The 144,179-nt window shown below is 38.8% G+C and overlaps 4 protein-coding genes across 18 annotated transcripts; 2 read left to right on the forward strand and 2 right to left on the reverse strand.

The window, feature by feature from the left end:
- Positions 1–8,292: 8,292 nt before the first annotated feature.
- Positions 8,293–8,742, reverse strand: LOC107766393 (uncharacterized). The gene has a single exon (XM_016585171.1). The coding sequence runs from the start codon at positions 8,740–8,742 to the stop codon at positions 8,293–8,295; it is 450 nt and encodes a 149-aa protein (XP_016440657.1).
- A 51,549-nt stretch (positions 8,743–60,291) lies between these two features.
- Positions 60,292–73,692, reverse strand: LOC107825444 (uncharacterized). Of its 11 annotated transcripts, XR_001657064.2 has the most exons (12): positions 73,474–73,689; positions 70,870–70,899; positions 66,946–67,047; positions 66,777–66,852; positions 65,576–66,697; positions 65,243–65,490; positions 63,913–64,119; positions 63,737–63,829; positions 63,558–63,656; positions 63,145–63,476; positions 60,960–61,017; positions 60,423–60,495 (listed from the first exon to the last, which is right to left on the reverse strand). XR_001657064.2 is itself a non-coding variant. In XM_016652313.2 (11 exons), exons 5-11 carry the CDS (start codon positions 65,601–65,603, stop codon positions 60,461–60,463), a joined length of 768 nt encoding a protein of 255 aa, XP_016507799.1. In that variant the 5' UTR covers positions 65,604–66,697; positions 66,777–66,852; positions 66,946–67,047; positions 70,870–70,899; positions 73,474–73,691; the 3' UTR covers positions 60,292–60,460. The 11 variants fall into 11 exon arrangements, 9 of the variants coding, with proteins under 9 accessions (XP_016507799.1, XP_016507794.1, XP_075103978.1 ...); XR_001657063.2 differs by lacking the exon at positions 60,960–61,017 and having other exon boundaries at positions 60,292–60,495; XM_016652313.2 differs by lacking the exon at positions 63,145–63,476 and having other exon boundaries at positions 60,292–60,495; positions 73,474–73,691.
- A 5,294-nt stretch (positions 73,693–78,986) lies between these two features.
- LOC107825443 (calmodulin-binding transcription activator 4) lies at positions 78,987–96,916 on the forward strand. 5 transcript variants are annotated; one of them, XM_075248422.1, is made up of 13 exons: positions 78,987–79,265; positions 83,787–83,912; positions 84,083–84,198; positions 84,475–84,563; positions 84,826–84,871; positions 85,245–85,680; positions 91,448–91,578; positions 91,875–91,962; positions 92,104–92,324; positions 92,708–93,393; positions 94,618–95,203; positions 95,438–95,728; positions 96,579–96,916. In XM_075248422.1, exons 1-13 carry the CDS (start codon positions 79,253–79,255, stop codon positions 96,645–96,647), a joined length of 2,898 nt encoding a protein of 965 aa, XP_075104523.1. In that variant the 5' UTR covers positions 78,987–79,252; the 3' UTR covers positions 96,648–96,916. The 5 variants fall into 5 exon arrangements, with proteins under 5 accessions (XP_075104523.1, XP_075104525.1, XP_075104524.1 ...); XM_075248424.1 differs by having other exon boundaries at positions 78,993–79,265; positions 92,792–93,393; XM_075248423.1 differs by having other exon boundaries at positions 78,997–79,265; positions 85,254–85,680.
- Positions 96,917–99,087: 2,171 nt separating this feature from the next.
- On the forward strand, positions 99,088–99,912 carry LOC107799957 (uncharacterized). The gene has a single exon (XM_016623100.2). It carries the CDS (start codon positions 99,088–99,090, stop codon positions 99,910–99,912), a length of 825 nt encoding a protein of 274 aa, XP_016478586.2.
- Positions 99,913–144,179: the final 44,267 nt, after the last annotated feature.

Raw genomic sequence — 144,179 nt, forward strand, 5'->3', positions numbered from 1 at the left:
CATAACCACCCGCGGTCGACCCAATATGCCCATTGAAATACCCTCCTATGAATAGCTTCTCAGCAGGCGGAACCTGACGCACAATCTCATCTAAACCTTCACAGAAGCGCCGTTTAACCTCCTCATCTAGGCCCACATGCGGCGCATAGGCGCTAACAATTTTATACCCTGTAGTATTGTACGTTGAATTTGTAGTAAGATAATTGACATCAGTTCAAGGACAAGATTATTTGGATATTATAAGTATTATACTATTTCAAATAAGTGACGAGTAAATTCGTGAAGGCGAGAGGGTAAGCAAATCGAAGAAAATGAGTTTCATCGAAGTTTGACATTTTGAGATAAAATACGGTCCAAGCTACAATACCCCGTATTTATGGATTAGTGCCATACAAAGTACTACATGACCATGATAGTATGATGTGTAAGGTGTATTAAAAATGAGTAATATTTTAAGTAGTTTGAGATAATTCTTTATTATGTGGGTAATTGGTTAACTATTGGGTAATGGGATATTACCTAATTAATTAGGGAATTATTGGATAAAGATTAAATTTTTCAACGTGGAAGCCCACCCTTCAAACTAAGTGACTCATAAATCAAATTGAAAGGTGGCAAACTAAATTTATAAACACAAGTCACTACATTCTTCATTACGTGTAAAACATATACTTAGAAGATTGTAACCATTCTGCTTCATTTGGTCTTTAGATGTTCAAGTGATTCAATTATAATGTTCTTTCTATTACAAAGACATGTTAGAATGTATTAAGAGAATACATAACATTTTCCTACTACAACACCAAAATAACACACGATGGAGCACTTGATTTCATAGCATCATAAGCAACGTGAGATTTTGCGATTTTAAGGGAGTACGGTGCAATCTTTTTCAAGAATATCATACGGATTTTTGCCTACTCCAGGTATGTTAAGGCTAAGCCCTTCCTTCATTTTGGCATGATCTCATAATTACACGAGTTTGATAACGAGGCATAAAGAGAAGTTCGTATTCCTAAACTTATGTACATTATCCTAGTCTCATAAATTACAGTATTCTCCCTTATCGGGACTTTATATTCAATTAAGTATTGTCTTCTTCCAGTCAAGAGTCATATATATATATATATATATATATATATATATATATATATATATATATATATATATATATATATATATATATATATATATATATATATATATATACAGTATTACAGTATTTTCACCACCATCGAGCTATAATCGGTGGGCAGGCCCCTATTGGGCAACTTCTAATCAGATGGTAAGTTATATACCGAGCATACTGTGGCTGAGCGCTTATGAGCGAGCCTAGAATTGCTGAGATACAGAGCCTAGTATGGTCGAGCGCCTATGAGCGAGCCTAGTATGGTAGAGCAGTTATATATACCGAGCCCTATAAGGATGGACAGCTATTTTACTTACTATATTGAGAGAGTTGAGTCAGTATTAGCAGGTAAGCATATCTTCAGATTATCTTTGACTCCCAGTTACTTTCAGTTATTATATTATCAGTTCAATTTCAGCTTTTAGTTATTTTGTTGCCTTACATACTCGGTACATTATTTCGTACTGACGTCCCTTTTGCCGGGGACACTGCATTTCATGCTTGCAAGACCTCATTGACAGTTGGACAGAGACTTCCTCAGTATGTGTTGCCCGAGTTCAGCTTTATCGGTAAGCTCCGTGTCCTTCTGAGTTGCCAGGTCTATAGTTTTATGTACATCTTGTGTATATATGTATATATATATATGTTTATGGATAGGTCGAGGCCCTGCTCCGGTCGGGGCCTTGTTCCGATCACAGTACATCCATCAGTAGAGACTTGTTGACATATTCGTATTCCTCATTTGATATGGGTTGCACATCTTCCACAACATTCGCCTTTTTTGTTTGGCTTTCAGTGAACATTTTCGTCAACAAGTTGACATTGGTGGTAAGCCCGAAAATTACCTGATCTCTTTCTTGGTTCTCCTTAATCATGTTGGTCAAGGAAGTAGTACCATATGCATATCCACCCGTGGTGTCTTCCGAGTGCTAAGCTTGGTTATGTTCTGCCTTCTTGTCAAGGATTTGTGTGACACTTGCAAATATTTTATCCATAAAGGATCCATCCGATACATTTTTGGCTATGGATTGATTCATAGTATCCAATCCTATGTAAAACATCTCCAACAAAATATTATCCGGAAAGCCATGATTTTGCAACCTCGCTAATATAGCTTGAATCTATCCCATGCTTCATGTAGATGCTCCCCCGATAGTTGCTTGAAGAAGAAAATTTTATCCCGGAGCTCGGACTTCTTGCTTTGCGGAAACCATTTTGCTAGGAAAGCTCGGACAAGTTCGGGCCAAGTATGGATGGAATTAGGAGGTAAATTTTGGATTCACTGTCTTGCCTCTCCAGTTAGAAAGTACTTGAACGCCCTCAACTTTAGGGCATCATCTGAGACATGATTCTGCTTGTGCATTGCACACACACCCGAAAATATTCTGAGATGTGTCGTATCATCATCGGTGGAATTTCGGAAGAATCCCTCTGCCTTTAGCATTAGGATTAGACTGTGTTCCACTTTTAAGGTGGCAGCATCAACTCTTGGAGGGACAATGGCATTTGTATCCTCAATATACTCATCTATATCCGCAAACACATTCTCTTTTTTCGGCTCGCCCATGTTTACCTAATGACATCAAGCAAAGCAAGCAAAGTGTGATGGAATAGAAGAAGACGTAAAGTAAAGCACACACTAGTTAGTAATTTCAAAATCGTATTCCCCGACAACGGTGCCAAAATATGATATGCTCAAATTACACCTATATAAATGGTGTAAGGCGGTCGGTGTCAAATATAATAACCCAACTAGGTTGGGGTCGAATCCCACAGGGAATAGGAGTGAAAGATTACTTGAATAGTGTGAAATTTGACTTAAGCAGTAGTTCTACTCCGTTAGTTTAAAAAGAGTTTTGTAATTGTGAATTGTCAAGATTAGCTATTTTGTTAAGAGAATTTGATTAATTTAATTAAGAAACCAAGGTTGTGTCCCCATCAATGGAATGTAATGCTATCGGTGTTAATATGATATATTTCTAATGGAAGGTCCTTTGATATGCAAAATAATGGTGTATTCAATGCTCTAACTGTAGCCTTCTTTTCAAACAAATTAGTCCACAAAACCCTAATCATTCTCTTTATAATGGTCTAAAAGTCGTGGTCAAAAAGTGACAAAATTGACCCTGCAGATCATGTCTACGACCACAGAATAGGTTGCAGAACACTTTCGTGGTCCGCACATCTTCATTTATCACCGCGGAATTGATCACTAAGTTTTCCAGTTTTCCATCACATTATGATTATGCGGTCCGCATATTGGTTTTGAGACCGCATAACGTACCGCAAAGTCATCTTCGTTTGAACTCCTCTAGCATTTATGTGATCACTATGCGGTCTGCATAAGAGTTATACGACCGCACAATGGATCGCAGACTTGACTCTCAGAAGCTGGGATGTTCTGCTTCATTATACGATGGGTCTGCGGTCCGCACATCATTTTTGCGGTCGCAGACCTGCCGCATTTCTGCCTTTCCATGGATTTTTGTCATCTTTTTCATGTTCTTAGTTCTTCAAGTCTGGTTTCCTGCAAAACATCAAAACTACATAAGAAATGATTTATAATGCTTTAAAAGATGAGCTAAAGTCTATGTAATTAGTATCAAAAGTGCAGCATTTCTATGGCACATCAACACCCCCAACTTAGACTCTTACTTGCCCTCAAGAAACTAAAAAGTCAACCTACCAAATACTAATGTACTTCATACTGATCACAAAGCAGCAGTGACTATGGATGGTGTTGACTGTTAGCTAACAAGCATGTAACTTCTTTTGTTCACCCTTCTTTGAAGACAAAGATCATTAATCAGTTCGAATATTCAGTCTGTGAACTTCGAGCCTCAAGAGCAATGACAGAGTGCTACCCACAGCTAGATATGCACTTGTATCCTACTTCAAGAAGCCTAACTTCTGCTAAATCTTGCAATTCATGCGTGCTCACATCAAAGAAAATCCCCAACTCAACACATGTGTACAGGGGATACAATCAAACACTCTTTCACTCAGAAAGAAGGTTAAGTGCTACAGGTATCAGTCCATATGCTTGCCCTTATTTTAACTCATTGCTACCTCGGGAATATTTGGTTGTAGATCAAAATGGACTTTTTAAGGGTTGTAGTGTAGGCTTCGGGACGGGTTGGATGAATATTTGGGAATATAGTGAATGTACCCTCTTTGAACGCTACACACCATTTTTTTTCTTTTTGCACTTTGCTTCTTCTTAAACACATAGCCTTTATTGACCTCTAGTTACCAACATAGAACCACCTTAACGTATCTCTCTAATTTTTGCAAGACTCCACACTCTGTTTTTTTATATAAATATACAATTATTTTCTTTTGGAGCTTGAGTACCTTCATATAAATAACTTTGAGGTTTATGCTGCTACACACAATGTACTTCTTCACCATTTCCCAATTGATACCAACACCCCCAACATGGGATTTTAGCCGCATTCTCAACATTCAAGGAGGGACGGGTTCAACAGAGGGAATTATTTCATAAAAGGGTAAAGGTTTGTAATGTAGTAGCCAAATAAAAGGTTAAAGGCTCAACGGGGGATAACTAAGATGATAAATGCACCAGGTTGGTCAATTAGGTCAAAACTAGTTAGCAATCACAAAGCGAGCCTAAGATCATTTTGACACCCAATCATCAACCTGAGATTAGCATTGAGGAACCAACCGGGCAAGTTCTAGACATTACAAGTTGGGCACATGCATTATTTACACAAATTCTCGCCACTCACGACGCATGAACTGCTCGAATCGGCATAATTTCATACCTCAAGTGAATACAAGGCAATTCAATGCTTCATCACATGATATTTGAGATTCTAAGTAAGCACAAAGTTAAAGAGCGAGCCTCGATTTCACTAGAATGACTAGCTGTTTATTTACAAAAATTTGAATATAGAAATTTACTCCACAAAAACTTATCACATGCTTGAATCTAGAACAAAAGCACCAAACAAGTCAAAACTTTTTATGCTACGACCATGGTTCTACTATTATACCCTTGGAACAGAACCCGGCAAAGAGAAACCACGGGGAATTCATTACTCTATACAAATCAACATTATTAAGACTAAGAGTTTATATACAAGTTGCAAAAGTTGACTACCCCACCCCCAACCTAAGAGCATGCATTGTCCCCAATGCATGGAGAAAGTAAGAGCAAGGTTTAGGGGCTTCCTGGGGCACACTAGGCACTTGGAGGGGTTGGAATATCTGAGGCAGTCGTGGGGCCGGGAGCTGACACTGTGAAGGCAGCGTGTGGAGCCTGTGACTGGACAATGGTGTCCGAGACCAAAGTAAAAAGCTCCGCCAGTTACGGAGTTGGGTCCTGGACCTAGGAGTTGCTGGCCTCACCAGATGATGGTTGTGTGGTCGTGGTAGTAGCCCTGGCAACAATATCTGCAAGGGAGTGTGCGATAGCTGTCTGCACATCCATCTCCTCCTCGCCCGGTGCATCTGCAGAAACAGCAACCTGTTTGCCTCTATTGTCCCTCTAATCATCACCCTCATCAAGTATCTCCTCCTCATCAATTTCCTCACGAGACTCTCCAGGTTCCTCATCTGAATGATCATCAGTGTGTGCAATGGAACCCGAAGCTTGTGAGATGTCAATGCCATGTGCCTCCTCAACTAACAGAAGGTTTGTGAAATCCAGATCGAAGCTTGGTACATGAGAGGTGCCAGTGCCCTGCTCCCCTTCTACTGGAAGAAGTGTGGTCAAATCAAACTCTAGTGTCTGCATCTTATGCAGCTCTGACTTGAGCTCAGCGACATCCTTTTTGAGTTAAGGCATGTCCTCAGCTTCACCTCGCTCAACTTTCTCAAGGCGAGCTTCAAAGTGCTTATGGCGATCCTCATATGATAGATGTTGCTTCTGAAGATCACTTACTGAAGTTTGGATCGGGGCCAATGCTTGCCGGATGAGCGATGGAAGTTCTTTTGTCAATTTGTCTACTTTGGCATTTGCATGTTGTGCCAGTTGACCAAGCATGGAGAGTGCAGGTAGTGAGACCGGTGGTGTCGCAGTGGCCGATCTGGGAGTGGATATGGAGGTAGCTGGTGCAAAAGAGGTATCTGGCACTGATGAGGCAGCAGGTGTTGCGGAGACGGAAGAGGCCGGAGGGAGAGTGAGTGATTGCTCTGGTGGATCTTCGACCACTTTATCGGCAGCATCATTGTGCCGAGTGATATCAATGTCCTTAACAACTCTTTCTATGCGATCATGTTTGGGGAACAGAGAAACCGTCACGTCTTTACACAAAGCATGGATTAAGCATGGAAAAGGGAGTGAGGTTTCTTTCTGGTTTGCCCTGATCCCAATCTCAGAAAATATAAGCTCTCCCACATCAATCTTGATACCCGACATAATGCAAGCAATAAGGATCACCTTCTTAATACTGATGTCGGTCTCATTTCTCATAGGCAGTATACGAGAATAGACAAAACTTAGCCAATACTGGCCTTTTTGGGTGAAATCCCTCTTGTGAATCTTCTGGCGCAGTGCAATCCAGGGCGGAGTTCCCTTGGATATGACAGAAGCTACCCAAGCATGCTCAGATTCCTTATTTGCAATCTTTGCCTCATATTCTGCCATGCCTGGCTCCCACTCTTCGAAATATATATCATTTATTGATGGGGAATCACAAAGTATTTCAACTCCTCGGACTAAGAAAGATTTCAAGTATCTACGGTTTCACTTTTGTTCTGAGTTCCTGGATGCAGCATAAAATTCCCTAACAAGCGTCTCATTGTACTCTCCCGGAACCTTAGTGAAGAACTCAAATCCCCTCTTTTTGATGTGTTCTAGCACACAAGGGTAGTGTTCTTTAAGACCGTTAAAACTCAACTACTTTTCTTTGAGGATCTTTCTCTTTACCAGACCATCTCTGTACAGAGTCCAAGAGTCTGGAATCCTAAACCTGATCGGTCGCATTTTGAACTTTGAATAAAGCTTGATTCTAATTAGGTCTGTGACCATTGTGCGGTCCGCAAACCTATTCTGCGGCCGCAGACTCAACCGCATATTGGTGTTGAGAAAACTCTCAAGCATACAAAATACGATGACTCTGCAGACCGCAAAACAGTTATGCGGACCACAAAGATCATTGTCTCTATTCAAAAAATACACTCACAGGCAACCTTTATGCACACTCAGTACCAAATGCTCAAGTTGTGAGAGAGCATTACACACACTTAACATCAGGTCAATTTCATGCTCAGCCTAACAATATCTAATGCAAATTGTCACAAATTTCCAACCACCTTACTCTATTCAGACCCTCTAATTCTCACCCCCAAATTTTGATTGACCCACAGAACATCTTTTTCCCGTAGAGTTGATTCCCATTATAAGATACAAGAAGTTAGGTATATAGAAGAAGGTAACATGGATTAGAGGAAAAAACAAGTGAAAGCATACATCAGTCCTTACATTAACTGAGCAAGAGAAGTGAGGCATGTCTTTACATTAACTGAGCAAGCGAATTGTTGGAAATTTTACATACCAGATTGTAGAAGTTCGAGCAAGCTAAGTTGGTGTGAATCGCAAGTTAGGCGATCAAAGTGAGCCTCTCTTGGATTTTTAGTTTTCTCTGTGTTTTTCTATTGGATTTATTTTTCATGTCTGGGTGCGTGAAATTAGAGAAGTTAGATGGAAATGAGAGAGATAGAACTAGGGTTTAATACCTGAAGGTTCTGCGGTCAAATGACCATCACATAACACATTATGCGGCCGCATATGTATTTTGCGATGGATTAGTACCTGGGTGGTCTGCTACAGATGTGCGTTCTATTCTGCGAGCCGCAAAAGTTGATTTTTGTCCGATTTTTAAGAAAAAATTGATTGGTGTTCTGCTTGTGTCTGCAGCCATTATGCGGTCCGCATACCATTTATGCGGCTGCATATGTTGCCACAGAGGAACAGCTGAAGCTCAGCTTATTTTCCTTCATTTTTCCTCTGCCTTTGCATCATATTTCTTTGTATTTTGGGTAACCTGCATTCTAACACACACGTTAAACTGTTCAACACTTACAATTAAACCTACCAAAATTAAAATCTAACCAAAGAATTGTTACCAACACATGGGTTGCCTCCCAAGAAGCGCTTGATTTAACGTCGCGGCACGACGAAGTTGCCCCTATTTTGGCTAATCAGTGGTGGGGATTGGTATCGGACCATCCTTGAGTGCGAATTGTTCTACCAGTTTCCTTTGTCCAATGGTTCTGAGGTAATGCTTGACTCTTTGGACATATACTTTGAAAGTTCGGGTCATGTCCTCGAATTCTAATTCAATAGCGCCATAGGAAGATACATTCACAACTTTGAACGGGCCAGACCATTTATATTTCAGTTTGCCCGGAAATAACTTCAATCTTGAGTTGAAGAGTAAGACCAAGTCACCGGATTTGAATTCTCTCTTCAAAATCTTCTTATCATGAACAAACTTCATTCTTTCTTTATACATGGCTGTATTTTCGTAGACATGAAAATAGCACTCTTCCATCTCGTTGAGTTGTGTCATCCTTAGATTAGCAGCTTCGGCCCAATCAAGATTTAACTTTTTCAATGCCCACTTGGCTTTATTTTCAAGTTCCATTGGCAAGTGACAAGCTATCAAAAACCAATCGGTAAGGTGAGGTGCCAATGGGTGTCTTAAATGTTGTTCGATATGCCCACAATGCATCATCCAACTTCTTTGACTAGTCAGTCTTGTTTGCATTAACAGTTTTTGCTAGAATATTTTTGATCTTCCGGTTGGAGATTTTAACTTGACCACTTGACAGAGGAGGATGATAAGGGGCAGCCACCTTGTGCTTAAGTCCATATTTTTCGAGCAACCTGGCAAAAGCTTTGTTGCAAAAGTGAGAACCACTATCACTAAGGATGGCCCTTGGGGTTCCAAACCGAGTAAATATGTTCTTCTTCAGGAAGGTGGTTACACTTCTTGCCTCATTGTTCGGCAAGGCAATTGCCCCAACCCATTTGGAGATATAATCAACTGCCACCAAGATGTATGTCATGTCATAAGAGCTTACAAAAGGACCCATGAAATCTATCCCCCCACACATCAAAGATCTCGAGCTCCATCACAAAGTTCATAGGCATCTCATGCCTTCTAGAAATTAACCCTTGTCTTTGACATTGATCACATGCCTTGACCATTTGGTTTGCATCTTGGTAGATCGATGGCCAATAATAGCCACATTCAAGCACTTTTGCCGCAGTATGATTTCCACTATGGTGACCCCCAACTGGAGAGTCATGACATGCTTTGAGAATTTGAATTACCTCATATGCCGGAACACAACACTGAATGATGTTGTCGGCGCAAATCCGGAACAAAAAGGGTTCCTCCCAATAGTATTGCCTACACTCCCGCAAGAACTTTTTCTTTTGATAAGCTTCCAGTCCGTCACGGATAAGGTCACTAACCAAGAAGTTAGCGATGTCGGCATACCAAGGAGTAGAGGTTCTAGATATTGCCAATAAGTGCTCATTTGGGAAGCATCATTAATTTCAAGATCTTCTTTTGGTCTCCCTGCCTATTCAAGCCTAGATAAGTGATCCGTAACTTGATTTTCTGTTCCTTTCCGATCTTTGGCTTCAAAGTCAAACTCTTGTAACAAAAGAACCCACCTAATCAATCTTGGTTTAGCATCCTTCTTCCCAATAAGGTAGCAAAGAGCAGCATGATCGGTGTAGACTATCACTTTGGATCCCAACAAATAGGCCCGGAATTTTTCAAAAGCATAGACAATAGCAAGCAGTTCTTGCTCAGTTACAGTGTAATTCATTTGTGCACCATTGAGTGTCTTTCTTGCATAGTAGATAGGATGAAGAATTTTCTTTATGTCGTTGATCAAGTACTTCTCCAATAGCTACACCACTGGCATCACACATGAGTTCAAATGGAAGAGACCAATCGGGTGTGACAATAATAGGTGACGTGGTGAGCCTTTCTTTCAATTCCTCAAAAGCTTTGAGGCACTTCTCATCGAACTCAAACTTAGCATCCTTTTCAAGGATCTTGCACATGGGACTTGTAATTTTTGAGAAGTCTTTGATAAATCACCTGTAAAAACCGGCATGCCCCAAAAAGCTCTGAACACCCTTTACCGAAGTGGGAGGAGGAAGCTTGGAAATGATCTCGATCTTTGCCCGATCAACCTCTATGCCTCGCTTGAAAATTTTGTGGCCAAGAACAATATCCTCGTCCACCATGAAGTGACATTTTTTCCAATTGAGTACAAGGTTTGTTTCCTCACATCTTTTGAGCACTTGCCTAAGGTTGGCAAGGCAATGCTCAAAGGAATCACCAACTATAAAGAAGTCATCCATGAATACCTCTAAGAAGTCTTCCACCATGTCCGAGAAGATTGACATCATGCATCGTTGAAAAGTAGTCGGGGCATTGCATAGCCCAAATGGCATCCGGCTAAAGGAAAAGGTCCCATACAGACATGTGAATGTCGTCTTCTCTTGGTCCTCTAAGGCGATGCTGATTTGGTTGTAGTCGGAATAACCATCCAAGAAGCAATAAAATGACCTTCCCACTAGCCGATCAAGTATTTGATCAATAAAAGGCATAGGGAAATGGTAATTGCAAGTAGCACTATTGAGCTTCTGGTAGTCCATGCAAACTCTCCACCCGATCACCATCCTCGTTGGGATGAGTTCATTTTTGTCATTTTGAATCACGGTCATGCCTTCTTTCTTTGGCACACATTGCACCGGACTAACCCGGGGACTATGGGCAATAGGGTAGACAACCCCGGTGTCCAGCCATTTTATAATTTCTTTCTTCACCACATCTTGCATGGAAGGATTTAACCTTTTTGATGCTCCATGCTAGGTTTGCTCTCTTACTCTAATTGTATCTTGTGCTCACAAATTCCGGAAGGAATCCACTCGGATATCCGCTATAGTCCAACCAATGGCCTGTCTGTGCTCCCTCAAGGTATTCAATAAGTGGTCAACATGCACATCATTCAACAAAGAAGAAACAATTACAGGTAGAGTTTCATTAAAGCCAAGAAATTTATACCTTAAATGTGGCGGAAATGGCTTGAGCTCAAGTTGTGGCGGCTTGATAATTGAAGGCGTAGCGGGAGGAGTGACTCTATTCTCTAAGTCAAGAGAAAGCTTTTTAGGTGCATAAATATAGGACCCAATCCCTTCCAATGCATTCACTGATTCCACATATCCTTCCATGTCGCACTATCAAAATTTACCAAAATAGCCGCCAATGCCTCAACCGGGCATTCCTCTTCCATCTTCACCTCAACTGCATCCTCTACCTCATCAACAACATCAATGACTGGGATACTTTTGTATACATGTGGCAATTTCATACCATTACTCGTTTGAAAGGTAACTTCCTCGTCATTAACTTGGAACTTGATCTCATTTCATTCCGAGTCTATGAGTGCCCTCCCGATAGCAAGGAATGGTCTCCCCAACATGATAGGAATCTCTTTATCAATAGCACAATCGAGAATAACAAAGTCGGCAGGGAGGAGAAACTTCCCCACTTTCACAAGCATCATCAACTATTCCCATCTGTCGCTTTATTGAACGGTCGGCCATTTTACAACCTCATACTTGTAGGCCTAGTCATACCTATACCGCTTGCTTGTAAATAGCAAGGGGCATTAAGTTGATGCTAACCCCATTATCACAAAGGGTTCGTGCAAAATCGCGCAATCCAATAGTGCATGGAATGGTGAAGGCCCCCGGGTCCTCTTTCGTTTGGACGATGGTTGTTGCAATGATGGAACTAACCCTGTGAGTCACATTTACCACCTCATTCTTGGTGGTTTTCCTTTTAGTGATCAAGTCCTTCAAGTACTTAGCAAAATCCAGCATCTCTTGAAATGCTTCCACAAATGAAATATTCACCAATAATTGCTTTAGTATGTCATAGAACTTCTCAAGTTTGCTATCATCAACCTTTCTATCAAGTCTTTGAGGGAAAGCAGGTGGAGGTCTAGGAATTGGTGCTAGAGTGTTTGGTGCCTCTATTACCTTTTCCATAACCTCTTCATGGTTCACTTCTTGAGTTCTCACCGTCTTTGGGAGTTTTTCAACTTCAACAACAATTGGCACCTCATCTTGTGCCTCGACTTCTTGTTCAAAATCTTCAACTTCGACCACTTGTTCATTCTCTCCTTGAAGTAGTTTTCCACTTCGAGTTGTGATTGCCATACAATGAGAAGTTGGACCACTCCCACTACCTTTTGGGTTTGCAATTGTATCACTTGGGAGCTTGCATTTTTGCTTCGGATTTTGATCTCTTGAAAGATCCCTCATTTGCATCTCCAACTTTTGAATAGATGCGGTGTGAGAACTCACAAGCGCGGTCATATTCTTCATTGAAGTGTCGGATCTCTCTTGATTTTGCAACACTCTTTCAAGAATGTTTTCTAACTTGGACTCACTTGAAGAACTTTCCTTCCAATGTGGAGAGTTAGAATATTGCCCCTTTGCTGGAACATAGGGGTTTGAGCTCCAATTTGAAAAATTATTATTGTTGTTGTTACTCCAATTTCCTTGATTTGAACTACCTTGGTCATTTCGCCACTGTTGGTTGCCTTGCCCTTGCGGGTTAGGCCTCCATTGGTGTTGTTGTCCTGAACCTGGGTAGGGTTGTCTTTGTTATCCTCCTTGAGGATTGTTGACATAATTCGCTTCTTCGTATTCCTCATTTGACATGAGTTGCACATCTTCCACAATATTCACCTTTTTTGTTTGGCTTTCAGTGAACATTTTCGTTAACACGTTGACATTAGTGGCAAGCCCGGCAATTACCTGATCTCTTTCTTGGTTCTCCTTAATCATGTTGGTCAAGGAAGGAGTATCATATGCAATTCCACATGTGGTGTCTTCCGAGTGCCAAGTTTGGTTATGTTCTACCATCTTGTCAAGGATTTGTGTGACCCTTGCAAATATTTTATCCATAAAGGATCCCTCCGCTGCATTTTTGGCTATGGATTGATTCATAGGATCCAAGCCCATGTAAAACTTCTCCAACAAAATATTATCCGGAAAGCCATGATTTGGCGACCTCACTAAATATAGCTTGAATCTATCCCACGCTTCATGTAGATGCTCCCCCGGTAGTTGCTTAAAGAAGAAAATTTTATCCCGGAGCTCGGACTTCTTGCTTTGCGGAAACCATTTTGCTAGGAAAGCTTGGACAAGTTCGGGCCAAGTATGGATGGAATTAGGAGGTAAATTTTGGATTCACTGTCTTGCCTCTCCAGTTAGAGAGTACTTGAACATCCTCAACCTTAGGGCATCATCTGAGACATGATTCTACTAGTGCATCGCACACACACCCGAAAAAATTCTGAGATGTGTCATATCATCATCGGTGGAATTTCGGAAGAATCCCTCTGCCTTTAGCATTAGGATTAGACTGTTCCACTTTGAAGGTGGCAGTATCAACTCTTGGAGGGACAATGGAATTTGTATCCTCAATATACTCATCTATATCCGCAAACACATTCTCTTCTTCCGGCTCGCCCATGTTTACCTAATGACACCAAGCAAAGCAAGCAAAGTGTGATGGAATAGAAGAAGACGTAAAGTAAAGCACACACTAGTTAGTAATTTCAAAATCGTATACCCCGGCAACGGCGCCAAAATTTGATACGCTCAAATTACACCTATATAAATGGTGTAAGGCGGTCGGTGTCAAATATAATAACCCAACTAGGTTGGGGTCGAATCCCACAGGGAATAGGTGTGAAACTTAACTTAAGCCATAGTTGTAATCCGTTAGTTCAAAAAGAGTTTTGTAATTGTGAATTGTCAAGAACAGCAATTTTGTTAACAGAATTAGATTAATTTAATTAAGAAACCAAGGTGGTTGTTACAACCTATATTTTCATACGTAAAAGTGCATCGTAAACAAACTAATGTAGGACCCAAAATTAGATCACCTTTGAAAGTATATAAAGTAAGTTAATCATGTTACCTCGGAGGTTACAAATATTGAAGATCGTGAACAACAAGTACAAAGAGGATTGGAAGGTTCAGAAGCTAAAGGAATTGAAGAAATAATATTTCGTCGAAAGTCGACAAGTTGGGAATGTTATAACATGTACTTTTGGGGTGTGACTAGGGTGCTTAACATGATAATGAGGTTATGTTAAGAGTTATGTTAGTCGTATGATAGTCGTGTATTATGTTTTGAAGTCAAGCGAGTTGTAGAACAAAAGTCGATGAAAGTCATCACAAGTTACGTTCATAAGTTTTACTGAAATCTGGATCAAATGTAACTGCTATTGTATCCCAATATACTTAGAGTTACAGGGTGTTCCACCCATCAAATTGAATATCTATGAGTTTATTTTCTAACGCATTAAATCGTTTGTCAATACGACATCGGAGTAGAGTGATATATGTGTTTTTGCGAGACTGCGCAAGATGCTAGGTGACAAGTAGGTGTGTCACCTACTTGCTTAAATGAGATTCCGAAAATGGGATAGTTCGAGTCATCCAAAGAGGCTTTTTAAAGGACTGTTTCCTTCATATATTAGACTGATAATAGGGCATAATAACCAGACATAAGCTCTGCAAAAAGCCTCCCAAAACTTGCCCACAAACCCTAATTAATTTTCTCTCCCTTTCAAGTTCTAATTGGAGATAAAATCTAGAGTTTGAAGAACCAAGATAGGAGCTGAGTTATCCAACAAATAAGGTAAGTTTACTTCTCTATTTCATCCATTTTTTTCTGTGGTAAATGCATGGTAAGTCGTTCTATATTTGTAAGAACTCACGGGATGGTGATCGCAAGCTGTGAGTTTGAGTTATTCACTTGTAGCGGACTGTTTTGTGGATTGTTTTGTGTTTCTGTTGGGCTACGTATTTTACTACTGTTTTGTGGAGTTTTGGAGGAGGAAGGGTGTGGATAAACACCAAATAAATGCAGGGTGGTGGGCTGGTCGTTCGTCGTAACATTTTCGGGTTGTTTGACAAACTACGGTGGTCGTTTTGTGTATGAAGAGATTGGGGTGTGTTGGGCTATTTTGTAGTATTTTGTGGTGTATATAAGGTTCAAAAATAATGTATATATATTGTTATTTTTTTGTTCTTGTGTTGTTGGTGTTATCTTGAATTTTGAGGAAGTAAGGATTATAGGGGAGATGTTGCCCGTTCTAATACAAAATAAGCTTGTCATTCGTTGTGCGATAGTTGTACCTTTCGTAACTTAATGATAGTATTATTATCATTATTGTAGATTAAGGTGAAAAGAGGCGAGTTCAACTTGGTGATTGGAAAGATTGTGATAAGCTATGTTAAGGCTAACCTCTTCCTTCATTTTGGCATGATCTTGTAACTACATGTGTTTGATAACGAGGCATAAAGAGAAGTTCATACTCCCGAATTTATATACATTATCCTAATCTCATAAGTTATAGTATTCTCCCTTATCGGGACTTCATATTCAGTTTAGTTTTGTCTTCTTTCAGCCAAGAGAACAGAGAGTATATATAAATACAGTATTATAGTATTTTCACTACCATCGAGCTATAATCGATGGGCAGGTCCCTATTGGGCAACCTCTGATCAGATGGTAAGTTATATACCGAGCCTACTGTGGCAGAGCGCCTATGAAAGAGCCCAGAATGGCCGAGATACCTAGCCTAGTATGGCCGAGCGCCTAGGAGCGAGCCTACTATGGCCGAGCAGTTACACGTACCGAGCCTTATAGTGCCGGACACTTATTTTACTTACGATATTGAAGGAGTTGAGTCAGTATCAGCAGGTAAGTATATCTTCAGTTCATCTTTGACTCCTAGTTACTTTCAGTTATTATATTATCATTTCAGTTTCAGCTTTAAGATATTTTATTGCCTTACATACTCGGTACATTATTTTGTATTGACGTTCCTTTTCTGGGGACGATGCATTTCATGTGTGCAGGTTCAGATAGACAGACGGGTAGACCTCCTCAGTAGGCATTACCCGAGTTCAGCCTGATCGGTAAGCTCCACGTCCTTCAGAGTTGCTAGGTCTAGGGTTTTGTGTACATCTTCTGTATGTATGTATATATGTTATGGGTAGGTCGGGGCCCTGTTCCGATCACAGTACATCCATCAGTAGAGGTTTGTAGACATATCCTGTCAGTTAGTGCAGTATGTTGGGCCGGTAGGCCTGGTATGTATATTTTGTTGGTTTGTGAGCTGTAGTAGTTATAACGGCCTTGTCGCCCCAGCTTTATATTAATGTTTATTCAGCGCTAGTTTCCGTTTAGTGTTATATTTTGCTTCGCAAATTGTCTTGCAATGTGGCCCCATGGCCAAATTATGATATTATATGTTCAGAGTCCCTTAGTCGCAAGTTGGTACACTAGGTTAGGTGAGGCACCGGGAGCCGATTTTGCCCCATGGGTTCGGGGCGTGACAAACTTTATATCAGAGCAGTTCTGTCCTAGGGAGTCTACAAGTCGTGTCTATTAGGGTCTTGTTTATAGATGTGTTATGCACCACATTATATAAGCAGGGAACTACAGGGCATTTAGGGTAGGTAATACAACGACACCCAGAGGTAGGTTTATTTCCTATCTGATGGCGAGGAAAATGATCGCAAAAGGGTGCATTTATCATATTGTGCGTAGAGATGCAGATGCTGAGATACCTATACTTCGGTCTATTCCAGTAGTCAAAGAGTACGCATATGTGTTTTTAGATGAGCTTCCAAGTATTCCTCCAGAGCGAGAGATTGATTTTAGCATCGATTTGCTTCCGGGAACTCAACCAATATCTATCCCTCCATATAGAATGGCACCTACCGAATTGAAGGAGTTGAAGGAACAATTAAAAGATTTGCTGGAGAAAGGTTTCATCAGGCCCAATACCTCACCTTGGGGTGCACCGGTACTGTTTGTGTAGAAGAATGATGGCTCGCTGAGGATGTGTATCGATTATAGGCTGCTGAACAAATTAACTATTAAGAATAAGTATCCACTTCAAGGATCGATGACTTATTTGATCAGTTGCAGGGGGCTAGATGATTTTCAAAGATAGATTTGAGGTCGGGGTACCACCAGGTCAGAGTTCGGGAGAAAGATATTCCGAAGACAACCTTCAGAACACGATTAGGCCACTTCGAGTTCCTTGTCATGTCCTTCGGGTTGACAAATACACCCGCCGTATTTAAGGACTTGATGAATAGCCTATTTCGGCCATTTTTAGATCTGTTCGTGATAGTATTTATTGATGATATTCTAGTTTATTCACGTTCAGAGGATGAGCATGCGGACAACCTGTGAGCGGTACTCCAAACCTTCCGTGATCATAAGTTGTATGCTTAGTTTTCTAAATGTGATTTCTGGTTGAAATCTATAGCATTCTTGGGGCATATTGTATCCAATCAAGGTATAAAGGTAGACATGCAGAAGATTGAGGCCGTGAAATCCTGGCCTAGACCTACCCCTCCGATAGAGGTTCGTAGCTTTCAAGGCTTAGCAGGATACTACCAGAGGTTCATAGAGGGTTTTTCTTCCCTTTCGGCACCATTGATGAAGTTGACGCATAAAGCAACTAAGTTTCAGTGGACAGAGGCTTACGAGCAGAGTTTCAAAGAGCTTAAGAAAAGGTTGACCTCAGCGCCAGTTCTAACACTTCCATAGGGTCCAGAGGGTTATGCCATGTATTGTGATGCCTCAGGTGTCGGGTTAGGATGTGTCCTGATGCAACATGGGAAGGTGATTGTGTATGATTCAAGGCAGTTGAGGAAGCACGAGAGGAATTATCCGACCCACGACCTTAAGTTAGCTGAGGTTGTACATGCACTTAAGATATGGCGACATTATTTATATGGTGTTCATGTTGATATTTTTACAGATCATAAAAGCCTGCAATATATCTTCAAGCAAAAAGAGTTGAATTTGCGACAGAGGCAATGGCTAGAGTTATTGAAAGATTATGATGTTAACATTCTCTACCATCCAGGGAAAGCTAATGTTGTAGCAGATGCCTTAAGTCGTCGATCTATGGGTAGCTTAGCACATGTAGAGGCTGAGAAAAGACAATTAGTTAGAGAGATTCATCAATTGGCTTGTTTGGGGGTTCGGTTAGTAGATTATGATGATGGAGGAGTTGTACTCCAAAACACTACAAAATCATCTCTCATAGCTGAAGTCAAGGAAAGGCAGTACGAGGACCCAGAGTTGGTCGAGTTGAGAGAGCGAGTTTCGCAGAAGAAGAAGCCGTTGTTAGAGCTCAAGGGAGATGGGGTTCTCAGATATAGGGGTCGTCTGTGTGTTCTAGATGTAGCAGGGCTACGAGACAGGATTATGTCAGAGGCACATTATTCGTGGTACTCCATTCATCCTGAGTCGACGAAAGTGTTTCATGACATTAAGGATGTGTACTAGTGGAACGATATAAAGAAGAACATTGCTGAGTTTGTCATCCAGTGTCATAGTTGCCAGCAGGTGAAGGTAGAGCATCAGAAGCCTGGAGGGCTAATGCAGACTATAGAGATCCCGACGTGGAAATGAGAGGCGATAAACATAGACTTCATCACAGGTTTGCCTCGTTCTCATCATAAGTACGATTCTATGTGGGTGATAGTCGATAGGCTCACGAAATCAGCCCATTTCCTACCAGTCAGATCTACATATACAGACGAAGATTATGCAAAGTTATATATTAAGGAGATAGTGCGGCTACACGGAGTACCAGTATCTATTATATCTGACCGTGGGGCTCAATTTACAGCACATTTTTGGAGGTCATTTCAGAGAGGTCTAGGGACTCAGGTGAATCTCAGCACAGCTTTTCATCCACAGACTGATGGACAAGCCGAGCGCACAATTCAGACGCTCGAGGATATGTTACGAGTATGTGTGTTGGATTTTAAAAGAAGTTGGGATGAACATCTACCTCTTATCGAGTTTGCATATAATAACAGTTACCACTCCAGTATCCAGATGGCTCCGTACGAGGCTTTGTATGGGCATAAGTGCAGATCTCCTATAGGGTGGTTTGATGTTGGAGAATCTGGGTTACATGGGCCAGACCTAGTTCAGCAGGCTGAAGAGAAAGTAAAGCTTATCCGGGAGCAACTGTAGACAGCTCAGAGTCATCAGAAGTCATATTCTGACGTACGGTGACGAGACTTAGAGTTCGGGGTTAATGACTGGGTATTCTTAAAGGTATCACCTATGAAGGGCGTGATGAGGTTTGACAAGAAAGGCAGGCTTAGCCCACGGTATATTAGGCCTTATAGGATCATTCGAAGAGTGGGCCAAGTAGCTTATGAGTTAGAATTTCCCTCAGAATTGGAGTCAGTCCATCCGGTTTTTCACGTATCTATGCTACGGAAGTGCTTGGGCGATCCTACCCGAGTGGTGCCCACTGATGATGTACCAATTACGGAAGACTTGTCATATAAGGAAGTTCCAGTTGCCATCCTAGACCGACAAATCCGCAAGCTACGAAATAAGGAGGTAGCCACCGTGAAGGTTTTATGGAGAAGCAAAAATATGGAAGAGATGACGTGGGAAGCGGAGGAAGAAATGAAGTCTAAATACCCCCACTTATTTCAAACTGAAGATATGGCTCGAGATAGGATGCTATAGCACAGCTCTATTCAGGCTAGAAGGTCATCAGGTAAGCTCTTATTTTTTTGACTTTCAGTATTTATGATTTACGGCTGTGTGAGGCAAAGTGTTGCTATTTATAGACATTGGCCATGTGTGGCATATATAGTATGTTTTCTGGATGAGTGCAGGTTGGTTTTAGTCTAGTGTATGGAGGGGACTCTAGCAAAATTTTCCAAAGTCTCTAAGAGTAAACATTCGAGGACGAATGTTCCCAAGGGGGGAATGATGTTACACCATATATTTTCGTACGTAAAAGTGCATCGTAAGCAAACTAATGTAGGACCCAAAATGAGATCATCTTTGAAAGTATATAAAGTAAGTTCATCGTGTTACCTCGGAGGTTACAAATATTGAAGATCATGAACAACAAGTACAAAGAGGGTTGGAAGGTTCAGAAGCTAAAGGAATTGAAGAAATAATGTTTCGTCGAAAGTCGACAAGTTGGGAATGCTATAACATGTACTTTTGGGGTGAGACTATGGTGCTTAACATTATAAGGAGGTTATGTTATGAGTTATATTAGTTGTATGATAGTCGTGTGTTATGTTTTGAAGTCAAGCGAGTTGTGGAATAAAAGTCGATGAAAGTCATCACAAGTTACATTCTTAAGTTTTACTGAACTTTGGGTCAAATGAAACTGCGATTTTCTCCCAATATACTTAGAGTTATGGGGTATTCTACCCATCAAATTGCAGATCTATGAGTCTATTTTCTAAATCATTAAATCGTTTATCAATACAACATAGGAGTAGAGAGATATATGCATTTTGCAAGACTGCACAATCTGCTAGGTGACAAGTAGGTGTGTAACCTACTTGCTTAAATGAGAGTCCGAAAATGGGCCAGTTCGGGTCGTACAAAAAGGACTTTTAAAAGCCTATTTCCTTAATATATTAGACTGATAATAGGGCATAATAACCAGACATAAGCTCTGCAAAAATCCTCCCAAAAATTGCCCACAAACCCTAATTGATTTTCTCTCCCTTTCAAGTTCTAATTGGAGGTAAAACCTAGAGTTTGAAGAACCAAGATAGGAGCTGAGTTATCCAACAAATAAGGTAAGTTTACTGCCCTCTTTCATCCATGTTTTTCTATTGTAAATGCATGGTAAGTCGTTCTATACTTGTAAGAACTCACGGGACGGTGATCGAAAGCCATGAGTTCGAGTTATTCACTTGTAGTGGACTATTTTGTGGACTGTTTTGTGTTTCTGTTGGGCTGTGTTACTACTATTTTTTGGAGTTTTGGAGGAGGAAGGATATGTAGAAACACCACATAAATGCAGGGTGGTGGGCTGGTCATTCGTCGTAACATTTTCGGGCTGTTTGACACTACTACGGTGGTCATTTTATGTATGAAGAGATTGGGGTGTGTTGGGCTATTTTGTAATATTTTGTGGTGTATATAAGGTTAGAAAATAATGTATATCTGTTGTTATTGTTGTATTCTTGTGTTGTTGGTGTTATCTTGAATTTGGAGGAAGTAAGGATTAGAAGGGAGATGCTGCCCGTTTTAATACAAAATAAGCTTGTCGTTCGTTGTGCGATAGTTGTACCTTTCATAACTTAATGATAGTATTATTATCATTGTTGTAGATTAAAGTGTGAAGAGGCGAGTTCAACTTGGTGATTGAAAATATTGTGATAAGCTATGTTAAGGCTAACCCCTTCCTTCATTTTGGCATGATCTCGTAACTATATGTGTTTGATAACGAGGCATAAAGAGAAGTTCATACTCCCGAATTTATATACATTATCCTAGTCTCATAAGTTACAGTATTCTCCCTTATCGGGACTTCATATTTAGTTTAGTTTAGGTCTTCTTTCAGCCAAGAGAGCAGAGAGTATATATATATAGTATTATATTATTTTTCACCACCATCGAGCTATAATCGATAGGCAGGTCCCTATTGGGCAACCTATGATCAGATGGTAAGTTATATATCGAGCCTACTGTGGCCGATCGCCTATTAGCGAGCACATAATGGCCGAGATACCTAGCCTAGTATGGCCGAGCGCCTATGAGCGAGCCTAATATGGCCGACCAGTTACACGTACCGAGCCTTATAAGGTCGGTCACTTATTTTACTTACTGTATTGAAGGAGTTGAGTCAGTATCAGCAGGCAAGTATATCTCCAGATCATCTTTGACTCCCAGTTACTTTCATTTATTATATTATCAGTTCAGTTTCAGCCTTAAGTTATTTTATTATCTTACATATTCGGTACATTATTTTGTACTGACGTCCCTTTTCTGGGGATGTTGTATTTCATGCGTGTAGGTTCAGATAGACAGACGGGTAGACCTCTTCAGTAGGTGTTGCCCGAGTTCAGCCTGATCGGTAAGCTCCACGTCCTTTGGAGTTGTCGGGTCTAGGGTTTTGTGTACGTCTTCTGTATGTATGTATATATGTTATGGGTAGGTCCGGGCCCTGTTCCTATCACAGTACATCCATTAGTAGAGACTTGTAGACATATCCTATCAGTAAGCACAGTATGTTGGGCTTGTAGGCCTGGTATGTATATGTTGTTGGTTTGTCAGTTGTAGTAGTTATGACGGCCTTGTCGCCCCAGCTTTATATTGATGTTTAGTCAGCGCTAGTTTCCATTCAGTTTTATATTTTGCTTCGCAAATTATCTTGAAATGTGGCCCCATGGCCAAATTATGACATTATATGTTCAGAGTCACTTAGTCACAAGTTGGTACACTAGGTTAGGTGAGGCACCGGGTGCCGGTCTCGCCCCCTAGGTTCGGGGCGTGACAGTTGTGTCTCCATCAATGGAATGTAATGATATCTGTGTTAATATGATATATTTCTAATGGAAGGTCCTTTGATATGCAAATAGTTCCTAAATGACTACCTAATATTTTCCAATAACTAAGTAGTATTTCCTCTTCTTGATTTTCCCAAATATAAAAGAGTTACAATTAAGAGAAACTAATTTATGCCAAGTAGAATCCTCTTATCCCTAAGCAATTCTATTAAACAAGGTTTAAAGTCTTGAGTTCTTGCTATTCAATTCTACCAAACCCTAACCCACTTTTTCAAGTAAAGATAGAGTCAAATGGCACTAGTCAATGTTTGCAACCATCAACCATAAATGAAGCAAAAATAATGAATAGAAATCAACCAACCATCATATATATATTATACAATGGTAAACACCCATTAACATTACACCCACTTAGGGTCCACAACCTTAGTATTTAAAGTTAGCTACTCATACTAGAATACAAGAACAAAGTAATAAATAAAGTCATAAAGCTTACAAAGAGAATAAAGTCTTGTATTCTCTCTCAAAAGCTTCCAAAATAATGGTGTATTCAATGCGCTAAGTGTAGCCTCCTTTTCATACTAGTTAGTCCACAAAAACCCTAATCATTCTCTTTATAATGGTCTAAAAGTCGTGGTCAAAAAATGACAAAAATGACCCTGCATATCATGTCTGCGACCGCAAAATGGGTCGCAGAACACTTTCGCAGTCCGCACATCTTCATTTATCACCGCATAATTGATCACTAAGTTTTCCAATTTCTCGTAGCATTATGGTTATGCGGTCCGCATATTGGTTTCGCGACCGCATAACGTACCGCAAAGTCATCTTCGCTGGAACTCCTCTTGCATTTATGCGATCACTATGCAGTCCGCATAAGAGTTATGCGACCACACAATGGATCGCAGACTTGACTCTTAGAAGCTGGAATGTTCTGCTTTATTTTGCGATGGCTCTGCGGTCCGCACATCATTTTTGCGGTCGCAGACCAACCGCATTTCTGCCTTTTCATGGATTTTTGTCATCTTTTTCATGTTTTTAGTTCTTCAAGTCTGGTTTCCTGCAAAATACCAAAACTAGATAAGAAATGACTTATAATACTTTAAAAGATGAGCTAAAGTCTATGTAATTAGTATCAAAAGTGTCGTATTTCTATGGCACATCAGTACCTCATTGTGATTCTTGTTGTTTATCTCATGTTGCAAAGAGTTTTGGTAGGAACACTTCTTATTGTTTTGTTCTTCCTGGTCATATCAGTCGTTGTCCGTATATGATCATTGTGGTTCTCTTTAATTGATTTTTTATGTTATTTCCATGCTTACAATTCCGGTATTAGTTCATGTTATTAACTTGTTTCGTATCAGTTATTTCTCCGCCTTCCATTATTTACTCTTATTATGTTTTCATACTGTTTATTTATATATGTAACGACCCGACTTATCGTTTTAAGAATTTACGCCCCACTCAGTGACTTTAGGTCTTGAGCAGCTTCGTAATATGTATTATAACTCGCGGGTGTGGTCGAGTTTGATTTTCAGAAGATTTGGAATTTAATTAAAAGAACAATTCTCATTTTTGAAGCTTAAATGAAAAGAGTTGGTCGGAGATTTGACTTATGTATTAACGACCTCGGATTCGAATTTTGATGATTCCAGTAGCTCTGTATGGTAATTTTGGACTTAGTAGCGTGTCCGAAAAATTATTTCAAAGTCCGTAGTGGAATTTGGCTTGAAATTGCGAAAATTGAATTTTCGGGAAGTTTGACCGTGGAGTTGACTTTTTGATATCGGGGTCAGAATCCAATTCTGAAAATTTTCAGAGCTCCGTTATGTCATTTATGACTTGTGTGCAAAATTTGAAGTCATTCCGGATTGATTTGATGTATTTAGGCACAAGATATAGAATTTGAAAGTTCAAAGTACATAGATTTTGATTTGAGGTACGATTCGTCGTTTTGGTGTTGTTTGATGTGATTTGGGGCCTCGAGTAGGTCCGTGTTATGTTATGGAACTGGTTGGTATATTTGAACGGGATCCCGAGTGGCTCAGGTGAGTTTCAGGATGAGTTTTGAGCGAGTCCGGCCATTTGGGCACTCTGATGTTGTTCTGGAACGTTAGAAGTGCGGACCACACAATTTCATGTGTTGAGGCACATTTTTGAGTGCTTTATCAGATTAAAAAGTGTTGCACCAGATAAAAATATGCGGACCGCAGAGGAAAAATACGGACCGCACAATTTTATCTGCGGCCGCACATCAGGGGTTCTGCAGGTTCGATGGTCCGACTTCATCTTTTACTCTACAACGAATTTGGAGATGATTCAAAAATGAAGATTATAGTCCTTTGAATCTAGTTTTCAGAATAGTATAGCATTAATCATTTGTACATTTGTAAAGAAAGTTATGGATGTTTTACTGGAACCTGGTAAACTAGTGAAGTGTGACCGCACTCAAAATTGTGCGGTCGCATAACTTAGAAATGTGCGGCAGCACTTGAAAATGTGTAGACCGCACATTGGGAAAGCAGACTTGCTACTATATAGCCGAGGGTTAGGTTATTATTTCATATTTGGACTTTGGGAGCTCGGTTTGTGACGATTTTTCGTGGAATTTTCGAGAAATTCATCGGGGTAAGTGATTCTAACTCAGATTTGGTTAACATACATGAATATGTCATTGTTTTCATCATATAATCAGTATTTTGAAATGAAAATTTGGAAGAAATTGTAGAAATTTCATAAAACGAATTTTTAAGATTTGAATACCGATTCGGAGTCGGATTTGATTGAAATCAGTATGGTTGAACTCGTAATTGAATGGATTATCGGATTTTATAAGTTTCGTCGGATTCCGAGATGTGGGCCCCACGAACAATTTTTGGAGTGTAATTTCGGATTTTGTGGGAAAATATTAGTATTTTGATATGGAATTAATTCCTATAATTGTGTGGACTGAATCAAATTAATTGTGACTAGATACGAGGTTTTCGGGGGCTAATTCGCATTGCAAAGGCACAACGGAGTAAATAATTTCACGGTTCGAGGTAAGTATTTTGCCTAACCTTAAGTGCGGGAAATATCCCTTAGGCATTGAGTCTTATGTGCAAATTGTGTAATTGAAAACCATGTACACGAGGTGATGAGTACGTACTTGGTTTATATATGCAAATTACATTGGTTAAAATCCTTAAACGCCCTTATGTATTAAATTAGAAATTATTGGCACTTATTAAATCCTTTTATTGTCTTGCCTAAATCCTTGTTTTGTTAGATTTGTTTTTATATGATGATTTGGTGTGATTACCACCTTGACTTTTATGTGAAATATTATTTTGTTGAGTTGTTCACTCTCAGACATATTTGTTAAGATTTTGTGCACATTATGGTCGAGCCATGGGCTCTTTATTGTGGAAAATAATGTATTGTTGAATTTGGTGGCAAGTTGTAATATTTGAGTACTTGATGTGCAATCTGTGATAAATTATAATATTTGAGAACTTGATGTGCAAATCTGTGATATGTTGTAATATTTGAGCACTTGAGGTGCAATTTATGAGATGTGATATTGGCACGTTATATTGTTAAAAAGTTTTGTTCGGGTGTTTGCACGAGGTTTCTGCCGTACTATTATTACTATTGATTTATGCACATGCGGCGTGACAAGGCGGGCTATATATATATATATATATATATATATATATATATATATATATATATATATATATATATGTGTGTGTGTGTGTGTGTGTGTGTGTGTGGTGTGTGTGTGTGTTGGTTTGCGCATGTGGCGAGACAAGGTGGGAATATTGTTATGCGCGTGCGGCGAGACAAGGCGGGCAATTTACTTTATTATTGCGCACGTGGCGAGACAAGGTGGGCTATGTCGGGAATTTAATTGTGATGATTTGTGATAGCCTGGGGGCATTGTTGTTTGTTGCATATTTACTTTGGGACTACGAGGCAGTACCTCGGGAGATCCCCCTGTCTTACATATTTACTTTGGGACTATGAGACGGTGTCTCGGGAGATCCCTTGTTGAGCATTTACTTTTGGGACTACGAGACGGTATCTCGGGAGTGTCCTTTTTTGACATCTCTCTATGGTTGCACTTGTCTTTGGTTATTTTATATTTCCGTGATAGGTCAATCCTTGTGATCTGCCGTGATGTATTATTTGATTTTTACTATGTATTTGTATTTCTTGTTGTTTTGTGTTGGCTTGAAGATTTATATTCCTGATTTTTTACCTGTTTTTGATGACTGAGTTGTTTTAAATAAAAGAAGTTACTATTATATTTTAAACTAATAAGTTTTACATCCGAAGCAATAGATTATCTGATGCTTTATTTAAAATGAAATGTCATTTTTCTTTACTCAAACTATTTCAAAAATAAACTCATTTCTTTGATGATTTCTTACTTGGTTTAAAAATTGTAAACTTAATTTATTGAAAATAAATTGATCCTGCAGATCTTATATACATTGATATTTTGGTACGTGAGTTGTCCGTGCGGTTATGAAGAAAATATGGGAACGAGGTGCCGGAAAAAATATGATAATTTTATTATTGACATGTGAGTTATCTGTGTGGTTGTGATTGAAATATGGGCACGAGATGTCGTGAAAAATGTGAAAGTAGGCTGAGACCCGTAATTTTTATGATTGTGAAATGAGGTGTCACATGGTGACTTTTACTTGAAAATATATTTATTTGAAAGAAGTATATTCGAAAGATATTTATCTTAAAGAATAATATGTGAAGAATTTATATTTGAAGGACTTGATTAATTGGTTGTACTTGTGTTCCTTATTCGCCTGAGCAATAATTATGATGTTCTTGTTACCTTGTTGTTATATCGCTTGTGGATTTTGTTATTATCATTGCTAGTTATTTTCCAGTACTATTGTATACTTATTTGACTAGTGAGTGTACTGACTGTACCTCGTCACTACTCCACCGAGGTTAGTCTTGATACTTACTGGGTACAAACTGTGGTGTACTCATACTACACTTCTGCATATTTTTTTATGCAGAGCCAGGTAAATGTTGAGTCAGTTGACCGATCGCTAGCAGAATGGATCTTACTGTGGAGACTCAGGGTAAACATGTTGCTGCGTTCGCAGGTTTCGGAGTCACCTTCTGATATTGTACTTGCGCTGTTTTACCTCTATTTCAAAACAGTTGTATTTATAGGCTTTCTAGTAACTCAGTAGAACTTATGGCTTGTACTGCTGGTTTTAGGAATTGTATATTTTATAGAGATTTCCATTTCAAAAATTGTTAGATGTTATTTAATTATTGTTGTTATTCAGTAAATGTTAGGCTTACCTAGTTCCTAAGACTAGGTGCCATCACGATACTCAACGGAGGGAAAATTGGGTCGTGACAATATCCTAGTAGGTGTCTTGACCTGGCATCATCACTACTCTACCGAGGTTAGGCTTGATACTTACTGGGTACTGTTGTGATGTACTCATACTATGCTTCTGCATATTATTTTATGCAGATCCAGGTACGTCTGCTCGTGCAGGACGTTAGTGATCGATTATTAGCTACTTATGGAGACCTCAAGGTATGCCTGCTCGGCGTTCGCAAGCCTCGGAGTCACCTTCCTTTACCTTTACTCCTGTTGTATTTTTCATTCAGACAATGATGTAGCAGACATTTTAGCTTGCTCTATAGAGCTTATGACTCAGTTCCACCGATTTTGGGAAATGTGTTTGATGAATTCTATTTTGGGAGATTTTATGAGTTTATTAGACTTGTTTTAGTGTTTCTGTTAATTATTTCTGTCAAGCTATTATTGAATGTTAGGCTTACCTACTCGTAGAGACTAGGTGTCATCACGACATCCTAAAGAGAGAAATTGGGGTCATGACAATGTCTCGCCTTGGGGTGCTCCAGTTTTATTCGTGAAGAAGAAAGATGGCTCTATGCGGATGTGCATTGATTATAGGCAGCTGAATAAAGTTACGGTCAAGAACAAGTACCCATTACCGCACATTTATGACTTATTTGACTAGCTCCAGGGTGTTAGAGTGTTCTTAAAGATTGATTCAAGGTCAGGTATCACCATCTGAAGATTCGGGACTCTGATATCCCAAAGTCTGCTTTTAGGACTAGGTATGGTCACTACGAGTTTCTAGTGATGTCATTTGGGTTGACCAACGCCCCAGCATCATTTATGCACCTGATGAATAGTGTATTTCAGCCATATATTGATTCTTTTGTCATCGTATTCATTGATGACATCTTGGTGTACTCTCGCAGTTGGGAGGATCATGAGCAGCATTTGAAGATCGTGCTCCAGACCTTGAGTGAGAAGAAGTTATATGAAAAATTCTCCAAGTGTGAGTTCTGGCTTGATTCGGTGGCATTTTTGGGTCATGTGGTATCTAGTGAGGGGATTAAGTTAATCCGAAGAAGATTGAGGCATTTTAGAGTTGGCCCAGATCGTCTTTAGCTACGGAGTTCCGAAGTTTTCTTGGTTTGGTTGGATATTATCGCCATTTTATGGAGGGTTTCTCGTTCATTGTTGCACCTTTAACCAGATTGACTCAGAAGGGTGCTCCATTCAGGTGGTCCGACAAGTGTGAGGAGAGATTTCAGAAGCTCAAGACTGCCTTGACCACAGCTTTAGTTCTAGTTTTGCCTTCAACATCGGGTTCATATACGGTTTATTGTGATGCTTTGTGGATTGGTATTAGGTGTGTCTTGATGCAAGATGGTAGGGTGATTACTTATGCTTCAAGCCAGATGAAACCCCATGAGATGAACTACCCCGTTCATGATCTAGAGTTGACAGGTATAGTTCACGCATTGAAACTTTGGAATCATTATCTCTACGGCCTGTCTTGCGAGGTATTCGCATATTATCGGAGTCTACAACACTTGTTTAAGCAAAAGGATCTGAACTTGAGGTAGCGGAGGTGGTTAGAGCTGTTAAGAAACTATGATATCACTATTCTGTATCATCCCGAGAAGGCCAATGTGGTGGCCGATGCCTTGAGTAGAAAGGCTGATAATATGGACAGTTTGGCATTTTTATTGGCAGCAGAGAGGCCACTACCCATGGATGTTCGGGCTTTGGCCAATCAATTTGTGAGATTGAATGTTTCAGAGCCTATTCAGGTTCTAGCTTGTGTGGTTTCTAGGTCTTCTTTGTATGAGCGCATCAGGATGCGTCAGTATGACGACCCCCATTTGCTTGTCCTTAGGGACACAGTGAAGCACGACGATGCCAAGGAGGTTTCTATTAGAGATGATGGGGTGTTGAGGATGCAGGGTCGGATTTGTGTGCCCAATATAGATGGATTGCGTGAGTTGATTCTTGGGACTTGATGGTATGTTCGAACGGGGTCCCGGGGGGCCCGGGTGTGTATCGAGTTGAGTTCGGACCAATTGGGACTTAGAAGGAATTGCTGAAGAATGTTAGAACCTGGTGCAATTGCACATGGCGATGGTTGGGCCATAGGTGAAGCGCCGCAGATGCAAAACTGGGCTTGGGAAGCTGGGTCCGCAGGTGCGGACAATCTTGCGCAGGTGCACAACTACAGAAGCGGATTTCTTCCGTAGAATAGGATTTTAGTCTGTTGGCTTAGGACCGCAAGTGCGGTCATTTTCTGTAGAAGAGGACGCGCAAAGGCGCCCTTGGGTTCGCAGAAGTGTAAGCCTATATGCTCGTTATGTCCGCAGAAGCGGAAATTGCTGAGCTTTAGGGTAGCCGCATCTGCGATGATATTTTTGCAGATGCGACAATTTGAACGCAGAAGTGGAAATCACTGAGCAGAAAAAGGATTGGATCGAGGGTTTATTTCATTTTCAACAATTTGATTTAGAGATCTCGATTTTGGGCGATTTGGAGGGGATCTTCAAGGTTTGGATGGGATAAATGTTTTTGACTCGGTTTTGTTCATTAATCATGATTCCCTCAGTGTTTTTATCATTTAATTAGTGATTTGAGTTGAAGAAATTGGGGCTTTTTGTAAAAACTATCCTAAATCATAAATTGAGGATTTGAAGGTCGATTTGAGGTCGGAATTGGATAATTTTAGAATGGTTGGACTCGTATCGGAATAGGTGTTCGGATTTTCTAAGTTTGGTTGGGTTTCGAGATGCGAGCCTGGGGTTGACTTTTAAATTTTCTTTAAATATTGAAACTTTATTATCCGAAATTACTTCCTATGGCTTGTATTATGATATCAAGTTATTTTGGCTAGCTTCGAGCCGTCCGTAGTTGGATTTTCGCGGGAAAGGCTTATTAGGGGATTGATTTAGCTTGTTTGAGGTAAGTATCTTGCCTAACTTATATGGGGGAACTGTCCCATAGGACTTGGGTTGATTTGTGTTATTTGAATTAGGTGAAAGACGTGTACACGAGGTGACGAGTCTGTACATGAGTTTGTATGTGGTATTTTGACCGGTTTAGATTCTTAGGCTCTTTCATGCATTTAGTTAGAAATTTTAATATCATGTTATATCATCCCATGCTAAATTGCTCTTACATGCTTTACTTGATGTTGTTATCACATGCTCTATCTTTTATTGTCAAACATGCTCTTATATGCCTTAATTGATGTTGTTATCTCTCTTATTGCCACGTGCCTTTTTATTTGTTGAGTTATTCTCATTTGAAGTTGTTATTTTATGATGTCTCTTCGTGTTGAATTATTCTCATGCATTTAGACGTAGTTTCTATTTCATTCTACCTTTTTCGTTGTTAAACTTATGTTATACAATTAAATTGGAAGTTGTCTTTTCGTGGGAATACCTTCATTTTGAGTTGTTGAAGTTAAAGTTATGAAAGTTATTATCACATTAGGGTTGAAGTTGTTAATTATTGATATATCTTTCCTTGTTGAGTAATTCTCATTCATTTTGTTATTATTGATATTCTTGTATATATTATGGTTGAGCCATGAGCTGTGGTGATATTGGTATTGTTGATTTTAGCAAGTTGTGGCATATGGACACGTGTAGTGCGAGTTATTATTGCGTTGTGATATTGATGCACATGCGGTGGTATAAGGATAGGGGTTGATGTGCATGCGGCGACATAAGGTGGGATTTATGTGTGTGTTTCTAGTAAGGGAATTACTTGAAGCCATGCGGCGACATAAAGGGGCTAAAGCGCAGCTTTCATTATTAGACTATACCATACTTTGCTCAGTTTTCTTATCCTAGTAGGTGTCTTGACCTGCCCTAGTCACTACTCTACCGAGGTTAGGCTTAATATGGTATATTCATGTTACGCTTCTGCATATTTTTGTGCAGATCTTGGTACATCTGCTCGTGTCGGACGCCAGTGATCTTACAATTATTATTTTCGGAGACTTCAAGGTATACCTGCTCGACGCTCGCAGGCCTCGGAGTCACCTTCCGTCATTACTTTTACTATTGTTTATCTTCTACTCATACAGTGATGTATTAGAGATTCTTGATTATTTCTGTAGAGCTTATGACTCAGTTCCACCGATTTTGGAAATTATGTTAGTGATGTTCCGTTTTGGAGTTATTACGAGCTTTATCGGTTTATTTTATTATCTTAGTTTGTTATTTCTATTAAGTTATTCATCAATATAGGCTTACCTAGCCTTAGAAAGTAGGTTCCATCACGACTACCTAAGGTGAGATTTTGAGGTCGTGACAACTTGACCAGTATTTTGAAATAAATTCTATTGGCTTCCACGCAATTAAATAGACTGTGTTGTAAGAATTGAAAATGTTTATTTAATTAATAAATCTTGTAATATTTATTAAAAATGTCAATAGCTACAATAATGATGTAGTAATTTATTGTTTATTTTTTGAAAAGACAATAAATTGATAGAATCCTAATATTCGAAAAATAGGATAATTATCAATAAATCGTTTGAAATTAAGAAAAATGCACAAAATGGTAGTATTTAACTAATCACAATAAAATGATAAAAATTCTTATATTTTATAAAAATAGGAATAATTATCAATAAATTGCATTAAAGCTAAATAATGTGCAAAAAAAAATTATATTTTTTAATCTTTTGACTAGGAAGCCTGCGGAGTGTCAACATTGTTGATGCCACACATCTCCTGTATCATACTTCTTTGGCTCTTTGTCATTCTGCACATGGTTGTTTTAACTAATATTTGATTTCAAGTTACAGACAAAAGACCCCGACCGACCTCTTTCATTTATGGTAACCCAATCTTAGTAGAACCTATGTGCACCGTACCAAATTACGTCCTTATTCAATTGCCTTTCCCAACCCGTGTCGCTTCTTGTTGCTTGCTCTCTGCCTTAACATGTCGAGGCGAGATTAACTTTTAATTTGTATGATTGCACGCTCGACTTATTAATAAAAAAATGTTTAGTCAATTTAATTTTATTTTTTGGGTTTCTCACTTGTTGTAATCCGCATTAGGCCCAACTAAATTCTGATTCGTGTCAGAAAGTCTCATATTGAAAGGTAAAGTGCTTCCTAATAAAAACAACTTCATGCCGAGGATTCGAATTAGAGTCTATTCAATGCATAACCTAAACTATATAATATTACTATTGAGTGATAAATTGATAAAGTAATATACAATATTTGAGTTTCAATTTTGTGTCACGTTAAGTTCACTAATAATAATAGGAATTATTTCGAAATAAGTCTCATGTGATAACTGAAAAATAGAATAGTAACCTATCATGACATATCATAGCGAGAAACATAAATCTTGTGCAACTATATATCCAATTTAAATTTAATTCACATTGATATTCTATAATTAAGTGATAAATCTAATAGTCTGTTTGACCAAGTTTTTTGGATGTCAAAAGCACTTTTTCTCAAAAAAGTACTTTCTTGTGTGGAGATTTAAGGTATTTGGCCAATAAATAAAAGTGCTTTTAAGCATAATCAAAGACATTTTTTTCTGTTGTTGAGAAAAAGTTATAAATTTTTGCTTCTTCTAAAAAATAGAAGCAAAAGTAAAAAATTAATTTTCTTAGTACAAAAATATTCTTACCATAAATTTATATTTATCAAAATTTAAACCATGTATATTTTATTTAATTATGAATACAACTTTTTCTTTTTGGTTTCTACGTTTCTTTTCTTTCCCTAGGTTTCCTCTTCCCCTTTGGAATAGTTTGTCGACGACAAATTCACTTCTTTTCTTTTATAGTCTCTTTTCTGTATCTTTTCTGTTTCCTCTTTGGAATACAAAGCCATCCCCAGAAATTACAATCTCTTTAAATTGATTGATGTATTTTATTTAAATTAGATTCGCGACACATGCATTGCAGGTGACCACTTACTTAAAGTGAAAAGGCTTAATCACTTATTTAGGGTATATTTTGAAGTGGTGAATTTTAGAGATTCAAAAAGTATTTATTGAGCGAGAAAGAAAAGGAGGCGGAGGTTATACAAACATGTAATCTCGTCAAATAAAACCTCATCAACTTGCAACTTGTTACCAAGTCCATCCTTACCATCCTCCCAAGGATTATAAAAAACCTAATAGTACTTTCGCAATTAAGATTATGAAAAGTTCAGCCCACATACCCATCCACTCTAATCATCAAGCTACATCACCAAAACATATTTATAAAATTAAAATTTGATAAAGTTTCATACCAATACCTCAATAGCAATCATAGTATAAAACATCAATATTAAATTAAAAATTAACAAAATATTTATTTGTGGTACTCCTGTAGTCCGGACTATCAAAGATCTAAGACAAAAAGGAAATTGTTGTACAATGTAAGTCGCGTCTTGAGAGATTCTCTTTTCAACTAATTAAATAAAACCAATGAAGTTTAAGATTATAACACATATTTTGAGAAAGGAAACTCATGAGTAGTAAAAGAGTATTTTAGCAAGGAATTTTCACAAGAAAACATTACATGCTTGATAATATTATAAGTCCTTTTATCGAAAGGAAAGCTGATTGGTGAAAATTTATTTTCGACCTTGAATTGCATGGTGCAACTAAAAAGCAAACAATCTTTGTGGTATGGTTAATTTCCTACATAGTACACACCAAATAATTGTGCTTAAATTCAAAGTAGTAAAGAATTAAGTTCTTATGCGTAACAATTTTATGTATAAAAATATAAATGGTGATTATAATTTTATCTAACTTGAAATTAATTAAAGAATAAACTTTTGTATACGGTCAAAATCGTGCTTACCCGATTTTGTATGGTTAATCGAGACCGGGGTGGCAGACCGAGGTTCAATCTCAAGTTATATTGAATCGTTGCGTGAATAAATATTGCCTAGCTCGTGATTCAGGGATCGATCGAGATCGAGACCAGCTAAGGTCGAGACCGAGAAGGATAAGGATCTAGCGAGATCGAAGGAGGCCTGCTAAGTCGAATAAGAGAGAGCCTAGGAATCCATGACCGAGCGAAGATTGTGGCGGAGATCTCGGCATATATTAGTCAAGACCAGTTGATTAGTCAATCAAAAGATTTCCTTGTGTATTTAGAATTGTACCATATATAGAACTACTCTACTATATAAAGGGGGATTCACGCATAACAAAGGAACATATTATGGTTTCTCTCTTAAGCTCTCTTATTCAGTTGTTCAGTTCTTGCTTCTCAATAATATACTCGGTTGGCTCGAGGGCGACCTAGCTCGAGGGCCAAAGTTGCGCGTTACATTGGTATTCCTCATTTTACAGTTAATTTCTAACTTCAATTCTTATATTTCTCAGTTTGCGCCAAGTGAAATCACATATCCTTAAAACCACGTACAAATTTAATTGTTATCTGATTTTAAGGGTAAACAGTTTGTCACCCACCGTGGAGCTAAGGATAATAGTGATTGCCTGGTGCTAATTTTCATAATACACACTGCTTTACACTTGTTCTTGTAAGCATTTTTAATTCCAGGATCAGCATGTCGAACTCTCAAATAGTACCCACACACATCGATAATGGTCTTGGTTTTCATGGCAAAAACGACAACGTAGCCGCCCCAGAAAACGAAGTGCCTCTAGTTGATCTCGAAGGAGTACCAGTTGCAGACCCCATCGACATCAGTTCACATGTTGCCCTAAATACAAATATCCCCGAAAATAGCATCGACAGAGACGTTCGATCAGCCGGTCAGAACGCACAGGGCGGTGAAAAAGGCGGAATCAGCCTTCGAATAATATTCGAAATGCTGCAGGCTCAACAAGTTGCAATAGCACAACTCCAAAATCAGAACCACGCACCGAGTAGGGTCAAACCCGAACCATCACAGGAAGTTGTTCACAGGGCCGAACCAGTGCCGGAGAGGTCAAATGTGAATGAGCCAGGGACCGACCCCGCTATCTTGAAAATGTTCGAGGAGCTGACAAAGCAAATTGAATCGGGGGAGAAGAAGATTGAAGCGAATGACAAAAAAGTGGAAACATATAACTCCCGAGTGGATCAAATTCTGAGGGCACCGCCGATTTTGAAGGGTTTGGATTCAAAGAAGTTCGTACAAAAGCCCTTCCCCCCGATCGCGGCTTCTAAGCCCATTCCGAAGAAATTCTGTATGCTAGAAATTTCCAAGTATAATGGAACTACCGACCCTAACGAGCATGTCACTTATTACACATGCACAATAAAGGGGAACGATCTAGAGGACGATGAGATCGAGTCTGTACTGCTGAAGAAATTCGAAGAAACTTTATCAAAGGGGGCGATGATATGGTACCATAATTTGCCACCTAACTCCATTGATTCTTTTGCCATGCTCACAGATTCCTTCATCAAAGCACACGCCGGAGCAATAAAGTTCGAGACTAGAAAGTTGGACCTCTTTAAAGTAAAACAGAAAGACAATGAGATGCTCAGAGAGTTCGTATCCAGGTTCCAAATTGAGCATATGGATCTACCCCCAGTCGCCGACGATTGGGCCATTCAGGCTTTCACTCAAGGCCTAAACGTACGAAGTTCAGTAGCCTCACAACAGTTAAAGCAGAACTTGATCGAATATCCAGCTATAACCTAGGCCGATGTGCATAATCGGTACCAGTCAAAGATTAGGGTCGAGGATGACTAGTTGGGGACTCCTTCCGGGTCCGTCTATCCAAACAGGACCATCGACAGAGTTAAAAGGGATATTGACCGGGAACCACGGTCAAACAGAGATCGATATCAGCCATACGGTGGAGATCGGAGAAACAACGGGCCTGGACGTAACCCCATTCGAATTGATAGAAGAAATAATCGAGGACAGAGCTCTCGAGGGCTTATGAGTAAGAGCAGTTTCGACATAAATGTTAAACCCAAAGAAGCACCACGACTATCAGAATACAATTTCAACATTGATGCATCAGCTATCATATCGGCCATTGAGTGCATCAAAGACACCAGGTGGCCCCGACCTCTGCAGACTGATCTAGCCTAGAGAAATCCTAATCAAATGTGCAAATATCATGGCATCCATGGTCATAGAACAGAAGATTGCAGACAGCTAAGGGAGGAGGTAGCCTGTTTGTTCAACGAAGGGCATCTTCGAGAATTCTTAAGCGATTGGGCTAAAAATCACTTCAAGAACAGAGATTCAAACAGACAGAATGAGCAAGAAGAGCCACAGCACGTAATCCACATAATTGTTGGAGGGGTTGATAATCCTCAGGGGCCTGTATTCAAACGTACCAAGGTGTCGGTCATGAGGGAAAAGCGGACTCGAGATTACGAATCGGAAGGGACCTTGTCTTTCAATAACGAGGATGTAGAGGGGATCTTATAACCCCACAATGACGCACTGGTAATATATGTCCTTATGAATAAAATTCAAGTTAAATGTGTTCTGATTGATCCGGGTAGCTCAGCCAACATTATTCGATCGAGGGTCGTAGAACAGCTCGGACTACAAGATCAAATTGTGCCCGCAGCCCGGGTACTTAACGGCTTCAACATGGCGAGCAAATCCACCAAAGGTGAAATTACTTTGCCAGCAAACGTTTTCGGGACCATCCAAGAAATAAAGTTCCATGTGATCGAGGGTGACATGAGGTACAACGCCCTGCTTGGAAGGCCTTGGATCCATAACATGAGGGCAATACCCTCGACCCTTCACCAAGTTTTGAAGTTCCCGACATCGGAGGGAGTCAAAATAGTGTACGGGGAACAACCCGCCGCCAAGGAGATATTTGCAGTCGATAAAGTGATACCGGTATCGACGCTCTCATCAATGAAGGGATTGGATTCGAAGGGAAAGCAGGAAGTCAAATAGCAACCACAGACATCGGCCTCGACCCAATTACAGAAGCAAGGGATCGACGAGGATGACGATTACTAGATACCTCGATCCCTCGTAATTCCCGATGACTTCGACGCCACCAAATCTACGGTCGAAGAGCTGGAACAAGTCACACCGGCTGAGCATCAGCCCGAACGAAAGGTATACCTAGGCACGGGGCTAACCCTCGAGCTCAGGAAAAAACTTATTCATTTCCTTAAAGCTAACATGAATTACTTTGCTTAGTCCCACCTCGATATGAATGGGATCCCACCAGAAATTACCATTCACAAACTGAGCCTGGACCCTAAATTCCGCTCGGTGAAGCAAAAAAGAAGGCCCCAGTCCGAGGTCAAACATGCCTTCAACAAGGACGAGGTAACCAAACTTCTCAAAATAGGATCCATTCGAGAAGTAAAGTATCCAGAATGGTTAGCAAACGTAGTGGTAGTCCCTAAGAAGGGAAACAAACTTAGAATGTGTGTAGATTATAAAGACCTGAATAAAGCATCCCCCAAGGATTCTTTTCCTTTGCCTAATATCGATCGTATGATCGATACCACAACCGGCCACAAAACTCTCAATTTTCTCAATGCCTACTCCGGGTACAACCAGATACAGATGAACCCGGAGGATCAGGAAAAGACCTCGTTTATTATCACTAAGTATAGTACCTATTGTTATAATGTAATGCCATTCGGTCTAAAAAATGCTGGTGCAACTTATCAACGCCTAGTAAACCGAATGTTCGAAGAACAAATAGGAAAATTAATGGAAGTTTATATTGATGACATGTTACTTAAGTCCCTGCGAGTAGAAGATCATTTAAAGCATTTGCAGGAGACTTTCGATATACTGAGGAAGTACAATATGAAGCTCAACCCCGAAAAGTATGCATTCGGGGTTGGCTCGGGCAAGTTTCTTGGTTTCATGGTGTCCAATCGGGAAATCGAGATCAACTCCGATAAAATCAAAGCTATCGAGGATATCACAGTAGTGGATAATGTAAAGGTCGTGCAGAGGCTGATGGGGCGGATTGCCACCCTAGGACGATTCATTTTGAGATCCTCAGATAGGAGCCACCGATTATTCTCGCTGCTCAAGAAGAAGAGCAATTTTGCATGGACTCTGGAATGCCAGCAGGCCTTGGAGGAACTAAAGCGGTATTTATTGAGCCCGCCGCTGCTTCACACCCCGAAAGTGGATGAACAACTTTACATATACTTAGCAGTCTCGGAGATAGCGGTAAGTGGAGTCCTGGTTCGAGAAGAACAAGGTATGCAATTCCCTGTCTATTATGTTAGTCCGACCATAGGTAAGGCCGAAACTAGATATCCTCACTTAGAAAAATTAGCTCTTGCTTTAATAAGCACATCTAGGAAACTAAAACCATATTTCCAATGTCATCAAATATGTGTTGTAATGACTTATCCTCTTAGAAATATTTTGCATAAACCCGAGCTTTCGGGTCGATTGGCCAAATGGGCCATAGAAATCAGTGGGTACGATATTAAGTATCGAAATCGAACTGCCATCAAGTCTCAAATCTTGGAGGACTTCGTGGCTGACTTTAGGTTGGCTCTCGTACCCGAGGTTGAAAAAGAACTACTGATAAAATCGGGTATATCTTCGAGAGTCTGGACCCTCTTTACGGACGGTGCTTCAAACGCGAAGGTGTCCGGAATAGGCATCGTACTAAAATCACTCACAGGTAATGTAGTTAGACAGTCTATTATAACTACAAAATTGACTAACAATGAGGCCGAGTATGAGGCCGTGATTGCAGGTCTCGAACTAGCTAGAAGCTTGGGGGCAGAGGTCATAGAGGCTAAGTATGATTCCATCCTCGTGGTAAACCAAGTTAACGGGAATTTTGAAGTCCGAGAAGACCGAATGCAGAGGTACTTGGATAAACTACAGGTAACTCTACATCGATTTAGGGAATGGACCTTGCAACATATACCTCGAGAACAGAACAATGAGGCCGACACTCTTGCAGACTTAGGTTCATCAGTCGAAGACGATGAACTCAACTCGGGGACTATCGTACAACTCATGAGATCGGTAATCGAAGAAGGTCACGCCGAGATAAACTCCACAAGTTTAACCTAGGATTGGAGAAACAAATTCATAGAGTACTTAAAGAACGGGAAGCTTCAATCAGATCCAAAGGAGTCGAGAGCTCTGCGCACAAAGGCAGCATGGTTCACTTTGTCCGAAGACAGAACGTTGTTCAGAAAGACGTTCGATGGACCGTTGGCAATATGTTTGGGACCGGAAGATACCGACTACATCCTACGGGAAGTCCGTGAGGGCACTTGTGGAAATCATTCTGGTGCCGAATCGCTGATCCATAAAGTAATTAGAGCATGCTACTATTGAACCGATATGAGGAAGGACGCAATGGAGTTCGTTCGAAAATGCGACAAATGCCAAAGGCATGCACCCATGATTCATCAACCCGGGAAACTACTCCACTCGGTCCTGTCCCCATGGACCTTCATGAAATAGGGAATGGACATCGTTGGCCCTCTCCCGTCGGCCCCAGGTAAAGTTCAGTTTATTTTGTTTATGACTGAATATTTCTCTAAATAGGTTTAAGCACATGCTTTCGAAAAAGTCAGAGAAAAGGAAGTCATAGACTTCATTTGGGACCACACCATATGTCGATTCGGGATGCCCTCCGAAATTGTATGTGATAATGGAAAACAATTCATCGGCAGCAAAGTAACTAAATTTCTCGAGGATCACAAGATCAAAAGGATCCTATCAACACCTTATCATCCCAGTGGGAACGGACAAGCCGAATCGACCAACAAAACCATCATCCAAAATCTTAATATGAGATTGACCGATGCCAAAGGAAAATGGAGAGAAATACTACCCGAGGTTCTATGGGCATACCGCACAACATCGAAATCCAGCACCGGAGAAACACCGTTCTCATTAGTTTATGGCGCCAAAGCTCTGATCCCGATCGAGGTCGGAGAACCTAGCATCAGGTTTGATATGCAACAGAGGAGTCAAATAACGAGACCATGAACACGAGCCTAGAATTGTTGGATGAAAGACGCGAAGCCGCTCTCGTCCGATTGGCTGCTCAAAAATAGCAGATCGAAAGGTACTACAATCGAAGAGCCAATCTTCAACATTTTAACATCGGGGACTTGGTGCTAAGAAAAATCACCCTCAACACCCGAAATCCGAATGAAGTGAAACTGGGTCCAAACTGGGAAAGTCCGTACCAGGTTCTCGGAATCATCGAAAAAGGATCCTACAAGCTCGGCACAATGAATGGCGAACAACTGCCGAGCAATTGAAACGTATCGCACCTAAAACGATACTACTTCTAAGGTACGACCCCTTCCATTTTCATTTATATTTTAAACTAACCCTTTTAGGTGTTTGAGAACCACACGAAGCTATTAGGTGTGAAAGCACGCGTTGCACTCTTTTTCCCTTAGACCGGTTTTGTCCCAAATGGGTTTTCCGGCTAGGTTTTTAATGAGGCAACCATTGATCGTGCTAACTTAGAACAATTCAACAGTATTCGAGGTTTATTTATAATCAATCTCGAATACTGGGGGGCATTGCCCTCGAATGCCAACTTTGATGTGAAGAAATTACTCCATGGCAGCAGGGTCTCGATAGGAAAAATTTGTAAGGGCCAAACGGTAAAACGAACCGTGCCCGCATAGTTTGCCCGAGCCCTGGCACAGAACATGTACGCATGTGTAATCATTTATAGAGAGAAGTATTTTTCTTTGCCGATATCTCATGCCTTAGAAAATGTTTTCTACTTTACAATTCTATACTCTCGATCTATTATGTAAACAGGCTTAAGGGCCGACCATAACCAGAGTTCGGATAATTACCCCCAAGCTCGGGGACTGCCGTCCGAAAAATAAACGAGATCGAATCATTAAAACTCCGAGATCATAAGACCTTTTAGGCAACCCTCGATCTTTATAGGCCACGACCACCCCACTCGGGAACTGAAACTTCGGGCAAGCTCGAAGTAAAACGGGAAAATAAGCCCAAGAGGCAAATCCCGAACTAAAAAGGCTACGGCCGAATTAACACGGTTCAGAGACGTCCGAATTCTATAACAAAATAGGCCTTTGAATTCCCTCATAAAGCAGGTTAAAAGGGCTACCCCCGGCAAAATCATAAAAGGCTTCGATAATATCAAGCCTCGAAAACTCTAATGAGTACAAAATTGTTCGAACTCCCGAACAGTTCTTTATTGCATGCTAAGGCATTACAAGTTTTGCAAATGCAAATGATAAAAAACTTTTTCAAGCCAAAAAGGGGAGAAAGCCATAAACAATCTTTTTATAAAGGCTATATCGGCCTAAAGGCTGTTTTTGCTTTGAGTTCGAGAGATCATCCTCGCTCAAACAAAAAACCTAAGGGTTACCTTACTTCGAGTTCGAGCAAGCACTCACTCGATCATAAAGCCTAAGGGCTATACTAGTTCGGTTTCAATAAAATTGTCTAAACCTCGGACCCTAGAATACAACTTCATAATTTTATAAGGTAGAAAGGAAGAAAGTTTTTATATATACACGTCAAAAATCATTTACAAAGGCAACATGGCCCGATCAAATTTCTCTACAAAAAACCAAAATGGTCTTAAAAGAAACACAAAAAATACTAAAGGAATTAGTCTTCTCCGGGAATAACATCTTCTCTCTCGAGGCCTTCTCCGCTTTTAGATCCAATCATACTCCCAGAATCATCATCATCAGGAAAGGCCAACACTCTAGCTTCAACTTCGAGCTCCTTAGCATTCTCGATATCGGTTGTAAGATCGAAGCCATGAGCATGGATCTCCTTGAGAGTCTCCATTCGAGACTGGCATTTAGCATGCTCAGCAACCCAGTTTGCTCGAGCTTGAGCAGCTTTGGCAACCTCCTTTGCTCGAACATGAGCAGCTTCAGCGCCGGACCGGTAGACGGCCACTATTGCATCAGCATTAGCCGTGGCTGTTTCGACCTCCAATTTGGCCGTTGCAAGTTCTGTGGCCATCCTCTCTCAATCGAAAGTTGGTGAACCCAACCGAGACTGGAACTCCTCAATTTTCTTGGCTTGCACCAAGGCTTTCTCTTTCAAGCTTCGGAGTTGGGTCTCAACCGAGGCCAGTTGAGCTCGGGCAGCTTCTTTTTTCTGAGGCAAGGCGGTCCATATTCTTCTTCCACGCCTCGGCCTCCGCTTTCACTATGTCCACTTACTCACGAAGCCGCCCGATCACATCGAGCTTTCGCTGGACCTGTGGGGCCGAACAGTTAGCCACCATGCCTGAGTCAGTATCATTAACTTCAAAGATTCTTATTGCCTACTCGGCCAGATCAGCTTGTTCTTTTTGAGATGCTTCTAGCTCAGCCCGAAGTCCTTTTGATTCCCCTTCTCTTTGCTCACTGAGAAACTTGAAGGCATCTCTCTCCTTAGTAAGCCCTCGATTTTCGGCTTCGTACTGGCTCAGCACCCCTCGGGATCGAAAGAAATCCTCGTGATGAAGCACAGAAGCCTACAACAATAGAAAGAAGGAATTATACAAAGAGAAAAGTACAAGTATGAAAATTGACAAAGAGAATATGAACTTACCCGGTTCAGGGCCTGTTGGGATTCGTTGAAAAGACAAAGCACTCCCACCTCGTCCATCTAGGCTTGGTCTTCTTCCGTGACCAAACACCAGAGGTAGCTAGCCACCCCTATGGGGGCAGCAAGAACCCGGGCATCCTCCAGACCGTGATAACGATTGTTCGCTTATGCCCGGGATCGGCACTAGGGGCCAAAAACCGATTGGTAAGTTTAAAACTCGAGGAAGCCTCGCGCGAGCTCTTCTTTGGAGCCTCTAAGTCATTCAGACCGGTGACATCTTCTACACCAACAAAATAACCAAGGAAATGATCTTCCTCTCTGTGGGCTCCCTCCCTGTGACAAGTCTCCATGGCTTGAGCGTCGTGTATCATCAACTCAGAAAATGAAGGAAACGAGGGGGAATCCCCGATCTCTATTACCCCAAGTGGGTCTTTTGGGGCGCTGCCTCCGTTTTGGGGGGCCTCAAGCCCAGTTTCTACACCGGCATCCACTGCCTCTTCAACGGTCTCTTCGCCCCGAGATAAAACATCTTCGATTTCTCTTGGCTCGGGGACTTGGGCCGAAGTCTCCTCCTCGACCTCATCAAACCTAGACGGAGCAGTATCAACTCCCACCGGTTTCAAAGATCTCCGAATCTCGGTGCTAGCTCGCGCACGGGCCACCAGCCCAGAATAATTTTCTTTCTCTTCTTCTTCTTCTTCTTCTTCCCTTAGCCTTTGGAGTGACTCCATAGTCAGCGAGATTGTGTTCCCTTTGGGTTTGCGGGCTGTTCTCTTCTTGGGTTTTTGGCCCTTAGAGTTCGAGGCCCTTTTCCTCTTATTCTCCTTCGCCGGTTTCGAAATAGGTGGTTAAACTTCTTTATCACCAGGCGAGGGTCTCATAGTCGCATCCTTTCCGAGACCTGCAAAAGGAGAAAATAAGTAAACTCATATTTGAGAATATCCTTGAACGATAGGCAAATCCGTAAGTCAGGAAGAAGGCTTACCATGAGTATGAGCCTCCCACTGGCCCTTTGACAAATCACGCCATGCGCGCTCGGCGTATGTTGACGTCGAAACCAGGCTCCTAACCCAGTTCTTGGGGTGGGGAACCGCACCCGGCATCCAAGCAACGGCTGCATCGATAAAAACACTGATAAGAAAGGATGAAGAAGTAAAAATAATGAACAGAAATTAAAGACGGAATCATACTTACGATTCATATTCCACTTCTAAGGAAATAGCATGCTCTCAACTGGGATTAGGTCCGTGGTCTTCACCTGAACGAATCGGCCCATCCAGCCTCAATTTTTGTCTTCATCTATACTCGAGATAAGTGCCTTGATGGCCCGACGTTGAAGCTTTATCAGCCCACCTCGATAGAGTCGAGGGCTATATAATCTTATGAGGTGGTCAAGAGTGAAAGCAAACCTGTTGATTTTGCTCACGAAGAAACGGAGCAGTATCACGATCCTCCAGAAAGAGGGGTGAATTTGGCCGAGGGTCACCTGGTATTTTTTGCAGAAGTCTACGATGATCGGATCAAGGGGACCCAACGTGAAAGGATAAGTGTAAACGCTCAGGAACCCTTCCACATGGGTGGTGATCACTTCTTCTGGTGTCGGTATCACAACCTCTTTGTTTCCCCACTTGCAATCTTTATTTACTTGGTCGAGGAGGCTTTTGGGTATCGAGCATATATATCTCGATATCGGCTCGCATCGACCAGGAACCGATGGGGTTTTCTTGACTCTAAAGTCAGAATCTATGAACACACCCCGGGAATAAGTTCTACAGGGCGTGGCCCCACCACTGGTTTCTCGCCGGCCAGCCTAGATGAGGAAGCATCCTCCTTCTGCTGAACAACTTTTGATGTTTTGGCCATTTAGTTTTTATGGGCAAAGAAGAATGGAGACTGCAGTATTTGGTGTTTTAGAAAGAACAAGCAAAGAAACACAAAAATTTGAAGATAGGAAGCTTTAAAGAAAGCAAAGAACAATGGAGATTGGAATGAAGAAGATTTGAAAGTAAAATTTTGAAATAATGAAGAAGAGGGCTATTTATCATTTTCACAACGACAGTTCAAAACTGGTAATGGCCGACTGTCGGCTGACGCGCATTAAATACCTGGGAAACTGTATCGACAAGACGTTTCTGTCACTTCTACTGCTTATGTCACGACGATTACGTCATGATCTAAGGCTCAAATCGTTTCTTGTTATTACTCTCCAAAAAATGAGGGGACTATCTATATACGGTCAAAATCCTGCTTACCCGATTTTGTAAGGTTAATCGAGACCGGGTGTCACGACCCAAAATTTAACCATGGTCGTGATGGCGCCTATCGTATTACAAGGCAGGCCTATTCCCCAAAATATTACTACTAAACCGATAATAAGAATTTAATAAAGCATTTAAACATTTGAATTTCTCATAAACTAAATCAACTTTAAATATAATTTTAGAAATACGGAAACGAGCCCCAAACATCGAAGTGTCACTAAGTCACGAGCGTCTAAATCTATGAACTAAGAAATGAAACTGTCTAACTGTCAATACAATCTAAAAGAAGAAATGATAAAAGGAGTGACAAGGTCCTACGGACGCTAGCAGCTACCTTGCAATCTCCACAGATAGCCGGCCTGAACTCAACGATCGCCGTACTGTAACTCACCTGAATCTACACATAAAGTGCAGGATGTAGCATGAGTACAACCACCTCAGCAAGTAACAGAAATAACTAAGGAACTGAGCAATAGTGACGAGCTAAGTAAAATAGTCCAATTATTTATTTTTCACAATTTAAAATATAAACAGAAATAAACAGGTAAATTCCATAACTCAGAAAATGCCACAAAGAAGTTTAATAGATAAATGCAGCAACAACACAAACAAATACAACCTCATAGCAGTGCCACTCCATCACTCATCACTTGCACTCAGCACTCAATACTCAAAACACTCAACACTCTACGCTCACGGGGGGTGTGTACAGACTTCGGAGGGGCTCCCAAAGCCCAAGCCCTAAGCACGGACAACTTACGTTCCATCATATCAATACCTGGATCCGCACGGTCAACTCACGTGCTACGCGGACAACTCACGCGCTATGGTATCAATACCTGGACCCGTACGGCCAACTCACGTGCTACGCGGACAACTCACGCGCTATGGTATTAATATCCTCACAACCAGGCCCTCGGCCTCACTCAATCATGTACCTCACTAACCTCATCATCACCAACAAATAAGGGAACACAACCCGCATCAAGTACCACCACATTATAGCAAATAATAGAGACTAAGGTAACATGTACAATATTTTATATGACTGAGTACAAATAATGTGAGCATGAATAAAGCCTAATCATTATCTCTAACATGAAGGCAAATAAGTTCAACAACAAATAAACACATAACCACAGATAATAGCCATTAGGCCTCACAGTCTCACGGGACAGACCAAGTCTCAATCCCTCGCGGTGCACACCCACACGCTCGTCACCTAGCGTGGGTATCACTTCCAAACCATCGCGTGATATCAAATCTCCGGGTTTATACCCTCAAAGCCAGAGTTAAAACTGTTACTTACCTTAACAGCGTAAAGATCCTACTCTGGGATGCCCTCGTCTCTGGACTCGTTCTCCAAATGCTCTGAATCTATTCACAATCAGTACAATACCATCAATATACGTTAATGGAATGAATTCCATGAGAAAAACTATCAAATTATGCCAAAAATCCGAAACTGACCAAAACCTGACCCCTGGGCCCATGTCTCGAAATCAGTAAAAAAAAATGGCAGAATAATAAACCTTGACCTCTCCCGAGTCTAACCATACCAAATTCATCAAAATCCGACATCGTTTGATCCTTCAAGTCCTTAAATTACTCTCCAAAAATTCCAAGCCCTAACCCCTCATTTTCACTAATTACCATGATTAAACAACGAGAAATCACCATATATACAAGTATTAGGTCTCAAGTAACTTACCTCAACGAAACCCCCTTGATTCCCTCTTCAAATCTCTCCCAAAAGCTCCAAAACCGGATAGAAATGGTGAAGAATGCACCACAATTCGCGAAGTGTGATATATAGGATCTGCCCCAGGGATTCCGCACATGCGGACCCTTTCTCGCACCTATGGACTCGCATCTACGGTCCCAGGTGCGCATCTGTGAAAGTCACTTAGACGCCAAGCTTCGCACCTGCAGCTGCCCCTTTGCACCTGCGGGCTCGCAGGTGCGATCCTCTCTTCTGCACCTGTGCTTAATTCCAGGCCTCCATTTTCCGCATCCGCGACATGCCATCCGCACCTGCGTCTCACCATCCGCAAGTGCAGCCACATCAGTAGCCTTAAACCAGCAGCTTCCAGCTATATTTTCCTACTTCCAAACTCCCCGATACCCATCCAAAATCATCCCGAGCCCCTCGGGACCTCAACCAAAAATACCAATAAGTCATATATCAACATACCAACTTAGTCGAACCTTCGAATCACTCAAAACAACATCAAATCATCAAATTACCCTCGGATTCAAGCCTAAGAACTTCTAAATTTCCAAATTCGGCAACCGATGCCGAAACCAATCAAACCACGTCCGAAAGACCTCAAATTTTGCTCACACATAACAAATGACACTACGAACCTACTCCAACTTCCGAAATTCTATTCCGACCCCGATATAAAATTTTCCACTGCCGACCGAAATCGCCAAATTTCCAATTTCACCAATTCAAGCCTAATTCTACCACGGACCTCCAAATCACATTCCGGACATACTCTTAAGTCCAAAATCACCTAACGGAGCTAACAGAACCATCAGAATTCAAATCCGAGGTCCTTTACACATAGATCCATATCCGGTCCACTTTTCTAACGTAAATTTTTAAATTATGAGACTAAGTGTCTCATTTCAGTTCGAGTTCCTTCCTGACCCGAACCAACTAACTCGATAAGTCATAAATCAATTGCAAGACATAAATTGTATAGTAAATGGAGGAACGGGGTTATAATATTCAAAATGATTGGCCGGGTCATTACATTATCCCCCTCTTAAACAAATGTTCGTCTTCGAACGAGTCTAACAGAAGAACATACCTGAAATCACAGCATCTGAAGCAATAGCGTCTGGCCTAGCTGGAAGGGCATAGAAACGGGCCTGACCACCCCCTTATCTGCCTCCCCCTTCTCGGGCGACCCATAGCTGATTGGGCTCCGCCCCTAGCTGGCTGAACTCCACCCCTAGCTGGTTGGGCGGGTGGTGAGGTAACTGGTGCTGTAATCTGAGGCTTAGTACTCCGCTGCGGAGTCCCACCCAACATCCTAGGACAATATCTCGCAATGTGACCAAAATCCCGGCACTCGAAACAACCCCTTCTCTGATAAAACTGCTGCTCCTGATGCCCAAAAGAATTACCCGACGATACCTGAGCGGGCGGGGCATAATGAGAACCTTGTGCTGGCAATGCACTGTATGATGACTGACTCTGCTGAAACTGGCCTCCCTGAGGAGCACCACTGGAACCACCCTGACCACGAGGCCTCTTAGCCTCCCTCTCAGTCATCTTCTGACCTCGAACCATCTCAATCTGTCAAGCAATATCGACAACCTCATCAAAGGTAACCCCAGATACTCTCTCCCTGGTCATAAGCAATCGAAGCTGAAAACCGAGGCCATCTATAAACCTCCTGATCCTCTCTCGGTCTGTGGGAACCAACCAGACCGCATGACGAGCTAACTCGGAGAATCGCATCTCATACTGTGTAACAGACATCTCACCCTGGAAAGCTGCTCAAACTGCCTGCGCAGCTCCTCTCTGCGGGACTCAGGTATAAACTTCTCCAGAAAGAGAACAGAGAACTCTTGCCAAGTAAGGGGAGCTGCGCCAACAGGCCTACGCCTCTCGTAAGTCTCCCACCATCTGAGTGCAGCCCCAGAAAACTAAAAGGTAGTGAATGAGACCCCACAAGTCTCCAAAATACCAGCAGTACGGAGTATCCTCTGACACCTGTCCAAGAAGTCTTGAGCGTCCTCTCTCTCTGTGCCACTGAAAGGTGGCGGCTGGAATCTCCCAAACCTCTCCAACCTACGCTGATCATCCTCAGGCATAGCAGGAACCACATAATCCTGTACAGCTATAACCGGCTGGGCTAGTGGTGCCTCCGGTGTCTGAAGTCCCTAAATAACCTGCTCGAGTATGCGAGCGACGGGAGTCTGAGTGCCTCCCCCAGCCTGAGAAGTGGTTGCGGCCGTCGAAATAGAGACCGCCTGAGCAAGACCGGTATATGCTGTCAGAATCTGAGCTAGGGCCTACTGAAGGCCTGGAATCACAATAGGCATAGGTGGTGCCTGAGCCGGTGCATCAACAACTGGAATATGGTCCTGTTCTAGGGCAACCGGTGGATCTGCAGGTACTGCCCCAGCTGTTGTACGGGCTGCACCTCTGCCCCTACCATGGCCTCTACCGCGGCCTCGGTCTCTTGCGGCCCGAACTGGTGGCTGACCCTCTTGACCGGTAGCACGAGTCCTCACCATCTGTGAGAGAATGAAATACAGATGTTTAGTTACTAGAATACATAGAACACACGATAAGAATTTAAGAATGTGAAATTTTCCTAAAGGTTCTGCAGCCTCTCGAAGATAAGTATAGATGTCTCCGTACCGATCCTCAAGACTCTACTAAACCCGCTCATGACTCGTGAGATCTATGTAACCTAGGCTCTGATACCAACTTGTCACGACCGAAAATCTAACCATGGTCGTGATAGCGCCTATCATATTACAAGGCAAGCTTATTCCCCAAAATATTACTACTCAACTGAGTATAAGAATTTAATAAAGCATTTCAACATTTGAATTTCTCATAAACTAAATCAACTTTAAATATAACTTTAGAAATACGGAAACGAGCCCCAAACATTGGGGTGTCACTAAGTCACGAGCGTCTAAATCTATGAACTAAGAAATGAAACTGTCTAACTGTCAATACAATCTCAAAGAAGAACTTATAAAAAGAGTGACAAGGTCCTGCGGACGCTAGCAGCTACCTTGCAATCTCCACAGATAGCCGGCCTGAACTCAATGATCGCCGCGCTGTAACTCACCTGAATCTGCACATAAAGTGCAGGGTGTAGCATGAGTACAACCACCTCAGCAAGTAACAGAAATAACTAAGGAACTGAGTAATAGTGACGAGCTAAGTAAAACAGTTCAATTATTTATTTTTCACAATTTAAAATATAAATAGAAATAAACAGGTAAATTTCATAACTCAGCAAATGCCACAAAGAAGTTTAATAGATAAATGCAACAACAACACAAATAAATACAACCTCACAGCAGTGCCACTCCATCACTCATCACTCGCACTCAACACTCAATACTCAAAACACTCAACACTCTGCGCTCACGAGGGTGTGTACAGACTCCGGAGGGGCTCCCAAAACCCAAGCATTAATCACGGACAACTCACATGCCATCATATCAATACATGGATCCGCACGATCAACTCACATGCTATGCAGACAACTCACGCGCTATGGTATCAAAACCTGGACCCGCACGGTCAACTCACGTGCTACATGGATAACTCATGCGCTATGGTATTAATATCCTCACAAACAGGCCCTCGGCCTCATTCAATCATATACCTCACTAGCCTCATCATCACCAACAAATAAGGGAACACAGCCCACATTAAGTATCACTGCATATTAGTAAATAATAGAGATTGAGGTAAACAGGTACAATAATTTCTATGACTGAGTACAAATAATGTGAGCATGAATAAAGCCTAAGCATGATCTCTAACATGAAGGCAAACAAGTTCAACAACAAATAAATACATAACCACAAATAATAGCCATTAGGCCTCACAGCTTCACGGTCGTCACCTAGCGTGGCTATCACTTCCAAACCATCACGTGATGTCAAATCTCCGGGTTTATACCCTCAAAGCCAGAGTTAAAATTGTTACTTACCTTAACAGCGTAAAGATCCTACTCCGGAATGCCCTCGTCTCTGGACTCGTTCTCCAAATGCTCTGAATCTATTCACAATCAGTACAATACTATCAATATACGCTAATGGAATGAACTCCACAAGAAAAACTATCAAATTATGCCAAAAATTCGAAACCGACCAAAATCCGACCGTCGGGCCCATGTCTCAAAATCAGTCAAAAATGGCAGAATAATAAACCTTGACCTCTCCCGAGTCTAACCATACCAAATTTATCAAAATTCTACATCGTTTGGTCCTTCAAATCCTTAAATTACTCTCCAAACATTCCAAGCCCTAACCCCTCATTTTCACTTATTACCATGATTAAACAACGGAAAATCACCATATATACAAGTATTAGGGCTCAAGTAACTTACCTCAACGAAACCCCCTTGATTCCCTCTACAAATCTCTCCCAAAAGCTCCAAAACCTAATAAAAATGGTGAAGAATGCACCACAATTTGCGAAGTGTGATATATAGGATCTGCCCCAGGGATTCCGCACCTGCGGACTCGCATTTGCGGTCCCAGGTGCGCATTTGCGAAAGTCACTTAGACGCCAAGCTTCGCACCTGCGGGCTCGCAGGTGCGATCCTCTCTTCCGCACCTGCGCTCAATGCCAGGCCTCCATTTTCCGCATCCGCGACATGCCATCCGCACCTGCAATCATCGCACCTGCGGCTCACCATCCGCAGGTGCGGCCACACCAGTAGCCTTACACCAGCAGCTTCCAGCTGCATTTTCCAACTTCCAAACTCCCCGATACCCATCCGAAATCATCCCGAGCCCCTCGGGACCTCAGCAAAAATACTAACAAGTCATATATCAACATACCAACTTAGTCGAACCTTCGAATCACTCAAAACAACATCAAATCATCAAATTACCCTCGGATTCAAGCCTAAAAACTTCTAAATTTCTAAATTCGGCAACCGATGCTAAAATCAACCAAACCACATCTGAAAAACCTCAAATTTTGCACACACATCACAAATGACACTACAAACCTACTCCAACTTCTGGAATTCCATTCCGACCCAGATATCAAATCACCGCCGACTGAAATCGCCAAATTTTTAATTTCACCAATTCAAGCTTAATTCTACCACGGACCTCCAAATAACATTCCGGACGCACTCCTAGGTCCAAAATCACCTAACGGAGCTAACGGAACCATCAGAATTCAAATACGAGGTCATTTACACATAGATCCATATCCGGTTCACTTTTCTAACGTAAATTTTTAAATTATGAGACTAAGTGTCTCATTTCACTCCGAGTTCCTTCCGGACCCGAATCAACTAACCCTATAAGTCATAAATTGCAAGACATAAATTGTGCAGTAAATGGGGAAACGAGGTTATAATATTCAAAATGACTGGCCGGGTCGTTACACCGGGGTGGCAGACCGAGGTTCAATCTCAAGTTATATTGGATTGTTGCGTGAATAAATATTGCCTAGCTCGTGATTTAGGGATCGATCGAGATCGAGACCAGATAAGGTCGAGACCGAGAAGGTTAGGGATCTAGCGAGATCGAAGGAGGCCTGCTAAATCGAATAACAGAGAGCCGAGGAATCTGTGACCGAGCGAAGATTGTGGCGGAGATCTCGGCATATATCAAGTCAAGACCGGTTGATTAGTCAATCAGAAGATTTTCTTCTATATTTACCATATGTAGAACTCCTCTACTATATAAAGGGAGGATTCACGCATAACAAAGGAACATATTACGTTTTCTCTCTTAAGCTCTCTTATTCAGTTGTTCAGTTCTTGCTTCTCAATAATATACTCAGTTGGTTCGAGAGCAACCTAGCTCGAGGGCCAAAGTTGCGCGTTACATTGGTTTGCTTCATTTTACAGTTAATTTCTAACTTCAATTCTTATATTTCTCAGTTTGCGCCAAGTGAAATCACATATCCTTAAAACCACTTAAAATTTAATTGTTATCCAATTTTAAGGGTAAACAACTTTATTTTGAAAGAAAAATCAAGCCAAAATAAAAGGTGCAGGAGCATCATATTGTGCGTGTTTGTGTTATGTTTGAAAAGCTAATAGGAGATCGAAAAACCTTATAGGATAATCGATCTCTCCGAGAAGGAAAAACTTCGTTCTTCAATGTCAAAATTTTGTGGACACTTATTCACATTTCGAAGCATTTATGCTGGATAGATCATCTGATTATCCAGTAACTCATCATCTTGGAAGAACTCTCTCTAAAAATGAATCCACAACCCTATGAAACTTCAAACACAATACCACCAAAACCTCCTGACATTGAATATGCAAAATCCATACATAATGGTTTGGAGAACAAAGCATCCTTCAAAGATATGCTAATATCCTCCGACCCAATGATCTTTGCACCAAATCTGAGCCAATCCAACATAGATCTGACAGGAACTCCCTCAGAAGACACTACTAGAAATTCGCTAAAAACCGACCAAAAAAACCGACCAACGTTGGTCGGTTATGGCCAATTACCGAACCAAAACGCGACCATTACGGTGTGAACGGTGTTTTGATGATCGGAATGGCTTACCGACCAAAGTTGATTGGAAATTTCCAACCAACTTTGGTCGGTAGCTTAAAACGACCATCTGACAAGTTTAATTACTTACCGACCAACTTTGGTCGGAAACATATTTTATTAATTTAATTTTACCGACCAAAGTTGGTCGGTTTAACTAAATTATATTTTTTTTATTAATTATTACAATTAAAAAAAAATCGACAAACTTTGGTCGGTAATTGAAAATATATATTTTTTAAAAATAATTAAAATTAAACATTGCCGACCAACTATGATCGATAATCTCAACAGTGCAGGCAAAATACCGACCAAAGTTGGTCGGTAATGTTGAATTCTGAGAATTTAATGTTCATTAACCGACCAACTTTGGTCGGTATTTTGGAATAATTTATTTTTTTAATTAAAAATCGACCAATTTTGGTCGGTTTTTTTGGGTTTAATTTTGCCATAAAATGCCTGTTTTGGCACCTACACCACCTGCCAGCATACCACCACCAACAACAACAGCAACAACAACAACAACAACAACCACCAAGACATTCAATAAATACTTTAAAACTAACAAATTAAAGTTCAATTGAACATAAAAATCTAAAACCAAATTAAAACTAATTACAACTAGTTCAAAACTGGTTCTATTTGTCTAGTTCAAAGTATATAAAAGTCAAGGGGTATTTTCTACAACATCATCATCACCGTCTGATGAACTTTTATTTACAAGACGATATAGAGAACGGTCTTGTGGAGGACGGGAAGCACGATCACGGGGAGGACGGGAGGAACGATCACGAGCAGGACGGGAGGAACGATCACGTGGAGGTCGATCCTCTGGAGATGACTCACAAGATTGGGGCAACGGAAAAACTCCACTAGATAGGAGAGTTCTGATCTGAGCTTGCATGCCAAGGAATTGAGCATCTCTAAGCCCTTCTCTTTCCTTGGCCGCTTCTAGCTCTGATGTGAGCTTTGTCACTGTCTCCCGCATAGCGGAGAGGCTCTCCCTATTAAGTTGCTCGCCTTGCGAGGAAGTCCCTATTCCTCACATTTCACACTTATAACGATGGAAGTTTTTAGTAGGAAGCCCGTATACCTTCCCCCATTTTGGACCGCCAACAGACTCCAACCATATTCTTTCAGCATCCTCGTCCGAAGGTTGGGTTGGCTTACCCGATTCACCAGCTGGATGACTACGGATGAATTTCTCTACGTTACTTTGATAGCGACCCTATATTATTTTAAATTAAATCAGTATTTCAAAATTTTTATAAAAGTAAATTATAATACTTAAAGAAAATTGAAAGCTTACATATGCAGTCGAGGCCCGGTCCTCGACCCACCTATCTTGATCCCCCTCTTTCTTCTTCTTCACAATATGTGTCTCCTTGAATAGCTCATCATGACTCATTGGACGCCCATACTTCTTTTCCTGAAAACAAATTAATTTAGTTAATAAACAGAATAGATATACTTAGAAAAGTAATATAATTTAAGTAATTACGTACCAATCTTCTTTTTATTATCCCTAGGCTGATTGCACCTCCAGTGTGCAAGGAGCCTCCCTTCTCGGATGCGCGAGCTTTCTTTCCTTTTTCGCTCCTCTCTAAGAACTCTGCGGTAAGCCATTGCCTTTGCAAATCATTCCACAAATTCTTAAGTAACCAGCCAGGCCTCTTGTTCTTCTTTCTAGCATCTGAGAAAGCATCCGCCAATCTCTTGTGAGCTTTATGATGAAAATTTATAGCCACTTCCGCGCTACAGCAGTCTTCCCATACACACTTGCTCTATATTTCAAAAATTAAATATTAGATGGAAACATCATAAATATAAATTATTAAACTGTTTAAAAGAACATGTATACCTTAAATTGATTGAAAATTTGCTCCTTCAGTGAGAATGGGCAATCAGTCCAAGTCGCATAAGGGCCATCATAAAGCTTTCTGATGGCATTGGTGATTATTCTCGTAGTCTTATTACCCGGTCTGAACCTGCAATTTAACAATAAAAATACATTAATATCTTAGTAAAAATGTTACAAATCAATAGACGCAAAAATAATGAATAACACTTACCCATCACCCTCAGGGACTATGATGATCCTGCCATATCGATCATAATGCACTACCTCGTCATCACCATCCGAAGCATGTGTATCAAAGGCATGTGAAGACGGTGTAGGCGGGTCAGAGCTACTACCTTGCAGGCGAAGGCCTGCAATAGATGGAGTCGATGATGAAGATGGTTGCGATCCCTGTGACTGCGACATAGCTGGATACGGCCCAAGTGGATGTGATACCGATGGCTGTGACCCGAGTGGCTGTGACATGGATGGATGCGATCCATGTGGCTGTGATATGTAGGGATGTGATCCATGTGGATGTGATACAGATGGCTGTGAGGCAGCTGGACTGTATGTAAGACGTATAGTCCTATGGCCCTGTGATGGAAGACTGGGTGTCTGAATGAAGATGTACGGCTCGTGATGCTGTGGCAGCTCAGTATAGCCGTGTGGTGGAGGATAAGACATAGGCATCTCTGAAAAGGGTGGACAAGAGGGAGTATTATTTTCTACCCTCCTCTTTCCCTTCCTACCCTTTTCTCGACCCCGAGAACTAGTAGGGTCATTGTTACCTTGACCCTTGCCTGCCATCTGCATAATATAATACACATTTAGATTGAAACATATAAGAAACTAGCTATAAAATGAGAGTGCTTTAAAAAACCAACTTTTTAATCCTCATCGACGTATTGTTCCTCGTCCGAGAATTCTTCGTCCTCACTTGTTTGAGCTTCATCAGTTGATTCTTCGTCCTCATTTTCTATAATTGTTACTTCATTTATATCAACTTCTTCCAATATGCGTTCAGGATGTTCCAAATCATTTTCTAACTGATCGTCCACTATTTGGTGAACATTGGAGATATCGTTTTGATATGCAACATCTAACACATTCTCGACTTCCACCCTACCTACAGGCTTAGTTTTTATTACAACCCACCAATCGGACTTATTCCGCCGCAATGGATAAGGAGCATAATACACTTGCCTAACGTTATGTGCAATTATGAAAGGATCATAGCGATCATACTCCCTCGTATGATTAACCTCAATTATGTTGTATTGGTTGTGTACTCTTGTACCTCTTGTTGGATTTGGGTCAAACCACTTGCATCTAAAAAGTATCAATTTCTTATATGGCCAACCTGTATATTCTAGTTGTAATATTTCTTTGACCACACCATAATAATCAATATCTTCAACTTGGTTGCCATCACCACCTTGAACCCACACCCCGATGTTGTTGCTATTTTTATTTTTAGAGCAATCCTCTGTATGAAACTTATAACCATTCTCCATGAAAACATGATAGTCATGACTTTTCAAATGGCTCAACTTCCCTACCTCCATATATACTTTTTTTTCAAGATTCGACGCATAACCCTCAGACATCTTCAATTTCGTAACCCAATCACAAATTTGTCGTCTTTCCTCCAAAGTGAATGTGTAACTTGCTTTGGGCTTGAACACCTTATCATTGTTTGCTGTCTGCAAGTATAATTCAGGCCGCCTGCAATATTCTTGTAAGTCCATTCTAGCCTTCGGGTTATCTTTTGTCTTACCTTTAACATTCATCACTGTGTTAAACAAATTATCAAAATAATTCTTCTCAATATGCATGACATCAAGGTTGTGTCGGAGAAAATTATCCTTCCAATAAGGCAACTCCCAAAATATACTCTGTTTCGTTCAATTATGATTAAATTGGAAATGCAATTGGACGTCTACTAAAAATTGATGTTTGTACATCAACCACATTACGGGGTCGTTATGCAAGGCTTTGCGTGGAACTTCCGTTGGAAATTCCAGTGCAACCTTTCTTGTATGTTGGTCACCATAAGCAATACATTCATTATGAGGGTGAAAACTAATTCCTTTGCAAAAATTGTGGAAGACTTGGCCACACATTAGGACAATGTATTCATATTCAAAAGAACATTAAAGAAAGATCATACCCAGCCAAAGAACAATCTACAACAAGGGTGGAAAATCCACAAGAGGAATGGAAAACAGTTTCTTTCAACAAAGGAAAGAAGCAAGGAGCGAGAGGCAATCAACAAACCATCAATAATACGGTGGAGAACAACAGAGGTCCAGTATCTCGGTTAAATTGTTCAATGCGAATACGGGTAAGTACATGGACACTCAAATTTTGCAATATAAATCAAAAGATCCAACAAAATTCCTAGAGAACAATGGTGGAAAGACTCCGGCCACCATGGTTAAGGAAAAAACCACCATCCCAATCCAAAACAACTTCTCTCTCCTTGATATCAAGCAAATGGTTTAAGGTAAAACCACTAATAATAATAAAAATACTAAATCAAAAATTATGCATGCAAATGAACACATGTTCACTCAAAAGGAGGACATGGATATGCTGGAAGCTTACGTGTCTACTATTAGTAATAACGGAAATAGTGCCATGCAACAAATTACCCCTAAAGACATAATTAACCCCCTAACTAATAATAAACCTACACTGCCTATCAACCAACTAAATCAAAAGATTGATACTAATCCTTCTTTAACCAATTCTAATGAACAAAATCTTTCTATTAGATAAGAAAACAATATCCCCCAAAGCATGTCGTCCAAATGTCATCTAAAGAATGTAGTGATGAACAAATGGCTTCCACCCTAGAACACGAAATGGATACTATATCCATGGAAGATCAAGCTATAAAGCAAAATCTTGGCCACCCAAAAGCCATGCATTTTGAAGCCCCAATCATTACCCTATCCACCAATCTCTCCCTCACCGCTCACCGCTGATAGCTCTAATCCCACGCCTGCCAGTGAGCCTATAAGTATACAACATTCTATAAAAAATGCCAAGACTCCCATCAACTCTAAGTAGAAGGCACAGACTCATCCAAATACTAAGACAACATAGAGCTCAAACGATGGAAAACTTACCTCCCTTCCCTCCACAACCAGAAAATCCTCAAATTGTTTATGTCCAACCTCCACAAGCTCAAGATTACCAGCCTGTCTCATGGATGGAAATGGATCTAATGGGACATGCAGTCTCATTCAATCTTCAAATCAACGGCCAGGAGTCGATAGTTATCCTCCACAACACTCAATACCTAGCCCAGTTGGTAACCGAGGGAATGAGGCTTGCAATGAACAACTACCTCAATCAGGTTTGGCTAAACAATATTCTTCACCCCTTAACTCCATCCCTGAACCCACACTTGGTGCATGCAATGAGAAACCAGTGGAATATTCCATCACATTTCAATCCAATCTATCCCCAGAATGCCCTCCTAGACATGCCCTTCTTTCCACCGGAAATGCTATCCCAACTAAATCCTATCTTCATGCCATAGGAGAACACACAGCAAGCCCAGGAGCAACCAGTTGCTCCTATACAACAACAAACATCACCACCACACCACCAAGCAATGCAGGAACGAGAACTCGAAGAAGCAGCCATGGAGGAGGAAGAGGAACCCCTCAACCTAGGCTTAGAACAAGTCCTAGAGTTCTCAAACCTTGACGGGGTAAAAGTGTATCTCTTCACGGAGATGCAAGAGAAGAGGCATGTGCTCAACTGCCCTCTAGCACTATTCTAGTGCTCGATGGATATCAGGCCACCCCAAGATCCAACAGTGGGCAACATAGCCAGGATTCTAGTTCCATCTCTAGGAAGAAATCCCGTCCTTCTGGAGGAAGTGAGGGAGAAAGGGGATCCAGCAAACATGAACCTAAACCTATCTATGAATCGTCCAACTAATTCATTATATGGAACATAAGGGGCGGGAACAATGACAACTTAGGAGGAATTTTAGGGAGATGCACTGCAAGAAAATAGGCCTTTTGCGAGGGAAAATCTGGTCGTTAAAAGTCTAAATCCGGCCGATATAAGTTTATAACGACCAAAGTTTATAACGACCAGAAAAAATTCGACCAGAAAAAATTCGGTCGTCACCAGTCGTTAAAAGCCACGACGTTAAAAGTTAACGACCGGATTACAATGCGTTCGTTAAAGATCCTTTAGCGACGACATAAATTCCGGTCGTTATATATCCTTTTTAACGACCGGATTTTCGCTTCGCTAAATTATTATTCAGTCATTAAAAGTCTTTAATGACAACAACTAATTCAGTCATTAGAAGTGGTTTTAGTGATCGATATACCCTTCGTTATTTATATTAATTTTAAAAACCAAATTTACCTTTATTAATGCCCATTAATCTGTTTGAGAAACCTATCATTGAAGTTTCAATGGCCACATTTTTATTTGCTAATGTAAAATTGTACTAAATATAAGTACAAAAATTTAAATTAGATGTATAGAACTAATTATTTATATGCTTTCATAAACACCCAACAATACTCTAAAATAAACCAAATACTTGGTATCTTTGTCAATATAAAGAAATAAAGTATCATATTTACCAGAAACCAATCTAAATCGTATGACATCATTTTTAATAATTCCTAAGAAGAGAAAAATAAAATTGCAGCATATGTACAGTGTCTTTAAACCATCCCTAACAAAATATAAACCTCTTGTACTTCAACTTGCTCTAAATTTTCTTCAAGGATAGGTTCTTCGGACTTCAAATATTTGATCTGTTAACATAACAAAGGTATGCCAATTTAGTAACAAAGAATAAACAACTAAAGAAGAAATATTAGATCCATTAAATTAAAGGCTACACTTAATGGCCATAAACAAGAATTGAAATAATACAACGATCAGATGACTTGTTCCATATATTGCAGGTTGACAGATATGAACAATAGAGAAGAAGAAGCCAAAACTTATCCATTTGGAAATCCATGCTTTACTTGCTACAATATACATGGTAGTATATAGTCAGTTGAATATGACAACCCCTAAAGGGGGCCAGAATGACATTAAGTACATTTAGTATAAAAGAGAAAGTAAGCCAATGTACTGGCACTAAAAAGAGTTAGACTCTGTCAAAGGCATCAGAATGAGTCATAATTGGCAACAAAGACAAGAACAAGTAGTAGAAGAATAAGAGGAAAATAGATATCCACACATGCATAACCAACATATTCACAATCACCTTGTCCCCATGTATGCTCTCTGCGGGAGATTGTCACCAGTCTCCCTTTGCCAGCTTCCTATAATAGGAGTACAATATCATATTGTAGAGATGAACTGGAAGGTTTTTCATGGCATCGAAACTTTCTAGAAAATGTATTTTATGCAGATTTAGAAAATTGTGATGGAAGGTTTCTGGAGAACAATATTTGTGGCTCACTATCATCACATACCTTATAAACAATGCCCAAAATTAATTTCTAGTAGAGAAACTAAAAGAGTAGGTAGGGAAATGATTGGCCTTGGTAACAAGGACTGGGCTTTGTGAACAAGAAACATAGAGAGCAACCTCTAGAGAAGTCTTTGTACTTATTCTTTTTAATCTGCTAAGGTAGTAATTGAAGTAGTCAAAGAGCTTCCTTTCATTAATTATTAAAAATTAGAGCTAGCTCACCAAAAACAATTTTGCAAGAATATAACTATCAATTTTTATTTTTTGCAAGAATATCTTTAGCATAAGAAAGTGAAGCATTCATTAAAATTTCATTCACTGTATGACGAGTTCATTCATTTGGACAACTTATTAGACGTGTTGTCATAAATATAATTACCTAATGCAAAGCAAACACACAAATAAAAGTATATAACAACAACAATGCCTCAATCTCAATCAAGTTGGGTAAGCTTATGAAAAGACTCCTAGCAAATATTGGACCTAGACTAATTGTAATAAAAGGATCTAAGACGTAATCTCAACTTACTACCACATGTATAGATCTTTTCTTTACATTGTGCTATATTTTTTGCTAGGTTTGTATGAATTCCAAGAAATTGTAGGTCTTTCGAGATAACTCCTTAAACATATAAATAGAAGACAAATCCAAAACACTATCCTTTTCAATCTTCAAGAAATTCATTTGTAAACTATGTTAGACCTTTATTTGTCTTAACATCCTCATACCGAAAGGGTGTGACATTGGTTCACTTTGTGCATATTCTCCAATATAAAAAAAATTGCACATATTGTTGATACAACCTTCTCTAAAAACTACAGACTTATATAATAAGCATTTTCAGAGAATTCCAGATACATTTGGACAATTTTCTTAGCCTATTTTCTATCAGCAGAGATGTTAATATTCAACAGGTGTGTGCTATAGAGTTTTATTCTTAATCTGTAAATGGTTTTTTTAAAAAAAGTTTCTTCTTTGTGAACACTGGATATTCTTGATAGAATATTAAAAACTTGTTCTTCTTTTCGTGTATGTTTTCCAATAGAACGAATGTTACTTTTTTTCTCTTTTAAATTGCTAATTATCTCTTGTCCTCTGTATATTTTTGGTTTATAGGTTGTAACTAATTCTGTCTATTAAGTGTTCATTTCAAAAGCTTTAATATTATTTTCTGGCTTCACATTAGTCTGGAATTTCCTATTCAACCAAAAAAGAATTTGGACTAGCCTAGTAATACTAGCAAATTACATGCATGAAATAAGCATTTAACCTAAGCTATATTCCTTCACCCATATCAGCAAGGAAAAATCTCCTTCAAGTAACCAAAGGATGTGGAGATCTTCTCATCCAAAATAGCTTAATACTAGCAAATTATGTAATAATATAAGCATTTAGCCTGAGATATATTCTTCTATTCAACCCAACGTTACTGTTTCTACAGACTGCCTGCCAAGTTTGGCGACATATATACAATAGATGATTCCATTAACCATAGAACAAATGATTACATGGGAAACATACAAGATTAATCATTAGAATATCAGCAAAGCAAAATAATTTTTGTCACAAACAATACTTGCAGTTCTAACCATCAAGAAGTTGCTTCTAGGCTAAACATATGTTGTAGGGCAATTTGTTCTTGAGATATATAACAATTTGCGAGTTACCGTATATTTCTTAAGACAAATTCTGATCAAAAGGATCCATAGAAATGTAGTCAATATGTTCTTGAAACTGAATAGCTGCCAAGAAAATCTTCTCTAACATTTCTAGACTTATCAATAACAGGATAATAAAGATTGTAATCTAGCTACACATGTACAAATATTTGAAACTTCATTCTTACTTAAAGGCACTTGTTTCAATGACTATATTTTTGTTATTCATAAACCTTAATAACATTAAAAAAAAAAAATCCACATAAGCATTGCAATAATTTTATTAAAGACTACAATAGGATTTCAATCTACTAACCTGTTAAATGATTTAATTTATTGCTCAATTGAAGATGGTGATGAAGGCTGATCAAATACTGCACTTGTAAGCTGTGCGTATTTACTGTCTAACATATCATATTTACTCTCTAGCCCTTCTAGTCGTCCTTTTAGTGATTCATTTTCCTTTTTAGTAGCATTCAACTTCTCTAATAATGCAGCTTTCGAGGAGTTACCACCTTTCAACTCCTTAGAGGTTATCCCACCACCAAATTCAACTACATGACTTTTGCGTTGAGGTCCAAAGCACCTCTCTACAACCTCAATGTTTGTAAGAGACGATTTAGATTGCACCACTTCTTAGATTTTAGACTATAAATGAAAGATAATTTAATTAAAATACTGCAACACGGTAAACAAATGATGTAAAATAAAATTTATCAATAAACATACATATTTTTCATTGGATTCAGGTTCAATAAGCCTCCTGTCCTTCTTACGAGTCTCAAAAAAGATAATTGCCACATCTGGTGGATTGCCATCTTTACCTCCCTTCACATTAAAATAAACAAGGCAAAGAAATATTTGTAACAAGGATGAGATTTCTTAACAGAATTTCAAGATTTACTCACCAATTCATAAATGATCTCTCTAATTGGCTTACTACCCGTACGATAAGGCATACTCAACTTAGACCTATTGACAGAGTTTCTTGCACTTTTTTCCTAAATTAAGAACACACCAAAAAATTATGGTCAGCCACTTAATATAACAAGATGTTAGTTAATAAATAGTTATGAAATCATACCTTAAATTTTTCTAATAAAAAATGCTCCTTGACAAGCCATTCCCAATCACTCGTGTCTACCCCATTTGGCACATCTTTTAGAGCATCACGAAATGACTTAGACTTAATATTCTTGTGCAGTGATCCTCTCCAATTGTTCCATAACTTTCTCATATATTTCAAGACATGATCTCGTTGATCATTTATGTCATCACTATCAAATTTGTCCTATAATATTCACAAGTGTCAGTAAATATGAAACTATTCAGTAAACTAGAAAATAAAAATTTAACCACCTATGTGTATCAAAAGAGATGATAAATATCGTATAAAGGTTATTATACGAGTTCTAATTGATAGAGAGGGCAGATTCTTAAGTCTGTGACTTTGGATATGAAAGTGGGAGATTGGTTCTATTGTGAAAATTTTATCATCCACAACAAAGTTATAGATAAGCCATGACAGATTCATACCATAATGTGTTGCACATATTGGTTCCCTATATTGATCAGTCAAAAAGCTATTACAATATAAATATGTTCAGTTCTTTATTACTATGTAATATCACCAAAGTTGGTCTAACTTTTAATCTGTTATTGTGCTAGCTCAAAATCTTCACTCAAAGATCAAGGAAAAAATGGAGAAGATGAAACACATCAGTAAGAGGAGAATGACAATCACTCTTTGGCATTAGTTCCTGTAAATTTGCCAAAGCCAAAGGAAAACAATGATCCCGTTGTTCTTGAAACCACTGTGATAGAAGTTCTTGATGCACTGAGGCATGCTAAAGAGAAACTTCAAACTCATATGGAGAGAAGAAATATGATTAGAGTTGGCTAATTTATACGACAAGTTGTTCATGGCATACTGGATGCTTATAGAACTATAGATAATGAAGTGCCAACACTGATGATATTATATTATGTTCAAGCAAACTCACTGTTGCCATGTAATATTCTTGCAATAAAGGACATGATTTGGTGATAAACTTTCTATCCCAATTGAAAGGTCAAGGCTATGTCCTACTGGTGATCATCAAGACATATTTGGTTGGTAAGTAAAAATTATTTATAACAATCAAGAAGCATAGAGATACTGAAAAAGAGATAAATGTGGAGGTTCACCTTGTATTACATAGACACCAAAAAGACTGCCTTTAAACAATGTGAGATCTCATCTGACACCAAATTACCCAAAAAGATCATTTGGAAAGAATTTCGAAAACTCAATTTTGTTTTTGTAATTAACCAACCATTCTATGTAATGATGTAAGCTCACAAGTATTTCCTTTTCATTTGTAAAAGAAGAAAAGGAGAAGAAAAATTAATAAAGTAATGCTTTAAATCCTTACAGTGACAGCTTTCCACATGTGTTGCAGCTTATATTCTTCGATGTCCGCCCATGAGTGTACACGCAGTGGACACATATTACGATTACGAACTAATATACCCAAGTGTCTCGTAAATGAGACATGATTCTTTCCAACAACCCGATTGTGGTAAAAAGTAACGCTCAACTTTTCTCCAACTTTGAGTCCTGCAACTTTTTTACACCTATTTGTTCCTCTCACTTTTTTTGCCTTTCCAGATTCACATGGCCCTACAAATTTCAATGTAAGCTAAATATAAAGGAGTTTTTGTACAATAACAAAAAAAATATATTATAGCTTGGGACAGTAAGATACTTATTTCGTTTCTCTGAGTGTCTTGCATCAATTCTTCCTCATGAGGAAGGGGACCATCATCTTCCAATATTGGTTCAAAATCGGGAGGCGCAAAACTATCACTATGAGTTAGCTTACTCTAATCAGAAGCTAATATAATTAAAGTTTTACTTTTGCCAATCGAACCTCTCTGTTCAGCATTTACTCTTACAGATCTCAATGCTCTAAAGCTTTTCCCTCGTCCCCTTGCTAAGATACCGGGAGGAACATACACAGGCTTCACAGTCTTGGAAGTTGATTCCATTTTAGACGTCTGAGATTTTGATGTATTCATGTCAACCTAGTACAATTAAAAAACTGAGTAATAGATGTCTATCATGTCAGTTCATCACATATGAGCATATGATAGAAAAACTTAGAGATAACAAAAATTTAGGACATCAGATTCATCATATAAGAACATGTAATCAGTCTAGTAGAGTGTTAGAAATATTTTCTGAACTAGTAAATCAAATGGAATCCAATATGAAACTCTCATTATCATAATGAGTTGACAAATTAAATAAAGAGTTGATAAATATCCAAACCTTCCTGAGTTCTTTTCCTTTTCAGTGAAGAATTATCTGAATCCTCTAGATCATTAATATTTTCTTGTAGAACATCAAAAGTATCACGAGGTTGAACTTTTCGTACAACATGCCAACCTTTATTGGAAAGATCGTCAACATAAAAAACTTGTGATGCTTGGTTGGCTAATACAAAAGGCTCAGTTATTTTTAGAAAACGCTGGCGGTTAACACTTACAAAGCCATATTCATCTATCTTAACTCCTTTTTCTTGGTCATATACATCAAACCACGTACATATAAATAAAACTACTCTTCCTCCACCAATAAATTATAATTCTAGAATATCTGTTAGTTCTCCATAGAAATCAATGGTCTTATTAGCTTCATCTATCTCTCCAACTACAACCACTTCGCAGTTTTGAGTTCTCAACCCTTTATCATAATCTTGCACGTGAAACCTATATCTATTAATAAGGTAGCCATGATGACTTGTCACATATGTCGTGGGACCGCGTGACAACAAGAGCAAATCTGTCATTTTCTTACTATCATCACTTTTGTGCAGTCCTGCAATCTATCAAGATCAAACAAATATTTTAGAAAATAATATTTACATACTTGGTTTGAAAAATATTAATGTTAGCTGGTCTCACCTTTTCTTTTAACCAACTAATAAATTGCCTATCCGAATTTTCTTGAGAGGTGTCAACAGGAGTTAGTGAAAACTCTCTACAAATAATTGGAGCATAACTACATGTCATTTTAAATGAAAAAATAGAGGATGTATATAAAAGTAAATTATTGAAACAAGTTATTACTTACTCGAGAAATGGTTGAATTTCATCACAATTCTTCAAAATATAAAAATGTGCTTGCTCCAGTTCTTTTGAACCAAGTTTGTGTGGTTTGCCACCTCTTAAAGCTCTTCCAGGTTGACAAAAAATTATTAAACCTCCATCAGATTCTATAACACCACCATCATAATTCCGTTCAAGGCGATTAAACTTTATTTCCATTGTATATAAATAACTTGAACATAAGGTCATACATTCAGTTGCTAAATATCCCTCTGCAATAGAACCTTCTGCGCAAGCCCTATTACGAATAAAAGGTTTCATAAAGTATATATATCGCTCCATAGGATACATCCATCGATATTGAGAAGGTCGAGCAATCTTAGCTTCATTAGCTAAATGAATTGGCAAGTGCTCCATGACATCAAAAAATGTAGGAGGGAAGACCTTTTCTAACTTGCACTCGGTTATAGGGATTTGAGAATCTATCTGCTCTAATTCATCCATGCTTAAACATTTCTATCCAAGCACATTAAAAAATAAAGATAACTCAATAAGCGGTTCAAACACAGATTTGCATAGTATACCCCGTAGAGCAAGTGGAAGCAAATGTTGTAGAAGAACATGACAATCATGACTTTTTAAACCTGAAATTTTTCGATCTTTAAGGTTGACACACTGAGAAATATTTGATGAAAATCCATCTGGGACCTTTAGGTTCTTCAAGAAACTAAAAAGCATGTGCTTCTCTTCAGAAGATAATGTGCAACATGCCTTTGGTAAGTCATATTTATCCCCAATTTTTATTGGGTGCAGTTCTTTCCTTATGTTCATTGCGTGCAAATCCAACCGAGTGTTTATAGTATCTTTGGTTTTTTCTTTGATATTTAAGATTATCCCCAAAATATTATCACAGATATTTTTCTCAATGTGCATTATGTCTAAGTTATGCCGCAATAAAAGAGTTTTCCAATATGAAAGATTAAAGAAAATGCTCTTTTTATTCCAATTATCACTCCTACTCTCATGTGATATTTTAATCTTCTTCTTTGGATCCTTTGTTAATTGTAACCCATCTAAATAAAGCCACTTGATCAAGTATATCATCACCGCATAACTGTTTTGGTGGTAATTTTCGCTCCTTAGTACCATCAAATGACGCTTTATCATTTCTCCATTTGTGATTAAGAGGAAGAAAACGTCTATGGCCCATATAACACTGTTTTTTATAATTTTGTAATCTGATTGAGTAAGTTTCTTTATTGCAACATGGACACGCCAATTTTCCTTTTGTACTCCATCCAGACAAATTTGTATGTGCTGGAAAGTCATTAATGGTCCATAACAAAGAAGCATGTAACATAAAGTTTTGTTTAGTTGATGCATCAAAGGTTTCCACTCCAGATTCCCACAATTCTTTTAATTCTTCTATCAAAGGCCGGAGATAAACATCAATAGCATCTCCAGGACTCTCAGGACCAGGAATAATCATCGACAAGATAAAATTCTCTTTCTTCATGCATAGCCAAGGTGGTAAATTATAAGAAATAAGTACCACGGGCCAAATACTATATGAAATTTTAGAATTTTCAAATGGTTGAAAACCATCACTAGCAAGTCCAAGTCAAACTTTACGAGGCTCAGATGCAAAAGATTGATGAAGTTCATCAAACGTCTTCCACGCTTTAGAATCAGCTGGGTGCCTCATTGTTCCATCATTAACTTTTTTTGTCATGATGCCATCTCATCAAAAAAGATATTTTCGAGCACATAAACAATCTTTGTAGTCTTGGCTTTAAAGGAAAATAACGTAAAATCTTGCATGGTAACTTTTTCCCACTTTTAAATTTGGTTTCACCACTACGTTTATCCTCCTTCCATCTAGATGCACCAAAAACTTTGCATGATTCAAGAGACTTATCATCCTTCCAGTATAACATACAATCATTCATACACGCATCAATCTTCTTGTAAGAAAGCCCAAGGCCCCGGATTACCTTCTTTGCTTCGTAATATGAATCAGGCAAGTTTGATCCATCAGGCAATAAATCTTCCTTCAACATCTTTAGTAACATTGTAAATGATGCATTACTCCAATTACCAATACTTTTAATATGAAGCAGCTTTACCAATGTAGAAAGTTTGAAAATTTTTGAATCTTGATACAGTGGTTGCTCAAAATCCTTTAAGATCCTGTAGAATCCTTTTGCTTCAAGATTTAGTTCCTCCGCAAATAACCCATCACCATCATTGTTCATATTATCTCCATCAAAAGCAGGGTATAAATCTCTTAAAATTTCATGTATTTCATCCTCACCATCATCCTCTTCATCGTTATTATCATCTACAAATTCAAAATCTAATGATGGCTCACCTAACCTCTCCCCATGGTGATACCAAAAGTATAGTTTTGGATTATTCCATGTACTATCAAATGTGATTTAACCAACTCACGTGTTCCTGAAATTACATTACAATATTTGATGCATGGACAACGTATTTCACGTGTTTCTTTCAATCTTGTAAAAGCATAATCCAAAAAGTTCTCCACCCCAAGTATGTAAACATCATCAAGTCGATCATGAATAAGTTTCATCCATTGTTTATCAGGTGCCATAATCTGATACATGCACAAGATTTATATACATATATATTCAACCAAAAAATATTAGTATAGCAATACAAAAGGAGTAAAAAATGATCATAAGCGAACAAAAATATATTAGTCACCTTTACCAAGGAATATTAGTCAATCTATTTCAAAGATTATTTTATCAATGACCTATAATCCAAGTAATAGCCTTAATATCCTTACAATAAAGGATAAATAAATATGTTAAATTTCTAATACTCTTCATATTTGAGAATGTTTTTTGGTAACCCATATCATTAAAAAGAAGCTCTGTATATTTGACAAACATGTAATTCTAAGAAGAAAATCCAAAATACTTAACGCATTAGGTTTTGAAAATAAAATCAGTATCTTCAAACAGAGAAATCACTGAAACAATAAAAGAATACCCAATTCCACAATCAATTTTTACATGTTCTAATTTTGCTATTAACACTACCAACATAAAGGATATAAATTTCTTAGGTAGGGGCATATCAATACATTTAATTTACATGAAATACATGGGTACAATGAATGAAGAGACTAAAGCATGATAAGCTCACAAATATTGCACAACTCCAAATTTAGAGGTGAAAAAAATCTAGGAGGGAAGATAAGGAAAAACTTGACCCAGTTAAGTTGCTCACAGGTTACTACACTAGCATTTGAATTTAGCAAACAAAGAATACATATTTAAACTAGCACCTACTACAAATATATTATACTAGTTTCTGTGCACGCGCGTTGCGCGTTTATCCTATATCGATGAGAATATATATTTTTTAAAACAGCATAAATAATGTATACAAAGAATTTGTTTTTGTTATAAAGATACTATTAGAAAAAGCAAAGGCATTATTTCTATATTTTTTTCATATAGAAATATAAATCATCATCTCTTATTCTTCTATTTTCTAACTTTGTAAGAGCGTTAGAAGTTAGAAGACAGTGGCTGCAAGATGTAGAGGCAAAACAAGAGGCTCAAGGTTGAATTTTCTGGTACTTGAACATATGCACAGTACTACACCTAGGCATTATCTGATAGTATTATTGAAGGATTATTGTATACAAACAATAGATACCATGAATATCTAAGATATTGTGATAAAAATGACCCTTGATGGTTTCTGATATCCAAACAAATTTACCTCTCACAACAAAAACAACAATAAATTGCCAAATGCCTAATGTATTACTCCTATTTGTTACTGGTATATGATTATCAGAACAATGATACTGTTTAATACTAAAGAATACTAGAAAGTTAAAGTTCACATAAATAAGAATATAAAATTTCATGAATGCTCATAGAAAGTTACAATAATAAAATAAACCAACCTGATGACACTTGCAGAGTAGATATGTATGCTGCAATAGGTGAATAGATAAGTTTAATAAGAATATTCAAAGTTCATATAGAAAGTAGAGTATTTCAATTGATCATATATAAGTAAATCTTCGATCAGAATTTAAATGATTATTAATGGGTTTCTTCAGCGGATGAGGTAATTCAATAAAAATTTAATTGTGTGACTGTCGATTTTTTTTCAACTGATGAGATAAATGAAGAAAGTGACTGCCTTTTGATTTTTTTAACAATTGCTCTTTCCATTACTATATGAAAGATTGCACTTTTTAATGCACCATCATTAATTATTTTCTATTACCGCAGAAAAATAAATTCATCAAAACGTAGATACACATATTTGCACAGAATACCAAAGGTCTTAGTAAAAGTTGACCATCTGAATGATCATACTATACTAAAATATGCCATGAATTTCCTTTAGATGTAATACAAAGAGCTTGACAGTTTTCAAAGAATACCAAATACATTAAAGATCACATCTGATATATTAAAAAGACATTATGGTGGTTGATTCAGTGTGCAACGTCAACTATCATTAAACTGTTAGGAATTAGAACCAATAGTTAATCCACGAAAATTCACCTCCTTGAACTAGCTAACAAAATGCTATTTCAGTACCAAACCAGAAGCACCCAATACGGCTCCAATCAAAAGCGAAATCCAACAACATACTATTTTAGTGAACAAAGACTTTCCAACTAATTCATTATCAAGATATTCTCTTAAAGGGAAACTCTAAAACAAATCCAGAGAATCAACAAGAAAGCTTTACTTAATTTTAAATGAATAGATTTGTAAAGAAATCAATTATCTAACCAAACAATTTATATCCCAAACTCGGCTTATCATTAACGGCTCATTTTGAAGCTTGATTCACAATTAGTTAGATAAAATAGAACGGGAGTGATAGAAGTCATTGCTAGGAAAACAATGTATACAGTACCAAACTCAACTTTTACTTGTCATATATAAGGCCAGGACCGGACGAATAAGAACAGATAGATAGACTTCTAGTATATTGCAATTACAAAGAAATATTTCCAACTGAAATGAGGCAGCATGGCCTTAGGATTTGGGAACCTATTCTACTGCCATTGAAGGCACTACGCATAATCAGAATGCCAGCCAAACTTTCTTATTAAGGAAAAGGTTTCTCACAGGAGCCAAAAATAATTCCATCACAGAAAGTTTCATTTATTGAAAATAAGGAGGACCAGACATTCCTTTTTTTAAAATATATTTATCTCAATGGTGATGGAAGATTCTTAACCAGTATCATAGAAAGTATAAGTACATTAAACACTAACTAAAAATAAAATGGAACACATGAAATATTAAGGAAACAAGAGAAATTGCATGAGACTTATTAGGATAGATCTTTGAGAAGAAAAGGAACTCTTGAAGGAAACTAAATGCTATTATAAAAAGCCCGCAGTTCTAACTCTAGTAGAAAATCAAAACAAGAGCATAGCAAAGAACGAGACAAGAGGGGATCTTCAGGAAATGGTAAGATAACACTTGCAATGGCAAGCACTTTCTATTTAGTGAAGTATATACTGGATTTTGCTTTAGAGTTTGGTGCATAAAACAAGGATAGATATTACACTATATGTGGTTATTCGCTTTGTATATTACTTAAAGGAAGTATATAGCAAAATAGGGAAACCGGAGATGTTGTTGTCAAGTTTAACATGAGACCTTAAGTTTCTCTTACTCACTAACACATGCAAAAAATACTAACTAGGCATTAAAAGATATATTGAAACCTCTGCTAATACCAGCTCTAAGCTCCCTAAGATGAGAATCATTCAAGCACTTATTTTTCCACTTTCTCATAACTACCCTTTGCAGCTTTATATTCCGCAATTTCTCAATCTTTCACTTTGAAAAACCAAAACTTGGATATCATGGACTTCCTCACATTCTAACTTGCATTTTTCTCATTTTTAGCATTCAACCAGTTACCAATCACCGAGACGATCAATCAGTCCAGATGATTATTTAATAGCAATTGAATAATCAACAACTACACAGATTTTGACTCCAAAATTCAAGCGAGGAAAAAAGCGACTAATTGAACTCGGAACCGTGAACTTCATCCTCGCACAGTCATGTCCGAACCCGCAAAACACCAACCAAGCTCAAGCAAGATCCATGAACGAAGATCAATAGGGCAAAAACCAATATATATATATATATATATATATATATATATATATATATATATATATATATATATATATATATATATATATATATATTATTTTATATCTATGTATATGAAAGAAACTTAACTCCAAAATCAGAGGAGTAATATCCGAAAATCAGAGAAGAAACTTAAATCTTTGATTATCTCTTTCTGTAATTTTTTTTCTGGAATTTGAAATGCGAACAGAAAATCAAAGAAGAAAACCTAAAAGCAGAGAAGAAATTTTGCCCTTAAAACCCTAGCTTTTCACTCACTTTTTATGTTTAAAACTTAATAATTGAATTTGAACAGCCATGGTTTAGAACTGGGGTTTCATTTCATCTACACTAAAATTGACATAAAAGGGTACAATTTTGAACCTTACCTTGATGAGAAGAAACTCGAAGATGAGCACTAGTTTCAATGAAGGTGACCAGCAATTTCTCTAATTTCGCTGAATTTTACTTCGCCATTGCATGAGAAATAACAGTTGCGGTTTACAAAATAACTGTTCATAACAGAGGAGTTGGAGAAGTCTCAGGGTGTTTTCCTTCTTTTTTGGGTGGTTGACGGATCCAGTTATGGGTGGGAAAAAAGAGGAAAAAGTTAGCGCCACTTTTTTATTATTTAATAATGACAAGCTATGTTATATTTTAAGGCCAGAATATTATCCCCTAGTTAATGTTGAGCTAATAATTAGTTTTAACGACCGAAAAAAAATTTGGTTGCTATAAGTACACTTATAACGACCGGATTTTAGTACCTTCATTAAGAAGTGGTCGTTAAAAATTAAATTTCTTGTAGTGATGATAGACACACACAGGCCTTGCATGGTGACTTTGTTGGAGACTAGGATGGGAAATCATGCTAAAATGCTTCATGATTTTGGCTTCTCGGAGATGATAGAAGTGCCAGCTGAAGGACAGGCAGGCAGCATGGTGGTAATGTGGAATCATGAAGTGGTCACTGTCCACAACTTCATCCGTAGGAATCAAGAAATTCATGCAACAATAGAGGTACTACCTATTCGTAAAAAAATGGCTTTTTTCTTCAATATATGCTAGTACTGATAAGTATAATAGAAACATTATGTGGGAAAACCTAGAGAACATTAGTACAAACTATATAGGGCCATGGATGGTAGGAGGAGATTTTAACAGACATTTTGGGTTCAAATGAGAAATTGGTGGAAGACCTATTAACAATAATAGAGCTAATTACCTATGGTCTAAGATTAACAATTGTAATTTAATAGATCTTGGCTATAAAGGGTGCAAATATACTTGGTCAAATCATAGACAAAGAAATAAGGGCCTCATTATGGAGAGATTAGACAAAATTCTAGGAAATGAAGAGTGGTAGAATTATTCCCTAAAAGCTCTATAATCCACCTTCCTACGACTTATTCAGATCACAACCCAATCTTAGTAGAACTAATTCCTTGAAATAAACAAGGTCATAAACAACCTTTTCGACTAGAAACCTTTTGGTGTAAGCATCCTGAATTTCAAACAATTGTTAAAAAAAATTGGTATGGAATAGATTATTGTAGTGCTAGCAAAAACTTTGTGGTTAGTATTAAGCCTTGGAAAGACAGAACCTTTGGTGATATAATGGGAAAAAAAAAGAAAAATTCTAGCAAGGCTCCAAGGAATCCAAAAATCCAGCAACTATGCCTATAGTAATTTCCTTCAAACACTAGAATATAATTTAAAAAAGGAATATAATGATATCCTTAGAATAGAGGAGGACTACTGGAAAATGAAATCTAGGATAATGTGGCTAAATGAAGGAAATGCTAACACAAAGTTTTTTTCACATTTCAGCATCTAATAGGTGAAGAAGAAATAAGATTAATTACTTTAAAGATGATCCTGGAAATTGGCTCAATGAACACCAGTTGATCTTGTCACACGTTCTTAATTACTTTACTAATGCTTTCACCACCTCTCACTCTTTAATAGACCGGGATAGTCCACTGAAAATTCATTTCACACACCTTAATTTAGACCTTATATCACTAGATAATCCTTTACTAGACATTGAAATTAAGAGGGCTATTTTCTCTTTTAAACCCTTCAAAGCCCCAGGGCCAGATATCCTTCACCCATTTTTTCCCCAAATATACTGGAAAATTATAGGACATTCTGTAATGAATCTTTGTCATGATAGTTTCAAAAGTCAGGAAATCCCCAGAGACATAAATAGAACCTATCTTTGTCTTATCCCAAAAATCCCAAACGCTAATAATATTAAAAACTTTAGACCAATTGGCCTTTGCAATACTATTTACAAATTAATTACAAAAATTTTTGCAAATCGCCTAAAACCATTCTTAGAATAAATTATCAGTCCTTTTCAAGCCAGCTTCATGAAAAATAGAAAAGCTTCTGATAATGCAATCATTATTCAAGAATTAGTTTCCAATCTAAAGAAAGTGAAAGGCAAACAAGTCCACATGATCCTAAAAATTGATCTAGAAAAAGCCTTTGATCGTTTAAAATGGTCTTTTGTACATCATACTCTTAGGTACTTCAATACCAGTTCTATAGCAATATTAGTTAATGGCTTCATCACTAAATTCTTCGAGCCAAGTCGAGGTATCAGGCAAGGTGATCCCATATCACCTTATATCTTCATCCTATGCTTGGAAATGTTATCCAGATATATAAATCATCAGGTTGATATCCGAAAATGAGATCCAATAACCATAGGAAAAAAATGCCCAAACTTTTCTCATTTATTTTTTGCAGACGACCTTACATTAATGTCTAAAGCTAATAACAAATCATGCCAAGCTATTAAAAATGGTTTAGATTATTTTTGTAAATTGTCAGGACAAAATATTAATACCTCAAAATCAAAAATCCCTGTTTCAAAAAATTGTCCCCCTTCTTTAATTAATGTTGTTACAAATAGCCTGGGTATTAAAAAAAGTGAAAATTTTGGTACCTACCTAGGTTTTCCTATATTAATCAAAAGCCCAAGGCCATTAGATTATCAATTTATAATTGATAAAATGAGAACAAAACTAGCTGCCTGGAAAATGAAATTATTAATATAGCGGGAAGAACTAGTTTAGCCCACTCGTGCCTTAACTCAATACCAAACCACTACATGCAATACACCTTACTTCCTAAAAAGATCCTAAACAACATAGATAAAGTTCAAAGGGATTTTATATGGGGTACTACCACAGAAAAGAAAAAAATTCACCTAGTAAAATGGTCTAATATTTGCCAACAAAAATCCAAGGGAGGTCTTGGCATCCATAATGCTAATGCTAAAAATATGTGCACCTTAGCTAGCCTAGTATGGAGAATCCTTACCAATGCCACAACCCCCTGGTCTAGACTTATCATCACCTCTTATGGAACTAGTATTGCTAAAAACAAGCACTCCTTCATTTGGAAAAGCATTCAAAAGGTGTGGGAATTATGTTCAAAGGGTATTACATGGTCACTCCACTATCATACTAATATGAACATATGGCATACTCATTGGATTCCCAATTTAGGAAGCCTTAGAAATGCTGTGGAAGGCCCCCTCTCGATCAATGATTATTCCCTAAAAATTAAGGACATCTATAGTGGAAAAAAATGAGACTTCAGTAAATTAACTATTAACATCCCAAATGACATCAAAGAAAAAATTTCAAAAGTTAAAATTCGTTCAAAGAGAGTAACAAGTGATATTCCTATATGGTTACTAACTACAAAGGTTTTTTCACTACTAAGACTTGCTACAACCTTATAGAGCCCCCTCCAAACAACCAATTAGACTTCAAATGGATTTGGGATCTAAGTTGTCCTAATAAGATTAAATTCTTCTTATGGCAATGTCTTCACAATAGGATACCATGTAGGAAATACCTTGCTAATATTGGTATAAACATAGATCCAAACTGCCCTACATGCAAAAGAAATAAAGAAGAATCCATCACCCATATTTTCTTTAATTGTAAAACCACCAAACACTTTTGGGATAGTCTAGGATGGCAAAACTTCTTTAAACCACAAGGCTACCACTAGCTTCTTCAGTTAAAAGACTTTGACTACGTACTAAAGAACAAGTTTATTAATTGGAAATCTTTCTTTCCCTTTGCCATCTGGTATATCTGGTTAAATAGGAATAGCAATAATCAAAACAACACTGATAATCCTATTAACTGTGATCTAATTATTCAAAAGGCAACCGAATTCAATCTCCTAACTGGAAAAAGCCACAACCCTCAAAACAAAATCCCCATCAAAGTAAGATGGCACAAACCACCAAGAGGATGCTTCAAATTAAATATAGATGCAAGCTTCAAAAACAACAACAAAAAATATGGCCTGGGTGGTGTATTCAGAAATTCTAATGGAAGCTGGGTGGTTGGTTTTGCAAAATCTACCCATGCAAACGGATCATTAGAGGCAGAAATCAAGACACTCCTAGAGGGACTCCGAACAACGCAGGAATGCGGAATGTTCCCTCTTGAAATAGAAACAGACTCCACGGAGGTAATTCACTCTATACAATAAGGTAACAGACTATATGACGACATTGTTAATGAATGCAGGTTGTTAATGCGCCAAGAGAAGGAAGTAGCCCTCCAGCACGTATTCCGGCAAGGGAATAATGTAGCTCATCAATTGGCAAAGAAGGCAAATACTCAAGCAAAGGGGAAAAGACATTTTGTTCAACCGCCTTCTTATGTAGAATCTTTTGTGAGAAATGAACTAGAAGAACAATATGTTTTTGTTAAAAATTTATCTTATGATGCTTGCAATGTATTAGCAAACCTAGGTAATCAATGTGTCCTAAGTGACACAAAGTATGGAAGTGATGTACTAAACACTATGTAGTTTTAATATCAATATTTCCAGTTTGCTCAAAAAACAATGTCAAAATTTTGTGGGTAAAGCATCTCATTTTAGTTTTTGTAAAATGAAAGAGAAAGAGATCTAAAATAGGTGGGAAAAAATGGAATCAGATCACAAAAGACCAAAAAGAAATTACCACAAAAAGAAGCATTATTGGTCTGGAGTATTTATGTCTAATATATTGTTTAACCAAACAGAAATATTTTGAAAGGAAAATCAATAAATTCAGATTAAAAAATATATAGCAAATGAAAACCAATTAAAATCCAAATTGAAAAATACAATCATCAGGAAAGTAGATTTGTCACATTACTTAACTAAATTATATCTTTGATTACTGCAACATTTATGCGGTCGTTTATCTTTTAATTTCACAGAAGGACAACCAAGTTAGTCTTGTGTTTGTTCGAAGAGATGTCATTTGGCAGCCATTTCAATGAGTTTTCATATCTTCGATGTTGGAATAGTAAGAAATCTATTTAAAAATTATTTTACATAAGAAAAAAGAATATATAGGTGAATAAATTATTTTAATGGGAGAAGAACAAAAGGTGAACAAAAATTTGTTTGGTTGTTCTTTAAAAGGATCTAAACTATAAGTGAAGAAGAGAGGCCCATACATGCTTCGTTGTATATGAAGCGTTGTAACATTAATGAAAATTTTAATTATGAAGCGTGCTTGGACCTTAGATTATTTAGGACGGTTAGGGTATTTAAGTTATTTAAAAGAGTATTTTAGTAGTTTGACTTTTTAGTTTTAGAGTTCCTACTTCTAATAATATATAGATTATCATATCAAAAGTTATTATATCGGATATTTAATACTATTGTTTTGGTTGAATTATATATTATATTGATTAAAACCTTAATGTGTATTTCTTATTTTAATGTTTTAAATTTTACTAAAATAGAAATAAAAACTTAATCAGTATCCTCCATAATAAATATTATAAAATAATTTCTCTGTTTAAATTATCCTATTGTAAAATGAACTTTGGCACTTGATATTGGCCAAATAAGGGGCTCTAACATTGCTAAAAAATGAATCTAAGGTAGGCTGTTAGGTGAGATAGGAAATACAATAATTTTGGGGACTTAGATAATATAATTGGTTGAACGTAGCACTGTAACGGTGATGTTAGAGCTGCACAACAAGCAACCCACCATCTCCTCCGTCTCTTCACCTAATACTAATACAAGACAGTGAAATATTCCCGATTTCAGGTGGAAAGTGGAAACCGAATTTGGAATGAGAGAGCAATTCTTCATCACCGTGAAATCTTATTGTTGAGTATAAGTATGGCAGAATCAGGTAAGAATTAATTTTACTAAATCACTCAAGCGCAAAGTCCGTTTATATTACTAGTTTTTTATTAAGAATTTATTGCTTATGGTTTAGATAACTTTGACATGTGTGGAGTTGGTTACACTTATAGTTGCTTCGTCTTAATGGTCAATCAAGACCCAACTTCTTTTCCAACGATCTTGTTTTGTTGGAATACCATGATTTGATGGTCTCATTGGGTTTTTTGTTCCATTTATTATACGGATATTAGATGTTTCATTCTAGGGCTACTGTTTTCTGGTGTGATATCTGCACCTCCTACCCGAAAGCAGTTGAATATACTACCAAGGGCTAGATCCGCCTCTGGACTGCTAGAGGGATTAGAAGATAGATACCAATTACCATGTGTCAAATGAGTGGATCATGTGGCCACTGTTTCTTGCATATTTTCACTTTGTCACTTGTATATCTTAGCATTAATCCTTTTGCTGGTTGAAAAGATCAGTCAACCTCAAAAATAGATTGTACATGCCTGAGTTTCTCGACTACTTTGGAACCGAGAAGTAGTTTTTTGATAATACATAGACAAAAGGAAAAAGCTCACCTGATTTAGTTGATAGACCTATGCCCATAGCAGGGGTAGAAAAATATAGACTGCCTTGCCCAGGCTTTCTTAATCCCATTTTGAGCGCTGTGGTACTCATTTCCCCTTGCTAACTTGGTCATGGGAAGATATCAATAAATGATAAATTATTGCCTTGGCTCTGCCCTCTGGCAGGGGGTACTGGACGGGATACTAAGCCCTCTGAGGCACTCAGTATAGCTAGATGGTATCTCTGAACTAATCGGTCAAATTGTTGAGAATATGAGATTACCCTCTTCTAGCGACATGGTTGTGACAATCACTATTTGTATTTTGTACTTTGCAATCCAGTTATTGCCCAAAATGCAAATTAAGCATGCCGAACTGCAGTGTCTAGCAGAAATGTTTGCTCGAATCCATCTTCTCGATTGAACTGATGTAGTTTTTCCATCCCCGTCTACCTTCTCCAAGTGAGCTCTTTCTATTGATCCTTTTCCCTGTAACTCTCTCTTCTTCTATTAATCCATCATCCCAAAAATGTGACCCGTTAACCGGCCAACAAAGTGACAAAGTTTGATAGAAATCATGAAGAATCATTTCACTTGACCATTTGTCACTTGCGCAAGAATTAAGCCATAATTTAGTAGTATGTATGCTAATGACAGAACATGGATTTGTAAGCTGCCTTGAGAGGAAATACCTCTTGACAAAGGAAAAAATAAATCATCAACTGAAGACTTACATACAGGCTTCTTGATTGTGCGCTTGTTTTCCTTGTAGGGTTAGGGTGGTCTAAGGACTATCTACTAGCAGCATTAGTAGTTCTTATTGTTGTTTCGCCTAAAAGATACTTGCGATGTAAATAGGCGTTCACTTTTGAGATCAGTCAATTAGGCTTGTTATATGTCTGCTATCAGGAGCCAGTGTGGGCAGACTGAAAGACATAAGCTTAAGCGCCCTTTAAAGAATCAATGCCTAATGTAGTTAGCCCCATGGGTAGCACCAGCTTGGATCAAAATCTTCTTATGTTGACAGAGTACAACCAGAAGAAAATTGCAGACACCTACTAAAGTAAAGGGAGTAAGTGATGAAGAGTGTGAAAATAATTCAATGTGGCTTTGGCCAAGGAGCATTAGTTCTTAATATTCACAAGTGAGTCGGTGACTGAAAAGAAAAGTGGTCGTTGAGGAAACATTGTCTAGTAAATCGCTTACTGACCTGCCAAAGACTACTTGCAATTCTAAGAGCCTTCTTTTGTTTGAAAACTAAGGCACATGAGTGACTTCAGTTGAAGCCTATTGACGACATAGGGAACACGAGCAAAAGCTGGATGCAGCTTGTCCTAAGCTATTAAGGGCCAGCTAGTCCCCCTCGCAGGACAGTGAAACTAATGAGCCTGGTTCATCACAAAAAACAAGATCTCTCTCTTTCTCTTTCCAAATGGTCCATAAATGATGGAGCAATCTTTCAAGCTCTGTTTATCATTCCACTCCTTTGTCTGAATTTTCAGCAGAAAAGTATGTCTTCAACGTCTTTTGGCATCACCCGTTTTAATCCAAATATGTTTTAATCTGCTGTCTGCAATTTGGAGGTGACTGGACAACGGAGTAATAAGTGCTTTTTGTCCCCCCTCCCCCCCCCCCCCAAACCTTTTCTACACATGAAGCACCAATTACTGAGAAGTTATTCCTTGTTATGATAATTTGGCAGTAAATAGCTATGCAATCAGCTGTCTGTATGAAAGAAATGTGAACATCCTGGGATCCAAATGAGGGAGAGCCATCCGCCATGTTTTCCCTTTTCTGTTATCATTTATAAAAGATTAAGCAGTGAAGATTCCTGAACTCTGGGCATCCCAAATCCATGTATCAGGAACATCAGGAGAGATATTGACACCTGAGAAACATATAACTGCAAAACCTAAGCAGATATATAAGTAGTACCTAATGACCTATAAAAGAAGTACCTAATGGTATGAACTAACTGCAATTTGACCAACGAATTACTGTACTTGGTAATATTTCTACCTCTAACATCTTATTTTTTAAGCTTGAAGCATAACATTTGGAGCTTGGTATCATTGGATAGTGAGGAATTACTTGAAACTGGCTTCTTCCACTATGCTCATGTCTCTCTCCGATTGAGCGTATATTCATGTGGATCTAGTTAGAGGATAGAGAATGAGGAAAAAGGGAGTTAAAAAAGTAAAATATAGTACTATCACATTTTCCTTTTTCTTTTACTTTCTGGAAACCTAGAGAGAGCATATGACAAAGTCCCTATAGAGGTCCTTTGGAGATGTTTGGAGGCTAGAGGTATGCCTGTAGCATACACTAGGGTAATTAATGACATGTATGATGGAGCAAGGACCTGGGGTAAGGACAGTAGGAGGGGACTCGGAACACTTTCTTGTTGTGATGGGGTTGCACCAAGTCAGCTCTTAGTCCGTTTTTATTTGCCTTGGTGATGGACGTACTGACATAACACATTCAAGGGGAGGTGTCATGGTGTATGTTATTCTAAGTTGCTCGGACTCGGGTGCGGGTGTTCGATACGGGTGCGGATCTAGAGATCAGATCTTTCATGATCTAAATTTAAAGATTCGGGGGTACGGATACGGGTGAGGGGATTCGGCTAAAAATAATTCAATTATTTAAAAATAGAGTTATAAAAATGTCTAAATTATGAGACATTATGTGGAAAACTTACAAGGTATTCCGAAAAGGAGAAAATATTGAACAAGAGTAGAATTTTAGAAGGAGATAAAAGGAAAATGACTGACATAGAAATTTATATATACAAGGTATTCCATTTTCTTCCATATCACCCTAGCTTTTGATTTGTTTTCAAAAATCATTGTATCTGTCCCAAATTTCTCAACCAAAGTACCCAAAACCGGTTGACCAGATCCGACACGGATCCCACACCCATACCCACACCCACGTCGTGTCGACACGGGTGCGGCACTGAAAGTGAAGAGTCCGAGCAACTTAGATGTTATTTGCTGATGATTTAGTACTGATTGACGAGATGCGAAGCGGAGTTAACACGAGGCTGGAGGTTTGACGATAGACCCTAGAATCGAAAGGTTTCAAGTTGAGCAGGACCAAAACAGAATACTTGGAGAACAAGTTCAGTGACGCAACTCATGAAGTGGACGTGGACGTAAGGCTTGACTTACATGTCATCCCCAAGAGAGGGAGTTTCAAGTACCTTGGGTCCGTAATCCAAGGTAATGGGAAGATTGACGAAGATGTCGCAGATGGTGTTGGAGCAGGGTGGATGAAATGGAGGCTCGCATCTGGTGTTTTGTGTGATAAGAATGTGCCACAAAGATTTAAAGGTAAGTCTACAAAGCGGTGGTCAAACCGACTATGTTGTATGCGGCGGACTGTTGGCCATTCAAGAACTCCCGTGTCGAGAAAATGAAAGTAGCAGAAATGAGGATGCCGAGATGGATATGTAGGCAAACCAGGAGAGATAAGATTAGGGATAACGGTATTCGGGACAAGGTGGGAGTGGCCGACGTGGTGGACAAGATGCGGGAAGTGAGGCTGAGATGTTACGGGCATGTGAAGAGGAGATGCACAGATACCCCAGTGAGGAGGTGCGAGAGGTTGTCCATGGTGGGTCTAAGGAGAGGGAGAGGTAGGCCTAAGAAGAAATCAGGGAGAGGTGATTAGGTAGGAACATGATGGTTACAAGTTCTTGGCTTTTAGCATAAAAAGGTTTTACTTCGGCAACACGCAGAAAACCTCTGTCCGGTTGCCATTATTGTCATCCGCTCATCCACACCCAACCTGTGAAAGCTTGTCATAGCATAAGCACTTGAAACAGTGTCTTCCTGAAAACAGTTGTTTTTCCTGGGAAAATATTGATGTGTGCTTTTATGTTTGTGACCTTCTGTAAATTGGTTATTTGCTGCAATAGAAGATTTTAGCAACTGTTGCTATTTCATGTTTCAGGATACAATATAAATGATTTGGTTCGAGAAGGCCATTTTAGGTGGTTGAGACCTGCAGAAGTTGTCTTTATACTACAGAATCATGAGGACCAGCAGCTTGCTAATCAACCACCTCAAAAGCCAGCTAGTAGTCTCCTCGCTCTTTACTTTTTGTTTCCATTTCAGTAAGATGTAAAATATCTATTGACAACATTGATCAATTAAAAAAAGCATATCTAGTGATAATCCTCTGACAGAACCATGTCATATTATCCTCTCTTCCCTTTGCTATCTTACAAAATTGGTTGATATCCGCAGGTGGATCTATGTTTCTCTTTAACAAGAGGGTCCTCAGGTACTTCCGTAAAGATGGTCATAGTTGGCGTAAGAAGAAGGATGGAAGAACTGTAGGGGAGGCACATGAGCGGCTTAAGGTAACAATTGGTAGAAAACGTCATGTTTATTCTTTATTGAACAACACAAATGACATTTTTGTCTAAACATTTGTTGTATATTTCACGTGGAGGGAGGTGTTAGTCATCCCGGCTAGGGACATTTTTGTTGGTTGACTCTCGAAATGACATCTTGAAAAAAAAAAGAAAAAAAGAAAAAAAGAAAAAAAAGATAAAAAAACCTATGATGTTCGTGTTTCAGTTTTCCCGATATTTTTCATTGGGTGAGAAGTTTCTCTTTGTCTCTGCTGTGGCTAGGTTGGGAATGCTGAAGCCCTAAATTGTTATTATGCACATGGAGAGAAGAATCCTAACTTCCAGCGGCGAAGCTATTGGATGTTGGATCCGTGAGTTTATTTGCTAAATCTGTAATCTAGTCTTTTGCTTCTAGATTTGGAGCAGTTTAAGAAAGAAGTTCTGAACTCCTTAGGAATTTAGGGCTCTGAATGGATAAGGAGCACACATGAGAAATTTAACTAAAATTCTAGGGCTCCCTTTTCTTTCATCTCTGTCTCTCTCTCTCTCTCTCTCTCTCTCTCAGACCAAAGTTTGGACCAGGAACTGATTATTTTTTCCCCTTTTTTGTTCTCAATTTTGCATGCTTGACAGTGCATACGAGCACATTGTCCTGGTTCACTACAGAGATATAACTGAGGTCAGTCTTCAGGAACCCAATTGTACAAAAATCCCATATTCTGACATGAAATCTTGCTACTAATTTAACTCTATTTTCATCAAGTCATCCATGAAAAGATTCCTGCTTTGTAAAGTTTTTCTATCTTAGTCCAGTCATTGTCTCTTTTTGATTGTTTCTGTAATTTTTCATGTAAAAGAAGCTAAAAAATTGACACTGGACCAGAAAAGTTTCTATAATTGATTTCAGCATCTAATGCTATCTCAGGGAACTTAATATTTGCTTGGTGCATCTCTATTAAGCAGTTTATTAGCTACAGTTTGAATATGATAGGATCTAGTATGTCAAGCTATTTAAGCAATCTTAACGGCACTAGTTTCACTTATGACCCTAGGGGATGCAGATTGCAGCGTTCATGTCACAGTCATCTCCAATTTCCTCTACTTTCTCTCTGAGTCCCAGCTTATATTCTACTCAACATCCAGGCTTTACTGTTTTTGGCAGTGAATCTTATCAACAGTACCCGAATGAATCTAGCCCTGGATCTGGGGAAGTTTGTTCTGATGCAGGCATCAATGGTAAAGGGATGAACATCTCAGACATCACCGGGAGAACGGAGGGGGTGAGCAGCTCACCACGGGTTGAGATAAGTCAAGCATTGCGTAAACTTGAGGAGCAGTTAAGTTTAAATGATGATAGTTTGGAACAAATTGATCCACTATATAGTGAAATTGAGAACTCGGATGATGTTGAAAATTTTGTACATGATAATAATTCACTAGTCCAGATCCAGCACAAGTCAAACAATCTTCTGTTGCAGCCTCATTCAGGTTTCTTTCATTTTTTCCTGCCACAAGATTATTATTAAATGCAGATATACATGCTTATCATTTGTCACTGCATTAAATTCCTGTTTTAATCATGCAAACTGAAACTCAGAGATTTTCTTCTTTCCTTGTACTTTGTTGGGAACAAGGTGGTTATTTTGTCAATTTGATTAGTGCACTTGGCTAGTTGTGCTTAGACTTGAAAATGTTATTACTCGATACTCGGTTGATATCTTTTGTTTGAATGCTAGTCCTTTTGATAGCTTGTTTGAGAAAGAAGTACCTACAATAGAATTCTTCTACCTTTTGTTTTCACTAATCATCAAGCTCGGTTGAATGTTGATTGATAACTTGGCTTCTGCTAGCTCAGTCATGAGTTAGATAAACTGAGGCCATTTAGGCCTTTCATAGCTTGTTCTTCCCTGAATGGCAAAATTTTATTTTCAACACGTAACTAGTTATAATTTTTTTATATGTACTTATAAATAAATAGGGTTTATTGTATGACAATTAATATCAATAATAGATTTTTCTCCCGTGCATTCTTACATGCTATTAGCTCAGTCATTTTTTTTTTCCGGCGTAAACAGTAATTTTCAGAAAAATTTCTGCTTTTTCCGGCGTAAACATTGTAATGGCATTCGTATAAGAAGCCTTTGACTTACAATCCATTGGATCCAATGCTTGAATTCAATACCGGATTATATTGAGTTCCTTCAGTACAAAACATGTAAACAGACATCTTCAGGTATAGCTTCCGTTGTTCAAACAGGTAGTAGTGTGACTTGTGTCTCCCAGTCTTCAACCTCCGAGTCTTGGGTCATTGATTCAGGTGCATCTGATCACATTTTTGGTAACAAATCTCTTTTCACTACTATTTCATGTTCTCAATCTCTTCCAAGTTCCAACAGTCACAATAGCCAATGGGTCTCAAACCATGGCAACCGGAATAGGTCAAGCAAGTCCTCTTCCTTCCTTACCTTTAGATTCAGTTCTTTATGTTCCCGGTAGTCCTAATCTCATAGCCGTTAGTTGCTTAACCAAATCACTTAAATGCTCTGTTTAATTCTTGATGACCTTGTTTTTATACAGGAACGCAGTACGGGGCGGATTATTGGTACCGGGCGTGAATCAAATGGACTTTATTACCTTATCCTTGCAAAAACATGTGGACTCACATCTTATCTTCCTTCAACAACTCATCATGTTACTGATTCACCAGATTTATTACATAAACGGTTGGGACATCCCAGTTTGTCGAAACTTCAAAAAATGGTACCTGGTTTATCTCACTTGTCCACTCTAGAATGTGAGTCATGTCAGCTCGGTAAGCATACTCGCTCCCATTTCCCTCGGCGTCCTGATAATCGAGCAGAGTCACCTTTCACTTTAGTTCATTCAGATGTTTGGGGTCCTAGTCGGGTTAGTTCTACCATGGGATTCTGCTACTTTGTCAGTTTCATTGATTGATTATTCTAGGTGCACTTGGATATTTTTGATGAAAAATTGATCTGAGTTGTTTTCTATTTTCCTGACCTTCCGCGTTGAAATTCAAAATCAATTTGGGGTTTTTATCCGTACATTTCGTAGTGATAATGTCCTAGAGTATTTGTCTTCCCCATTTCAGCAGTTTATGAACTCTCATGGAACCATTCATCAAGCATCTTGTCCGTACACATCTAAACAAAATAGGGTTGCTGAAAGAAAGAACAAACATCTTATTGAAACTGCTCGTACCCTACTCATACAATATCATCTTCCGTTGCGTTTTTGGGGGAATGCCGTTCTCACATCTTGTTATCTTATTAATCGTATGCCATCCTCAGCTATCCAAAATCAAGTTCCATTCACTGTCTTGTTTCCCCATTTACCTTTGTTCTCTCTTCCACCCCTGCCTTTGGGAGCACGTGTTTTGTTCAGAACCATACTCCAAGAAAAGATAAGTTAGTTACTCGTGCTCTTAAGTGCGTATTTCTGGGTTACTCGAGAACACAAAAGGGATATCGATGCTATTCACCTGACCTCTAGCGGTACCTTATGTTTGCTGATGTTACCTTCTTTGAAACCCAGTCATACTTCACAGGTCCAAGGGATCATTTAGATATTTCTGAGGTACTATCAGTTCCATCTTTTGGAGATTCAGTCACTATCTCCGATTCATCTTCCTCCATAACTCCAGCTCCACCACCTACAATTCCAGTTCTAGTTCTAGCTCCACCACTTACAGCTCCAGTTCCAGCTCCACTATCTGCACCTCCAGTTCCAGCTCCACCACTTATAACTCCAGTTCCATCACCTAGTCCAGTTCAACCTTCTATAGCTCCACCACTCCTGGCTTACCATCGTCGTCTGCGCCCAGCATCAGGCTCAACTGATTCACGTCCTGCACCTGACCCTGCTCCTACTGCGGACTTGTGTCCTCCTAGTCCACCAATTGCACTTCGGAAAGGTATATGGTCCAAACTTAATCCTAATCCACATTATGTCGGTTTAAGTTATCATCGTCTGTCATCACCCCATTATGCATTTGTATCATCTTTGTCTTTTGTTTCTATCCCTAAGTCTACACGTGAAGCACTGTCTCATCCAGGATGGCGACATGCTATGATTGACGAGATGTCTGCTTTACATACGAGTGGTACTTGGGAGCTTGCTCCTCTTCCTTCAGGTAAATCTACTGTTGGTTGTCGTTGAGTGTATGCAGTCAAAGTTGGTCCAAATGGACAAGTTGATCGACTTAAGGCTCGTTTTGTTGCCAAAGGGTATACTCAGATATTTGGGCTCGATTACAGTGATGCTTTCTCTCCCGTGGCTAAGATAGCATCAGTCCGCCTTTTTCTATCCATGGCTGTTGTTCGCCATTGGCCTCTCTATCAGTTGGACATTAAGAATGCTTTTTTTCACGGTGACCTTGAGGATGAAGTTTATATGGAGCAACCACCTGGTTTTGTTACTCAGGGGGAGTCTAATGGCCTTGTATGTCGGTTGCGTCGGTCCCTCTATGGTCTAAAGCAGTCTTCTTAAGCCTAGTTTGGTAAGTTCAACACAGTTATTCAGGAGTTTGACATGGCTCGTAGTGAAGCTGATCACTCTCTGTTTTATCGGCATTCTGTTTCAAATCTATGTATTTATCTAGTGGTTTATGTTGGTGATATTGTTATTACCGGCAATGATCAGGATGGTATTACTAAGTTGAAGCAACATCTCTTTCAGCACTTTCAGACTAAGGATCTGAGCAGATTGAAGTATTTTTTGGGTATTGAGGTTGCTCAGTCTATCTCAGGTATTGTGATCTCACAACGGAAGTATGCCTTAGACATTCTTGAGGAGACAGAAATGACAGGCTGCAGACCTGTTGACATTCCTATGGATCCGAATCCTAAACTTCTGCCAGGACAGGAGGAGCTGGTTAGCGATCCTGCAAGATATAGGCGACTGGTTGGTAAATTAAATTACCTTACAATGACTAGACCTGGCATTTTCTTTCCTGTGAGTGTTGTGAGCCAGTTTATGGATTCTCCCTGTGATAGTCATTGAATCCCGTTGTCTGCATTCTTCGGTATATAAAATCAGCTCCAGGCATAATACTATTGTTTGAGGATCGAGGCTATGAGCAGATTGTTGGATACTCGGATGCTGATTGGGCAGGATCACCTTCTGATAGACGTTCTACGTCTGGATATTGTGTTTTAGTAGGAGGTAACTTGGTGTCCTGGAAGAGCAAGAAACAAAATGTCGTTGCTCGGTCTAGTGCAGAAGCAGAATATCGAGCAATGGCGATGGCAACATGTGAGCTTGATGAACATATGGAGGCCATGTTTTCTACAACAATGGAGGCTTATTGGGCTCATGAAGGTGCGAATGGATTTGGAGAATTGGGCCACGAATTTAAAATGCTTACACTAACTTGGTATCCTGGAAGAGCAAGAAACAAAATGTCGTTGCTCGGTCTAGTGCAGAAGCAGAATATCGAGCAATGGCGATGGCAACATGTGAGCTTGATGAACATATAGAGGCCATGTTTTCTACAACAATGGAGGCTTATTGGGCTCATGAAGGTGCCAATGGATTTGGAGAATTGGGCCACGAATTTAAAATGCTTACACTAATTAGCCTTAGTCCAATTGAGGCCCAAGAATTTCAAGCAATTGAAGAAGTCCAAGAATCCATTCAAGATTAGGATTTCTTTTCCTTAAAGATTGAGATTTCTTATTTCTTTTCAACCCACTTTTTTGACAAGAGTGGGCTGCTCTAGTGGTGAGCACCCTCCACTTCCAATCAAGAGGTTGTGAGTTCGAGTCACCCCAAGAGCAAGGTGGGGAGTTCTTGGAGGGAGGGATGCCGAAGGTCTATCGGAAACAGCCTCTCTACCCCAGGGTAGGGGTAAGGTCTGCGTACACACTACCCTCCCCAGACCCCACTAGTGAGATTATACTGGGTGGTTGTTGTTGTTGTTTCCTAATAATTTAATTTTTGTTGTAGTAGGATTATATTTGTAGTTCTAGTCAAATTAGGATAGTTAGTTGGTATCCTATTCCTACGAGAATTCTTTTTCCTATTTTAGTTAGGATAGATTTTTTTTGCCTTATTCTTATTCTAATTTAATTAGGATTAGTTTTCCTTAACCTTGTCAACTTTACTCATTGTAAGGCCTATTTAAAGGGCTTAATATGCTTAAAATAAACATTGGTGATTAGTTTTTCTAAGTTTTTGATTCAAAAACGTGATTGATCTTTTATTTCATTGTTCTTCCTTTGTTAAACGCTTCTTGCAATCTTGCGGGATTGAGGAACGTGTGGGTGAGGTTTCTTTCCATCTTACATTCTTCTAACGTGAGTTTGAAGAACGCTTTCGTTAGTTTTGTGAAAAACTTTAGCGGGGTGCTTTTGTTTTTCTCTCTTATGTGTACTTGAGAGGTGCAAAACCTTGAAAGTACATCAGAGCTAGTTCGGATCTAACAGTTGCTCAAGGAGTTAAAATTTGGTGAGATCAGCCAAATGGAACTTGTGTGTGATAATCAAGCTGCCCTTCATATTGCATCGAATCCGGTGTTCCATGAAAGATTTAAATACATTGAGATTGACTGTCACTTCGTCAGAGAAAAGATACTCTCAGGAGATATTACAGAAGTCGAATGATCAGCTTGCAGATATTTTCACGAAGTCCCACACTGGTCCTCGTATTAGTTATATAGGTAACAAGCTCGGTACATATGATTTTGAAAACATAACTAGTTATAGTTTTTTGAACACATAACTAATTATAATTTTTTATATAACTAGTTCTTCCCTGAATGGGAAAATTTTATTTTGAACACATAACTAGTTATAGTTTTTTATAAGGTGCAAATCAAGGAAGAGTACCTTTTTTTCCCCAAAGTTTTGATTTGCTTATGTTAAGTACAAATAATTCTTTTAAGTGAACCCTTTTTGGGTTACTAGTTTTAGCTTATATGCGCTGCACGTGTACCTGTCACAATGTGTCTTTTTTTCAAAAAAACATTTATTAATTAAATACTAAAAATTGTGCTTGAGTTATAAAATAAAAGTGTAAGATATGTAGATATAGATAAATAAGCTAAGAATTTTTAACAGAATCTAACTGGTGATTTTTTCCACGTGGACATTTACTGCCACGCTTGAGATTGTCTATCTGCCTTTTCTTTAGCACCAATGCTTCTGATTTAGAAGCAAGAAATACTAAGAACTCATGCATTTCTAATTTAGAAGCAACAAATACTGAGGAGTACTGATGATAGTGTTGTTTGTAGGAGAGAGCAGTGAATCGCAGCATCAACTCTTGAACCTGGATGGTAACATATGGAAAGAGATGCTGGATCACTGCAGAAGCTTTCCGGCTGCTGAGTCACCAGCTAAATGTTTTGAAAAGTTGGATGAGAATGTGAGTAAGTGTCTTTGAAATTAATTTTTATTTCATATGCCTGTATCTTTTATTGGCATGGTCTTTTGCACCTGCGTCTCATTAGGAATATTGAGTCCTTGCTGACTTGTCACTGCGGCTGAAGCTGTGTATGAATAGCAGCTTGTGCACAATATGGCACTATATAAACCATACTTGACCTTATCTCCTGGCATTTCTAAATAATTCTGCTGCCCCTTATAACCACCTATTCAGCTATTTATTTCAACATTGTCTCTATTCTCCGTCCTCCGCCTAACTTGTCTGCGCTCACTCAGGGAACGCTACAAACCTCGTCAGGAGTGGGACCGATAGAAGCAACCGAAAGTGATAGGTGGCTTAAATTTGGTGGAAAAGCTCTGAAATGTGAGCTCCTTTTGAAAATCCAGATGTTCTTTTTTTGTTTTGGGGATAAGTTGGAAAATCCAGATGATTAGTTATATCTACTACATATAAAATCTTGTGCAGTTTCTTGATCTCCGAAAAATAAACCCTGTTGCTTTGCAGCTTCTTTGACAAATTTTAAGCAAGTTGAAGATTTCAAGTATCCTGCATGTGCACGAATAAATACTTATGGATCCTATTCTGACCAATATACAACAATATTTGACCAAGATCAGATTGGAACATCATTTGAAGATGATATGAGCTTAACCATTGCCCAGAAGCAGAAATTTACTATTCATGATATATCTCCTGATTGGGGGTATTCATCTGAGGCAACAAAGGTATATCTCATGATTTAGTTGTCTTTGCGTGTTTACTGTTGAACATTTCTACTTTCCATTTTTTTGTGGTTCTTGTTGAATATTTCTTTTCAGCTTGCGCAATTAATTTTGACGTTGCAACTGACTGCTTACATATGTTTTTAACATCAAAATTTAGTTTCAGTTTTTTATGCTCTAACAAAGCAACTCTTGAAGTGGAGGAACATTGTAAATGAATTTTCACCATCATCAAATAATCTGGCATGTTTGCAGTTTGCCCCTGATGAAGGCATATTCTGAAAATTTTGGAGTGTCAGATGCTCCATCGTAGGATATCGTGATATTTATATGTTCATTGAGATGTTTCATTATCCAGTTATTTGAACTTCATCTATTTAGTGCAGATAGTTATAGTTGGATCGTTTCTCTGCAATCCATCAGAGTATACATGGACTTGTATGTTTGATGATATTGAAGTTCCTGTTCAGATCATCAATGAAGGTGCCATCCGTTGCCAGGCGCCTCCTCACTTGCCATGTAAAGTCACACTCTGTGTTACTACTGGCAATAGGGTATCATGCAGTGAAGTATGGGAGTTTGAATACCGGGTTAAGTTTGATGATCATGGTCAAAAGAATTTAGCTGAAGTAGGAGGAGCTTGTAAGAGTTCAGAGGAACTGTTGCTCCTTGTCAGATTTGTACAGATGCTTCTGTCTGACTCATCAGTGCAGAAAGGAGATGGTTCTGGATCAAGCAATGATATCTTGGAAAACTCCAAGGCGAGCGAAGATTCATGGAGCCAAGTTATTGAATCTCTTTTATTTGGAACTTCAACATCAATGGTAACCGTTGATTGGCTTCTTCAAGAGCTTTTGAAGGACAGATTGAAGCAGTGGCTTTCATCCAAATTGCAAGTAAAAAATAACCAAATGGGTTATTCCTTCTCCAGGAAAGAACAAGGGATCATACACATGGTTGCTGGCCTGGGGTTCGAGTGGGCCTTGCACCCAATTCTAGATGCTGGAGTAGGTGTTAACTTCCGTGATATTAATGGCTGGACTGCCCTGCACTGGGCTGCACGCTTTGGAAGGTAACTGAATAAAATTGGTTGCTTGACAAACTGCTGGCTTCCATGACTCGCTTGGTACTCAATTAACAATATAAACTACATTTAAGGATCTTTAGGAAGTCAAATATGCGAGTTAGATATAAATAGAGTAATGGCGATAAACAAGAAACAATCCTTAGGAAAAGCCAGAATTATTTGGATTTGGAAGTAATACCTCTCCTATACTCCCTAAATAAGGACTCGTCCTAGAAAGACTAGCTGAGAAACATGTATTGTTTTACATAAATCTGTTAACATTGTAAAGTATGAATTTTACGGCTTTATGGACCGGAGAAAAAAAATAAGGACTCATCCTAGAAAGACTAGCTGAGAAACATGTATTGTTTTACATAAATCTGTTAACATTGTAAAGTATGAATTTTACGGCTTTATGGACCGGAGAAAAAGTTTTTCTATTTTCTTATGATATGTCTTTATTGAATGAAATTTGTCTTCTCTGCAACTTTTAGTACGGAAGAATAGCAAACATGAAGTTTCTTACGATACCTCTTGAATTGTTATTGAAGAGAATTGGTCTATTCTGCAAATTTTAGTTCACAAGAAAAATAAGCATGAACGTTTTTGGAATCGATCACTCAAGTTATAGCATCTTTACATGAAGAAACGTGCAGTCATGCACAATTTGCACTTTCCAAATTTATCGTAATATATTGATAACATGAAAAGGATAGGTTTGAAATACTTCATGTATACTGATTGTGATGAGAACCCAAGGTGTGGAAAAACAGTTGTTAATGTTTACCATGTTTTGCTTGAGATTTTATGCTTTCTTTCTTTAGTGCTTCCAGAGACAACGGTGAACTCTTCTGAATGGTTTGGGGGCAGAATGAGGGTATTTTTTTTTTTTTTAAATTTTAATAAGGCAGATTGAGGGTCTTTATGCATATGAATTGCTTACCCTTGCGCTTTCTAGCAATGTTTTGGAGAAAGGCGGAGAGAAGCCTGGACTGATGGGAATACATGTTCTTATATTCCTTGTGTTCTTTGCTTCCTTAGCGTATGGTGATTATAACATTTTTAGAGTACTTGTTTGTTCATCAAAGTAGTCCCTGTTAGATCTCGTCTCCCTGTCTCTGTGTGTGTATGTTTGCAAGTGCAGTGCTGTTGCTATGATTATTCCTTACAGTGCCTGATGCGTTAGTACATAAGTAAGCTGATTTTGTTCAAACTGCTTACTTGTGACAGGGAAAAAATGGTCGCATCCCTCGTAGCATCTAGTGCATTTGCTGGAGCTGTTACTGATCCCTCTTCACAAGATCCATTTGGTAGAACTGCTGCGTCAATTGCTTCTAGCTGCGGTCACAAGGGAGTTGCAGGTTATCTTTCAGAGGTTGCTCTCACCAGTCATCTTTCATCCCTCACATTAGAGGAAAATGAGCTTTCAAAGGGGACTGCTGATGTGGAAGCAGAAAGAACTATCAGTAGTATATCAACCACAAGTGCTGCCACACATGAGGATCAGCTTTCTCTGAAGGACACTTTAGCTGCAGTCCGTAATGCTGCTCAGGCTGCTGCTCGTATACAATCTGCATTCCGAGCACATTCATTCCGGAAGAGACGACAGAGAGAAGCTGCTCGTGCTGCTACCACTAGCGGAGATGAATATTGTGTCCTCTCAAACGATGTTCTTGGACTTTCAGCTGCCTCAAAGTTGGCATTCCGCAACATGCGGGATTATAACTCAGCAGCTTTAGCTATTCAGAAGAAATATCGTGGATGGAAATGCCGGAAAGACTTCCTTGCATTCCGCCAGAAAGTTGTGAAGATACAGGTGCTTTATTTGTTTGAAAGCAGAATAGACATTTCAAACCTCATTTGTAACAACCTATAAAATTAAAGATGACAGATCTAAAAAGAAAAGGTGTCACCAATTTAGATGTTATATTTTTTGGCTGCTCTTGTTTCTATTTTGAGAGGGGTTGGGGGAGGGGAGGGGGGAGGTTGCAGAGTAGAAAATAATGTGTTAAGCAGAGAGAGGTTGTGACCTTTGTGATCAACATGGCAGGCTCATGTACGAGGATATCAGGTTAGAAAGGAATACAAGGTATGTTGGGCTGTGGGAATATTAGAGAAGGTGGTGCTAAGGTGGCGTCGACGGGGTGTTGGTCTTCGGGGATTCCGACTAGAGGAAGAACCCATCGAGGAAAGCGAGGACGAAGACATTCTCAAGTTGTTCCGCAAACAGAAAGTGGATGCTGCTATAAATGAGGCCGTCTCTAGAGTGCTATCAATGGTTGACTCTCCAGAAGCACGCCAACAATATCATCGAATTCTTGAGAAGTACCGACAAGCTAAGGTTAGTGAAGCATCCATCTACTATCATAGTATTGAAATAGTTAAATCTGCTTGATCTGCTGACTTCAACAACTCAAATGTAAACGCTGTTCAGCATCTTTCGGTAGATGCAAGCTCACTTGGTAGTTTACCTGTGGAAATGCTTACCCACACCGTTTGGAAATCCTCCCTCTATCCCCATGTAAAATTCTGTGAAAGGGAGCATATAGTGAAGTTTATCCACCGGTATGTTTCTTATATTTCCGTGGAACTTTTTGAAGTTCCCCATTTTCTTGTCAAAAACTAAAAAGTTTTTCGGGTGCAAAGTTTATATTTTCTAGTATAAAATAAATACGGGAATTGTTGATAACGTGCCACTCACTGCATAGGTTTTCTGTCCTGGATATGAAGCGTGACATATGATTGAAAAAATACAGCTTCAAATCTTATTGTGGGTCAATACATGGGAATCGGTAGTTGCCTAGTGGTATCCATTTAACCAAATTCATTCTATTTTTTAAAACTGAATCCACGGACATTCTTGTGTATCTGTCTCCATTTCTCCTTATAACTTGTGACACATGGAAGCTTATGCTTCATCGATCTATGTGTTTCGTCCATATCATATCTATTCTGTACTTTTACGATAATAGTGATAACTGCACCGACTCCTGTTCGACTACCTAGTTTTATACATTCCCTAGCAGCACAGAAGTTTATTTTCAATTACAACCGACTGTGGCTTTAACCAGCAGTGTAGTTCCTGTAACACCTTTTTTATTCAGAGCAGGGCAAGGGGGAGCTTCTTGGCTCCTTGATTGTAGTTTGAAATCAAAAAAATCATGCAATTAATCTTCTTCACCATGTCGCAGGCTGAGCTTGGAGTGAAGAGTGATACAGTATCCACTGCACATGGTGACATGGAAAACAGTGATATATAGGTGCCTAATCAAACAGCGTCTATACATCCCCTGAATTTCTCATTGTCTTTCCTACTTCAGTTTGGTTTTAAATGTAATCTGTTATTATGTGTAAAGTATTTTGTAGGTGCTGCTCATAATTTGTATAGGTGGAAACAACTTTTTTCTTCATTTTTGTGCCTCCAGACAAATCAGTTTGAAATTTCTTTTGCTATTGTACATATTCTTATGTTTTTTGGTGCATTGTCCACTAAAAAAAAGGGTAAATGTTAGACTCAGCTGTTCTACTATGAATGTTATTGCCTCTTCTGTTAATATTTTTTTTTTTTGTGGAAGCTTAGAAATATTATAAGCAATGTATCTAATGTTTTAGATTTTGATCTACGGGGATAAGGGATAATTAATCCTGAGATGAGTTTATCCCACATTTGGTTGGGATAAAATCGCGATATAACTAATCCCGGGATTGTAATATTTTTTAATCCCTATGGAAAGATGGGATAATATCTCGAAATAACTAATCTCGGGATGTTATTTCGGGATAATAATCCTGTGATAACTTGTTCCCAACCAAATGACAGAAATTTAGCCACTTTGCCAAAACATTGATTATACTTTTGCAGACTCTAATTTAACGAAAATGGTTTATTAAAAACTTCTATTTTATCAGACAACTAGTATAGTTACCTGCTCTTCCCGCAGGCATAAAAAATATCATCATCGAATTTACAAAATGGTATTTTTGAATTATTATAGGTAAGGAATATATAAAAAAATTCACTTTGAGTTATAAGTTTGACTTTAATAAACATTTCATCCAAGTGTAGGAATAATAAAATAAGGAAGTAAAAGATGGACTTACTTTGCCACTCCAGCTAGATTTGTTACGTAATTCATTAAGTGAAAGAATAAAATAAAATAGGTGTTTCCTTGCTTGATTTTCAAAATTTCTTAGGATTTATTCCATTCCACTCATTTAACTAAGAACGAAAACAAAGAATTTCGAAATTTGAAAGAAATTCAAGTCTCAATTGAACTGTCAATTTCATTTTCAAGGGGTAAAAAGTTCTGTAAAGCTTTAAAAACAATTAATAATATATATGCTGCTCTTAATTAGGTCTATAGAGACTAGACAGTTGAACTGGGAAACAAAAATAAAACTAATGATCATATATTAAACAAATTAAAACTTCGTGACAACAAAAGTACCGTGACAACATTTTACATGTACATCAGTGTTAAGAATATGAAAAGGCTCAAGAAACTTATGATAATTAAAGTGATTTGATGACAAGATGCGGGAAGCGAGGCTTAGATGGTTCGGACATGTTCAGAGGAGAAGCCCAGATGCTTCGGTACGGAGGTGTGAGCAGCTGGTTACGGAGGGCACAAGAAGAGGTAGAGGGCGGCCTAAGAAGTATTGGGGAGAGGTGATCAGGCAGGATATGGCGAGGCTCCAGATTTCCGAGGACATGACACTTGATAGGAAGATGTGGAGGTCGAGTATTAGGGTTGTAGGTTAGGAGGTAGTTGAGTCGTGCCTTACTTCGTAACATGCTGGGACTAGCCATGTAGGGTTTTTGTCTAAGATAACTAGTGGGAATGTTGTGGCTTACTATTTCGTTTTTCAGTGCAGGTCCTATTTACTAGCTATCGCTTTTGCTTTACATCTTTCTTCTAGATTTCATGGTGTTCCTATTTTTTTTATGACTGTTGTGGTGATACTAATATTTACTAATATTGTCTCCCTTTACTTTACATCTTTCTTCTGGATTTCATGATGTTCCTATTTATCCTATGATTGTTGTTGTGATACTAATATTGTCTTCCTTTTTGCCCTTTTGTCTTTTTGTTTTTTTGAGCCGAGGGTCTTTCGGAAACAGCCTCTCTACTCCTTCGGGGTAAGGATAAGGTCTGCGTACACACTACCATCCCCATACCCCATACCCCATTAGTGAGATTTTACTGGGTTGTTGTTGTTGTAAAGTGATTTTATGAGATAAATTTCAGAATATTATGGGCTTATTACCTTGGGATTTTTTATAAGTCGTAGCAAATATACGTAAATCAATGTTTCAAAATCAGAGCTCCACCACACTCCCAAAGACATTCGTATGTAAACATTAAATGAAAGATTTATGAAACTCATAAATATATAACCATCATCAACACTCATGGATAGATTATGTAAGAAAAATTAAAATATAGTAGAGTATTATTGTCCTAATTTTTATAAAAGAAAATCCATCACTACTGATTAGACATCCTTTTAGTTTTCTTTTAACATTTTATATACATAATTACAGGTTAAATATGAAACAACATACTTAAATCAATTTATGTGAATTTGACTACAAAGGAAATCGACCAGGAAACCAAACCCAAATCCCACCAAAACCTCCTGACATAATCACAAACCCAGTCCCACCCGCACCATCCTACAAGGATAAACTGCTGAAAGATGAAGTCTTTATTGCCAATACATACTCAATGGATAGGACTTCAGCAATTCCAATGGAGATTTCAATCATCAGAGACAGAAGCAACTAAGCTGGGGGAATCGTCACAAAATGTGAGACAAATAATTCTAACGGAGGATGACAGGAAACGCATCTACAATCCTTGGAGATATTCAGTCATTATAAAACTTATGGGGAAGCGCCTAATGCACCACTATCTCAAACAAAAAGTACAAGACTTGTGGAAGCATAATGAAAACTTTTCATTAATTGACGTTGAAGAAGACTACTATACTGTCAAGTTTGCAAAAGAAGAAAACATGATCAAGGTGCTTCAAAATGGACCTTGCTTTATAAATGGCTTTTTCTTATCAGTACAAAAATGGGTGCCTAATTTCGTAGCTAAGAAAGCACAACAAAGTTACACTGCAATATGGGTACGATTACCACAACTTCCTACAGAATTTTACGATAAAATTATCCTAACAAGAATTGGAAACAGTATTGGAAAATTACTTAAAGTAGACGTGTGTACGTCAGCCACACTAAGGGGAAGATACGCAAGGCTGTGCCTGAAATTGCCATTGGAACAGCCAGTACAAAATCATATACTGGTTGGACATCACAAGCAAGCTATCCTATACGAGGAAGAAAATATACTCTGCAAAGCCTGCGGAAGGATAGGGCATACGTGCCATAATTGTTCCTACTCTAATCAACCAATCAAGCAAAAGGGAGAACAAAAACTATTGAAGATATCTCAACCCGTGCAAGAAGAAGATCAAGAGTGGCAGACGGTTTCTTTTCCCAAAAAAGCAAGGTTATAATATTCAAGTACTCCAATAATATTGCAAGCTCATCAAAGGTGCTAGGTATTAATGTACGCATCTATGATGCTTCTTCTACTGGTAAGTACTTTAACACTCAATAATTGAAATATGTCAACAAACAACACCTTGAAGACTCCAACAATGACCCAAAAAAATTCATCCCACAACGCCTGTTAACAGTCAAAAAAATTACCATGTTAATATTGAAAAACCACTTCATGGACAGAGGAGCAGTATTGCCATGCTGCAAGAAGAGCACATGGTTTTGAAAAAAAAAAAAAATGAAAATAGTAAAATCTCTAAACGCATGCATGAACCAGTAATTACTGACATTACAAGTATCAATAATGTGGCAACAAATGCTTGCTACACTAATAGTATTAGTTCCACGCTTAACCCAAAAAAAAAAAAACATAAACAATTTCTTAACCATCAACCGGACACACTAAGATTACTTCTATTACCCTATCAACAATGATAACACTATTACCATGGGCTTAACCAATAATAATCGACATGCAAAACACTCTCCTCACAACCAACCAACAATCGAACACATGGATGATAATACTAGCCAAGTGGCAGAGGCCATATCCATGCAAGATTTGGATAAAAACCTTACGCCAACCCTCTCAAATCCCATGCAAATAGAGTCCATCATTACAACCTCTCCCAATCTCATAGACAATAGCTCCAATATAAAGAAGGAAAAATACCAAAATGCCAAGAGTACCATTAACACTAAGGCGCAGATATAGGCTCATCCAACTCTGCCACTTCTCTCGCCAACTAAACATGAATAATCTTCCCCCTCTACCTCCTCACTTCCCCTCAAACCCAGTGATATATGCCCAACCACCAAATTCACCAAATCACCAACCCCAATCGTGGGTGGAGTTAGGTCTCTTGGGCCATGCAATCTCATTCAATCTGGAGATCAATGGCCAAGAATCCATACTGATAATCCAAAACACTCACTATCTTGCACAACTAATCTCAGAGGGAATGAACAATGAACAACTATATAAACCAAATGTGGATGAACAACATCCTCCAACCACTTGCACCTTCAATGAACCAAAATCTAATTCACACCATGCAACACATGTGGAATATACCAAGCAGCTCCAATCAACAGATTCTACAAAATCCACCACTAAACCTCCCATTCTTTGCACCGGAGGAACTAACATTAATGAACCCAATATTCACCCAATGGACTGCACAACATAGGGAAAACCAACCGATGGCACCACAGGCAGATCCAATGGAAGATCAAGCTCCACTACCAAACATGCAAAACCAGGAAGGAATGCACGAGGAAGAGGAGGAGGAGGACATCATGCCATAGTTGGGGGAACCATCAGTGGTATTTTCAAGCCTAAGCGAGGTAAAAATACTAATATTCAAGGAGAGGCTAGACAGAAAATCTATCTTCAGCTATCCAGTGACACTCTTGAAGTGCTCACTGGACATAAGACCTCCACATGTCCCTACAGTGGGGAAGAATGTGGTGATATTGGTTTCATCCCTAAGGAGAAACCCCAACAACAACCTAAACAATAACCCAATACTGAACCAACCAAATAATATTATAATCTGGAATGTTAGAAGTGCTAATAATGACAACTTTAGGAGGAACTTTAGAGAGCTCATGGACACCCATAGGCCATGCCTAGTTGCTATGTTTGAGACCAAAATGGCAAGCAACACACATATTCTGGAGGCTTTCGACTTCACTGAGATGATTGAAGTTCTCGTTGTTAGCCATGCTAGCGGTTTAGTTATCTTATGGAACCATGATATGGTAACCGCCAATAACTTCACTAGAAGGGGGCAGAAAATTTATGCAATGATTGAGGTAAAACCCAAAAATCTTACTTGGCTTTTTAGTGCAATATATGATAGTAATGACATACTAGATAGGAATATTTTATGGGATAACTTAAAAAGAATTACTAACTATTATAAAGGTCCTTGGATAGTTGGTGGTGATTTTAACGAATTAATTGACTCTAGGGATAAATTTGGTAGTAGACATATAAATCAAAGACGGGCCAATTCTCTTATTAACTACCTGAATTATTATAACCTAGTAGACTTAGGGTTCAAGGGCTGTAAATACACTCGGTCTAACCACCGTAGGAAGAAAAATGATTTAATTATGGAAAGATTAGATAGGGTATATTCGAATGTGGATTGACTTGATGCTTTTCCAAATGTTATTATTACTCACCTTCCAAAGACACATTCGGATCATAACCCCATTCTTATCAACCTTAAAAAAAATGACATCAATCAAGACAGACCCTTTAGAATAGAAACATTTTGGTGTTCTCATCCTGACTTTGCTAATCTTGTAACATATAGTTGGGAAAATAGGGATCTATTAAGTGGCACAAACTTCTTCATAAGCGAGAGCCTAATCCAACAAGTAATAACTTAAAAAAAACATTAGCATCAACTGGCAGGCTCCTCCTACGGGTTGGAACAAAATAAATATTGACGGTGCTTTCAAAAGCGAGAGCCTACAGGGAGGAATAAGCGGAGCCATCCGCAACAACAAGGGGCAATGGGTAATGGCATACCACAAGAAGTGGAGACAGATGCAACGGAGATTATACGCTTCCTTCATGACGACTACCCAACTTACAATGAATTAATCTATGATTGCAGGTGGTTAATGGAGCAGCAATGCAAATGGGGGAGATCGTGGTGAAACATAACTTTCGCGAAGCAAATAGTGTGGCACATCTGTTGGCAAAGGAAGCTCTTATGCAGTCTAGTTATAATAAATTGTGTACTTTTGTTTCACCTCCTGAATCAGTGATAGATGCCTATCACAAAGATCAGGGAGGCTTTGTTTGTGTAAGGAAAGTTTCCAATAGTTTGTGTTGTAAGTTGGCTGCCTTAGGATAACTATAGCCTATCGAGGCACTTGTAATGACGGTAGTACGCTACCACCCGTTCTCTAGTTATTATAAATAAATAAATATCTTTTTATGCTAAAAAAAAAACTACAAAGGAAATGAAAATGAAAAATAATGAGAAAGAGAAAAAAAGGTAAAATATAAAAATATTGGAATATAAACAATATTGTTTCATATCTCTCGAATAAAACAACCTGATGATTGTATCCCACAAATTAGCCATAGCAAAAGACGTAAAAGTTAAAATTCGAGAATACAAGAGATAAATGGCGTTACAAAACAAACGTATTCAACATCAAGTACCAGAAGATGACAAAAATGAGTAAGTTAGGCATAATAACTAAGAAATTAAAAGAAAAAAGGTGAGAATGCAATATATTAGTACTTAGTAATTACCCAGAAAACAAAGAGAGCGTAAAATATTAAGGGAAGAAGGAATGTCTGGTTTCTTTTCCTCTTTAGCTGCTTCTGATCCCTTCATAACTGCTGCTGTCTTCATATCTCCGACTATTGGTTGCTCCTTCATACCCGATTTCTTCACTGTGTCATTAAATAGTTTGGAATAGACCACCATTAAATTTCTTCATTTAGTGCCAGGAAATTAAAAGGCATGGAAATAAAAGGTTTTAGAACTGAAAAAGAGAGCAGCAGATAGTTGGCATGATATATAAGGTAAAATAAATTATTGTATTTACTAAATTTGCAGGTATCTTGGCTTTCGTAAAGAAAGCAAACCGCTAGTTTCAATTGTATTTAGCAGAGGGTTTTGTGGGCTCTAATTAGAGAATTGTATTACTTATAGAGGCTTTTGGCTGCTAATAGACACGATTACTCGTTTTATAATTTTATTAGTAATAACGTTTGGCCGTCGAAGGTTGAAACGATTGTTTTAACGAAATTAATGTTTAATGGCGGGTGAAGAGCTCCTTCAGTTTCTCTCAAGTGATTGACTAAATAGCCGCATGGATGAAATTGTAACCGTAAGCGTCTGTTCGCATTGGTCACTTATTAGAGAAGATTGGAAAAGATTTTTTTTAAACAACAAATAAGGAAAAATAAGGGGAAAATGCAAAAAAGGCGAGAATAGATAAATAATAATTTTGGGCTAAGAGATGTGCCATGTCGCACTCTTTGACTATAGATTCAATTTAGTTATCCAAGAAGTAGCGCGGGAGATTCTAGCTAAACGTTACATGTTGATTGACGTTATTTGCACGGGCTTCAAAATCTTTAGTTTATTGTCATGTTAGTGTATTTAAAAGAAATATATACGGGGATGTACATGTGGTCTATTTTACTAATCAATTATAGCTTATGTTCTTTTTTCTTACCTATTTAGGCTATTTTGTATATAATTTAAATCTTCTTTTTATCTATTAACAGGGTATTAAGAAGATGTGTGTGTTAAAAACTGATTTGAGACTAATATTCATATTTATCATTATAGATTTAAATGGTTGTTGGGTGAATTAAAGTGAAAAACTAAAATTTTTATTATTGTGGTTTTCAAAAGCTCAAAAACTGATTAATGGGTTTTGTAATTTGTTAAATTTTGTGACAATTTGATAATTGAGGTTTGCTCTAATGTCATGTTGAAGTTTTGTGGTTAAAATTTAAAGCTATTCGGTGAAGACTTGAGCTATTTGGTGATGTTTTTAGTGAGTTGAAGAGTTTGTGGGAGATGAAACTCAATTTTTATATAACATTATTGTAAGTGTATAATGATGTATAATATTGCATACTGGGTGTATAAATAAGGTTGCAAGAAAATAATGAGCTATGTGACTATAAACTTAAAAACATACCTAGTAGGTTCAATGTAGTGTATTTGATGGTACTTTAATACTCCATCCGTTTCAATTGACTGGGCACGAAGTTTAAGAAAAAATGAATGACTTTTGGAATTTGTGGTCCTAAATAAGTTAAAAAGGGGCCAGAGTATTTGTGTGGTTATAAAAACTTCTTATTAAGGGTAGAATTGGAAGTTTAAGCTAAATTATTTTCAAATTTAGAAAGGGTTATTATTTTTGGAACGGATCAAAAAAGTAATAGGTTCACATGAACTGAAACGGAGTGAGTACAAATTAGGACTTCATCCGTATGGATCAAACTTGTGCAAGTGTACAGTTGACACAAGCTCAATAAACATGGGAAATTTATCTTGTCATAAATATTTGCTTCACAATGATGACGGCAATAACGAAATCTTAGAACGAAATCTCCTTTAATGCCCTAATATACAGGATGAGATCCTCTCCAGTAGAGTTTCCTTCAGTGGTGGATGGGATCCAAGTGTCTAATTTTGATTTAACGGTTGAGATTTTTTAAACTACAAGATACAAATTACGCTAAGTGTCCTTATAATATGACATAATTTTAGATGCACCATATGTATTTTTAAATCAACACTTACCAAAAACCCTACGCATTCTTATTTTTATTATATATAACATAGTAAATATATAGACAAAGTTGCCCTTATCCCCATTTCTGTTATCCCATTCTTAAATAATTTTCGTACACCTGGCTTTGTCCTCTTAAGTCAAAGATTTGAATCTTCTTCTTTATTATTTTGGTGCTGTTACTTCTTACTTATTATCTAACACAATAAAGCAGTAAAATTATGTAGTGGAATTGCAGCTTTTACCAACTAACTAGAGAAACTCATGACAAGTTGCAAAACAGAAAAGGGCCAAAACTGTCCCTACACTATTCGATTTGGTACAAAAATGACCTCCATTCATCTATTGAGCCAAAAATACTCTCACCGTTATTTTAGTGGCACAATTATGCCCTTATTACTAACAGACTTATTTAAAAGAAATAGAAATCCTTTCCAAAATCGCCAAAAACTGAACTCTACAACTTAAAATATGCTAAAATGAACCAAACCCTCGAAATAGATTACTATTTAATCTGCCCAGTTATTATTCTACGCGATCGCAGAAAAGCACTCGCGATCGAGGAGAACAAATTCCAGCCTCTTATGCGATCGCGAGACTACAGTCGCGAATGCGATGACCAGTCATCCTCAGGCTACGCGATCGCGGTCGAGTCCACGCAAACACGATGAACAATGCGTGCCACCATAAAACCTCTCCTTCCTTATACACGAACGCAATCCCTCACCCGCATTCGCGATGCACAAGCACCCCAACATTCATGATCGCATTATATACTTCGCGAACGCGAAGAGCAAAAGCCCATCAGCCAACAAGGACTCTACGCGATTGCGACTAATCCTTCGAGAACGCGATAAAGGAAACTAGAAGCACAGAAAACCAGCAGTCACAACACATGAATGAATGGTCCAAACTTCATCCGAAACACATCCGATTCACTTAGAAACTCTCTTGAAACCAAAACAACTACTCCGACAAGTCACATAACCATAATAGAATATAGAGGAGACAATAAATAGGGGAACCGGGCTAAAATACTCAAAACGACTAGCCATGTTGTTACAAAAAGGTGAAAGGAGGTCAAAGAAACTCACTTTTTTTGGACATCTTGAGAGACTGATTTGAGAGGAAGTGAACCGTTAGGCTCAGGTCTCACAAAGAAGTTTGAATCGCTGATGGTTTTAGAGGTTCTGAGACATGATGATGCTTTACTTGATGGATCTCAAGTGGATTCATCAAATCGACCATTCGATCTTATCTCTGAAAGATTCGGTTGATTCGATCCTTTCATAGGGTTTCGAAGCTTCTGAGATCTCTAGAACCTCAGAGGTTTGACGAAGAAGAGTGGAATGTGGGAAATATAATGGGAGGAGAAGTGTGTGCAAAGTTCTGTAGCAGGTAAAGAGAAGAGAGATGGGAGAGGTCGGTGGACGACTGGTGGTTACTGATGGTCAATAGAGAGGAATGAGGAAAGAAGAGGAAATGGTGGCGATGGTCTCTGAAGGTATAAAGGATTGGGGTTTAGATCGGGGTCTGAGAGATGGGGCTTAAGTATCACAGGGGATGGGTTAATATGGGCCATGTAACGACCCGGCCGGTTTTGAGCTTTTGCATTCCGTTTGGTGGTTAATCTTGAGTAGCTTCATATGATGTGTTATGACTTGTGTGTATGGTCGATTTTATTTTCGAGTGAATCGGGACTGATTTGGAAGAATAATTCTCAATTTGGAAATATTAAGTTGGAAGAGTTGACAAAGTTGACTTTGTGTATGTGATGTTGGATTGGAGTTTCGATGGTTCCGTTAGGTCCGGATGTTGATTTTGGACTTGGGCATATGCCCGATTTGCATTTGGATGTTTCTAGAAGGTTTTGGCACTAATTGGCGAAGGTTGGCAATTTGAAGGTTTGAAAAGTTCATAATTTTAACCGGGAGTTGACTTTGATGTTATTTGGTTCAGATTATTGTTCCAGGAGTTGGAATAGGTTTGTTATATCATTTGGAACTCGTGTGCAAAATTTGAGGCGATTCCAAGTTATTTAGACGTGTTCGGCGTAAGTTTAGAATTTGAAAATTTGAAATGGTTCATTAAGCATGATTTGAGATGCGGTTCATAGTTTGATGTTGTTATGTGGGATTTAAAGCTTTGAGAAGGTCCGTGTTATGTTTTTGGACTTATTGGTATGTTCAGATGGGGGGAGGGAGGGGGGAAGGGGTCCTGAGGGGCTCGGGTGAGTTTCAGATTGGTTTGGGTTGTGTTATGCTCGTATTTGATGTTTTGATGTCGTTTCTTCAAGCATAAATTCTACAAAATTAAGAAAATGACCTCTAAATTCTATTTTGATTGAATAATTAGATCCATATCATAATTACGGAACCATAGCAAAAAGAATCATCGAATTTGGACATCGTATGAGGGAGTTATGTCGATTTTAGTGTCAGAGAAGATAGCTGGTGCTGGTGCTTCACAGATGCGAAGTGGGATCCACACCCGCGATCCCGCAGGTGCAAAAAATGGTCCGTATGTGCGAAAATGACAGTTGGCAGACCGCAAGTGCAGCTTTTTGGGCGCAGAAGCGGATTCTCTATATATTAAAAAATCAGGCTGCATTCATTTAGTATTTTGAGCATATCTTGAGTTCTAGAGCTCCGTTTGAGGTGAGTTTTGCGGCGTTCTTCTCATATTTTCATGGGAGTTAGTATCTAACCTCAATTTTGTTTGTATTTTGACATTATTAAACTAGTTAATTTATGAATTAATCCATATTTTGATTGGAGAATTGGGATTTTTTGTCAAAAATATTTCTAAAGTGAATATTTTAGTTTTGAACATTGATTCAGAGTCAAAATTGGATAAAACTTGTATGGTTTGACTTGTATTCAAATGGGTGTCGAAATTTGTAAGTTTTATCGGTTTCTAGAGTGTGGGCTCGGGTTGACTTTTTAGTTGACTTTAAGTATTTGATTAAGGATTCGACCTTTATCGTTCGAGATTGATTCCTATGTCACTATTTGATATTTTTGAGTTGCTTTTGGCTAGTTTCGAGCCGTTCAGAGGTCGATTCGCGCGGGATGACGTGTTTAGAGTATTATTTTGACTTGCTTGAGGTAAGTATCTTACCTAAACTTAGTTGAGGAACTAGTTGCCTGAGTTATTTGTGATAGCTACGTGCTATGGTTGGCGCACATGTGTGGGATTGAGCCCATGCACGTGCATCTAGGTATTTTTTTATGCTTGGGGTAGTGTTTAGGTCATGATATGCTTTGGATTGATTGCTAAGCTTTATGCTGTGATGGTTCTTATATTTGTACCCCTGTTGTGAGCTATTTGAGCCATGTTTGAGGTTACATAGAGGTTAATCTCCTGATTGAACCTGAGAATTGCTACTTTCATGATGTCTTTGCTTGATTTGAGCTATGATAACATACTTTGAACATGCATACACCTTAGCATATCACTTATACCAGTCCTAGAGTATGAAATTTGATGTTCATTGATCATGTATATGTATTCTTGTATATCTTCTTTAAGTGTGATATGGATTTGACTGGTAGCACGTGACCACACAATGTAGATTGTGATATTGAGCCTGTAACACGCTAGATGGATTGTGATATTGAGCTTATGACCACGCTGGGCAAATTATGATATTGAGCCTGTAACCACGCCGGATAGATTATGATAGCACATGAGTTATCTGTGCAGCGTGTGGATATGGATCCATCCCCCCAGGGACACCCTCTCATATTCCTTCTTGATAGTGTACACGCAGAGTGTGAGAAACTGGCGGGCTTCTGGTTGATGTGGACTTTTGAAAAAGCTGATCAGTTATTTGGTTCAGTTATTGTGCTTCTGAGGAAATATGACAAGTGGTTGATTTGGTTATTGCATTTCATCTCTACTTGTAATTTCCTTGATTGCTGCTTACCTGATTTATTTGCATATCTTCTTTATATGTTGGATTAGTGACTTGGCAGAGTATATTAAGTTATTGTGTGCACCAAGGTGATTTTATCTATGATTCATGACTTGATCATATTATTATTCTACACTTGTTGGAGTTATGAACTGTACAGGTGATTAGCGAGTATCATTTGTAATTCTTGCTTCAATTACCTCGCTAAGGTTAGTTATGATACTTGCTGAGTACAGATGGTCGATTATACTCTGTACCTTGCGTGCAAATCTTGGAGCTAAGTTGTTGTGGATGGCGGAAACTGTCATTGAATATTTACCTGCTTTCTGGATATAACTACCATTTGTCCCTGGTAGTTTCAGATTTGTAACCTTTTTATGTATATTCTAAATAAATGTTGCATTTATGTTCATACCAACCTTGTAAATCTAAGTTTTAGTGGCTCATGACTTGTACTATAAATCCTTGAGTTATTGTATGGAAATTCAGTTATTTCACTTATTGAATTCTTATTATTTTCATTAGAGTTGTGTTGGCTTACCTAGTGGGTTGGGTTAGGTACCATCACGACTAGGTGGATTTTGGGGCGTAACAAGTTGGTATTAGAGCTGTAGGTTCATAGGTTCTATGAGTTATGAACAAGTGTCTAGTAGAGTCTCGCGGATCGGTATGATGACGTCCATACCTATCTTCGAGAGGCTACAGGGCATGTAGGAAAATTTTCCATCTTTCTTTCATTATCGTGCGACATCGATTTAGCTTGAAGCATATCTCTTTGAATTCCTTCCATCCACTCGTATGTTATGTTGAGCACTCGGTATCAGCTGTGCATAAGACGACTTGTGATGTCATGGATGTGATGCGAGATATGTTCTCTGTGATTGTGGAGGTAGGCTAGCCTGGAGAACTTGAGGCCAAGTTCTGACCGCAACTTGGGCTCGGTGGTTTCAATTGTGTGAGTATGTGCTTTTGGACTTATATGTCTGGTAGTGTCCGTAGGAGTGAGATTGATGGCTCAATGAGTTGTTGGATAGCTATATGATGAGTATTGTGTGACTGAGGACTATGCTTAGCTGATTTGGATGTGACGAGAAGAATTTTGCTTGGGATGCGAAAGGATTATGGATGCTCGATTTCTGTCTTGATGTGTTAGACAGTCTCGAGTTATGAGTGTGTTGGGGGTCTTTTAGTTACTTATTTGTGGAATGAAGTAGATTCTTGTGTCTTGCTAACGAGTTCAGACTCAGGAGGATTAAGTGATTGCATAGTGGTTGTGGCCATGAAAGGGCATATAGAGATACCAATTCGAGGTTAAGCAAGTGGGTTATCTCCTGCGAGTTGTTCTGAGGTTTTGTGATCCCTATGATGTTTCTGTGAATAATTTTCTTTCTAACCATGGGGATGTGTATGTGTTACAATTTGAGTTTTGAACGCTTGAAGGAGTTTGCACAGCTGTCACAAACATGGAGATGTGTTTAGCAGAAGATTTGAGGTATTCTATGGCTGGTGCTACATGAGCATATGAAGGATTTTATTGAATTACAGTACGTGGCTATGGCAGTCATAAAGTAAGGGTATTATGGGTTATCTGATGTTATATTCTATAGCTTCGAGTCAAGTGGGGGAGTCTGCTATCGAATCAGATTGCGTGGTCATCTGTCATGTTAGTTTTGGTCTGAGGCATACTTGTGGATGAGTTATGACTTGAAGAGGTTGATTTCGAGGATGACTCGAGTAAGAAATTTTTTGGATGTATGATGTATTACACTTCATGGATAAATGGAAATCTTGGAGTGATTCGAGTTTGATATTTGTGGTGGACGTAGTGTGCAAGGAGAAGGAATTCACTCGGTTGCTTAAGAGACGAGGATTACTTCTTTAGGTGTTTGTATGCTAATGGGGCACAAGTCTTTCGGTTCGTATAGGCGGTGCATTGGATATTGGAGTAGATGGAATGACTCTCGAGAAGATTCTATTGAGTTCATGATTCATATGTGGTATTTGAGGGTTTCCCTGGATTGTGCATATGGCTAAGATATGAGATTTGCAGTGGGTAGTGTTGATACTTGCGGTATTTCTATAACATTAGTGATTCTACATTTCTGTATCAGAGAGGTTAAAGAAACAACTTAAGATTCTTAGAAGGTCTCTTCAGAGTGGGTATCTCGGTTGTGCCATTATTGGGTGCTTAAGAGGGAATACATTGGCTTATGGGCCTTAGGACGACATGGTTTCATGCTAGGATCTCTTGGGGTGAGCTTGGGTTAAGGACCATAGTGTTGAAGGCAAGTAGAGAGGAACTCGAAAAAATAGGACAACTTAGTAGTGGGTTGGATCAGCATAGTAATAGAAGTGATCGTTTCCTCTGGTGTAGTAAGACTCTACAGGTGTTTTGTGGAAATACTCTTGGACTTGGCGACCTACATGACTTGGTTGGGTTAGAGGGATTCAGTTCTGTTGGCTTGGTTATGTGCAAATAGGGTTCAAAGAGTTCTCGATGGTTTTGACCACGGCTTGGGGCGGATGTTATCTGCAGGCATGAGAGAGTTTTGTTACGTGTGGTGATCTTTTTAGTGATAGGGTTAAGTGAAAGGTTTCTGGCTGATGGAATATGTATCCTGCTTGTAATTTAGAGTTGATAATGGGGTTCTCGCGCTTTCATATAATGGCATGATAGATGTGGTATGGCGTGTGGGATTGAGGTTTGCATGTACGAGGTTGCCATTTCGTTCGAAGGGAAGGTCATGAGTTCTAGACAACATGGATGGTTTTAGATATTTAGAAGAATGCTAGCACTATCTAGTATTACCTGAGAAGGGTGCGCCTTCTGAATATTTTGACTTGTGGATGCTTGACTGGTATTATGGTAATCGCCTGGTTGGTCGACTGCTGATGTTTAGATTTTGCTATGTCGCACGAAAGCATTATGGAAATATTTCTCGTGAGATGATTGCGTGTGAGGGATGTGTAAGTCATTTGAGTGGTGGAGTTGGGATCAGTCATGGAGATTCTTGTATTCTAGGGATTTGAAAAATAGGAGGGTTCTTAGAGGCAGATTGTTCCATGGTTATGGACAGTGACATATTGAGAGGTTGACGGCTGAGTGAATATGTTATGGATAGATTATTGTTGATTTTTCGGAGGTTATCTACCTTCTTTGGGAGGATCAAAATTGATTTGGTGGCTACTGGTAGGCCTAATGAGAATGTGTGTTCTATATCGGGTCGGATTTGTTTACTCAACACAACTATTGTTGATGAGTGTGTCATCAGCTAAAGTTGATCTTATTCCTATTTTGATATGTTCCATGTATTTCTCTTCTATGCTACGATGGGTTGTGAGATTGTTAACTATTTACACACATGATGCGGTTCTGTTTAGGCTTTGGGGTGAAATTCGAGCAAGGTGGCTCTTGGGGTGTTGAATAGATGGATTCTGCCTTTATTATGGTCTTGTTGTTTGTGGTATATTGTGCTATCAATTTCTCCATGTTCACAGTCCTACACTTCGCGTGCTTGCGGTTGATATGCATATGGTTGTTGATTGTGAGCATCATGGCTCGAGGTATTCCATGTGGACCGGTATTTAGATTGGGTCACGCATCACAACAAAGTTATGTTGGGATATGATCCTTTGTTCTTATTTCGTGTGTTTTGTTTCTCCTTTGTGCGATGGGTTCATAGCATTGCGCTTCGTGGTGGTATCTGTTGATCTTGCGAGACAGTTCTCTTATTTGATTCTCTTTCCATCATTGGGTACATTCAAGTTGTTGCTCGTTTGGTGCACGGATTGCACGTTGTGGCTTAAGGTGGTGCTGGTGTGACGTGTCAGTCGAGAAGCTTGTATTGGATGAGATAAGGTTATTGTAACTCGAATGAGTGCTATCGGGTTTGATTAAGGTATGTTTGGAAGTTTAATGTTATTATTCAGCTTAGCATTTGGCTATGATTCTTGCCGGCTGAGAGAGCTCCATGACTAGCTGATATGATGAGTGGTTATGAGTTTCTACATGTTTCTTTCATCCTTGGTAGTGTACGAAGGTTCAGGACAAGGTTTTATTTGATATGAGGTATATCATCGGTACCGGGTTTATTAATGGGCAACTATTGTGATCGGGAGTTATTGCTAGGAGTACGTGAGTTATATGGTATATCATGTGATTATATCTTAGAATATGGTTGTGGTTGATACACCTTGTTCAGACTTATACATTGCATAGACGCGAGAATCGGGTCTTATAATTAATTTCGGATGTTTGAGATGGGGTTCCAAGGTTTATGGACTAAGATTGAAGAAAGAATCTTCGGTTGGGTGGTGTTGACGGGTTTATGTGGATTGAGGTGACGTGGCATCACCCATTGGTAAGTGTATGGTGAGTCTATACGGAGTTTTGATGGCTTTGGAACGACTCTTGGCACATTCGAGGACGAACGTATTTTAAGTGGGGGAGAATGTAACGACCCGACAGGTCATTTTGAGCATTTGCATTCCATTTGGAGGTTTGATGTCTTGAATAGCTTCATATGATGTGTTATGACTTGTGTGTATGGTCGATTTTGGTTTTTAAGTGCATCAGGATTAATTATAAAGAATGATTCTCAATTTGGAAATGTTAAGTTGGAAGAGTTGACAAAGTTTGACTTTTGTGTATGTGACCTCGGATCGGAGTTTTGATGGTTCCGTTAGGTTCGGTTGGTGATTTTGGACTTGGGCATATGTCCGGATTTGCATTTGGATGTTTCTAGAAAGTTTTGGACCTAATTGGCGAAGGTTGGCAATTTGAAAGTTTGGAAAGTTCATAGGTCTGATCGGGAATTGACTTCGATGTATCGGGTTCAAATTGTTGTTCCGAGAGTTGGAATAGGTTTGTTATGTCATTTGGAACTTGTGTGCAAAATTTGAGGTGATTCCAATTTGTTTAGACGTGTTCGGTGTAAGTTTGAAATTTGAAATAGTTCACTAAGCTTGATTTGATGTGCGATTAGTGGAACAAATATTGTTATTGTAAGGCCCCGTGAATTTTGTTTTTCTAAAAACCGCGGTTCCGTGATGCCGGGGTAGGCGTAGAGGTTAATAATAGTAGAAATTCTTTGCGCCAAGCTTGCTCGCCGCGGTTCGGACTTTTTAGATTGAACAGTGCGCTGGGGAGTTGAAGGAAATATTTGGCAGAAATAGGCATTTCTGTAGCCCATTATGCGGCCTCATAATCACTCTGCGGGCCGCATAATGGCCGCAGAATGGCCGCGGAGTGAGACAGTCTTCTGGGCCATTTTTTATGTCAATTTTGCGGCCCATTATGCAACCGCAAAACCATTTCGTGGGCCGCACTCTGATCGCATATCTAGCTTTGAGATTTTTGCGGAGGGAGGTTCTGCAGCGCATTATGCGACCGCAGAACAGGTCTGCGGGCCGCATAACGACCGCAGACCCAAACAGAGTTTTCCAATTTTTTTGGCACCAAATTATGCGGCCGATATGCGGACCGCAAATCCTGTCTTGGGGCTTCATTTTTGGAGTTTTTAAACCCGACCCTATTTCGTTAAAACATATGCCATAGTCCATTTTGAGTAAAATTTCTGATACTTCTAAAGTGAGAAAGAGTGCTTAGAGTAGGGGAGTAACCTTTAACCTATTATCCATCAATTCTTGCTCAATCATTAAACAAGTAAGTCCTCATCTTAAAGGTAAGAATCTATGCCCTAGCTCTTAATTTCGAAAATCTACTAAAAAAGGGAGTAATTAGCAAGACAATTTTTGGGTACGGGAGTTGTTATCTTGCATGCATGTGTTATCAAATAATGTAGAAAGGTTGTGAGCTAAAAATGGTAGAGAATGGGTTGAGGGATGATTGAATCTTTCGTAAAAGGGCCTTAAAAACCTCAATGCACACCTAGTGCTTGATAATATGCTAAAATGAGCTAGAATTATGATCATCTTCCTAATTTTGGTTCAACTTGTTATATTTCTAAAATAGATTGAAGTTGCTAAGAATTCCGGAACGTTTTAAAGGTTTAAGGAAGCTCAATTGAGGTATGTTGGCTAAAACCCCTCTCTTAGAATCGAATTCCACGGTGTTCATGTAAGTTATTAAAGACCCTAGTTGATCATTATGAAATCGGTTATCCCGAGTAATCTGGTGTTGAGAGATACATGTTCAATATGTGTTTCAAATGCATTTATTCATGCTATGTTATCTTTTGAGTATAAAGTGTGGCTGTGTGTATTATAATTGTTACAATTTCAAGTTATGCTTGAGTGAAGGTTATCATGCCAAATTATGTGAACAAAATCTCTATATATGTCTAAGACTCTTAATTGCTCTCATGTGTACCTAAAAGCCTTGAATTGAAGAGTCTTGTGGCCGATAATGGTAATGGTGTATGAAAATGAAAAGGGGAGCATGAAATATGAAATTCGGCCAAGTACCAAGAACGGTATTATAATTTTGGCCATAAGTGCCGATGAATTGAATAGATATAAAAGAAGTATGATGTGAGATGATTGACTGAAAAAGATAATGTCTTGGGTGAGACGGCCTAGCCGATTGGGCCGTGATCGGACGCCAAGCCGCACATATGGTGGTAACTATGCTGGAAATGATAATTGAAAATGTGATTATGGTTGATGTCTCAAATGAGATGACCTAGCCGATCGGGTTGTGATCGTACTCCGTGTAAGAATACAGTGGTATTGTGAATTATGGTATATCGGCACTAAAGATCACCCAACCTAATAACATGGAAATTGACTTGAAAACTTATGTGATCCTTAACTTGATGTTTTAGTATTATTTGAGGCTCTTATTGAATTCTTGACTATTTTTCCTTGTATTATTATTCATTCTATTAAGATGGTGTTTAGTTTTACATACTAGTACTATTTGACAGTACTAACGTCCCTTTTGTCGGGGGTGCTGCATCTTTAAATGGATGCAGGTGGTTCTATAGCAGGCAGTGTTTATCAACGATAGTGGTACATCCTCTTCCTAGCAGACTTGGTGAGCCCCACTTCATCCCGGGGTCACGTATTGTATCTTTTGTTCATATTATTATCACGTATCGAGATATAGCCGGGGCCTTGTTGCCGACACTATCATAACACCCTTTTGTATCTTTTAGAGGCTCCGTAGACACTATGTAGTTTGTACATAGGTGCTAGAAAAGTCAAACATATTATGTTGTGTTTTGATCTCTTGTTCCACTCGAATCATAAGAATGTGTGTATTTTGAGACTTTAAAATGATGTAACCAATGAGACGATTTAGTATTGTATATATGAACCTCCTACTATCTAATTAATGAAATCATGTCTTCTCTTGATCATAGTTGAGTTGGGTAGAAAGTATCTAACAGGCTTGCTCGATCGGGTTCACTCGGTTGAGCGCCAGTCGCATTTTTCGAGGTTGGGGCATGACAGTTATGTGGGATTTGAGGCCCCGAGCAGGTCAATGTTATGTTTTGGGACTTACTAGTATGTTCGGACGGGGTCCCAAGGGGCTTGGGTGAGTTTCAGATATGTTTGGATTGTGTTGCGCTAGTATTTGATGTTTCGACGTCATTTCTTTAAGCATAATGGTACCACGTTAAGCAAATGAGCTCTAAATTCTATTTTGATTAGAGCATTCGATCTGTATCATAATTATGGAACCACGCAAAAAGACTCTTTGAATTTGGTGATCGTATGAGGGAGTGATTCCCATTTAAGTGTCGGAGAAGATAACTGGTGCTGGTACTTCGTAGATGCAAAGTCGGGTCCACACCCGCGACCGCGTAGGTGCAAAAAAAGGGTCCGCATGTGCGGAAATGACAGCTAGCAGACCGCAAGTGCGGCTTTTTGGGCGCAGAAGCGGAATCTCTGTGTATTAAAAAAACAGACTACGTTCATTTGATATTTTGAGTATATCTTGAGTTTTAGAGCTCCGTTTGAGGTAATTTTCACGGCATTCTTCTTGTTTTTTCATGGGCGTTAGTATCTAACCTCAAATTTTTTGTATTTTAACATGATTACACTAGTTAATTTATGAATTAATCCATGTTTTGATTGGAGAATTGGGGGGTTTTGTCAAAAACCTTTCTAAAGTGAATAATTGGTCTTTGAACATCGGTTCAAAGTCGGAATTTGATGAAACTTGTATGGTTGGACTTGTATTAGAAAGGGTTGTCGGAATTGGTGAGTTTTGTTGGGTTTCATAGTGTGAACTTGGGTTGAGTTTTTGGTTGACTTTAAGTATTTGATTAAAGATTCGACCTTTATCGGTTGCGTTTGATTCCTATGGAACTATTTGATATTTTTGAGTTGCTTTTGGCTAGTTTCAAGTAGTTCGGAGGTCGATTAGTGTGGGATGGCATTTCTAGAGTATTATTTTAGCTTGCTTGAGATAAATATCTTACCTAAACTTGGTTGAGGCACTAGTTGTCTAAGTTATCTGTGACCGCTACGTACTATGGATGGCGCACATGTATGGGGTTGATCCACGTGCATGCACTAGGGTATTTTTCATGCTCGGGGGGTAGTGTTTAGGCTATGACATGCATTGGATTGATTTCTAAGCTTCATTATGTGATAAGTCTTATATTTGTACTCCTTGTTGTGAGCTATTTGAGTCATGTTTGAGGTTACATAGAGGTTAATATCCTAATTGAACCTGAGAATTGCAAATTTTGTGATGTATTTGCCTGATTTGAGCTATGATAGCACACTTTGCACATGCATACACCATATCATATCACTTATACCAGTCCAGGAGTACGAAATTTGCTGTTCATTGACCATGTACATGTATTCTTGTGTATCTTCTTTCTGTGTGATATGGATTGCACTGGTAGCACGTGACCACGCCGTGCAGATTGTGATATTGAGCTTTTGACCAAGCCGGGTGGAGTGTCATATTGAGCCTGTTTCCACGCCGGGCGAATTGTGATAGCATATGAGTTGTCCGTATAGTGTGTGGATATGGATCCATTCTATCATGTTCCTTGTTGATGGTGTACACGCAAAATTTGAGAAACCGACGGGTTTCTCGTTGATGTGGATTTTGGAAAAAGCTGATCAGTGGTTTGGTTAGGTTATTATGCTGCTGAGGAAATCTAACTAGTGGTTGACTTGGATATTGCATGTCATCTTTACTTGCAATGTCCGTGGTTGCTTACCTGATTTATTTGCATATCTTCTTTATATGCTGGGTTGTTGACTGGGCAGAGTACGTTAAGTTATTGTGTGCACCGAGGTGATTTTATTTGTTTCATGACTTGATCACATTATTGTTCTGCACTAGTTGGAATTATGAACTGTACAAGTGATTAGTGAGTATCATTTGTAATTCTTGCTTCTATTACCTCGCTGAGGTTAGTTATGATACTTGCTGAGTATATGGGGTCGGCCGTATTCATACTACACTTCTGCACCTTGTATGCAGATCTTGGAGCTGAGTTGACGTGGATGGAGGAAGCTGGCATTGAAGTTTTAGATTTGTAATCTGTTTATGTATATTCCAAACACATGTTGTATTTGTTTTCATACAATCTTTGTAAATCTAAGTCTTAATGGCTCATGACTTGTACTACCAATCCTTGGGTTATTCTATCAAAATTCAGTTATTTCACTTATTGATTTCTTATTATTATCATTAAAGTTGTGTTGGTTGTTGTTTGACTTACCTAGCGGGTTGGGTTAGGTGCCATCACGACTAGGTGGATTTTGGGGTGTTGATGTCGTCCAAGTCCACTACTAAAATAGTAAGCGGTCACAGTCGCATGCAATAATATAATATATCCAATGATGAGTAGGGGTCGAATCACACATAGAATAATATATAGGCGATTAGGCAAGTAAGAGTTACTCCATAGATATGGAGTAATTCATCACAAATAAGTTTAAGTTAAAGGAAAGCATAAACGATCCAAACTCTTGTCTTGAGTGAGGATTGAATGATGAAATCCTTGTGCTCTTGCTTCTCCCACTTCTCCTTAGCCTCCTTAGGTCTTAGATGTGTCAAAAGTCCCGAAAATACCGTTTTCCATGTATATATACCAAGTAGGGTCGGGCCCAAACAAACATACCTTCTCCTACGCGAAATAAGACTCTTTCCGGAATAGGACGTGCGTGGCCGTGCACTTGGGAGTGTGCTCACGCATATGGCCGCGTACTTTGGAAGGTATTCTGCCTCACATGCACGCCCACTGTGCGCCCAGTGCACGCTCACACACCTAGGTGGCGTCCTGCTTGATTCTTTGTTTCTTTTGTTAAGTGCATGATTGTCTGTTGATCCCCGAACACGATCCTAACTTAATCCTTGAGCTTTTACTCATACTTCAAAGCTCCAGATTATCTTGAATTCATTCCATAACATCTACATAGCTCGGGATCACTCCTACAAGGTATAAAATACACCATTAGTGCAAAACACTAGCGATTAACACTCAAAATCAATTAAAGTGCAGTAAATTAGAGTGCGATAAGCAACTTAAACACGCAATTATAGCCTACCATCACACCCCCTCATGAAATTTGTCCACCAACCATTGGTTTCCTTATACGTTTGCTCTATCTCTGTAAACCTCATTATCGGCATTGGGAAGGCCTTAAATTCCATTGATTATCTCAAGGGTGAAGTTGACTTGCACACCTCTGCACAGTAGTAACTAAGGCTCCTTAGAAGTCGGTCCTCAAGGCATTTTATAACCCGGCCGGTTGTTTTGAGTATTGAAGCACCATTCTCCCATATATTGCTTATTTTATATTCGTTTGTTGATATGTGACTTGCAGGGGTGGTTGATTTGGTTTCGGGGATGTTTCAGAATGAATTGAGACACTTAGTCCCAAGGTTGGAAGTCTAAGTTGAAAGAGTTGACTGGATATTGACTTATGTGTAAATGGCTCGGGAATGGAGTTTTGATAGTTCTGATAGCTTCGTATGGTGATTTTTGACTTAGGAGAGTGTCCGGATATAAATTTGGAGGTCTGTAGGTGATTTTGGCTTGAATTGGCGAAAGTTGAAAAAGTTGAGTTTGGAGAGTTGAGAAGTTTGATCGAGAGTTGAATTTGTAGTTATCGGGCTCGGATTTCAGTTCTAGAATTTGAAATAGGCCCGTTATGTCATTTGTGACTTGTTCACAAAATTTGAGGTCAATCGAAGTTGTTTTGGTGAGTTTCGGCATTGGTTTTAGAAGTTGGAAGTTTAATAGTTCATTAGGCTTGAATTGGGGTGCGATTTATATTTTTGATATTGTTTGATATGATTTGAGGATTCGACTAAGTTCATATAATGTATTACGATGTGTTGGTATGTTTGGATGGGGTCCTGGGGGCCCCAGGGGTGTTTTGGATGAGTTTCGGACAATTTTCTTCATGTTTGGGCAGCTGATCTGATATCTGATGTGGGCTTATTTGCGTTCGCGACACAGGGGTTGCGTTTGCGTAGTAAAATATATGGCAAGAGGTTTTTTCCTTTCGCGTTCGCAAAGGCTTGGTGAGGTTGTGCATCACGATCGCGAGCAGGGAGCCGTGCTCGCAAAGAAGAGAGGCAGGCTGAAGGACATCGCGCGTTAGGCCTACGCGTTCGCGATGGAGGCTTCGCGTTCGTGAAGTTTAGGTTCGTTTGGTCATCGTGTTCATGGTGGATCAGTTATGTTCGCATAAGAGGAACTTTTGGCAGTTGAGGTTTTATGTTTCGCGAACGCGAGGCACTTTCCATGTTCGCGAAGAAGGATATCTGGGTAGGAGATATTTATTTCAAAATCGAGGGTTTGGACCCATTTTTCCTATTTTGAGCTAGAGACCTCGGTTTTGGGCGATTCTTGAAGGGATTTTCTAGGAGTTGATTGGGGTAAGTGATTTTAACTTGCAATGGTTGATATACATGAATCTATCATTGTTTTTACCATTTAATTAGTGTTTTGGGTTGGAAAAATTGGAAAAAATTGTAGATACTTCATAAACTATATTTTGAGGATTTGTAAGGCGATTTGAGGTCGGAATTAGATGATTTTGGTATGGGTAGACTCGTTATTGAATGGGTGTTCGGATTTTATAAATTTTGCCGGACTCCGAGACGTGAGCCTAGGGTTGACTTTTTGACTTTGGTTAAAGAACTTAACTTTATCTTATGGAATCGATTCCTATAGCTTGTACTGATTGTATTAAGTTGTTTGTGACTAGATTCGAGTCGTTCGAAGGTCGATTCACGAGGCAAGGGCTTGTTAGAGTATGGATTTGCACAGTTTGAGGTAAGTAACACTTCTAAACTTGGTACTGAGGGTATGAATCTCTAAACTACGTGTTATGTAGTTGGTGTTGAGGTGACACATGCTAGGTGATGTGGCTCGGTTGATTCCATGGTTATATGTAGTTATCCAATCTTGTTGTTATTCATGTAATCTCCATGTGTTAGAGAAATTGAGTTGTGATTCATGTTAGAAATCATGTTTAGGCTATATGTTGGTACTGTTGGGACGCACCGAGGTCGTTTGTGCTGTTGAGTTATTTGCTTAAATTGCAATTATGTACTCAGTCACATTCATCATTTGTATATCACATATTAGTCTCTATTATCAGTTATTCTTACATCATGTATCATTGTTTGGGCTGATTGGCATGAGATTTGTGAGCCCGAGAGACTGGAGAGATTGATGGCTGAGTGAGGCCGAGGGCCTGATTGTGAGTGATATTTATGGTATTGGGCTGCATGCCACAACATGCTTTATTTATTCATGATAGAATTGGGCTGAACGCCGCATCATGCTATGTTGGCTTATAGTAGCGCTTGGGCAGGATCCGCCCCTCCGGAGTTTGACATACCAGAAGTGAGCGCAGGTACCATTGAGTGCTGAGTGCGAGTGTCGAGCGATTGAGAGTGTTGAGCGATTAAGCGTGCTAAGTGAGGTTGAATACTCCGAGAGCATGAGTATATGCGTTTATCACTGTGTTGCATAACAAGTGACATGCATATTTGACATGTAGGCATAGAGATGTAATATTCTTCGTGCTAGCTATACTTGACATACTTTATCAGTATTGAGCCTAAACTGTTGAACTTGAAAGCATGTCTACATTTCTCTACTATGTACAACTGATTATGAGAATGCTCTAAGTTATTTTTGTCATTTTCTTTTCATTTATGTACTGTTATTATCTGGATTTGGACTGTACCTATCTGAGCTCCTCACTACTTTTAGCCCAAGGTTAGTCATGTTACTTATTGAGTACATTGGGTCGGTTGTACTCATACTACACTCTGCCTTTCGTATGCATATCCAGGTACATCTGGACCCGGTGGTTGCTATACTTGGAGCATTACCTGCTTGGAGACATTTGAGGTAGCTGCTTTGGCGTCCGTAAACCTCGACTCTCCTTCTTTTCAGTTTATTTAGTGTTGCTCTATATTTCCAGATAGTTGTATTAGAAGTTTTTGACTGTGTTGTCATTTAGTAGCTTATGTACTCGGTGACACCCAAATCTTTGAGATTTTGTATTTGAGTCGCACTTAATCCTTTCGGTTATTTATGTGATTTTTACTGTTAAACTCAATATATCATGCTTTTAAATTAAAATGCGTAGTTATTTTGTGATTGTCGGCTTGCCTAGTACTGTGATAGGCGCCATCATGATATGTTTTGATTTGGGTCATGATAAGTTTGGTACCAGAGCCAGGTTACATAGGTCGCATGAGTCATGAGCAGGTTTAGTAGAGTCTTGCGGATCGGTACGGAGACGTTTGTACTTATCTTTAAAAGGCTACCGAACCATTAGGAAAATATCACATTCTTGTATTCTTGTCGTGCGAATTTGTTGATTCTAGAAACTAAACAACTTCTATTATTCTATTCTCTCACAGATGGTGAGTACACGTGCTACCGGATCGGGCAGACAACCACCAATACCACCAGCTAGGGCTGCGAGAGGCCGGGCTGCAATAGAGGCCGAGGTGCAGCTCGTACAACATCTAGAGCAACACCTGTGGAGACCCCAGTTGCTCTAGCTCAGGAGTAGGTACCAGATGTGGTTTAGTCGGCGGGACTAACTCAGGCACCAGCTGTGCCCAGTGTGATACCAGGCCTTCTGGAGGCTTTCGCCCAGATATTGACTGTATGCACTAGCCTTGCTCAGGAGGTTTCAGTTTAGGCCGCACCAACCACTTCTCAGGCCGGGGAGGTGCTCAGCCTCCCGCCGCCCGTATCTAGAGCAGGTGGTTCAGACACCAGATGTAGTGTCACGACCCAAAACCGAGGAGCGCGACCGGCGCTCAACCGAGTGAACCCGACTGAGCAAGCCTGTTAGATTTCATTCTATCCAAATTCATCCGTGAATAAAGAGGAGATGTAGTCCGTTAATCAAATACTGAAGAGATTTCATTAACCGATTCGATTTCATTCCCATTAACATCATCATTCAATATTTCCAAAATAGTACGAGTTTATAGATTTAATGAAAAATATATTGCCAAATACCAATAGTTCTAATCCAATTCCCAACATCAAATACCACCCACAACCTGTCTATGGAGCCTCTAAGTACAATTGAAGAGTAATATGGAAATGCCGGCAACAAGGCCCCGGCTATACCTCAACCACAAAGTACATGAGAAACAAAAGATACATGACCCCGAAATAAAGTGGGGCTCACCAAATCAGTTGAAAAGAGTGTACTGCTATCACTGATCAATGCCACCTGCTGTAGAACCACCTGCATCCATTAAAGATGCAGTGCCCCCAGCAAAATGGACGTTAGTATTGTCGAATAGCACTAGTATGTATAGCTAGAAATCCATTTTCAAAATAGAATGCCCATATGATCTATACGTAGAGTACATAATATAATGTAATTGAAACAACCTGTACAAACAAGGACAACAAAAAAAAGGGCACCTATTGTCTGTATTAATAATGTGTCTCATTAGGCCGTCCTTAGTGTTCACATATAATATTATATACATGCGTTTCATAGACCGTCCATAGTGTTTATTCATACCGTATATCTATACCTATTATACACAATGCACCTATGCGTTTCATAGACCGTCCACATGATTTCATATCACAATGGATTTCATAACACAATGTACCTATGCATTCATAGACCATCCACAGGATTTCATAACACAATGTACCTATGCGTTTCATAGACCGTCCACAAGATTTCATAACACAATATACCTATGCGTTTCATAGACCGTCCATAGGGTTTCATAACACAATATACCTATGTGTTTCATAGACCGTCCATAGGGTTTCATAACACAATATACATATGCGTTTCATAACACAATAGACCTATGCGTTTCATAGACCGTCCATAGGATTTCATAACACATTGGAAAGAAAAGTACAAATACATACATCTCATAACCTTTCACACCACATATCACCTAATCCGTACTTTCAACCATTTACAATATTATTATTTCACTGGCTCTCTTGACCATACATATGATTCTTTATTCATGGCGCAATGGCCGTATTTCATATTCCACACTTTCATTTCTTCCATTTCATAGATCATCATCATAATTATCAACAAGTAGAATATTCCGGATATCACAACTTTAAATTCATTAGTAATGAAGGCTTTAAACACAATCGATTTCTTTCCAATAAATGGAGTAAAATGATTGGCAATCAAAGTACAAGTTAAAATCATACACAATTTCCACTCACGAGTATGTAAGAACGCAAAACACATTGAAAATTACTTACAAAGCATAGCATTAGCTAAAACAGCCACATATGGGCATCACTTGAGTTCATAAACATTTAGCCGATTATATTGTCGAAGTCAATTTTGGAATAGTTGAGTCAAAACTCATTTCATAATCTTTCTCGCATTATTTCATTTCATTGGCAACATTGGTTACAAGTATAACTTTCACTATTGGCATGTTAGCCACACTTTATATTCCCAATTTACTGATTTCACTTCTAACCACCTTTATAGGTTATCAACAATAAGACATTTTCAATCAAGACTTTAGGTACACATATGAGCAATTAAGAGTCTTAAGAATATTGAGATTTTCTCACACAATTTGGCATACTAGCTTTCATTTGAAATACAATTCAAGCCACCACATTTTAATACGCAACTCATATTTTGAAACTCACGAAAAAATTATGAAATTCAATTCCAAGAGAGAAAGTTTAGCCAATATACCTCAATTGAGCTTTCCTTAAATTACTACATTGTTCCGAAAATTCTAGCAATCCCAATCTATTTTGAGACATAACAAAATTTAACAACAATTAGGAAGATATTCATGGTCTCAGCTCTTTTGAGCATTTTATCAAACACTAGGTGTGCAAATTTAACCACAAGATTCTTCTACAAGATTTCCTTCACTACACAACCCAATCCTTACTTATTTAGGCTCAACAATCTTCCCACAAATCTTTTTAGTACATGTATGTATAGATAATACTCTCATACCCAAGAATCATACTCCTAATCAACCATCTTCTACCCAAATTCAAAATTGAAAACTAGGGTATGGAACCTTACCTCTTAGATGAAGAACTTGTGGGTTTTCCTTGTTAATCTTCCAAGATTTGAGCAAGACTTGATGAATAATTAGCCTAGGGTTTTCTCTCTCTCTCTCTCTCTAAAACACTCTCCCTTCTCTCTAAAACATCAGAATATTTGCTCAAAAATGACCCTTTGCGTGTATTTAACGAAGTAGGGTCGGGTTTTAAAATCTAAAAAATGGAGCTCCGGAAAAGGTTATGCGGGTCGCATATGTGACCGCATAACGGTTATGTGAACCGCATATCGGTCGCATAATTGGTGTCCAAATTGACCAAAAATCTGCCTGAGTCTGCAGTCTGCATAACTGTTCTGCAGTTGCATAGTACACCGCATAACAGTTATGCGGTCGCATAGTCGACCGCATAATTGCTTCGAACTGACCCAATTAACTGCCTCACTCTGCGGCCATTATGCGGTCCGCAGAGTGATTTTGCGGTCGCATAATGGACCGCAGAAATGCACTTTTCCGCCAAAAATTTTCCTTTACTTTCCCGTGCATTGTTCAACCCAAAAGGTTGGAGCCGTGGCTCGCAAGCTCGCTGCGAAGAATTTCTACAATTCTCAAACATGTAATCTTAGTCCGGCACCATGAAACATTATTTTCTTTGCAAATTTTACAGGGCTTTACACTTAAGTTCTTCAAACTTTTCCTGGGTGTTACATTCTCCCCCGCTTAGAATCATTCGTCCTCGAATGAGGGTCAAAACCTGTTATTAACATCTTAAGAAACTCAGTTTGTTTCATACCACATTCGAGCAACCCCAAATTTGACTAACTCGCAAAATTTCCAAAAAATTTGCCAGAGTTTCCCTTGTAACTAGGCCTATCCACCTGTCAGAGAGCCCTAGAAACACATCCTAACAACATATACGTAAGCCAACGACGTAACATAATACAAAACAACACAAACTGTGGCCTCACAAGCAATTATATTACCAGAACGAAACACCCTTAACATCAAATGTACAAATCATACATAATTCATAGAAAGCAACTCTTAGAATACTTTGTAAATACATAGATATTCAAATAAGTAAGGATACTTTTCTTTATTTCTTCCTTAGACTCCCAAGTAGTCTCTTCAACCTGTTGGTTTTGCCATAGCACTTGACAGAGGCAATCTTAACTTCCGGACTTATCTAACAAGGATAGCAAATAGTTGCTCCTCATAATCCAATTATCCATTAACTCCACCTTCTTACACACAGACACATGAAACACCGGATAAACGGAGGTCAATAATAGGGAAACATCATTCTCATAGTTTGGCCTATTTTCTTCAAGACTTCATAAGGCCTAGTGTGACTACACATACTTTACCTCTATTAACAATTCACATCGCATCCTCATGGAGGACATATTGAGAATAACCCGTTCACTTTCTTCAAATCTAAATTTCCATTCCAAACACCCAAAGTAAACCTTTGGCAACCTCCAACAATTACTTTAAGATGTGCTAGCTTGAATATTACCATAAAACTTCCTATCTAATATATTTGATCACAAGATAATGCTTCTTCTTTGACATATTTGAGCCTTCAACCCCCCACTGGTTTCTATAAATATGAACAACGAGGTTCGAGATTGGCTAAAATTATTCAAATATCCATCAAGGTACCGAGCACGGTATTTTAAGAGGTTATATCCTAAGAGACATGAAGGTTACTACCAATAGTGCCGACATTGTTAATCATTGTGATGACATCATTGATTTGACACATGAGGCATAGAGTTGCCTAGTAGGCATTGATAATGTAGGGACCATGTTCATGATTCTGAGATTTAAATAAATTAGTCATTTTAGACATGTGGCATATGGGAGGTATAATCGGAAGGGTAAAGACATTAGCATCAGTTATTCTTGGACAACTATGAGTCATAAAGAGGATAACAACAATTGTTTCATTCCATACGTGCCTTGTTTGGAAATAGTAGGTCTCAAAGAGAGATAACACTTATGTGATACCAGTCGCCTCCTGGAGTGTAGGGAAAAATCAGTTTAACTCGAAAAGAGAATATTCTAACACCTTGAATGTGATATGGGTTTCAAAATACATGAAGTTGCATTATGCTCTTAACAGTAACTAGCAAAAAGGAATCTCTGCCACAAGCCTACGAGGATGAAAAAGAAGTTGAGCACTTGTGATATTATTATCATTCTGACGGCTTAACCTTTCATAATAGTTGATCCTATATGAGAGGACTAGAGATACAACGAATCTGTCTTTCAATTCAACATGCTCATGATATGGGTTAGAATCTGAAACATTCACGAGTGAAACCACATAGCTAGGATATCCTAATATTGGAGTTGAGGGACTTACTTGCTGTCCCTTGAATGTTGGGGCAGTGCCTTAGCTGGTGGCCCTTGACTCCGCACTCGAAACATTCATCCGTGCCACGTCGGCACACCCCCAAATGACGCCTCCCACACTTGGGACATGTGGGCCTTTGCTGCAGCTGAGAATCCACATATGACTGGACCTACTGATTAGACCCATGGTTAACTTGCTTACTATGGCCCCACCTCTGCTGATCAGGCCCTGATGGTAGTGCTCAAGCTGAAGACTGAGTAATTGACTGTGCGGGTCTAGATGACACTCTCCTATGTAATGCCTTTCCACCATTACCCCTACTGTATGAGCCACTAAGATTGCCCGTGGATCGGGTCTTTTTGTTATTATCTAGTTCTCTTTTTCTTTTTAACTTTCGATCCTCTATAGCTTGAGCAAACGCCACCATTTTTCCGTAATTCATATTAGAATTCAAGGCAGTCATAGCGGCCTCATTAATTACCAAGGGACTAAGTCCTTGCACAAACTGCCGCACTCTAGCCTCCATAGTGGGTAACATGTAAATAACATACTTGGAAAGGTGCGCGATTTTCATATGGTACTCCCATACACTAAGGCTACCTTGCCTCAGGCTCTCAAACTTAGCGGCACGGGCCGCCTTAGTTTCAGCAGGCAAGAAATGGTCAATGAAAGCATTGGTAAACTCACTCCACCTTGCCGGAGGGCTCCCTTGTTCACGGGACTCCTCCCATAGTTCAAACCAAGAATACGCCACCTCTTTCAGGAGGTAGGAGGCCAATTCCACTGCCTCTGTTTCAGTAGAATGCATAACTCTGAGGCCAATTCTACAATCCTCAAACACGTAATCCTAGTCCGGCACCATGAAACATTATTTTCTTTGCAAATTTTACCGGGCTTTACACTTAAGTTCTTCAAAATTTTCCGGGGGTGTTACATGTAGTACCAGCCCCGCAGTTGCAGTTGCTCAAGCCCAGATGGGTCCACCTATGAGTGATGAGGAGTGGAAGATGCTAGAGCGGTTTGGGCGGCTCAAGCCACCAACATTCAGTAGGGCTGAGTCAGATGATGCTCAGGACTTCTTAGACAGGTGCCAGCAGATTCTTCACACGACGGGTATTCTGGAGACTAGTGGAGTCTCATTTACTACTTTTCAGCTATCGGCGGCAGCCTTCAGATGGTGGGAGGCCTTTGAATTGAGCAAGCCAGCCGCCGCTGTACCACTTACGTGGCATGAGTTCTCAGTTCTCTTCTTAGAGAAGTTTGTTCCACAGACCCGCATGGAGGAGTTGCGTAGGCAATTTTAACAGCTACGCCAGGAGGGTATGTCCGTGACCCAATATGAGATGAGATTTTTAGAGTTGGCTCGTCACACGATCTGGTTGGTTCCTATAAAAAGGGAGAGGATTAAGAGGTTCATTTATGGCCTCAACTATGGACTGCGCTTCGTCATGACTCGGGAGATTGCATCGGCTGCTAAGTTTGACGAGGGTTTTGTCCATTTTTCATCTTTTGAGGTAGAGACCTCAGATTTGAGCAATTTTTGAGGGGTTCTTCTCGTGGTTGTTTGGGGCAAGTGATCTTTACCCTTTTTAAATTTTATTTCATGGTTTTATCTTTGTTTTCATTATTAAATTAGAGAATTAAGTTGGAAATTTGAGGAAAATTTGTAAAATCTTACAAAAGTGTAAAATGATGATTTTAAGGATGAATTGATATCAGAATTTGATAATTTTGGTATGGTTGAACTCGTATCAGAATGGGCGTTCGGGGTTTTTGAATTTTATCGGGTTCCGAGGTGCGGGCTTGGGGGTTGACTTTTGAGTTTTTGTTAAAGATTGAAGCTTTATTATCCGTAATTATTTCCTATGAGTTTTATTTATGATTTGAAGTTATTTTGGCTAGATTTGAGCGGTCCGGAGGTTGTACCACTCGAGAAGGTCTTTTTAGAGTATCGGTCTAGCTTCTTTGAGGTAAGTATCTTGCCTAACTTTGTGTGGGGGAACTACCCCTTAGGATTTGAGTAATTTGTGCTAATTGTGTTAAGTGAAGGTCGTGTACGCGAGGTGACCAGTACGTGCTCGGGCTTATTTGTGGAAATTTAACTTTTTAGGGCTCTTAGGTTCTTACGTTCATTATATATGAAGTTTTTTGGTCATGTTAAATCTCCCATTTACTAAATTCACCCTTACGTGTCTTATTTGGAATTAATTGCTTCGTGTTCTACCCTTATTGTCGATCAAACTCTTATGTGCCTTAATTGAAGTTGTTGCCTATTTTATTTTCCATGCTATCCTTTCCGTAATTGGTTATCCTTGATTGTATTTATTATTATATTTTCTGTAAGTATCGATCCTTAATTGAACTTATTATCATCTTTTCCGTAATTGCTTATCTTTAATTGAATTTTTTGTCTCTTCCGTAATTGCTCAACCTTAATGAAGTTTTGTTATCCCTTTTTCATGTTGATTTATCCTTAGTTGGAATCATTGATTCATGTTATCTCTCTTATCGCTGAATTGTACTTTTGTGGAATCCTTGCTACACATTATCTCTTCCTTGTTGAGCTATTCTTGTTGAGACCTTTATTCCCTGTTGTGTCTTTCTTTGTGAGCTTGTTCTACCTTTTCCTTGTGTTCTGAAGTTCCTGAGTTGATTTACTTACCGTATCCTCGTGTTATTATTGTTGTTGCTATTATATTCAGTGTTGTTGAGTTAAGGGCTATGCGTGGTTGTGATATTGAAACTGTTTTGAGGAAATATTGTGGCATATGGGAACATATTGTGACAGTCATTTTGTTGAGTTGTTACGTTTTGGCAGACGTGTTATTGTTGAGAGAATTGTTCGGGTGTTTGCACGAGGTTTCTTCCGTGCTGTTGTTATGGTGGTTGCACAAGGTTTCTTCCGTGCTGTTATTATTATTGATACGCATGGGGTGGTATAAGGTCTGGGTGTTAAAACGCATGCGGTGAGATAAGGTGGACTTGATACGCATGGCTAGTAGGGGAACTACTAGAAGCCATGCAGTGTGATAAGGTGGGCTAAAACGCGGGGTGCTATTTCGGGAAAAATAATTTTCAAAACTAAATATAAAGGCTCCGCGGTGATATAAGGAAAGATTGTGATTCATTTTGTGATTTGAGAGTACGAGGCGGTACCTCGGTAGTGGCTCTTGTTGACATTTCCCCATTCTTTTGTACTTGTCTTTGATTGTTGTTTCCTTAGCATACTATTAGTTGTCTTTCTCCGTACTACACTATATGCTTAGTTCTGTGTAGCTAATCTTGTTGTACTATTCGTTGTTTAATTTTATTGCTGTCTTTATTACACTGTACATTTTGTGGTGATCGTTTCTTTTGTACCATTCATTATCTCTACTCTTACTTGTTGACTTGAATTGTGGTAGAACACTTGCACAAGCATACACGTAGAAAAGTCACCCATATCGGTCTAAGAAGATGAATCCTGATATTTTGACCATTTACATGTACCCCCGTGTACTTGCCTTATGTGTGAGAGTTATCCTGTTGGCACGTGAGATATCCGTGCAGTCATGAGTCATTATTATTGTTAGCACGTGAGTGGTCCGTACGGATATTAGATATTGTCACTCCTTGGGCAGTGCTATTATAAATTGTAATGTGGGCACAAGATGCCAAGTGATTATGGTTCACGATTTGGGACCCGTGATTTGTGATTTTGAGGTTTGGTACCTCGTCGGAATTCTTGGATAAACCTGGTGTGAGAGTGGTTGATCCTATTGGGTTGTTACCTGTTTTTCCTTGGTTTCACCGGAACTTGACTGTATTCAGCTTACTCTACGACGTTATTACATATTTGTTCCTTGTTGCTAATTGTTGCTTCTAGTTTTCTATTGCAAGTATTGTTGTTATTTTTACCATGCTTAGTTTTATATTGATATTGTTCCCTGTTAGTTTTACATTTATACTGGTACAAGTTATTAGGTCTGGTAGGGTGTCTTGACTGTTCCTTGTCACTACTCCACTGAGGTTAGTCTTGATACTTACTGGACACCGCTGTGGTGTACTTATACTACGCTTCTGCACATTTTTTATGCAGATCCAGGTGCCTCGGATATTGTTGATTATTAGCTAGCTGGCAAGCATTGCTATGGAGACTCAAGGTAAATCCGCCATCGCGTTCGCAGGCCTCGGAGTCACCTTCTGATATTGTACTTGTACTGTTTAATTCTATTCCGAACAGTTGTATTTAGGGATTTTCTAACAAATTCAGTAGATCTTATGACTTGTACTACCGGTTTTGGGATTGTAAGTTGTGCATAAAGATTTATATTTCATATTTAATCAGTTGATGGTTGAATTCTTCTATTAATTTAGTAAGTGTTAGGCTTAGAGACTAGGTGCCATCATGACATCCCACAGAGGGAAATTGGGGTCGTGACATAAACAATTTTCCATAACTATTTTCCAAAAACACTTCCAAAACATTTTCAAACTATTTTCAAACAATCTTTCAAATAAACAAAAACATTTTCAAATACTTTTCAAGAACAATTTTCCAAAAAAAAAAAACACATTTATAAACAAAAATAAATGTACCGTGGCTCATATTGCATAGTCTTTATGTGACATCACTGAACTGTGAGCCATATTGCATAGTCTTTATGTGACATCATACTTCTGTTGTTCATGTACTTATATCTGTTCAGTTTATTAGACCAGTGGGTGTCTTGTCTGTTCTTCGTCACTACTCCACCGAGGTTAGTATTGATACTTACTGGGCACCGCTGTGGTGTGCTCATGCTACTCTTCTGCATATTTTTGTGCAGATCCAGGTACTTGTTCGTTAGCTAGCTGTGTGGACTATTGCTGTGGAGACTCAAGGTAAACCTGCTGCTGCATTCGCAGGTTTCGGAGTCACCTTCCAGTTTTTGTTTCGCACTGTTTATTCTTATTTCTGGACAGTTGTATTTAGAGTTTTCTAGCAAACACTCTGTAGAGCTTATGACTTGTACTACCGGTTTTGGAAATTTTAAGAGATTCTATTTAAATAATGTTGTTGTTTTAATTATTGTTAGGCTTACCTAGTCCTTAAGACTAGGTGCCATCACGATACTCAACGGAGGGAAAGTTAGGTCGTGACATTGATGTTGCTGTGTATGGCGGGAGCTGGCATTGAAGATGTACCTGCGTTCCGGTTAGAGCTTCCTTTTGTTCTTGGTAACTTTAGATTTATAAATCTGTTTATGTACGTTTCTAACAGATGATGTATTTATTTCATACCGGCTTTGTAAACTCTAAGTCTTAGAAGCTCATGATTTGTACCACCAGTCCTTGGAGAGTTGTATAGAAGTTCAGTTATTTCATCCCTATTTTCTTAGTAAATCTCATTTGAATTGTTTTATTGTTAATTGGCTTCCCTAACGGGTTAGGTTAGGTGTCATCACGACTGGTTGGATTTTGAGTCATGCGAGTTTTGAATTACAATTTAACAGTAGCATAATGAAGTAAGATAGTGACTCCGAATCCTGTGAATGTCAACATGTTTAATAATATAAATATAGGCCAAAACGGCCTCGTGACCACTTAAATTTGTATCAGTTTGCAGGCCCGATACATAAACGTATACTTTTCCCATTTGAACACTTCAACTTGACGGAATGGATACTAATAAATACATCCAGCAGAGTGTCACGACCCTAGTTCCCCTCCGTAGGATACCGTGATGGCACCTAGTATCTAAGACTAGGTAAGTCTAACAAACATACAAAATTAACTGAAATAGCAATTAAACGCTCAAATGCTCAACATATATATAAAATAAACTTCGCTGCTCAATATATACTGTTTCCCCAAAACCTGGTGATATTGAATCACAAGCTCTACAACGGTTTTGATAGTCAACCCTATACAACTGTAACTAGTAGAAGAAGGAAAAATATAAAAGTAGATAGAGGGTGACTCCGAGGCCTGCAAATACTGGCAGGTGTACCTTGAAGTCTCCACGCACGGACTCAACTCACCGATGCCTGGACTGGTAGGAGGTGTCTGGATCTGCACAAAATGATGTGCAGAGTATACCACAACGGTACCCAGTAAGTGCCAAGCCTAACCTCGGTAGAGTAGTGATGAGGTCAGGTCAGGCCCGCTGGTATAAATAAAAGACTGAACAAGTGTAAGGCAGTGTAATAATGACAGTTATGAAATTAAAACAACAAATGGCATATCAAAGTTAGCTACATGGAACTAAAGCAATTAGTGCAACACAGAGAACAATAATTAATAATATGCTAAGGAAACAAGAACCAAAGACAAGTGCAAAAATGGAGAAATGCCAACAAGAGTCATTACTGAGGTACCGCCTCGTAGTCTCAAATCACAAGAATAAATCACAATCTTTTCTTATATCACCGCGGGAGCCTTTACATTTAGGTTCTAAAATCATCTTTCCGAAATAGCATCCTACGTTTTAGCGTACCTTATTACACCGCATGGCTTCTAGTAGTTCCCCTACTAGCCACGCGTATCAAGCCCACCTTATCTCACTGCATGCATTTCAACCCCAAAACCTTATAATACCGCATGCGTATCAATATTACAACGTATCACAAATCACACCTCAAGTGCCCAATATCACAATTTGCCTGAGAAATCAAACAATTACAATATTTTCACAGTAAAGAGCCCATGGCTCAACCACAATGTACACAAGAGTCTCAACAATAACAACCAGAATGAACAACTCAACAAAATGGTATTTCACAACTTAACACTTTGCCTCAATGTGAATCATGGCCTTTATATCTCAATACCAATTTAAACAACAAGATATTTCATGATTTAACAACTTCAAGTAAAGCGTTCAACGATCAAATAATGAATACAGAATAAAGGAAACAAGAACTTCAATTAAACATGAAGGCAATTTGCATGTAAGAGAATAAGATAAGTAGGCATGTGAAAATAGACTAGAAATGATGACTATAATGTGTTAAGGTAACTCAATTATGACGTGAAAGGAATCTACATAGCTAAAACCGGTAATTTTAATATTTAGCCAGTGTACACACTCGTTACCTTGCGTGCACGGCTTCCACTATCACAATTATCACAAACAATACCAATCCTAAGGGGTAATTCCCCCCCACAAGGTTAGGCAAGACACTTACCTCAAATCATGCTAACTCAATCCACTAGTAGGCCTTTCCCTCGTTATCCAACTTTGAACGACTCGAAACTAGCCAAAATAACTTCATACTATAAATATAAACTATAGGAAACTAATTCAAACAATGAAATTACGATCTTTGCAAAGAATTAAAAAGTCAACCCAAAATGTCAACTCCGGCCCGCACCTCGAAACCCGACCAAAATTATAAAACCCGAACACCCATTCGATAACGAGTCCAACCATACAAGAATTACTCAAATCCGACCTCAAATCGCCTTTTAAATCCCCAAATTTTAGCCTAAGAAATTTCAGAAATGTTTCCCAAATTTCCAACTCCAAAACACTAATTTAATGATGAAATCAACAATACATTCGTGTTATTTAATCAGAATCGAGTTAGGAATTATTACCCCAATGTTTCCCTTGAAAATCTCCCGAAATATCCCCTCACACCGAGCTCTCTAAGTCCAAAAATGGATTATGAATCATACCCTAGAAATTTCCCATTTTCTGCCCAGCGAATCCGCTTATGCGAGCCTTCTATCGCATCTGCGATGCCGCACCTGCGGAAAAACCAGAGCAGGTGCAGATTCCACTTAAGCTCAGGGGATTCTACTTCTACGGATAAAATATCGCACATGCGAGTGCGCTCCTGCGGAAAACTCTCCGCTTCTACGATGACCGACCAAGCTTGCACCCTTCCGCATCTACGACCACTTCACCGCACCTGCAGACTCGCAGATGCGGAAAGCCCCTCACATCTTCGATCCCAGCTGGGCAAAGCCTTCTTTGCTTCTGCGGTCCACTGCTCACTTTTGCGAGTCCGCACCTGCGGCCAATCCCTCCGCGGGTGCAATGACACTAGAAGGCTGGAACTTCAACAATAGCACAAGTCCATAAATTGATCCGGATTCAATCCGAATCACACCCGGGGCCCCCGGGACCCTGTTCGAATATACCAACAAGTCCCAAAACACATAGCAGACCTACTCAAGGCCAAAAATCACATAAAACAACATTGATTCTACGAATTTCAACCCAATTCAAGCCTATGAAACTATGAACTTCTTGAACCCAACGTGGCAGCAAGCTAAGACAAAGAAAATGACTCTTAACTCTCATTACAAAGTGGCATTTTAAGAGAGTATTTGTGGCCAAGTCATCATCAAAGTGGGGTCCACAACATGTAACTTTAAGACTTTATCTCTTACCTTATTAAAAAGAGTATGCTAAGACTTGCTAAGAGATCTTTTTACGGATGGAGTTCAAGCACAACATTTTAAGAGATTTCTTACCTTATTAAGGTATAAGATCTCTAATTCATTTAAGAGATTTTGATACAAATTTTCAATGGTAACCTGATTAGCATAACAAAAGGCTTATCTAAAATCTCAAGTTGAAGATGGTTATATTTACTAAGTGACGGATGAGCTTTAGCAAATTTCATATAAGATCCGATTATGCGTGAGATGCAATTCTAAGAAAGCACGGTACAATCTTTCTCAAGAATATCATGCGGATTTTTCCCTACTTTGATCTGCCGTTATGTGTTTTGTCGCAATTGACGTGTGTTAGAGGGATTGTCAAGAGAATCAGCTCAGGTATATTAAGGCTATCCCTTCTTTACTTTTGGCATGATCCATACGATGCAAATGAAACGAGCAAATGCACAACTTTCATAAATGACTCTATTCATAGAAATACTAGAGGTTCATATGTTCTTGATCCCCATGTGTCTTATTATTCTATCATTTGTTCATGGGTCTCAGAAAATACATAAGTTGATAAAGTTTACTTTATGATATTAATCAAAGGCATAATGGTCTTATGACATTTCGAAAGATTTTATTGACGTACTTCTCATGCATTGCATTCACATATACATGTACATTGGCTTATGACCAGATGGCGTTATATATGTGTATATATATGTATATTATATATATATGGGATATGGGAATAGGTTATATATATACACACCTGATCAGCTGGTATACGTTGATGATTTTTCCCATAGTAGCCGAGATGATATAATGGGATGCCCTCAGAGGCTTTATGATGTTATGAATGCATATACCTAAGCATGGTATGACATTTATACGCATATGCATGACGTTATAAATATTAATGATTCACAGAGTTATTCGGACTTATATGTCGAGTCTTTTACTCTATATCTCTCTAATGTCTATTATTTACTGATTTTTATTCCTTACATACTCGGTACATTATTTGTACTGGCGTCTCTTTTGCCTGGGGACGCTGCGTTTCATGCCCGCTGGTCTTGATAGATAGGTCGAGAGTCCTCCAAGTAGGCGATCAGCTTAGCGGAAGATGTTGGTGCGCTCCATTTGCTACTGCGTTGCCTATTTAGTTAGTATGCATCGGACATGTATTGATTGGTATGTCGGGGCCCTGCCCCGGCCTTATGACGTTTATGTACTCTTAGAGGCTTGTAGACACATGTCATGTACGTGAAAGATTGTATGGCCTTGTCGGCCTATGTTCAGTATACGAGTGATCATTTTGGCCTTATACCATATGTCATATGCATAAGTTGGTATTACATGTTGGGTCATCCTACGACGAGTGTTACCTTACGTTTCATTCTAGTTATTTCATGACAATCGTTTGGCCCATTTATCAATGATAGTACGATAAGAAAGATATGTTATGTTGGTACTCGGTTGAGTAAGATACTGGGTGCCCGTCGCGGCCCATCAGTTTGGGTCATGACATCGGCTCTTGCGCCTCACCCCAATATATGCGGGTGGAGGTGTAACCCCAATCACAATCTCTACACAATTTGGCATAATAGTTTTCCACATAAATCAAGACTTGGAATCATAATTTGTAGATACACTATCCATAGTTTGGAACACATCTTCAATTTATAATACAATATGATAAGAGCACTTGAAACATAAATTGAACATATATATATTTGTCACAAAACTTATTCGGAATACTCAACTTGCAATAAATATCTTGGAACTTACAAGGATATTGGGGTTCCAATTCTTAAAGAAGAGTTTAGCTAACATACCTCAATGGAGCTTCCTTAAACTCTAAAATGTTCTGGAATTCTTAGCAACTTCAATATGTTTTAGAAATATAACAAATTGAACCAAAATTAGGAAGATGTTCATGGTTCTAGCTCATTTGAGCATTTTATCAAACAGTAGGTGTGCATTAAGGTTTCAAGGTCCTTTTATGGAGGATTCCATCATCCCACAACCCAATCTTTACCATTTTAGCTCAACAATCTTCCTACACCCTTTGATAACACATGCATGTAAAATAAACAACTCTCATGCCCAAATATTATCTTGCTAATTACCCATTTCTAGACAAAATTCGAAATTGAGGGTTAGGGTGTAGAATCTTACCTCTGGGATGAAGACCTAGTGAGTTTTCCTTCTTAATCTTCCAAAATTTGAGCAAGAATTGAAGAACAATTATTGAGGAACACCTTCTCACTCTAGGGCACTTTCTCTCACTCTAAAATGTCAGATTTTAGCTCAAAAATGCCCCAAAGCGTATATTTAACGAAGAAGGGTCGGGTTTTAAAAACCCAAAAATGAAGCTCCGGAACGTCTGCGATCGCATAATCGATATGCGGATCACATATCGGCCGCATAATTGGTGTCCAAAATTGGCAAAAATCTGCCTGGGTCTGCGGTCGCATAATGAACCGTAGAATAGTTCTTCGGTCGCATAGTCGACCGCAGAATGGCATCCAAAACTGCCCCTCTCCTGCCTCACTCTGCGGCCATTATGCGGTGGCCGCAGAATGATTCTGCGGTCGCATAATGGACCGCAGAAATGCATTTCTCTGCCAAAAAGTTTCCTTTGTCCCTTAGTGCATTATTCAACCTAAACAGAAAGCCCAATCCGTCACCACGAAACATTATATTTCTTTTTGCAAAATTTTACGGGGCCTTAGAAAAGTGATAAGCAAAAATGTTAGCAGGGAAATAAGAAGAAAGTTAATGAAGCATTATGAGTAAGATGTGATACATAGATGACAACGGTAGATCAAAAAATGACAATATGACAGAGTCTATAGTCAAGGGAAGGAAAAAATGAGAGGTGACAGGCCTTGAGACAACAAAAGAGTGTAGGCCATAAAGTCATATCCTCATTTCGTGAAATAAGTTCGTAACTCTAACGTGATTACCAGAAGGAAAAGTTAGACCCCAGAATAATAGAAATCAGTATGGGCTGGTGAACAACATAAACTAAACATGAATTAGGGACTGAGTGATTTGATAATAGTCGGCATCATAAGAAATTCAGAGATTGCATTCCGGCAATAATAGAATGGACGATAGAAGAATAACCTTTAAAGGTTGTTCAGGAAGATGCTTCCCTAAAACAAGCAATGTGAGCAAAGTTAAGCTTAAGGGAATATGTGTGCCAGTTACACTAGGTGTCACCCTTGTGAGTAAGGAATTTCGTTATCTTTGGTACAGAAAGATTATCGCAAGGCGAGTAAGAATCATCGATGATGTTAAAAGACGCCAAAGATGAAGAGGTAAAACATCTATAGGTAGATCGTCGTAGCACTAAATCTTAGTACTCCCATAAAATGGAAAATATAGAGTGATGTGGCATTAAGTCAGAATTAAGTGGTTTTAGTAACTATGTAATGCTAAAGGAAGAATGCGATAAAAATGAGAAAGGGATGATATTGCACTTATTCAAATCCTACAGATATGCTACGATTCCAGAACATTATGCAAATACACATCAAGGAGAGGAAGTAAGGGTTCCAGCCTGAGATGTTATTGATAGATAAGGAGCCAGTGCAAGACGTAAGTTAAGACAAAGGAAATAACCCAAGAAAGATTACGTGGAATATTGTTATGAGAATGGGCCAACGAATAGTTAGCAGTTGATTCAGGAAGAGCCCAGTTATGGCTAGACAAGAGGATACAGACAAATCAACAGATCGTGCAGGATAAACATAGTGAACCAACATGGGGAATTCAGTCTCGCAGATATGACATCATGACCCTTGAGAAATATTCAGATAGGATTTGGGGTAGTTAAAGGTACTATGTGAGTATTACGAAAATAAAACAGAGTCCCATTGGAAGAAAGTCAAAATATCAGTTCAGAAGCAACCCTACAAGCACAAGGACGTGGAGGTAAGTAAATAAGGATAGTTATAGGCGAGGAAGGACATCAAAAATTCCGTCGAGTATACGATGTAATAAGCTCGCAGCTTTACAAGAGTCAGAGGGTCCTCCCTAAGTTCTACAATGAAAGACTAGCTGAGGAAATAAGGAAGAAGGCTTCAACTTAAGCACAGTGACCTAAACAAGAAATGATCTTGTAACAACAGTCTCACAACAACAATGTATGCACTCCATAAGAAAGTGGCAGCTATCGTGGCTAATGAACGGGAAGAAGGAAAAAAATCAAAAGGTGATATTCAAGATCATATGGGTTGTATGGAATTCCAATATGTGTGGACACTAAGATGAGCCAAGTATCCATGCAGCAAGTGGTAGAACGACCAGGAAAAGTAATTGCTTACATTTAAAGAAAGCTGAGAAGGAATGAACAGAATTATTCGAATAATGATATAGAGTTAGTTACATTATGAACGCAATTAAGATTTCAGAGTATTATCCATGTATCATATATGTTGACAATCATACAGTCGTAGAAGACTCTAGTATAAGTTAAAAGAAAGAATTGAGTCCAGGTCATGGACAAAGGATTGAATTATTAGAAGATTGTATCATGGATATTCCATAGCGCCCATGAAAGACTAAAGTAATAACTAATACCAGGAGCCGCAGATCAGAAGATCGCTTTAGCCTTCATAACGGCTGATCAGAGGGAAGAGAAAACTAAAGAGTTACATCAACTAAGTAAATCAGGAGTCTGATTATTGGACCCAAAAAATTATAGAAATCGTGATTGAGAACATTGCAGAATCACTCTTAATATCAGAGGCACAAGAGAGATAGTACAACAACCATATTCTATAACGGCTCTACGAGAAAGCCAGTTAGAAGAGTACCAGTCTCATAAGAAGTCAGTATGAAGCTCCCACCGGATTGTGTATGCGCCAGAGATGCAAGTATTATAATTGAGCTTCAAGTTGTGGGTGTGAATCCTACCTATGTGGAAGGGGGGTTATGAAAGAGATAGAAGATACGATGCGGGATTTTAAGGTAAGTAAGGTAAAGGTAAACAACGTACGAGATACTTAAATGCAGAAGGTTGTGAATAGTCCATACTTTGGATAGAAGGCTAGAAGCGATGGGATTCAGTATCCAGGAATGATAGCGGCATCGTCAGTGGCATATTTTCCAGCCTATTGTTTCTAGGTATCGAGAGGTCTAGTTAAGAGAGTAAAGAAGAGTTAGAGACGATGGGACATCTTTTGATGTTCCAGAATGACATAAGGAAATCTATGGTGCAAGCAAGTTGAAGAAAGGTTGCGAGTTGTATAAATAGATATGTGTAGGTTGCAAGCTAAAGTATGGTAGTGCGACAAGGTTTTAGGAAGATATTAATAAGGATAAGGAAAAGTGAGTGAGAAGGTGACGAGAATGGATAAGTATTCGGGTTTAAGCCCAGGAAAACAAGAGAGCTAATGGTTTCTCTAAGCTATAGAAAGCTCAGTATAGTCTGAATGAACTAAAAGGAGTCTAAGACTAATAGAATTTAGAAGAGATGGAATGCTGCCCTGGTAGTAGAATAAGGGTGTAATTGTGATAGATAAAGGATAACATTTGGGCATTCGATTGAGTAATGATTTGATGAAAAAAAGAGAAAAAGGAATTTCATGAATTGTACATGACTAAAATACCCACGTAAGGTGAATCACATTGGGATGCTATGAAATACGGTTATGGAAGTATTGTATCGCCCCCAGGTGGATCAGGAAAATCACTTCAAATGTTCCTTGATGCAACGTGAGCCCTAGTGATTATGCAAGAGGTTTCAAGTTATCAGTGGTAGATTATAGATCAATATTAAGGTGAATCAATAATGGATGGATAAAAGTTACAAAGTATGAGATGAGATTAGGCCGTCATTCTTAAGATGAACAGTAAAGAGAAAGCATTAAAGGACTTAGATTTATACATATGGGATAAGCAACGAGAGTAACTTGGAGTTGGGTAGCAGAACTCATTAACAGTAATCCGAAGTAAGAGTTATGGTATAGTATGACCTACTTAGATGTAGTAAAGCCATAGACACCTAGAGGTACAACTTTTCATAGTTATGTATATGTTCACAAAGTAAGGCCTAGAGATTGGCTAAAAGCTGGAGGGAAGAGTCGCATAGGCGCACATACAAGGAAAAAGTCGTACAGGCTGCATGATAGAATGTGAGAATTCCGACCACACGCCGTGGTGTGAGAAAGGGGCCTAAATGTGAGAATGACCTAGACTTTAGAGTTATTCACATAATAGTTTCCTAGATGGCAAAGAGAGTACTAAAGTATTCGCAAGAGCTATAGGTTATGAGAATGATAAGCGCATCAGCCAACATTCGAGGACGAATGTTCCAAAGGGGGGAATGATGTTACACCCCATATTTTCGTACGTGAAAGTATGCCATAAGTAAATTGATGAAAGCTCGAAAATGAGATATTATATCCCGCAATTTCGTACGTTAAAGTTTCGTCGTAAGTTAATCAACGTAGACTCGGGAATGAGATTACTTTTGAAGTTATAAGCATTTATGCTATTTCAAATAAGGGATAAGTAAATTCGTGAAGGTGAGAGGGTAAAGATATTAAAAAAATGAGTTCCCTTGAAGGTTGTCAATTTTAGATAAAATACGGTCCAAGCTATAATACCCCGTATTTATGGATTAGTGCCATACAAGATACCACATGACCATGATAGTAAGTGTTATGCTCCGCAGTATTATATTACGATGATGTTACGCTCCACAGTAATTTATTCCGATGATGTTACGCTTCGCAGTAATTTATTACGACGATGTTACACCATGTAGTATTGTACGTTGAATTTGTCGTAAGATAATTGACATCAGTTCAAGGACAAGATTATTTGTAGATTTTAAGTATTATGCTATTTCAAACAAATGATGAGTAAATTCGTGAAGGTGAAAGGGTAAACAAATCAAAGAAAATGAGTTTCGTTAAAGGTTGTAAATTTGGGATATAATACGATCCAAGTCATAATACCCAGCATTTATGGACTAGTACCATACAAGGTACCCCATAGCCACGATAATAAAGTACATAAAGTGTGTTAAAAGTGAGTAGTAATTTAAGTAATTTGAGATAATTCTTAAATGTGTGGGCATTAATCCACGTGTAAGTAGCTAGAATGACTAATCACTACTTAGTAGGTGGACGTGGATACACCTAAAGAAGAGGTTCTTTTATGATTAGCTAGCTGGAGGCTTGGCAACACATTTGATCAAAGTGTAACACATGTGAGATCAAAGAGTTCCACGAAATCATGTCACTTTTGGAGACAAAGTGAAACTATTTCCTTTTCTCTACTACTACTAGAATATTAGTAGAACTCATTTAATTAAAAAGGGGATGATGCTTGAGAATTTCTTGAGCAGAAAAGCAAAGTAACGATCTTAAGAAAAAACTTCATACGAAATTATATTGCGTAATAGCAACGGGATTTTGCGATTCTAAGGAAGTACAATGAAATCTTTCTCAAGAATATCATACGGATTTTCCCCTACTTCGATCCGCCGTTACGTGTTTTTCGCAAAGGACGTGTGTTAGAGGGATTGTCAAGAGAATCGGTTTAGGTATGCTAAGGCTATCCCTTCTTTCATTTTGGCATGGTTCAAATAATACAAATGAAATGAGCAAAATACGCAACTTTCATAAATGACTCTATTCATAGAAGTACTAGGGGTGTCTATATTCTTGATTCCCCATGTGAATTACTATTATATGTTCTGTTCATGGGTCTCAGAAAAATACCTATTTGATAAAGTTTATCCGAAAAGCATATTAATTTTATGAGATTCCGAGAAATCTTAGTTACGTATTTCTTATGCATTTCATGC

The sequence above is a fragment of the Nicotiana tabacum genome, chromosome 24 (genome assembly GCF_000715075.1).
Source record: "Nicotiana tabacum cultivar K326 chromosome 24, ASM71507v2, whole genome shotgun sequence".
NCBI classification, from domain to species: Eukaryota; Viridiplantae; Streptophyta; class Magnoliopsida; order Solanales; family Solanaceae; genus Nicotiana; species Nicotiana tabacum.

Excerpts from the sequence above, each read along its gene's own strand:
- LOC107766393 (XM_016585171.1), bottom strand. The coding sequence starts at position 8,742 with ATGGAACTTGAAAATAAAGCCAAGTGGGCATTGAAAAAGTTAAATCTT.
- LOC107825444 (XM_016652311.2), bottom strand. The coding sequence starts at position 65,603 with ATGCAAGACACTCAGAGAAACGAAATAA. Across the intron at positions 65,491-65,575 it reads CACTCAGAGAAACGAAATAA|GGCCATGTGAATCTGGAAAG; the intron begins GTATCTTACTGT and ends TGAAATTTGTAG. Across the intron at positions 64,120-65,242 it reads ACATGTGGAAAGCTGTCACT|GACAAATTTGATAGTGATGA; the intron begins GTAAGGATTTAA and ends TGAATATTATAG.
- LOC107825443 (XM_075248422.1), top strand. Across the intron at positions 91,963-92,103 it reads TGGTGGAAAAGCTCTGAAAT|CTTCTTTGACAAATTTTAAG; the intron begins GTGAGCTCCTTT and ends GTTGCTTTGCAG. Across the intron at positions 95,729-96,578 it reads AGAAGTACCGACAAGCTAAG|GCTGAGCTTGGAGTGAAGAG; the intron begins GTTAGTGAAGCA and ends ACCATGTCGCAG.
- LOC107799957 (XM_016623100.2), top strand. The coding sequence starts at position 99,088 with ATGAAGTCTTTATTGCCAATACATACTCAATGGATAGGACTTCAGCAA.